The sequence below is a fragment of the Xenopus laevis genome, chromosome 8S (genome assembly GCF_017654675.1).
Source record: "Xenopus laevis strain J_2021 chromosome 8S, Xenopus_laevis_v10.1, whole genome shotgun sequence".
Lineage (NCBI taxonomy): Eukaryota > Metazoa > Chordata > Amphibia > Anura > Pipidae > Xenopus > Xenopus laevis.
Genome location: NC_054386.1, coordinates 27,089,177 through 27,207,561, shown reverse-complemented (window position 1 = coordinate 27,207,561; position 118,385 = coordinate 27,089,177). Strand labels below are relative to the sequence as shown.

General features: G+C 44.8%; 7 protein-coding genes, 1 long non-coding RNA gene, 3 other non-coding genes and 1 pseudogene across 19 annotated transcripts; 4 read left to right on the top strand and 8 right to left on the bottom strand.

Moving 5' to 3' along the window:
- The first annotated feature begins 9,445 nt into the window (after positions 1 to 9,445).
- Positions 9,446 to 21,935, top strand: mamdc4.S (MAM domain containing 4 S homeolog). Of its 2 annotated transcripts, none has more exons than XM_041574821.1 (28): positions 9,446 to 9,527; positions 11,018 to 11,092; positions 11,168 to 11,341; positions 11,454 to 11,579; positions 11,681 to 11,823; positions 11,908 to 11,992; positions 12,135 to 12,254; positions 12,393 to 12,512; positions 12,739 to 12,815; positions 12,900 to 13,049; positions 13,480 to 13,570; positions 13,820 to 13,915; positions 15,496 to 15,597; positions 15,842 to 16,101; positions 16,232 to 16,340; positions 16,665 to 16,772; positions 16,894 to 17,025; positions 17,372 to 17,490; positions 17,688 to 17,916; positions 18,364 to 18,495; positions 18,649 to 18,785; positions 18,957 to 19,047; positions 19,441 to 19,569; positions 19,878 to 20,012; positions 20,117 to 20,244; positions 20,338 to 20,458; positions 20,727 to 20,905; positions 21,095 to 21,935. In XM_041574821.1, exons 1-28 carry the CDS (start codon positions 9,479 to 9,481, stop codon positions 21,110 to 21,112), a joined length of 3,435 nt encoding a protein of 1,144 aa, XP_041430755.1. In that variant the 5' UTR covers positions 9,446 to 9,478; the 3' UTR covers positions 21,113 to 21,935. The 2 variants fall into 2 exon arrangements, with proteins under 2 accessions (XP_041430755.1, XP_018088002.2); XM_018232513.2 differs by having other exon boundaries at positions 13,817 to 13,915.
- A 2,517-nt stretch (positions 21,936 to 24,452) lies between these two features.
- rpl12.S (ribosomal protein L12 S homeolog) lies at positions 24,453 to 29,524 on the bottom strand. Its single transcript, NM_001086653.1, has 7 exons — positions 29,377 to 29,524; positions 25,942 to 26,015; positions 25,633 to 25,731; positions 25,264 to 25,345; positions 24,914 to 25,000; positions 24,596 to 24,708; positions 24,453 to 24,506 (listed from the first exon to the last, which is right to left on the bottom strand). Exons 1-7 carry the CDS (start codon positions 29,411 to 29,413, stop codon positions 24,501 to 24,503), a joined length of 498 nt encoding a protein of 165 aa, NP_001080122.1. The 5' UTR covers positions 29,414 to 29,524; the 3' UTR covers positions 24,453 to 24,500.
- Positions 25,063 to 25,189, bottom strand: LOC121397864. Its single transcript, XR_005963980.1, has one exon. It is a non-coding gene; the product is annotated as a small nucleolar RNA SNORA65 (small nucleolar RNA).
- LOC121397863 lies at positions 25,413 to 25,537 on the bottom strand. The gene has a single exon (XR_005963979.1). It is a non-coding gene; the product is annotated as a small nucleolar RNA SNORA65 (small nucleolar RNA).
- On the bottom strand, positions 26,091 to 26,220 carry LOC121397805. The gene has a single exon (XR_005963931.1). It is a non-coding gene; the product is annotated as a small nucleolar RNA SNORA65 (small nucleolar RNA).
- Positions 29,525 to 29,655: 131 nt separating the features above from the next.
- lrsam1.S (leucine rich repeat and sterile alpha motif containing 1 S homeolog) lies at positions 29,656 to 45,474 on the top strand. 4 transcript variants are annotated; one of them, XM_018232509.2, is made up of 25 exons: positions 29,656 to 29,871; positions 32,162 to 32,275; positions 33,498 to 33,554; positions 33,675 to 33,719; positions 33,903 to 33,980; positions 34,167 to 34,235; positions 34,409 to 34,493; positions 34,886 to 35,007; positions 36,400 to 36,490; positions 36,687 to 36,817; positions 36,907 to 36,936; positions 37,188 to 37,310; positions 37,653 to 37,792; positions 38,015 to 38,059; positions 38,542 to 38,612; positions 38,824 to 38,923; positions 39,228 to 39,315; positions 39,440 to 39,514; positions 41,574 to 41,654; positions 43,129 to 43,224; positions 43,414 to 43,512; positions 43,591 to 43,722; positions 43,841 to 43,913; positions 43,992 to 44,140; positions 44,349 to 45,474. In XM_018232509.2, exons 2-25 carry the CDS (start codon positions 32,201 to 32,203, stop codon positions 44,472 to 44,474), a joined length of 2,181 nt encoding a protein of 726 aa, XP_018087998.1. In that variant the 5' UTR covers positions 29,656 to 29,871; positions 32,162 to 32,200; the 3' UTR covers positions 44,475 to 45,474. The 4 variants fall into 4 exon arrangements, 3 of the variants coding, with proteins under 3 accessions (XP_018087998.1, XP_018087999.1, XP_018088000.1); XM_018232510.2 differs by lacking the exon at positions 38,015 to 38,059; XM_018232511.2 differs by lacking the exon at positions 41,574 to 41,654.
- A 1,899-nt stretch (positions 45,475 to 47,373) lies between these two features.
- slc31a1.S (solute carrier family 31 (copper transporter), member 1 S homeolog) lies at positions 47,374 to 77,300 on the top strand. Of its 3 annotated transcripts, none has more exons than NM_001092902.1 (5): positions 47,374 to 47,440; positions 74,900 to 75,058; positions 75,392 to 75,464; positions 76,052 to 76,220; positions 76,311 to 76,924. In NM_001092902.1, exons 2-5 carry the CDS (start codon positions 74,939 to 74,941, stop codon positions 76,510 to 76,512), a joined length of 564 nt encoding a protein of 187 aa, NP_001086371.1. In that variant the 5' UTR covers positions 47,374 to 47,440; positions 74,900 to 74,938; the 3' UTR covers positions 76,513 to 76,924. The 3 variants fall into 3 exon arrangements, with proteins under 3 accessions (NP_001086371.1, XP_018087498.1, XP_018087497.1); XM_018232009.2 differs by lacking the exon at positions 47,374 to 47,440 and adding an exon at positions 47,788 to 48,037 and having other exon boundaries at positions 76,311 to 77,300; XM_018232008.2 differs by lacking the exon at positions 47,374 to 47,440 and adding an exon at positions 72,277 to 72,420 and having other exon boundaries at positions 76,311 to 77,300.
- A 712-nt stretch (positions 77,301 to 78,012) lies between these two features.
- LOC108700497 (anaphase-promoting complex subunit CDC26-like) lies at positions 78,013 to 78,788 on the bottom strand. Its single transcript, XM_041575226.1, has 2 exons — positions 78,411 to 78,788; positions 78,013 to 78,206 (listed from the first exon to the last, which is right to left on the bottom strand). The coding sequence occupies exons 1-2, from the start codon at positions 78,619 to 78,621 to the stop codon at positions 78,013 to 78,015; spliced, it is 405 nt and encodes a 134-aa protein (XP_041431160.1). The 5' UTR covers positions 78,622 to 78,788.
- Positions 78,789 to 87,641: 8,853 nt separating this feature from the next.
- On the bottom strand, positions 87,642 to 93,959 carry LOC108700638. 2 transcript variants are annotated; one of them, XR_005963832.1, is made up of 3 exons: positions 93,839 to 93,959; positions 87,984 to 88,058; positions 87,642 to 87,877 (listed from the first exon to the last, which is right to left on the bottom strand). It is a non-coding gene; the product is annotated as an uncharacterized LOC108700638 (long non-coding RNA). The 2 variants fall into 2 exon arrangements; XR_001933002.2 differs by lacking the exon at positions 93,839 to 93,959 and adding an exon at positions 88,388 to 88,477.
- bspry.S (B-box and SPRY domain containing S homeolog) lies at positions 93,373 to 98,773 on the top strand. Its single transcript, XM_018232507.2, has 6 exons — positions 93,373 to 94,225; positions 95,255 to 95,353; positions 96,004 to 96,234; positions 96,381 to 96,406; positions 96,488 to 96,612; positions 97,151 to 98,773. The coding sequence occupies exons 1-6, from the start codon at positions 93,890 to 93,892 to the stop codon at positions 97,669 to 97,671; spliced, it is 1,338 nt and encodes a 445-aa protein (XP_018087996.1). The 5' UTR covers positions 93,373 to 93,889; the 3' UTR covers positions 97,672 to 98,773.
- A 513-nt stretch (positions 98,774 to 99,286) lies between these two features.
- LOC108699869 lies at positions 99,287 to 101,135 on the bottom strand (annotated as a pseudogene).
- Positions 101,136 to 111,464: 10,329 nt separating this feature from the next.
- Positions 111,465 to 116,532, bottom strand: alad.S (aminolevulinate dehydratase S homeolog). 2 transcript variants are annotated; one of them, XM_018232006.2, is made up of 12 exons: positions 116,417 to 116,532; positions 115,257 to 115,378; positions 114,712 to 114,762; positions 114,009 to 114,105; positions 113,791 to 113,926; positions 113,564 to 113,647; positions 113,289 to 113,377; positions 113,058 to 113,113; positions 112,700 to 112,787; positions 112,505 to 112,591; positions 112,179 to 112,308; positions 111,465 to 111,890 (listed from the first exon to the last, which is right to left on the bottom strand). In XM_018232006.2, the coding sequence occupies exons 1-12, from the start codon at positions 116,471 to 116,473 to the stop codon at positions 111,829 to 111,831; spliced, it is 1,059 nt and encodes a 352-aa protein (XP_018087495.1). In that variant the 5' UTR covers positions 116,474 to 116,532; the 3' UTR covers positions 111,465 to 111,828.
- Between the last annotated feature and the right edge of the window lie 1,853 nt (positions 116,533 to 118,385).

The following is a 118,385-nucleotide window of genomic DNA, read 5'->3' as shown; positions in this document are numbered from 1 at the left end:
TTACATTAGCCCGTTTGAAATTGTTATGGCCTGTTTAGTGACATACTATTAGTTTGCATGTATCCCAAATATTCTAAAGCTCATGCATTGATTTTCTTTATGTGGGGTATTATTTCAGATAATGGGGAAAGTATCCCATGCAGAGACAGATATTGCAATAAAGTACATAGACAAGAGGTGTGGGGGAAATCTATTCCAAAAATAATAATTAGAGGTGAAGTTTGCTTTTTTATTAACCTTTGCATGATGGGGGCAGTGATAATGCTCATGAAATTTGCTTTAGAATTCATCTTTTCCTTTTTTTTCAAGCAGAGCTCCTGAATTTGCAGCTTGTCTCTTTTTTTTTAATTATTATTATTATTATTATGGTTTTTGAATGATGTATCTTTTAATTGTTGTTGTTTTCGTCTTGTATTTCAAATAATTGATTGCCATGGGTGTAATTTCAGGGACAGAGCAATTATAAAGAAGGAAAGGCCTAAATAGAAAACAGTAATCATAATAATACAGATTCAACCATCGACTGGCATTTTTTAGTTGTTAGCCACATTGACCTTAACAACCAGATATGGATTCAAGAAGGCAGATCATTAAAAGCCCCAAATACAGATCAAATGGTAATTGAGTAGATTGCATCAAAGTCACTGTGGGTCTAGTGACAACTACGTTGGTGCAATGGTGCAAATGTTATGCAGGGGCCCATTTTTATCCATGGAGATCTATTCCAACCACACATTTACAGGTGCTAAACATCTTGAGCTCCGCCGCCCTCTGGAGATAGGACTGAAAACAACCTCAGTGAGAAAATGTATTTTAAAGATAGACAAATAAATATTTTTTCTAAAGCCTACAGTTTATCGTTGCAAATATTTGCTTATTAGTCTATTATGTATGGGGGTCTGTAGCTCTATTTAAGAAATTAAATTAAATGTGGGTGGGGGGGGGGAATGTTTACAGCCTTAAGAGATTCTCCATGTTAATATATTATTGAAGAGACTGCTGAGTGTATGAAATGAGGTGCTAGCTCTGAGGAACCTGAAGCACAGGTCACATAAATGGTCACAAGTGACAGCCAATCCTCTATCAATGAATGCATGATAAACAGCTGCCGGCTTTAAAGGAGCCCTTTAAAGGAACAGTTCAGAGTAAAAATAAAAACTGGACAAACTGTGCAAAATAAAAAATGTTTCTAATATAGTTAGTGTAAAATGTAATGTATAAAGGCTGGAGTGACTGAATGTCTAACATAAATGAACAGAACACTACTTCCTGTTTTTCAGCTCTCTAACTCTGAGTAAGTCAGAGACTTGAAGGAGGGCCACATGGGACATATCTGTTCAGCGAGTTTGCAATTGATCCTCAGCATTGAGCTCTGATTAAAAAGCAACAGTTATGGCCCATGTGCCCCCCCATGTCACCAGGGTAACCAGTCAGTGGAAACCAAGAGAGCTAAAAAGAAGGAAGTAGTGTTCTGTTCTGTTATACATCCAGTCACTACAGCCTTTATAGATTACATTTTTGCCAAACTAACTATATTAGAAACATTTTTTATTTTGCACAGCCTATTCATTTACCCAGTTTTTATTTTTATACTGAACAATTCCTTTAAGGGGTAACATTCACAGATATAAAAGATTTCCCAAATCCTGACAGAAGTGGAGTGGGGGTAACATTGTTAGTCAGCATAAATTCAGTTCCATTTAGTAGGCTGAATCTAGGAAGTGCTGTGTCCATTATACTAATATACTGTACCTTGACCCTGAACCTTAAAGGAACAGTTCAGTGTAAAAATAAAAACTGTGTAAATAGATACGCTGTGCAAAATAACAAATGTTTATAATATAGTTAGTTAGTCAAAAATTGAATGCATAAAGGCTGGAGTGACTGGATGTCTAACATAATAGCCAGAACACTACTTCCTGCTTTTCAGTTTTCTAACTCTGAGTTAGTCAGTGATTTTAAGGGGTGGCACATGGGACATAACTGTTCACTGAGTTTGAATTGATCCTCAGCATTCAGCTCAGATTGAAAAGCAACAGTTATGACCCATTTGGCCCCTTAAAATCACTGACTAACTCGGAGTTAGAGAACTGAAAAGCAGGAAGCAGGGTCGGAACTAGGGGTAGGCAGAGTAGGCACGTGCCTAGGGCGCAAAGATTGGGGGGGCTCCGGGCACATACTTTTAACTGCAGCCTACCCCTGTCCAGTCTGGCATTCTGTTCCATGTGCGCATTCGCCTATCTGACAGCAGGGTGGAGTGTCATGTTCCATGTGCGTATATGCGCATGCGCCTATCTGACGGTAGGGTGGTGTGCGCAGTGAGGCTGTAGCCAGCGCGCATGCACACACTCACGTCTGCGCGCACAGTGAAGGGGGCGACGCAGCTGGCCAGTTGCCTGGGGCGCCCGGACACTCTGGCCTGGCACTGGCAGGAAGTAGTGTTCTGGCTATTATATTAGACATCCAGTCATTCCAGCCTTTATACATTACATTTTTTTTTTACATTACTGAGAGCTGCAAAAGCAGGAAGTAGTATTCTTTATTTTTTTATTTTGCACAGCCTATCTATTTACCTAGTTTTTATACCGAACAATTCTTTTAAAGGGCATGTAAAGGCAAAAAAATAAAATCAAATTTTTACTTTCTTTAATGAAAAAGAAACCTATCTCCAATATACTTTGATTAAAACATGTGTACCGTTTTTATAAGAAACCAGACTGTATGCAGTGAAATTCTCCCTTCATTTACTGCTGTGGATAGGAATTGTCAGATGGTCCCTAACTGCTGAGCAGGGAAACAATCATACTTATGAACAGCAGGGGGAGCCCCCCGCCTTACTTCCCAGCCATGCAGAACTCAAGCAGCTTTGTTTATGACGATCCCTAAGCAGCCCAGACCACACTGAGCATGTGCACAGTCTTAGTCTTGCAAAGATGTTTAACAAAGTTACAAGATGGTGACCCCCTGTAGCCGACTTTGAAAGCATAAATTATTTGTTTGATTAGGCTTGTGGTGCAGTAAGTTCATGTTTATATTTAGTATACAAAATACAGCATTTCTAGCCTTATTCTATTTTAGACTTTACATGCCCTTTAATACCTGTGAATGTTCCTACTGACTATTGCATAGATGTTCCGTTTAGTGTTCCATCGATGACCTGCGTCTAAAGGATGAGCATTAGGCAACAAGGGAAAAATTTTATATTCAAACAGTTCTATTTTAATTTTACGCTGGCTGAAAGGGGGGTGCTTTGGACAATATTTTTATGCTTAGCCTAAAGCACCCAGTGAATTGATCAGCAAAGGGAATCACTATACTATATGCATTTTAACCTCTTCACTGTGAGAGACAAAGCCATGCTCTGTGGCTTCTTCTGACAGTGAAGAGGTATGTTCTGATGATACGAATCCCCTTCTAGATGGAGGTATAAATGTACTGCACTTGTACCTGCATGAGTGTTATCTGTAAAGTATAAAGGACTAGAGATTTCACTTGTTCTACTTACACAGAGTAGAAGCTACTCTCCCTGCCCAGATAGCAGTATAAGGCATGAGAGAAAGTTTTGAATTGTTCTGTTACCTGCAAGCAACTGAAGCACTTCTATTACTCCAGATTTTGTTGTAGAAACCTTATTATTATAATTTATTATGTTTTTGGACAAAAAATAAAATAAAAAAGTTGTCCCGCCCAGGAGTAATAATGATATTGGAGTATAATAAAGTATATACTTGAATGTACAATGCGGTGTCCAGGGACTTATTATTCTTTTTCACTACATGGCAGGGGAAGTGATCACAGGTATGGGACCTGTTATCCAAAAAGTTATGGACCTGGGGTTTTACAGATAAAGGATCTTTCTGTAATTTGGGTCTTCATGCCCTAAGTCTGCTAGAAAATCATGTAATCATTAAATAAACCCAATAGGTTGGTTTTGCTTCCAATAAGGATTACTTATATCTTAGTATGGATCAATTACAAGCTATTGTTTTATTATTACACAGAAAAAGGAAATCACTTTTAATTATTTGGATTATATGGATAAAATTGAGTCTATGGGAGACAACCTTTCTGTAATTTGGAGCTTTTTGGATAATTGGTTTCCAGATAACGAACCCAATACCTGTACAAGAGGCGCACAGAAAATTGTTTGTATTCCTTATACTTTCTACATGGTTGCATGGGTTTTATCAAGACGAGAGATAACGAAAGAAGAAAAATCTATTATCCAGAAACCTGATATCCAGAAAGCTTTGAATTATGGGAATGCTACATCCCATTGACTCTATTTTTTATCAAATCATTCAATTCCTTAAAATCAAGGTCTCTCAGGCACCACTGGCACCAGGCATACTAAGCCTAACATATAAACTGTTAAACAAATTACCTACCGAAGATTTCATAAATTTCATAAATATATGCTGCAATGGGAAAGAGACCTCCAAACTACAATCTCAACAAAGCATTGGTCGCAATGCAGCCTAACAGCAAACTTGGGAATTACATGTGTATCGAATAGGGAGACCTCAATTAAGCTCCTACACAGAACTTACCTTGTACCATCAATACTACATAAGATCTTCCCATCTTGTGATCCATACTGCTTCAGAGGTTACCAAGAAACTGGCTCAATGCTTCATATATGGTGGACTTGCAGAATTGTCTCGAAATTCTGGGATCATGTAAAGCACTTACTATCCAAAATATTGCACACAGATTTCCCTAAGGACCCAGCCACCATGCTCCTGGGAAAGAAGCCTAATAGATTTTCCAATCCGGCTCATAGATTGTCACAGCATATTCCACAGCCGCCAGATTGATCATTGCACGCAACTGGAAAAAGCTACCATCCCTATGTCCATGCTTAAAGCAAAAGTAATTGATATAGCAGCTAATGAATGTCGTATATGTTGCAAAATGATATGGAGGCCTATGATAAGATTTGGTTGCCCTGGCTGGTATATGAAAATGATCCCTTGCTTTTCTTAGCATTGCATGTATAATTAATCAGCTTTGTCAGTGGGTAAACTGAATATTTCTAGTCCTGAAACTAACTATACCTCATGTTTCTACCTGTTCTAGTACTTAGCCCAGCCGCCACTAATTTTTATTTTAATTTATATTATTTTATTTTAATTTAAATCACAATTTGAACTAATTATGATATCCTATGCTTATCTGTTATGAAACTCAAGCAATACTGTGTTGAATTATTCTTTGGAAAATCAATAAAACATTTCAGTTTAAAAAAAAAATCAATGTCTCTGTATTAATAAAACAGTACCTTCTATTTGTATGAAGATGTAATTAATCCTTATTGAAGGCAAAACAATTCTATTGCTTTATTTAATGTTTAAATGATTTTACAGTAGAGACATAAGGTCTGGTAGGGACATAAGGTCTGGTGATCCAAATTACAGAAAGATCCCTTATCCAGAAAAGCCCAGGTCTCAAGCAATCTGGATAAATAGTCTATTGCGAATAAATTTAACAGAAATGTATCTGATGCCAACACTTTAATGGTGTATATAGTAACGTTAGTAACAGTTTTGCTTCAAGCAGCAACTGAAGCGTTAGTGAAACAGTTTATTGACAATCCAATGATTAAGAGAAACAAACAGAGCAAAGAATTCGAAAATGTTATTTATGGCAAGGGGGTGCTTGAAGCTGATGGTTCAGTAACGGGCATCACTACTACTCCTGTATATCATATTTGCACGGTAATTACAAGACATCCGATTATTTCAAAGACATCCAAGTTATGCTGAAGTCTGCATCAATACAGGTGCAGAAATTATCTGATTGCTCAGCACAGGCATTTACTGCTGCTTGTTTTTGCTAAGTCCTGCAAATAGTATTGCAATTATAACTGTTACTCACGTGTTTAAAAAGAATCCAGTTGATGCTGAAATCTTCAATTTAGTTGCTGAATAACATAATAGGGATGATATAAATAATTGCTATTAATAATAATACTAAATCGTCAATGTATGTACCAAATATCAATGGTATGTAGTGATGCAAATAAAGGAGAACTAAAGCCTAACTAAAGAAGTAGGTTGGAAATTGTACATTATGTTTTGTACTTATGTACCAGCCCAAGGCAACCACATCCCTTTAGCAGGGAAGAGCAGAGTCTCCAAGTATGCCCCACTAGCTCCCCATCTTCTATTCTGCTGATTCACTGCACATGCTCTGAGCTGCTGTCACTTACTGAGCTTAGACCCTGTCTTGCTACAAGTTCCCTTGGCAGACTTATCACAAACTAAATGTCTAACTGAGCACTTCCCCCAGCAGACGTATCAAATATAGGGGTGGAAATAAAACACACACACATTGATCATCATTAGAGAAGAATAATATATTGTAAGAAAAGTAATACAATACCGATTGAAGACAACGCAACGTCTAGCCGAGCTTCAGCTGGGGACCCCGGGCCCAAATCAAATACAGCGACTCCCAGAGCACATCAATCGGCCAATGGTCCTTACAAGACCAATTATTCTACACAACACGTCTGCTTGTAGATGAAGTCCCGAAGCCCCCCCAGCTGAGCTCCTTTTTATATTGGTACAATAACAAAGTAATAGATCATTACACATAGACATATAAAATAATAATAATGGCTACATGCCCAGGACATGGCCATGAGAATGACCATGAAAACGGAAATAACCATGTGAATGAAAATAATTGCTGTATATAATTGCTGTGTATTTTGATTATAACTATGTGAATAAGATATGAGCTTCCTCCTTAATAAACATACCTATATGTTTATGAGTCTATTACCTTAACTCCTACTATTCCCTGTTCTCCTGCTAATATCAGTACATCCATTTTACAACTAAGGAGCCATATTGAATGCACTTGATCACACTCACATTCATACATGGCCTGCCATGTCACATTTGTATCACAGACCCCCACTCAAATTAAACAGTACACATAAATTGAAAATGTCACAATATAAAGCTGATTAGTAATTAATACAGATAATTATTACATGGCAGCACAGTAGGGGGTACCTTATCCCTTATAATACATAAGTGATACTCAGAGTTCCCTGTATAACTCAGCCTGCAGCCTTGTGCCTTTATATGGTCACAGAACCCCTCAGTGACTTCTAACATCCTTATAATTTACAGTAGGGGGTATATTATCCCTTATAATACATAAGTGATACTCAGAGTTCCCTGTATAACTCAGCCTGTAGCCTTGTGCCTTTATATGGTCACAGAACCCCTCAGTGATTTCTAATATTCTTATCATTTATAGTATGGGGTATATTATCCCTTATAATACATGAGTTTTGCTCTGTGTAACTCAACTTTAATCTTCTAGGGTTTCGGTCGGGCGAGACACGCGGTGACCATGGAGAAAGTGAAAGCCAAAAATCCTGATTATAAAGTGACAAGGGCAGATGAAGGATACTGAATTTACCTGATTCACAACCGCAAAAACCTAGAGGGAAGTCAAATTGAGTCCCAGGAGAATGTGGCAAAATGTGTTTAACCAGAAACGCATGCAATACGTGTCTCATTTCCTCCGACCCTATACCCCCATGTGCCAAGAAACAGACTTGAAGAAAAAATATATTCAGTACATTACGCAGAATCCTGCCGTAAAGTGAGGTTTCTGCTTTATACGTTGCTGCCTTAAATGTGTTCGTATTACATCCAGTTGGTTGTATCACCAGGTAATAGGGTTGCCACCTTTTCTGGAAAAAAATACCAGCCTTCCTACATATTTATCTTTTTTTCCCTATTAATAACATTGGGATCAACCATCATTTTTACCGGCCAGGCCAGTAAAATACCGGCCAGGTGGCAACCCTACCAGGTAACAGTGTTTTTGAGGGTCACACAATAAAATTCAAATACTGTGTCTGTCTGTACACACTGTCTCAGATTGCTTCTTACTTCCTTCTTGTGGTCTGCTCTCCCCCCACTGCTCATGTAAGGGTGGAGCTTGGATATGACTGCCTGTGTGTGATCATGCTGCACTGATGTCTATGGGAAAAGACACTCTAAATATTCAGCAATGGCTATGCTAGGGAATTGGTGTAAATACTAGTCGGATCCCTTTAGGTAATTATTAACCCTAATCTATTTGGCCCATCTATAAAATGGCATTTGGCAGGGAAACTCCTGTCCCAGCCCAAATCTAGATTTCAGAATTGTTTGTTAGACGTTGTTGTGAGGGATCATAAACTTTCCAGAACACGGGCTAGGCTTTTGCCCATTATGGGGAAGTTGTGGGACAGATCGGCGACACCTCTCAACTTGACCCATTCAGATGTGATATGAATAAAAGATCAGGGCAGTTTCCCTTTAAGACTAGGGGACAGCTCCCCTTAGAGGTAGAAGGTGGAAGTGCAGAGGCAGAGATAATAGACAGTCAATAAATACCAGTGGAGGAGTTTATGGCATAATTAGAGAGAGATAAGGGCAAAGCTCCTGCTGACTGTTCCTAAGGTCATCTTTAATGTGCTGTGTGGACAAAAGGCAACCTGATTACTGGCCATCCAGTGTTATTTAATCATTTGTACCATTCCCAGCCGAGTTTGCCTTCATCTAACATGGCAACTCTTATAATTCAGCAGCTCACTGTTAACTCTGTTTTCACCTCAGTTAAAATAAGAGAGGTAGCAATATGAGGACAACAAATCAGCCAAGATGCTGGGGATATGGGACCAATAAAAAAGCAGCACCATACACACTCCAGCTTTATCGATAACTGCCCACAGCAGTTCTTTGGGCTCACTAGGGCCCCCTGCCATAGCACACACCAAAGCCATCCTCTAGGGGTGCCAAGAGACTGGTGGAAGGATATTGGAAACAGGGGGGATCAGGGGCCAGTCAGCAGGACCAGAGGCTACCAGGATTTTGTGCCAATATCCTGTTGGGCCAGTCCGACCCTGGCTGCCTAACGTCTGTTGTTACCCACTGGGCTGATGTTTGTGTTTCAGACAGAGGGAATTTCCAGCAGTTATACAATTCAGCTGGGATGAATAAAGGCAATTGAGAGAAGCATAGTAGCTCAGCTTGAGAAAAGACTCCAGTTCCCTCCAACCGAACCCTTCACTCAAATAAACCCTGCTTTACTTTCAGCTAATTGAGAACAAGGTGGGAAACACCTTCTGAACTTGTTTTCCAGTTTGTCTCACAAAGGGGGATCATTCCTTCCTGACGACAAAACTCCAATTGGATCAGCAACATTAATTCTGTTAGTCCTATATTCCCTCACTTGCTAAAACTGCATCTGAATGGCTGAATCACCAGCAATAAAGGGAATTAAATGTGAAGAAATTCTGTGCAGAATGGACTTCCCATTATTGAGCATAGAGACATCCCTTTGGCTGGAATGTGCAGCTATCCCAGCATACGGCGCATTATCCCTGTTGGACTGAGGGGTGAAAGTCCACAGTGACATTTCTACTAGGCGCCTCTCTCCCTGCACCTTCCTCTTCTCTCCAGGCATGTACCGGGCTGGTCTCTTCCTCATCCTCTTGTGTCTCTGCTGCTCAGGTAAGTGAAGAACTCGCAACTTTTATTCACCTAAAATACCACGTACTATCCATATACTAAGCTTGAGATGTAAAAAGGATTCTGTAGACTAGAGAATAACATTGTATCCCAGACTCTCTCTCTGGCTATTCTTACTCATATTGAGTGCCAACATGTACCATGGTGCTGTACAACAGATGAGCGCACACAGATTACATTACTATTGTTTAAATTGTCCTTTAAATATCCCATCATTCTATAATAGGGGTGATTAGAGTGGAAACAGTTTAGCACCCAAAGGCCTATTTCACAGGGAAACTGCAATATACCCATCACCAACAGGCAAACTGCAATATGCCCATCATCATCTGCCACAAATCTCTCTGCCCAATGGCAGGGGCACACAGATTTGCGGTAAAAGACCCCTCAAGAGTAGGGCGCCCGCTGAGCATTCCTAAGCTGCACTTGGCAGAACGTATATGTCTATAAAGTGAAATAGTTACTAGTTATACATGTCCCTCTTTACAAATCATTTACCCAAGTCCCTTGCTCTGTAGCTCACTACTTCTTCCCTACACATTTACACACACAGTTGCGCCTGAAAATAAAGGGGAGGGAGTACCCAAGAGCCTTCATGCAATGGGGCACAGCAAGTAGCAGTTGCAAACAGAATGCTAAAGCATATTGAGAGCAGAGCATGATGGGGACAAAAGGTCAGGAGGGTGATATTATGGCATGTTACACACAGTCCCAGACAGAAAGACAGTTAGGGGGACATTTGGTGAAAAGAGAGTCCTAGAAATCTAGTTTAAAGGCTCAATATGGTAACCCATGGTAGAATGACTGATATTTAATGTTTTTTCTAATGTAAGGCATTGTTACAAGCTAAGAGGGACTCTGGATAAATCATGGACCTCAAAGTGGGATTTAGAGCAGATAGAGACAGTAGGACAAGTAGGAGACAGTAGGGCAAGATGAAGACAGTAGGACAAGGTGCGAGACAGTAGGGGGAGATGGAGACAGTAAGCCAAGTTGCCAACAGTAGGCAAGATGGAGACAGTAGGGCATGATGGAGACAATAGCAAGAGATGGAGAGAGTACAGTAGGGCAAGATGGAGACAGTAGGGCAAGATGAAGACAGTACGACAAGATGGAGACAGTAGGGCAAGATGGAGACAACAGAACAGGGTGGAGACAGTAGGGCAAGATGGAGAATCTAGGGCAAGATATTGTCTACATGAAGCGGTCATACTGGCAGATACATTAGTTAGTTTCAAGAAATGATTGGATAAACTTTTTGGCAAAAAAGCCTAAGACGTCTGGTACTGATACATTTTGTATGTAGTTCCAAGCACTGCCCCCTCCAAGGAAAACTGGTTTCAGATCATCGCTAGGGTCAGCCTATAGACTCAGCTAGAAGTTCATGCGTATTTCAGCAAACGGCTTGATGTCATTGAGAAAAAGGTTTGCCATGATTTTATTGGCTGCATTGTTTAACCCTCTCTCTGCAGGCAGCCAGTGTAACCCAGAGAAACTCTGTAACTTTGTCTGTGATCACTGGGATTGCTCAGATGAGAACCATTGTGGTGAGTAGATATTATTTATTGCCCCCCCCCCCTAGCGTCATGTCCCCATACTAATAATCTCAATTTGTCCTCCAGGTTACCACAAGGAATCCTCCCTATTGGGAAGGCCCTTCAGCTGTGACTTTGAGCAGGATGACTGTGGTTGGACAGATGTCAGTACCTCATCCTACCAGTGGGTCAGAGAGCGCAGGACCTTCTCTAGGTGGGGAATCCGACCCCATGGGGACCACACACTAAGGAATAGATGGGGTAAGTCTTTCTACTGCAGATGTATCCCCCCCCCAGTTTTTGGTACATTGCAACACCCATTTAAAGGGAAACGATATGCCATTGTCACACCATATTCTTCGTTCTCACACAGGTTGGTTTATGGCCACTGGTGGTCACACCGGGAAATCCGCAGCCACAGCAAGCCTCCAGTCACCTGTTCTCCGGAATGCAGCCGCTACGTGTGAGATTCACATCCATTACCACATGTGGGCTGAAGGTAGGCATCATGTAGCGGCCAAAGGGCATCAGGCCAGCTCCTTGGAGCCTCCCTTTGTACAATGTTGTTGGCCAATTTCTCTTAGATCCCAACTTTTTCAGATGCGCAAACTATAAATGGGTCCTTGTCTGTGCAACTGACTGATAATAACCAAACGTATAATTTATGGGTCGGCCCAAAGAGCAGCATCAAGGGCTGGAGACAAACCGTTATCTACCCGGGCAGCATCAGAGATGCATTTCAGGTGAGGCTTTATCTTCAATTTACTACAGAGTTGGACTTTGTCATCTCCTCCGAAGGCTCACTTGATTTTCTCTCTCTCCCTCAGATCATTGTGGTCTCCTCCAGAGATCCCTTTAGCCACGGAGACATTGCTATCGATGACTTAGAGTTCCGGCACTGTGGCCTCTCAGGTAATTGGATTGTCTTGCTGAGAATTTGACTTGACCTAGGGCCAGGTTTCCATGGTCTATGGAACAGACTAATATGCCTCTGAGATAGTCATGGTAACCTTATTTCTAACCTTGTTCTTGGTTGTCTATTTTGGATTTCCAGCCCCACTGCTGGAATGCCCCGCTGAGTACCACAAGTGCCCACTTGGACCTTGTGTGATGCCAGAATCAGTCTGTGATGGGACAGACGACTGTGGAGACAATACAGATGAGACCAATTGCAGTAAGTGGTGCAGTTACTCTACTGCTTCTGCTTGGCACAATTAAAGGCCATAGTGTTAAACGTCCTGTTCCAATAATAAACTTGATTCCAAAATGTTTCTCTCTGTCTCTCAATGGACTTGTTTCCTACTAATTGTAGCCATGTACCGCTTCTGCAACTTTGAGGTCAACTCCTGTCAGTGGAATACAGACGGCTGGCAGAGGGTAAATGGCACTGGCTCAAGGCCAAGTAGAGACCATACTTCAGGCAGTAGGAATGGTGAGTACTTGACCAACGCACCCATAACTGCTGGAAAATAAGTTTTAGTTAGTATATATGTCAGGTAAGTGTTGGATCAACATCAGGACTCAGTATGGAGACCCACAGGGACCATATGGAGACCAAGCTGGGGGAACTGATACCATGTACCAAAGGGACAGGTTTCTCAAGCCCAGATCCTTTCCCAGCCCATTTGTTATAATCAGCAGTATTCTATATGTTTCAGGTTACTTTCTGAAGGTGGAGAATGGTTCCTCAGCTAAATTGTCTTTCCGTATTCAGCCAAACAATGGACCTTGCTATGTAAGTAACTCCAGCGCCACTATGAGGCACCACTAGGCTTTACAGTATGCATGTGAATCTGAATTTAAATCTTTACCTGTGCAGATGGTGCTGTACTATGTTATGGATGGATCTGATGACAACCGCTTACTGATCAATTACACTGATGCCAAGAAAACAGTGGCAGAAAAGCAAGGCCAGAGGGGGCAAGTGTGGCTGCGGGAGAGGGTCCAGCTGCCTGATACAGAACACAATGTAAGGGTCACACGTTACCCTGCCTATACCAATCATGGGTGCATATCCTTTACTGGTAGGGTAGTGGGTGTATGGGACTCACTGGAGGAATGTGAGGGGGGGTTATGGCAGGAGGTAATTACTTTAAGGTGTAGGAAAGAATCAGTAGGGAGTGAAGGAAAGGAGAAAGTACTAAGGATAAATGATAGGAGGCACTAGGTTACTGACAAGGCAGTGGAGGTGGGGAAGTTTCCTCCAGCAGAAGCAGTAGAGGCAGAAGGAAGGGAGGTGTTACTTTACTGTATGAGCAGTGGGTGCAGAGAACTCACTCCCAGCAGAAGCAGTAGGGGCAGAAGAAAGATAGAAGGAAGGAGTTGTGGCAGAAAGGCTAGTGGATGCATGGAAGCATTGGCTGTTATCTAATGATCATACCCCATCCTAACCTCTACAGGTTACCATTGAGGGCATTGCTGGAGCAGGGCCCGACTCTGTGGTTGCTTTGGATGATGTGATCCTCTCTCCGGGGTGCAGACTGGTGACGGGTAAGTGTTACCCTAATATTAAATTAATTACTGGCTCTACTTTTTTGGCTCTTCAGTTCCCCCCCATGTATTTTATTGCTGACGCTTGTGCCCCGTAACACCAGCTTGTGCACCCACTGTAATAATTCCAGATGCACTTCTACCCCCAGTCTGTCACTTGCCCTTCCTATCGCCTGCATGCAAAGTACTTCCAACTTACATAAATCTGTATCATGTGTCCCACAATCAATGTTCCATTCCATTAAGAAGGCACCCCAGCCATGACGGAAACAGTTACTCCGAGACACCTGAACGCTCGTGCCGAATCCTTTAAGTGGGAGAAAAAGACATGCCAAAACATTTCTGGTAAGGGGCAATGCTACTGGCTTATGTTTAAAGACAGTTTATGGTAAACTTCCCCTTTATTATAAAAATTAATCCGAAAACAAACTATAAGTCAAACCTATTATATTCCTGTTTATTCAGCCCTCTCACTCTGCAGCCTACAACTGAAACTATTTCTTAGAGACTTCCTACAGATGCTTAAAGGGTTTAATCATAGGGGGAGGGTGATTTTATTGTTTGGGTAGGCTAAAGATGGACATAAGAGTTAGATATTGGGGAGCACCAACCATCAAACACAGGGGATGGTGTGCAGGGTCAAATTTAAACATATGTCAGAAAAAAATGTAACTGCAACCTCCCATCCACGACAAGCTTTTCTCACGGATCGGGAGGGAACTCGCTGTGGGTGAAGGGGTTGGAGGCTCTTTTGGATTACGTGAAGGGGTTTGCACTGTAAGTGGTATCCTCTGGGTGACCTTGTCAGCGACTACACTCTTATCACTGGGGCATATTGAATATGCTAAATGATCATTTTGGCTATCAGTCGATTATTAGTATGTTATATAGGTGCAACAGCATATAACCAATTGAACCCACCTATTTGCCTGGTCGATCAGTCTCCTGCTGCCAACTGATATTTTAAAGTTGCACACTGGACATTAGTTTTAACGTTGTATTAAAAGTTATGTTTTAATTTAACCATTTTGGATGTCGTGGATGGGAGGGTGCAGTTACATGGGTCTGCTCTTTCTCTTTTTTTTCTGATATAAAGATGGACATACACTGGCTTACTTAAAGCTAATATTAGATTTTCTGCTAATGTACAAATGTCCTACCCCAACTACCTCCTCCCACTTATTTAATGGGAACCGTGCAGAAATGAAGTAGGGACTATTTTTCAGGTTGGGAAATGCCAAAATCTACATATTATATGAAAAGAAAGACAGACACATTCTATGACAGACACAATAGGCACATTTTACACATCAGTTACTGGCACCCCAGGCACAATATAGACAGTGTATAGATAGAGTATACAACATATACCATATAAGACAGCGGGTACAGACACAAGCACATTAACTGACACAAGACACATATGACATGAAACACTAGGGTTAGGATGCATCCAGGCTAAATGAATTGTTAATTTCAATTATAATAAATCCTAAATAAACAGACAGGCCCGAATTTGTGGTGAGGCCACAAAGGCCCAGGTCTAGGGCAGGGATATTCTAGGGGCGGCATGCCACATAGGGAACACCGCGTTCCCCCGCGCCCATCGCTACGGTGGGTGTGCGCAACCGGCAGGCACTAGGACCAGGAGGCCTCAGGGCAATCTGCAAGCAGTAAGAGCCAATCAGTGTGCAGCTGCTTACTACAGCGTAGGTCTAGAGGCAGGACTGGAGCTTTCTACTGCTGTTTAAAGTCAGCAACAAAGCAGGTTTTCTTTAGTTTTACATGTCAAATAGGTTTGGGAGGCTTAGCCTTCCCTAGCCTTAATGAAAATCCGCCCATGGGTTTAATTCAAGGGTAACACGAAGCAGATGCTTGATTATACCCCCCACCATTGCTTAATCTGGATCTTCTTACCCTCACAGAATTCCTATTTAATAGCAGCATGGCTGAATGGACAGACCTGAGCATTGGGAGAATAAAGTGGGGAACAGACAATGGGACTTTAACTGGAGGAGACACTAAAAGTAAGGAAACCCTTGGCAAAGACTGGTATTGTATGTAGAGAAATAAATACCTTTAAGTTCCCAAACTGTACCCCAGAAATGCATTGTCTATGTATATGGATGGATCAGGGTCTGGTGGAACAAGCACTCCCTCTAGTGGCCAAGTAAATGGGCATCTAAAATAATATACCTCTTTGCACACTGCACATCCAGAAACAAGATCACTGCTCAGCCTCTGATTAGGGTTTCTCCTCTCTCCTTCCAGAATATCTGGGAGTACAACGGGCACAAGGAAATCTTCTGGCTGGGGCAGAAATTCTCAGTCCTACCTTGTGTGCTGTGGGACCCATCTGTGCTATCAATATGACCTATTACTTTAACAGTGGCCCCTCTGGGGCCCTGTCACTGAGCTTGCTGAATCCGGAATGGGGCACCCAATCCCACGTCTGGGGAAGCCAAGGAGAATCGAGCACAGTATGGAGATCTGTCATGATCCCAGTAGGGGAAAGGAAGCAACCATTCCAGGTACCGACTCTCTAACATGGGTCATTGGCCAGAGTTGCCTACTGCAGGGACAGGTTTCGGACCACAGGAATGAGAACAGCCATGGAGTAGGAAATATAGAGAATCAGAGCTCTTTTTCTTTTGCTTACAGCTAGTTCTGGATAGCTCTGTTGACCCTCAGCTTAGGGCCAACTGGGGAGCAGCTGTGGAGAAGATTCAGTTTATTGACTGTGGAACAGATAAAATCGCTGATGACAAAGGTAGGTCACTCACTCACGCATAGGAACAAGCAGGCAGCGGGAGTAATGCTGGAGTAGTAATCTGTCAGGCATCAGTAACTTTATGTCAGGCTTGCTGTGATTGGTTACTTGTGTGACTAATCACTGCATATGACAATGTCATATATAATGATTCTCTGGGTCTTATTATGCAAATTAGGGGTTCTGCTAGTGGGCCCCAGGGGGAGTCTCATGGCAAGGGTTTGTGGGTCAATGGAACAAGTGAATATGAAAGAGGGTGCATACCGGGGATGGGATGTAGGTGTCCATTGGCTGAGATAATGTAAGGGTGTCCATTATCCTTAGCTACAGTAACGTGTAACTTTGAGACGGGGATGTGTGGCTGGTACCAGGACCTGACGGACGATATTGATTGGACAATGGGAGCACAGGCCGACCACACCACAGGCAAAGGTGGGTTCCCGATTGTCAGATCTGCTCCCCATGGTGGTTACTTGCACTCGGCTTTGTCCCTTTAAAAAGAGGGTGAATGGAATCTATATGCTTCAAATAACGATGAGTATCGCTGTTGCAGGTAACTGCCTCTATGTGGAAGGGGGTTCCCGCATGGACCGGGGTATGGTCGCACGGCTTCTCACATACCGCCAATCCGCTGCTGACTCCCAGTGCCTCACCTTCTATTACCGTGTGTGGGGCCCAGATGCAGGTAGGAGGTAGGACCCGGTCTTGAGGTGACAAACAATAGCATTTCCCAGGCTACAATATATAGAATAGACCTGCACACAAATCCTCCCCTCTCTCTCTCTCTCTCTCTATAGCACCCTACATCTTTCTACTGAAGGATTTTAAGTGTGAACCTAGGGGAAGGCAAAAATCTCCACATGCAGTAGATATCACTGCATTTTCTGGTTTGGGCTGCTCTCTTCCCCATGCTCAGGCAGTGGGGTGAGGCTCTGTTCCAACAGCCAGGCTGCTCTGGAATGGAAATCAATTTCAAGCAGTTTGGTATTGCAGGTAGCATATACCCTTCTCATTGTCCATTTCCCTTTCAGGCACTTTGATCTTGTCCAGTATTACTGAAGGGAAGGAGACTCTGCTCTGGACCAGCACAGGAACCCACGGAAACAGATGGCACCATGAATCTGTAACCCTAACCGCGAAAAGCTACCAGGTATTATGAGAGGCAGGAAAAGACTATAGGTGAAGCCCATTATATACTGTATAGTTGCCTGACAGTCTGTTTAAGCAAATGGGCTGGAAATAGTGGTGGTGCAATGGCACAGAGAGAACTGGGCCTACTGGACACTCGAGAATCATTATCAAATGGTTGTTGCCATTTAGGTTAACTGCCGTTTCTTCCCCTTCCAGTTGGCCTTTGATGCTGTACGCGATGGTTCTGTAGGAAACATGGCAGTGGATGATATCACGCTGAGGCCTGGAGCTTGTGCTGCCCCAACAAGATGCACTTTTGAGGCTGGCACCTGCCGCTTCAAATCTCAGGGACAATATATATGGAAACTGCAACAGAACCAAAATGCCAACCCTTCTTACCCCCAGCCTGGTCCCTTCTTCGATCACACTCTACAGAGTGTTTCAGGTATTGAGCACAAACTTGTGGTACTGGACCTACTGCTTGAATAGGCGGCCACTTAGGTTGGGTACTTCAAAAATTAATCAAAATCTAGAAAAAATTATGGAGATGTTACAATGGAATTCTCAGAGATGGGCCAAATATATTATCTGTGGTACTGGCTGTTATCTAAGAGTATGGATGGAGAGTATCAAGGCCTTCACCATGCACAACCTCCAAGCCTACATAACTCTACAGAATATATGGCCATCTGTCCCAAATGCCTCCATAGTTTTAGAATAGATAAGAAAAGTCTCAGGGTCCTACCCAAAAAAGATCTCTTGGACATTCCAGGTTTCTCAAATACCAGGTTCTACTTAGGATGGAGATCAGGCGAAATGTGCATTGGGAGGAAAAGGTGATGACTTGATGTAGGAATACCATGTCCACTTTTAAATTTTGGCCTCTCCACAGGGCATTACATGCTGGTTGATACTGCCACGTTGCCAAGGAAGGCATCTGCTCTGCTGGAGTCAGACATGTATGATGCACTGCCTGTTCAGGGATGTGTCACCTTCTGGACTCAGTTTGGAGGCAGCCAAGCAGGTGAGGAGGCTCAGCCATCCTAACTATGCTGTTCTTATCTTTGGGGTGCAGCCTGAATGTATAGAAATGGTTCTGGGATTAGATCACAATGCGTACATGTTACTTTTAACAGTGAAGTGATGGTTGCTATTATGGAAAATGTTTATTTTACAGGGACGCTAAATGTTTATATTGTGGAGGATACAGGGAAGAAGAAAGAGGCGCGAAAGGTACTGAGTGCAAGTGGAATGCACCAAGATATCTGGCACTACAGGGGCGTGACCATTCAGGCAGGCACCAGGCCCTGGCAGGTGAGGATTAGGAGATGAAACCCAATTTATCTGTTCTAGCATGCCTGTGGTTCTGCTCTCCCCAAGTGTCTTGTATCTGAACATTTACTTTGGCATTAGGAGTGTGGCTCTCTAATGTTTTCTTCTTGACACATTACTCATTCATTCTATTTTTATGTTCTCCGACTGTAGCTGAGGTTCGAAGCGGTCAGTGCAGGAGGAGATCAGTGTTATATTGCTCTGGATGATATTCACATAAGTCATCACCCTTGTCATGAACCAGGTACCTGCCCCCACCTTGAATGCAGTGGTTTTTAGGTTGAAGTTAAACAGCCTAATGTTAAAGAGAGACCTACAAACGATTTAACCAGTCTAATCTGTCTGTCCCATCTAGTCTGTCCCTTCCCCTATCTACATAAAGACCTCAGGCTTATCCCCCCCCCCCAGTACTGCCTTATGTCTGTCCCATCTAGTCTGTCCCTTCCCATATCTACCTAAAGAGCTCAGGCTTATCACCCCCCGTACTGCCTTATGTCTGTCCCATCTAGTCTGTCCCTTCCCATATCTACCTAAAGAGCTCATGCTTATACCCCCCCCCCCAGTACTGCCTTATTATTTTGATGTTGTTATAGTGTAAGCTGGTTTATATGACTGACAGTTGCTTTACTTTCCAAAGCCACGTGTGACTTTGAATCTGGATACTGCGGTTGGTCCAATGTTAGATTCCCATTAGTGGACACATATGACTGGGACTACACAAGTGGGGGGCCAATGGATAAAGACCACACACTAGGCACCAAGGAAGGTAAGGCATTGTATGTATGTATATTTTTATTTGTATAGCCCTCCTTGAGGGCAAAGCACCGTACAGCAAAACAATAAATTAGTAGTGACAAACAAGGGTCACTGAATTAATAAGTAACAATAAGTGCATTATTAGAAATACAATTCATATAAATATAAAATATAATTACAAAACATATTAAGTGTTCAGTGTCAAGGAGACAAAATGATGGAGGACCCTACGCCGTAGGGCTTACAGTTTAAATCTCCCACACAGATGCACATTACACCATTTAGCAGTGAGTAGGTTCATTGTCATTGTGTTGGCAGGCCATTATGCCTTTGTGGAGACCGGATCTCTACACACAGAGGGAAGTTCTGCCTGGCTACTAAGTGAGCATCTCCCAGCAACCGCCAGCTCGTGCTTCAGCTTCTGGTACGGTACAGACGCCACTGGTCATTACCGTAAGTAAATATGCCATTTCTAAATGAATAATGTTGAGAGCAGAGGCAGCTGAGCTGTAAGTTGTATCTTATACTGGGGATTACACCGTCTCTGTCCATCTCAGATGTGGGGGAGCTGGTTCTGTTTATGAGCAGCACTCAGGGTCTGCTGCCTATCTGGGTTCTCAGTGGTCATCAGAGCAATGGCTGGCAAGAGCAGCGCCTTCAGCTGAACAGCACAGTCGATTTTCAGGTAACCCCCAAGCCTACTTGCGGTCAACTATTAAAGACAACCAACCGCAGACAGGATCCATTTTAATGCTTCTGCTTATTTCCCCTGTGCCAGTTAGTTTTTGAGGCTTCCAAAGGCTCTCGGCCACACTCTGCTACAGTTGCACTGGATGACCTGAAGTACACAAGGGGCAGGTCATGTAACGCCAAACAACAGGAACCAGAAACCAAGAAAGGTAAGTTCTACTAGTATCCGATGTACAAGGACATTTCTCTGCAGGGTTCTGCATCTACCATACCCAAAGGCATTTGCTTCTTTTTAACTGCTTCACCAGTCCACTTATACAAGTCCTTCATAGACTTCACTCACCAGCAGTGCTATAAATGAGCACTCCTCGCTGCTAGTATGAAAGCTTGCCTTTTCTTGTGTTCACTGATGCCAGTAGTATAAGGCGTATCTAAGAACGTGACTTGACAGTGTTTTCCTGTTTTGCTCGAGGTTAGCAGGCAAGAACAACTCAGGAACTATTCTGGCTGTACTCCTTGGGGTGCTCCTCGTATTGCTGTGCGGGGCAGCTGGGTTCCTACTGTATCGGAAGAGGAAAAATAACTTGGCTGGGGCACCCAGTGTTTCCAGTCATGCTGACAGACTGGAAGGATTTGACAATGTGGTGTTTGAGGACGTAAGTAACTGTACAGGTTGAAAAATCCAGGTTTTTTGCTCAGGGGAGCTCTAAATTTGGAACTGGGTCACAAACCACTCACAAACCTAATGCAAAAGATTCTCCCATATTTCCTATTGCAAAAGTAAAAGCTGATATGTAGGCAAGCCAAAAAAATAAGGTCCCCAAACTTCTCTTTTGCCTTTACAGAACGGAGCATCATCCTAGTAGAAAAGTATTGCCTGCACATCAGCCCTAAAAAATTGGACCTTTTCAGACCCGTAAGCTAAGCACAGAATGCAACATAATGGTGCCTTGATTCTTTCTCATGACCTATGTAATCATTCTTGATGACTTCAACCTGTGCAACAGGAGGGCAGTGCTTTCAGCCACCTCCCAACACATGTAATGCACCTGCAAAGCAAGATCACTTCCTGCAGCCCATGGACCAACACAATGAACAACTTGCAGCCAATGAAAAAAAAAAAAAAAGGTGTTCCACTTTAAAACAAAAATGGTGCAGCCAATGAAATAACCAAATTGCTTCTTACTAGCTGAAAGGGACACTTTGATTTGACAGGTCCACAACACTTGTTGCATTACAAAGAACAAAGATGTGCCACTTTGGATCTAAAAGAATGCAGCAGTCACTGGATCCACTAACACTTGTGATCATGAAGTGCCACCACCATAGATCTGAATGGGCTGGTGCAAGTTACGTGTGGGCCATAATGATAATCTGAGTGCCAGACCAAAGAACAGATGCAGAACTGCTGGATGAGGCGAGAACCTTCCAAAAATCAGGCAAATGCCCATGCACAGGCCTGTGTACAAGGGGCACAATGGCATCTTATATTGCTCCATGTAGTGGCTATTTTAGTTCAAATATATAGAACGGCACAAAGATTATTTTTTACCAGAACACGTAATCACTTGCATGATCAGAACATTTCTGCATTGCTAACAATATAAATGCTAATACATTTTTTATTTGTGATCCTTGTACCTGGATTTATTGTCATGTAATTAAAGGTAGCTTGTTTCTATAGGACTGCAATTGTCTGCTTAAAGGAGAACCAAAGCCTAACTAAAGAAGTAGCTAGAAATGTTGTACATTAAGTTTTGTGCTTCTGAACCAGCGCAAGGCAACCACAGCCCTTTAGCAGGGAATATCTGTGTCTCCAAAGATGCCCCAGTAGCTCCCCATCTTTTTTTCTGCTGATTCACTGCACATGCTCTGTGCTGCCGTCACTTACTGATATAAATAAATTATTGGCACAGCACTTTATATTAATTTAATATTATCAACTATGTTAATTCATATTCACATTGGCACTTTATATAAATAACAGTTAATTGATTTTTAGAATGAATTAAAAGGCACTATTTACAAGATTGGCAGATATTGATTCATTGAACGGTTATAATTGCACTAAGCACTTTAATCAGAAACTTTAGGTTAAGTAAAGTTGATCAATTAATTCCTAAAGTGGTTAAATTGGTGTTGATACAGGTATGGTGTTTGAAATCCCGTAGTTGGTTGTATGTGGAATTAGTATTGTAGTAACCTTTGAGACTAGCTATTGTGGTTAAAAAATATTAATGCTCAACCGATTATGGAAAGAGGTATTCAAAACAATAAATGAAACTTGGGCAACGTCATTACCACCTGACCAATGGCTAGCTCTCTTACTGCGTAAACCAGATCAGATTTCGACCAATGAACAGACTTTGTATACAAATATATTTAACCACACGGGGCCTAATAGCTAAAAGGTGGAAAGGTCCACCCCCAACGATGCAGGAAATACGGAACAAAAATGTTGTGGACTATTGAAATGGTGAAACTTACAGCATTAAAGGGGAAGGAAACCTAGTAGGCGCAAACCCCCCCTCCCTCCTGGCCTACCCCTCCCGCTGGGCAAATGCCCCTAACTTTTTACTTACCCTTCTGCGCAGGTGCAGTCCAGGGAGTTCACCGGCGACATCTTCCACGCGATCTTCTTCCTGTTGTGAACCGCGCATGCGTAGTAGGATCATTTCGCCGGTACGATCTAAGTGCATGCGCGTGACTTTTGGTAGATCCGTACCGGCGAAATTATCCTACTGCGCATGCGCTAAAACGTCGTTCACAGCAGGAAGATCGCGTAGAAGAAGATGTCGTTGGTGAACTCCCTGGACTGGACCTGCGCAGAAGGGTAAGTAACAAGTTAGGGGCATTTGCCCAGCAGGACGGGTAGGCCAGTGAGGAGGAGGGCAACAAACGGGGGGGGGGGCTGGCACCGACTAGGTTTCCTTCCCCTTTAATGAAAAAATAGGCTAAACAAATTTGAAGAAGTGTGGAATGTATGGTTATATAGAGATGGTATGTTACATAAATTGTAAAGATGCATATAAATAATGTCTCAACCACCAAAACCTTCCCTCAAACCCTACCCTTACCAGTTTTCCTCCCCCCTTGCATAAGTACAAGTTCATAAAACCAGGCAGCAGCCCACCTTGAATGATTTAACTGGCTTAGGGGGTTATATTATTCCCCTCTTTTCCTGATGTGCTGTTATGGCAGTCTGGGTCAGGTAGCTCTGCATACGCTATAAGCCATTTATTAGGACAGCTCTGTGTGTCACATTGGCTTGTGTTAGAACAACTGTGTTCTTACCAGTCCCTCCATTTTGTCCTATCACTACCCCAGGGACAGCTCTGTGTCCTTGTGCTGTGTATTAATCTCAGTAAAGTTAACATGCATAAATACAAAATAAAAATGCTTGAAGAATACTGAAACTGTCCTTCACCTCCAAGACAGGACAAAAGAACTGAGGAGAGAAGGTGGCACCAGACCACAAGGAGAGGGACCAGGAAACCACAATCTTCTGTCCTGCCTCCAGAGGATGACAAAACCCTCCTTCCAAACCCTCTGCATGGAAGGAGGGCCACTAAAAAAAAAAAAAAAGCTTTGGGCTCCATCTAGGATTTGTAGCAGGGAGTAGCTTCCCAGGCTTTAAGTGAAGGGACCACTGGATAGTGTGTCAGGCTTTAGGTTCTCCTCCCTGCCCACTCCACTGGGTGAGATCCAGACCATGTTTAAGGAATTTCACCTAGAGGAAGTTGTACTGCCTCAACTAAGGCCTCAGGGACTGCACCTGCATCTACCTCTGATATATTGTGCGGCCTGTGTGCCTATATATTCTGTAAATGCCTCTTTACTGATGTTAAGTACCCTGTGAATCATTTGTCTGACAGTTATTTCTGTTTGATTTGCAAGAGCCTCCTGGCACCCAATTCTTTATTAGTTAAAGGACAGTAGTCTGACAGTTTAGTTGCACTACACCACACCTTCATTTCATCCACTTTGAAAAAGGCCCTGCCTTAACATTATCTTTGCTTGAGAAAACTTAAATCAAGTGTCATTTAGAGTTAACAGCTATGGCTATAACCTAGACTTTACTAATCCCAGGGATAAAAGGTCCAAAGAAAAAAAAAAGTCAGTGGTCCACAGACAGACCTTGGCCCAGCCACTTGGCAACCACGAATTTCAAATAAAGCAAATAAGCCAATAAAGAAACACAAGTGAAAGTAATTTTCTTTATTGAGGATTCCCATTCTCTTCATAGCAATTTTAGCTCTGTGGAGAGAAAGATTCATCAATTAAAAGACTGCCTTGCAGCATAAACACTTCAGATCATGAAATTTAAAATGTCTAAAGTTACTTACTGCTGGGCACTCCAATTCTCCACTGTTGATGTCATCAATGATGTCGTGGGGGTGTCTGCCATCTACATTACATCCCACAGACTGTGCTGTACCCAGGATCTCCTTAATGGTTCCTAGGAGAATACAGTTGGGCATCATTTACTGCTTTATCTAGTTTAGTGTGTGTCCCTTTAAATACAATTTGGTCCCCAAGAGCCCAGTGAAAGCATGTAACTGCTCATTCATGTATACAGAGATGAAAGTGTATCATGAACCTGTCCAATGTAAAAGAGGTTAAGGGTATTACTATAGGAACCTCAGGCCAAGCAGAATACTCACCAGAAAGCTCTCTGGCCAGGGATCGGTGCCTCATCTGGCGAGCAATGTTTATCACTTCATCCATGGAGATGTTGCCATTGTGTTTAACTGGTGAATAAAACAGGCAGTGTAAATATCCAGGCACAACCAACTGTATAAGGGAGCAGAACTCTTGTTTACAATCTTTTGGCACAGGTTCACTCACACCCAGAATGTACCTGTTTCCTAAGATGTAGTTTGCTCTTAGCTCACCACTGGACTGTAAGCAGTTAGGCAATAAACTGCTGCAGTGGCGGGTGGCTGCCAATGATACAAAATGCACCATCTGGATTTGGTATTTAGTGACCGACTCCAACACAATCAGGACTTACTGTTCTTCTGCTTCTTCCTGTCACGCGGAGGCTCCTTCAGGGCTTTAATGATCAGCGCAGAGGCAGATGGCACAACCTCAATCTGCAAAATGAAAGGTTTAATCAGACCCGCTGCCATCTTTGCACATTCCCACAGCAGGCTCTAAGCATTGTGTTCCCACTCTTTCGGCACAGAGGCTTTCACAAACTGAAGGACCCTGTTTCCTAAGATGGGGTCACTCTCAGCTCACCACTGGAATACACCAAGCCACAGGCAGGCTGGTATAGTGGCGGGTGGCTTTACCCAACTTGTACATCTAAGTAAACAGCACAGCACCAGCTTCCAGTCACAAAATTAAGGTGTAACCCACAAAGGTCCATCGGCATTACCTGAGCTTGTCTGTTCTGGATGGTCAGTTTGACTGTGATCCTCAGTCCCTTCCAGTCACCGGTAGCCTTGGCTATGTCATCACCAACTTTTTTGGGAGACTAATGAGAAAAACAATTTATACACATCTGTGCAAGAAATGTTCTGGGCACACAAGCTATATCCTCATACTGTACAGTCTAAGGGAATAAATATGGCACCTACCCCCTCACACAGGTATAAACAAACAGCATTAGGAATACTCTGGACACTTAAGCTATACCCTCATACTATGGCATCCCCATAAATTTAATTACAGAGAAGGAACTTACCAAGCCTAAAGGTCCAATTTTCGGGGCCAGAGCAGAAGTGGCACCCACCTCCCCACCAGTGCATCTCAGGCACACTAGAAGAGAAAATAAATGGGGGACATTTATTCCAGTGGCCAAATAAGACAAGAGCCCTGGCTGCTACAAGGAGAGATTGTCTGCCATCTTTCGGCACAGGGATGATCACATACAGAACAGCCCTGTTTCCTAAGAGGAGATGTTGTTCTCAGCTCACCACTGGAATACACCGAGCCACGGCAGGCAGACTGGTATAGTGGCGGGTGGCTACAGGGACCCACAACAGCAGAAGTTGCTTAAACAATACTTGTGTGCCTTAAAGTGATACGGACATTGTTAATCTACATCAAAAGTTACCTATAGGTTATGCTGATCATTTTCCTCGATAGTACTGCTTTTGTAAGAGTCACTTAAAACCCCTAAACCAGACTGCTTTGCCAACCTGACTGTCCCTCAGCGACACGGACAACAAAAATGAAACCTTTTACATCTCATATGACATTACCATTGCATCATTTATAATTTTGCCATAAAAATATTTTCCCAATGCCTTTATATGACCTATCTGATCCCCCATGTTCCTCTGTGAGGGGGCTGCCATATTTGTGCAGCAGTAGCACCGTTGTGATAGAAACTCTTTAACAGGACAGGCTGGAAAGTGACAGTCCGGTTGGCAACAGAGTCAGGTTTAGGAACACATCAAGTAACATTACTTACAAAAGCAGATCAATGAAAAATGACCAACATGACCTATAGGTAACTTTTTATATATATTTTGAGAAATTCTTAGGGAAGGGGCACATGAAGCTACTGGGTGAGATAAGTTGACCAGTGAGATAGGTTGCCCAGCGTCAACTCGCTTCTTCAGGCGACTAATCTCCCCAAACTGCCTTACCGCCGGCTAGAAAGCAAATTGCCGGCGGGATGGCAGTCAGGTGACTTCTGCAAGGCCGAATCGATCGAAGTTTCCTCGTGAAGCAACTTCGGAAAACTAAGCACTCAGAGCCATCCCACCGCCAATTTAGATTCTAGCCAGCGGGAAGGCTTTTCAGGGAGATTAGCTGTCAAAAAAGTCCAAATTAGTCTCTGGGCGACTAAATCTCCCCAAATCTTGGCGTGTGCCCTTACCCTTCGGGTCAGTATCCCTTTAGAGGGGTCTTTCGCCTTTAAGCACTTTTTTCCAGTTCACTTGGCTTCAATTACTTAAGCAGAATAAAAACTTTCCAAAGCATTTCCATTTTCTATTTGTGACCGTTTCTCAATTATTAAGTGTAAAGTTAAAATGTTCGCCTTCCGAAGCAGCACTGGGAGTCGCAATACTTTTAGTTGATACATTAGTTATTTTTAGCCCTGCTGAGCAGAATTCCTGATATTCATTAAAGGCAGCTGTTCGTATTAATACAATAGTTGCCAATACTCCACATATATGGCTGAGAAATGTATCAAATATTTTTATCAATTAAATGTAGCAAATTGTTAACAGTTCAGGATGCTTCTGGATCACTGAGCTGCCAGATGGAGACATTAGAGACAGGAACATTCAACTTTAAAACTTCAATTAATGGGGAAAATGGTAAAAAAAGATGGAAAGCAATCGAGAACGGTTTATGGTGAACAATCCCTTTAAGGTTGCTATGGTTGCTGACCTTAGCAACAGACATTTAAAGCTTTGCTCTGCAAATAAGCAAAAAGTTGGGAGCAGGGCGGTTGGCACCTTAATCAAAGCTCCACTCAGAGGCATTTTCTGCTGCCCATTATCTGGGGTCTCAAGGCATCTATAGGGGGGGACAGAGTTTCACCAATATTAGTTGAATAGGCTTCTCAGCAATAACACCTCCCCCTTCCGAGCTCAATGAGCATGTGCAGAGCCACAGACTCAAAGACATGTCCTGGCTCCTGCTAGCGTAAGAAAGCTGTATACAATTAACAGTATTCTCATTTTTAGATTTCAGTTCCTCTTTAAGGTAACTTAGTATGTTATAAAATGGCCAATTCTAAACAACCTTTCAATTTGTAATTTTTTGTTTTTGACTTTTGCTTCAGACTCTTTCCAGCTTTCAAATGGGGATCACTGACCCCATCCAAAAACGAAATGCCCTGTAAGGCTACAAATTTATTATTGCTATAGACTGGCAGATTAAAGCTGCGGATATCTGCCTTCCCGATCGTCAAAATCGGGCAAGTTTGATTTTTTTCCTGCAATCCAGGACCGCATCTGCTATTCGCAGCATTGTAATCCCCCGGGCCGAACATTTAGATTCACCCAATGTCGCCCAGCCGTTAGCAGGCACATCAAGTTAAGATCCTCTTGTTTGGCGACCTTGCTAAACAAGCAGATCTTAGTGTATGGCCACCTTTAGTCATATCAATGCATGGTTGCTAGGGTAATTTGGACCCTGGCAACCAGAAAGATGAAACTACAAACTGGAGAGCTGCTGAATAAAACTCAAACGACAAAAAAATGAAGACCAATTGCAAATTGTCACAAATCACTCGACATAAATGTTCATTTAAAGGTGAACCTCGCCTTTAAAGGGTGGTTTACATTTACATTAGTGGTTCACATTTAAGTTAACTTTGTATGTTATAAATAAAAATGCCAATTCTAAGCCACTTCAGTATTTTTTTCTCTTAAAGTTTTTAAGTTTCTTGCCCTTATGACAATTTCCAGCTTTCAAAGAAGAGTCACAAGTGTTCTCTGTAAGGCTACATATGTATTATTCCTGCTTCTTTTTATTCTTTAGATTTCTATTCAGGCCTCTCATATTCAAGTCTTTTATTTAAATCAATGCATGGTTGCTAGGGCAATTTGGACCCTAGCAACCAGATGGCCAAAACAGCATAACTGGAGAGCTGCGGAATAAAACGCTAAAAAAAAAAAAGTAAGACCAATTGCATTGATTTGATGGAGGATATGGATTATTAATAGTGGAGGGTCAGAACAGAAATGAGAAATATAAAGTAGCAACAACAATAAAGGTGTAGCTTTAGAGAGGATTCATTTTTAAAGGGCCCTTTTGAAATCTAGAAAGTCATAGAAGGCATATAATTCATAAACTATAGAAAAAAAAAATGAAGACCACAGAACACAAACACCACAGAAGGAGATAGATATATATTTCCCCTAATATAGGCGCAATGCATACATATTTCCCCTAATAAAGGCGCCATACATACATATTTCCTCTAATATAGGCTCCAGGCATACATATTATCCCTAATATAGGTGTAGCCCCCCCCCCACAGAGAAAGAAAAGATATTTACACAGACAGCGCGCATTAGCCCCGGGTTCATTGAGAAGCGTTACCGCGTGGGAAGACAGGCGGCAGATCACAAGTACCGTGGCTGAGGCCTGCTGGGGCGGCCAGACTCAGGCGTGCGGGCTCGGCTCTGGGATAGCCCCACAAATACACACGTACCGACTTTAATTTCGTTGGGGTCGAGTTTAGGAGGCATGGCTGCAGTAAACTAGAGGAAAATCCGCTTCACTCGGGCCGGTTTCGGTGTCGGATGAACCCGGATTCGGGACGACCGATAAAGAAGTTGCACCTCTACCAGCAGCAAAGCAGGATGAGAAAGAGGGCGTAACAGCCCGAAATCACGCCTTAAAAAGAGGCCAAACACCGCGAGAAGATACGATGGGATGGGGGCGTGCCGAAATGACAGTGTCTGTATTAGGGAAGGCGACGGGATGAATTGGCAAACACAAGCCACAATAACAAACTTCCCAGGCAGGCTGTGCTGTGGGCAAGTGATGTGAAGCATGTGACCAGGAAGAAGGAAGTGCGAGTGATGCAGCAGCTGCTGCTGGCAATGGCTGCAATGATGGTGCAGGATCCCTGCCAGTAAGGGACAGAGGGAGGCTCCTTGTCTGGCTTCTGAGCCAAAAGCTTCTGCCCACTGACAGACTGCGGGTGAGTAGCGCTCGGCTTGTCGTGCCCCGCAATAAGAAATAGCTGCATGTTCCCTTACCTGTTATTGTGGTGTAGAGAGGGAGATTCTGAGACAAATTGCAATTGGTCTTCATGTTTTATTAATTGTGAGTCATTTCGCTTCTTATTCAGCAGTTCTCCAGTTTGCCGTTTTAGCCGTCTGGTATAACATCTAGAATGTTATAGATTGCCTAATTCTAAGCAACTTTCCAATTGGTGCAAATGCTCTGTGAGGCTTCACATGTGTTGCTTTTTATTCCTCGTCTTTCAATTCGGACCTCTCCTATTCATATCCAGGTCTCTTATTCGTATCAATGCATGGTTGCTACGGAATTAGGACCCTAGCTACTGGAGAGCCGCTGAATAAAAAGCAAAATAACACAAAAACCACAAATAAATGAAGACCAATTGCAAATTGTCTCAGAATATCTCTCACTAGGTCATACTAAAAAATAACTCAAAGGTGAACAAGCCCTTTATTGTTAGTGGTGATATTCCATGTATCCTGATACCCCGAGGCTGGGCTCATACATTGTTATTGTTCTGCCCAAGAAATCATTTTTGCCCGCATTTTATTAGGAAAGAACAGATAAGCTGCGAAGAACTAGTACTAAACCAGTAACACGTCATTGATCATGTCATTGATGGCTCCCTATAGAACTATAGAATAGAACCCTTTTCAATTATAATAATCATACATTTTTGCCAAGATGTAGTTTATTTGAAGGTGCCACTTTTGACAGATACAAACTCAGTTCTCAGTGTTTATTTGCTTGCACGCCTAACTGTACTAAGTATTTGCACAGTTCACCTTATCAGTAAACATACAAGGCAAGAGACGAGTTCCAGCACATTTTGCCCATATTTCATTTATTAGGAGACACTTGAGGCTGTGCAGCCCCAACACCACTGGTAGTGAATCTACAGTTGGGCATAGATGTTAAGATTTTTAAAAGATCTTTTCATTGTCATTTTTCCCAGGGGGCTATATATTGGAAACTTAAAGGGATACTGTCATTTCAAAATGAATCAGTTAATAGTGCTGCTCCAGCAGAATTCTGCACTGAAATCCATTTCTCAAAAGAGCAAACAGATTTTGTTATATTCAATTTTGAAATCTGACATGTGACTTGTGCTCTGATAAACTTCAATCACTCTTTACTGCTGTACTGCAAGTTCATCACCCCGTCCCTTTTTCCCCCCAGCAGCCAAACAAAAGAACAATGGGAAGGTAACCAGATAACAGCTCCCTAACACAAGATAACAGCTGCCTCGTAGATCTAAGAACAACACTCAATAGTAAAAACCCATGTCCCACTGAGACACATTCAGTTACATTGAGAAGGAAAAACAGCAGCCTGCCAGAAAGCATTTCTCTCCTAAAGTGCAGGCACAAGTCACATGACTGGGGGCAGCTGGGAAATTGACAAAATGTCTAGCCCCATGTCAGATTTCAAAATTGAATATAAAAAAATCTGTTTGCTCTTTTGAGATATGGATTTCAGTGCAGAATTCTGCTGGAGTAGCACTATTAACTGATGCGTTTTGAAAAAAACATGTTTTCCGATGACGGGATCCCTTTAAACTGAAACTTAAACAATCATTGCAAATAGGGAGGAATACTCTCAATTAGGCCCTTTTCTTTCTGTTCCTGCTATTATTAATAGAGCTACTTACCTACTGACTATGGCAGAGGAGCTGCAAAATAAGGCAGGTGCATAAATTTGGGCACCCCAACAGAGATATTGCATCAATATTTAGTTGAGCCTCCTTTTGCAAATGTAACAGCCTCTAGATGCCTCCTATAGCCTTTGATGAGTGTCTGGATTCTGGATGCTGGTATTTTTGACCATTCGTCCATACGAAATCTCTCCATTTCAGTTAAATTTGATGGCTGCTGAGCGTGGACAGCCTGTTTAAAATCATCCCATAAATTTTCGATGATTTTCAAGTCGGGTTAAATTAAATCGGGATTAAAAAATACACATTGGTGTTCAGTAGGATTGAATTTGTGGCTTTAGGACTTTGCTTCCTATCGTGACTTTGGGTCTTTTCGCCGCTTCAGGACTTTTTTTGGCTGTTTTAAGTAACTTCTGGTTAGGGATAGAAAGATGGTGAAGGCGTTTTAAAAGTACTCACCCCAATCCATCTATCATTTCAGTGAATATTTAAATACAGTACAACTGGCATTTTATTAATGTTGCTAATGGCTGTGTTTCTCCCCCATGCTGATGCTATAATGTGATCATGTCTCCCTTACGTTTCTGTTCAGCCACACTGCTGCTGGGAGAGGGAGCCGAGCTGGGGGGCCATGATGCCTTTTTTCTGCCGGAAGCAGAAGCAGAGCGAGGAAGCGAGAAAACGCCTTGAATATCAGATGTGCCTGGTAAGTGACCCTCCTCCAATGGTTTCTCTCATTTTTCTTTATAAATATATATATATATTAATTAAAAAAAACACTGAAATGCCGCTCATCCCTTTTTATTGGGTGCACATGGGATAGGCTTGATATACATACTTTAAAATTTAACCCCAGCAGTCCAATATATAGCCCCCTGGGAAAAATTGTTTTTGCACAATTTACAGTAACATCTAGTAAAAAGAGACACATTTAGTTACAAAGTTTGTACAAAGTATGCATAAGCTGACATGCCCCATTGAGGCAGTGTCCATGCATCAGTCCTAACTAAGTAAAAAAAGAGAGAGAGTTATCTATGGGGGGAGAAAGACCATACCTGCTTTTCTTTTTGTTTTGCATGATCTCTTCCAAAGACACCATTAGGCGGGGGTTGGGAGAACAGGCATTGAGGAGCGAGCCACCTCCCCATAATATAAAATTAAGAAACACTGAAATGCGCTCATCCCTTTTTATTGGTTGCACATGGGTGAGGCTTGATGTCTATGTAAGTGTATTCTATATGGCAAGGTGCATTACACTCAGATAGGAAATATATATAGTATATATGATTGGTGGGAAACTGGATTCATTTAACCATGGAAACTATCCTAGAGTTTACAATTGCACTAGATCCACTAAAGTAGTTTTCTTGGGTGAATCCAATCTGACCCCCATTATATACTCAGGTACAGAGCCCTCATTCTCTGTAGTTCCTGCTCGTGAGCTGCTCTTTCCCATGGTCAGGCAGGAACTTCCCCCTAGGTAAGTTAATACAGTCTACCCCTAGACAGGACCCAGGTACACAGCTCTGATTCCTCCTTCTCTTTCCCACGGTCAGACAAGAAACCTCCCTCTGGGTATGTGAATCCAACCCCCCCCCCCAGTACTTCACCAGGTATAGAGCTCTGATTCTCTGTACTTCCTGCTCTTGGGCTGCTCTCTTTCCCATGGTCACAAAGAAACCCCTCGCCCACCCCAGGTTACTAAATATTATCCAATCCAGAGCTCTGTATTTCCCACTCCTGGGGAAAGTGAATCCACACTCCACCCCCCATTATCCCAGTAGCAAAGCTCTTATTCTGGATATGCTTACTAGGTACCTAATGGGCTAATACCTCTCATGGTGATACTCTATGTTCATTTCATCATCTGCTCAGCCTTATAATGGGAGGTTCCATCTCATAGTTAACACGTCCCTTTGTTATCTTAGGCCAAAGACGCCGGTGCTGATGACATTCTTGACCTCTCAAACTGTGAATTATCAGAGGTAAGTTACATGTACAACCTGACGATTCATATAATTCAAAAGCTAAAGATAACCCGCCTTTTTGTGGGTTTATTGCATAGCGCTGCCATGCTGAATAACCACCTGCCTGTCTCCTCCTAGATTCCCGATGGCGCCTTCTCTACATGCCGTGTTTTGCAGAAAAAGGTAACGGTCACTTCTGAGATTATCTTTCAATCCTACTGCTACACCTCGTGTACAGAGACAAGAATTGTAAAAAGTAATTGTCTCATGAACACTAGTCTCTAGAAGTTAGAAAAAGGCAGAAAGTTGCCAGGAGGGAAGCAAATGATTCTGGGAGGGAAACATCACTTTCCTTTCTATTGGCAGGTTCTGATTTTTCACAGCAATTTTTTAACCCAACTGGTCCCCAAGTCTTGCCAGATTTCTGATCTATCAGCCTTGAAGGTAAGTACCACTGAGTTTATGATTCCAGAAACTGCTAGGAGTCCAGAGAGACCAAGGCCAAGCCTCTCCTTTAACAGTACCCTTTAAAGGACAACTAAAGTTTAACTAAGGATTAGGCTGGAAAAGCTACACCCATTTCTAGGCTTATGTGTTAAGGATTAAATTTAACAACTGTGTCCCATTTAGGTTCTAGATCTCCATGAGAACCAGATTGCAGCACTTCCTGGGAATATCAGCCATCTGACATCCTTACAGGTAAGTGGACATCGGAGCACTTGGGAAGATAATTTCAATCAGACCCAAGGATGTGGATACTCTTTTAGGAGATGTCAGAGGAATGTTCTACATTTAAATAGGGTAGGGCCTATATGGAATTGGTACAGTCACCCCCTTATTGCCATTTACAACATCTGTCTCCTGTTTCCCAGGTGCTAAACCTTGAACAAAATCTCTTACGAGCTCTTCCTGATTCCATCGGAGACTTGTCTCAACTGCAGATCCTAAATGTGAAAGGTTTGTATTTTGGTCCCCCATCTTTGTGTTTTTTTGGGGGGGTTCCAGCCCTGGAGGATAACTTCCATCACTAATCTATTCTCCCCTGTGCAGACCCAAGGTTGCAGGCAACTAAAGCAAGCGCTAACCTGATTTGTTAGCGTTTTATTGTTATCAGAAATATTTTATAATTTATTTTTCTCTACATACCCTCCCATATTCATCTGCCACTCAAACATCTGCCTGGTTGCTAGGATAATTGGGATCGTAGCAACTGGTTTTCTGTTTTTCGTAGCAGAAAACAGTAAAAACAATGCATATTATGAAACTTTTGGAACCGACATATCTGTGCCCCATGTATGGAGTCTTCCTTGTAGTATCACTCTGCGATTCTTCTCTCTGTATCTATACAGGGAACAAACTCAAATTACTGCCTCCCACCATTGGGGGGCTGCACTGCCTAAGGACTTTGAACATCAGTGAGAATAGACTACAGGAGCTCCCGCGGTCCCTGGCCAATGTCCGCACGTTGGAGGTGAGCTTCTATTTCATCCTGCAATGCCGCCACTTCTCTTGTGCCAGTGAGTTATAGGGTTCAGATAATATTAAACATTGTTCTAGGAAACTCTCAAGAGAAGAACCCAGATTCCCAGTTTTATTATCTTTACTTTCTACTTCCTGGGCTGCTCTCTTTCCCATGGGCAGACAGGAACCCACCACCCTCTGAGTAAGTGAAAAACATTCTTCCTTAAGGGATACTGTCATGGCAAAAAAAATTTTTTTCAAAATGAATCAGTTAATAGTGCTGCTCCAGCAGAATTCTGCACTGAAATCCATTTCTCAAAAGAGCAAACAGATTTTTTTATATTCAATTTTGAAATCTGACATGGGGCTAGACATTTTGTCAATTTCCCAGCTGCCCCTGGTCATGTGACTTGTGCTTGCACTTTAGGAGAGAAATGCTTTTTGGCATGCTGCTGTTTTTCCTTCTCAATGTAACTGAATGTGTCTCAGTGGGACATGGGTTTTTACTATTGAGTGCTGTTCTTAGATCTACCAGGCAGCTGTTATCTTGTGTTAGGGAGCTGCTATCTGGTTACCTTCCCATTGTTCTTTTGTTTGGCTGCTGGGGGGGAAAAGGGAGGGGGTGATATCACTCCAACTTGTAGTAAAGAGTGATTGAAGTTTATCAGAGCACAAGTCACATGACTTGGGGCAGCTGGGAAATTGACAATATGTCTAGCCCCATGTCAGATTTCAAAATTAAATATAAATATAAATCTGTTTGCTCTTTTGAGAAATGGATTTCAGTGCAGAATTCTGCTGGAGCAGCACTATTAACTGATTCATTTTGAAAACTTTTTTTTTTCTCATGACAGTATCCCTTTAGTACAGAGTTTGGATTCTCTGTACTTCCTGCTTCTGTGCTTTTTTTTTTTTGTAATTTTTTATGGTTTGAGAGGAACCTTCTCCTTGGAATCCAGTCTCCCCCCAGTACTTTCCTAGGTACAGCGCTCAGATTCCAAATCTCCTTTCCTGGGCTACTCTCTTTCCTTGGGTCAGGCAGGGGGAGAAGTTTGAACCCAAATAAGTACTGACTGGGATTTTGCAATTCTTTCATTATTGTAGACCAAGGCAACCAGAATAAAGCCGTTTCTGGAGCAGGGTTAAAACATGGTAAAATAACAAGATTGTTTAGATTTATCTGTTTGAAAAACTGGGCGATTGACAGGCTTTTCACTTAGACAAAGCCCTACCCTTTCTGACAATGGGAAATATAGCAGCCCAGGAGTATGAAGTACCGAGACTCAGAGCTGCATACCTGGTTAATGCTGGGCAATGGGTTGTTGCATTTAGTTAAGTGGGGGGCAATTGCTAAAAAACTTAATTCTGTATAAACCTAAGGTTCTGTGGTCCAATCCAACAGACCCTATCCCTGGATGCTACAGGGATGATCTTCCCCCCTCCGGCCTTGTGCAGCGAAGGAACAGAAGCCATCCAGCGGTTCCTGTGCAAAGGTAATTTGGATATACAGAATCGAAACATAAGTCTATTTCTGTGTGTTAAGATGCAAAGTGCAAATACAAACGTTCTATTTCACCCCGCTAAAAGCCCCCTGTCTGCCTTATACCAGGGCCCAGACACAGATATCTGTATGAGTAGCCGTGATATCCAATACATTGTCTGCAGTTTTAAACTCTGTTTTCCATTTAGAGCTCGGTATGGAGTATTGTCCCCCTTCCCAGTACTTCATGTCTGTGCTGGAAAACAATTCGTGCAACACAGAAGTTGATGCTGTGGATGGGGCCCTTCTCCAGTCCCTACAGGAGCAGACAGACTGGGAGGTGTGTGCCCCATTCCTTCTCTGTATATTTGCCTGTATATAATATGGGAACATATAGCTGACTGCCTCGTGCCTCTCTGTTGATTGCAGAACAAGTTCTCGGAGTATGAGAAGAGAAAGGTGAGTCCTGTAGGAACATGGGATGTACATAGAGGTGTCTCTTCCTAATGAGCCCACAGCCCTGCCCAATATGGAGTAGAGCAGCTGCTTCCCTTGTCATTGTGCATATGCCAGCTTTACTGTCTGCAACTCAGCCATTAATATGGCAGGTTCTTTTCCCAGTGAGACATAAAATGAATATGCCACTATACTGTACATGCTTTGAATGTTTTTCTGGTCCTGATCTGAAGTTGCTCCATGTCCTTATTCAGGAACAGAAAATGCTGGAAAAACTGGAGTTTGAGAGACAGTTGGATCTGGAGCAGAGGGAACAAGCACAGCTTCTCCTTCAGAGCAACACACAGAAGGATGAGATCCTGCAGACCATGAGAGAGGTGAGGCATGTGTGTCTGGGAGTGTCTGTTGGGTAAAATGCATCCTAATTGGCAGATCTCTTAGCAACAAGCTGTTCCTGCTGAATTGTGCTTAGTACAGGGGAATACCTATACTGCCTTAGTTTTATCGTATCTCTCTGTACAGGCTATGAGCATACTTAGGGGTTTTTCCTGCTGAATTGTGCTTAGTTCAGGGGAATACCTATGTTGCCATAGTTTTATGGGATCTCTCTGAACAGGCTATGAGCAAACTTAGGAGGCTGTGCCTGCTGAATTGTGTTGAGGGGAATACCTATGCCGTCATAGTTGTGGGGCAGGAATGACTGATGCTGTTTGGTGCAGGAGCAATCAAGGCTGGAGAAAGGACTGAACCAACATCACCAGCAGATTCAAAGTGAGAGGCAACGGCTCCAAGAGCAGCTCAAGCAGATGGAGAAGGGCATTTCGTACCGTATCAAAAATCTGCTGGAGCAGAACCGCAGGTCAGGGGCCCACAGGTGCTAGCATGCTGATATCAGTCCTGCAGGCTATTCAGAACAATTTGTGTTCCATATTGCTTTTGTTTCATCCAATTACTGAAAGGCATGCATTTTTCCTTATTCCATCCCAGAACAACTGCTTTTGGCTCTAAACCCTTTACTCTTGCATCCCCTTTATGTGAGATGTGATATTTAAATACAGAGATGACCTTGCTTTATTTGCAGACAAAAGCAAAATTCGGCAGTTCTGAAATCACTAGAAGATGAACGGTAAGAGACCTGTTCTGTAACCATTGGGCAATACCTTGCTCTGTGCCGTGCACTGGGGTTCAGTAGCTTGTGGGCACGGTGGTATAAGGCTTTACCAATTTGTTAGGCAACCAGTAAATCTAATTGCTAACCTGCTACCCCAAACTGATGCTCCTCTCCTTCAAAAAGGCACCCCCAGGGCAGAATAGAATTTTGGTTGGGTCCCTCAATTGATTTAACTTGTACTTGTCCTTTAAATCTCTGCACTGCATTCACTGCAACAACCAGCAAGGGGTACTGCAATTGGGGGCCCTGAGATATTAAGGCACAATTTATGGGTGGCAAAAGGAGTGGGTCTTAGTGGGGGGGGTGGAGTTTGGGTATAATTGATTCATGGCCCAGTGGATTAGGGGCATGACTATGGGTGTGAGGGGCATTATTGTATTTTTTGGATCCTCTCAGGGGGCCCAAATGACCGGCTAACTTTATACTGTACCTTTCAGAATTAAAATGGAGCACCTCATGGAAATCACACAGGAGGAAACTGACAACTTGCGTCGGAAGGAAGTGGCCTGTAAGTAGAACATTAAGAACTTTCCATTTACTTAAAATATTATACTGAAGGTCCAAGGACTGGAATGGGCTGAATGTGGGCTTTTCTCAGGGCATTGTGGCTGACAAAGATCCTGGCAAAATCCTGGGATGAGATTGTGCCAATTAATTAAGCTTTCACATGTAGTACACATGACCAGAACACTAACCCCTGTCCCTTACTCTCCAATCAGCTGCCATGCAGCAGATGTTGGCAGAGACCTACAAAAGCAAATTGCTTCAGATGGCCTACGAGTCCCGGCGCCAGGAGATGGTGTATCAGACCTGTTCCAGGTGAGAGGTCTAGTAATGTGCAGGTTATGGCCTGGGGCTGGTACACAGTTACATAGTTAAATCAGGTTGAAAAAAGACAGTCCATCAAAATGAAAACATTCCTTCTCTGTATGTTTGTATTTATACATATGGGAGAAAGGAGGTGCCATATTGATTCCCTTAGACAGTACAGTATGAGGGTATAGCTTATTGTGTGCCCAGAACTTTCCTTCTCTGTATATTTGAATTTATACATATGGGAGGAGGGAGGTGACCTATTGTTTCCCTCTGAGGAAGTAACTGATGATTTCTTGATAACTGACAGTCTGGCAGAGATGGATCTAAAGTTGCAGCAGATACAGCACTGGCAGCAGATGGATCAAAGCAAAGCCATTTGTCAGATCTTGCAGGAGGTGAGTGACGTTCCCTGGACAAAATGTACAGTATAACAATGGCCCCTAGGGGTGCAGTAGCCACACACAGAGTATACAGAATGTATCCAATGCCTTATACTGACCTGGCTGCTGTGTGTTACAGGAGGAGATACAAAAAGCTGCGTTTGAGGCTCTGCAGCTGAAGAAGGATCTCATGCACAGACAGATAAGGGAGCAGGTGAGTGTGGGATGTGCAGGTTGTGGGCACTGGGGTTGGAATCAGGCACTGGGGAGTAGCAGGTTAGTTATAGGGTCAACAGAGAGCATGAGCTTTCACTAGAATGAGCCATTGTAATCTATAGTGGTATTGTGCACCTAACATGCTGTCTCTCAGGCCCATTGTCTCTTTGTTATGAAGCCCCTCCTTCGCTGGGAGAAGCAGTGCTTTTCCCTTCATTGTCTGGCCAAGGATGATGGGAGTTGTAGCTGACTAATATCTGGGCTGCAGGGCACACAGTCATAATCTCTAGGCTGAACACAAACTGAATGTGATTCCTGCAGTTTAACCCTTGCAAGGTTACAGGGAATCCCCCCACCTAGCATCACAGAAAGGAGTATCTGATGTTCTATGTGCCATTCCATCTCATTTCACACACACACGTCGGCTTTGCCATTTACCTCTTTATTTTCTCTGTTGCTGCTCATTGTTACTGCTAGAGGCTCAAGTTCTTCCTGTGTGAGATAAGGTATTGACCCCAGGACTAGGACCCTCTGTGTTACAACATGACCGGGGTCTTCTCTGAATTACTTTGTCATTTTCTGTCTGACCAACATTTATTTTCCCCTGGCAGCCAGACTGACTAGGGGGGCAAGATTATGGTATTACCAACGATTGCCTTTTTTCTGTATGTAATGTAGAAAATCAGATGGCACACCTGCTAAATGTTTGCAATTAACTGAGATCTCCACACAACATTTCGGAGGTACAACCTCCTTCTCAAGTGCTCTCATCAGTATAAGGGTGTATATATAGTATATAATGGTGCAGAGGAGGAATACTCCTCCCCTCCAATTAAGTGACATCACAATGTGCATATACAAACATAACAACAAAAGACTGTGATCAATTGTGTATTGATATACTACTATAATACCCATATATATATATATATATAGTGTCGTGAAGTGCTTGTTACTTTTGTCTAAAAAGTAATAATAAAGTTGAATTGTCCTTAAGCATTAGAAAGATTTTTCTTCTAACTGAAATAAAAATAAAATAAAAACAAAATATGTTTACTGAACTTTCACCACTAGGGGTCAATGCAAGTCACAATATATCAAAATTACATAAAGAAAAAGACATCACTATCTCCGAAAAAGAATGAATTTTTTTTTTTTGGCCCTTTTTCAACTGTCAAATAAACGGTGAGGCTACAATTTTATTTTTATTACTACTTTTTCAACTTAGGCCTCTTCTATTCATCATACAGTCTTCCATTTAAACCACTGCCTGGTTGCTAGGGTAAATTGCACCCTAGCAGCCAGGTAGCTGCTGGAATTCCTATTATTTTCTGGTTTGCAGATGCCCAATTTAGTTTGATCTCAGGCCTTCATGTGTAATTTTCAAGTTCACTGCCTCAGTCTATTTTGGTTTGCCAGATCAATCCATGTTTAGAAGTGCAAGCTCTTCGGCAAATGGCAATTATGTGGTTGTAAAGCTGTGGGTTTTTGAGCATATGCAATATGATATTGCTACACAGATCAGGGCCGTCGCTCCCACGCGAAGCAGGGCCGTCGCTCCCACGGGAAGCAGGGCCGTCGCTCCCACGGGAAGCAGGGCCGTCGCTCCCACGGGAAGCAGGGCCGTCGCTCCCACGGGAAGCAGGGCCGTCGCTCCCACGGGAAGCAGGGCCGTCGCTCCCACGGGAAGCAGGGCCGTCGCTCCCACGGGAAGCAGGGCCGTCGCTCCCACGGGAAGCAGGGCCGTCGCTCCCACGGGAAGCAGGGCCGTCGCTCCCACGGGAAGCAGGGCCGTCGCTCCCACGGGAAGCAGGGCCGTCGCTCCCACGGGAAGCAGGGCCGTCGCTCCCACGGGAAGCAGGGCCGTCGCTCCCACGGGAAGCAGGGCCGTCGCTCCCACGGGAAGCAGGGCCGTCGCTCCCTGCTTGTTCCAATGCGGAGGAGTACAGACAGGTTGTTTGCGCATATTTTTATTACTGCTAGCACCATGTCACCAGGCTTTCAGCGTCTGCACAGATGCCTATTCACCCTCAACCCTCCTGTCTCATCTTCTCTAGATATTATTAATAGAGGCTGAGTTAATGCAACTGACTCAGCTTGAGGTAAAGAGGCAAGAATTCTGCAACGAGACGCTGCAGGTATGTGTGTATGTCTGGGGGAGGGCTGATACAGGGGTTGTTTTGTCTCTTCCATTACTTTTCTCAGCAATGTCATCCTCTGCGGTAAAGGGCAGGTGGGTTATAGTGGCTTTGACCAATTCAAAAACGCATTCAAATATGGCGCCAAGAGTTCCACAGCAGAAGTGACGTCTCTTATACAAGGCATGCCAAGTAATTGCAGCAGTAAGCACCTCCTTGGCACCGTTCTGCTTGACTGGCTCTAGGGTTCCAGATCCTAAAGACAGAACAACGCTTGGGCTTCCCCCACTCTGCAGGGAACACATTTGGCTATCTTAGCTCCAGATTTCTCCTCCAGTTTTTCTACCTCTCACCTTCTACAGTTTTTTTCTTTATTTTAGTTTAATTTCATTGCATTGAGTGAGCTACAGCTATTGGGTGGTAGAGACTGATAGTTCTACACTGATCTTCTTTTGGCTCTTTTTCTCTATAAATATCTCGAGTTTGTTTGTCTGTTTTTTTTTTTTTGTTCTGTGTGTCTTGCTCATTCAGGAGTCTGGAAGGCTAAATGAGCCGGATAGTAGCCCCTGGGCTTTGACTATGTCGGATATATATTATTATTACATTATTGGGCCTATTGATTCTGCTGCCTCCACTTACTGATTCTGCTGCCTCTGTTCACTTAAAAATATTTGCATTGAGTTGGAGTAAAAACTAGCTATGCCCTTGTTAGGTCACCTGATGTTATATCCAACCAATAGTGATCTGTTGTCGCCCAGATGCTGAAATACTCCCCTAGTCTGCAGTGTCCATGGACCGATCACAAAATTGGCAGGAACTTTCAAGAACCCCAGGCAGTCAGCTGATCTCTCAGACAGACTTAGCTCTACTGAGGGGCTGTGGGATTTGCCTGTCACTTACACTGCCATGTCTTTAATGTATGTCTTGTTATTTATCAATTTATTTTTGAGGGGAAAAGAATTCTGGAAAACTGTGAAAACAGAAAGTTGTGTTGTTCATTCTCTCACCATTCTGTGTGTCCTTTCTGACACAATTGCATTGTCTCCCCTTTCTTTGTGTTTTTTTCTGAAACATTTGTCTTCTCTCCTTTCTGTGAGTCTCAAGTCGCTTTAGTAGCCCAGACTAAACCCAAACATGGCCCATACCCCTGTCTGTAGGCGCTGACTAAAGAACAACCAACCCACAGTTGTACTTTAATGATATCCAACGGCAGGGGCTGTCATGCCGCTATTTTATGATTCGCTTTTCCATATTATTTTTCATTGCTGGTTGAGTTGCCCGTAGGAAATGCACCTGGCGTTTGTGTTGATATTCCTACTCATTCATCTCCATGCATTTCAATCACAAACCAATTTGAGAATCACTGTTGTTGACTTAGAACTCCCAGTCCCATGAATCACGGGGGGGACCCGGCCCCAGACCTGGATCCTCATGACGTTCTGTAGAATCTGACTGTGTTTCTGTTCTGACTTAGGAGGTGATAGCTGAGCAAAGATGCATCCTCACTGATATGCTCCAGCAACTTCTTAAAGACAAGAAGCAGCGAGAGGAGGAACTGCTAGCAGTGTTGGTAAGTTGACAGCCTTTAAAGCGTAACTAACCCCCCCCTCCACTGCACATTGCCACACCAGGACAAGTGTCCCCTCTAACAACACCGACCCACACATGGGTCTTCTCTCACTGTTACAGCTAAGTAAGTTGTCCATATTTCCCAGTTTCCAGCTGTCTCATATCAACAGGAGAATGTGTTCTTCTTTAGCTGGAGATGGATGCCAAGAGTGAAGCCAGGCAGGAGAACTATTGGCTCATACAGTACCAGCGCCTGCTCAACCAGAAACCTCTGTCGCTCAGGCTGCAGGTGGGTGCTGGGAAACTATGTATTTATAGATAGTATGGCAACATATGAACAAATGACATGTGTTTGTTGTTCCTGTAGGAGGAAGGTTTAGAACAGGAGCTGGTGGATCTCCTTAAAGACCTTTCTGCTGAGAAGTATCTTCCCATATTCGCGCATCATCGGTTCTGCTTAGAGATGCTGGAGAAAATGACCCCCAGTGATCTTAAAAAGGTAAGAGATGTGAGGGAAGGGGAAACGTCCTCTGGACTGTTGGTGACTTGCAAACTAGTTTGGCCTCCTGCCTGGGTCCAAAGCCAACTGTGCTTATTGTTATTCGGCTGTTCCGCAGATCGGAGTAGAAGAAATGGGCTTACAGCACGCCATCATCGATCTAGCAAGAGACGTTGTGCGCATGAGAAGAGGTAACATTATAGATCATCATTGTGGACACCTACACTCTCCGCACTCTCACTAACCACATCATTAACCCTTTCTTTCAGATCAACCCAAAGCCTTAGAGAAAACTGTGCCTGAAGAGGAGCCATGTGCTCCACCATCATCCATTCCACCGTGCCCAGTTGAGCCTTCAGCCCCTGATACCGAAGTGGCCAACATAAACTCAGAGTGTGTTGTGTGCATGGAGCAGGAGGTAACGGGTTTTATTTCTTTCATTAAAAGCAAGCCTGGTTGCTACAGTCCCGATTTCTAGCAACCTGGCAGAAATCGTAAAAAGAAGAAAATGCAGAAACAAGTTATAAAAATGTGGAAGGCAAATAAGAAAACAAAGATCAATGTTATATTGATTTTCATGTGAGCCACCCTTCCCCTTTAATATAGCTCCCTTTGGTTTTTGACAGGCCCACATCATCTTCCTACCCTGCGGCCATGTGTGTTGCTGTGTCACCTGTGGGGATGCCCTCCATACTTGTCCTTTGTGCCGCAGAGACATCACCCAGCGCATACGGATCTACCAGAGCTCCTAAAGGATCACTGTGGAAGCTTCAGATTTACTGAGGGGGCTGTCTGTGCTTTGTCACCTGGTCCTCCACCCTATCCTTTGCTGCTGCTTGAAGCATGTTTGTGCTACCTGGCAATTTGAATATGCTGCACTATATATTCCTTGTGAATATCACCATCCTTTCAGTGATTACCTTCAGTGTAACTGGCACTTCCCAAGTACCAGCTGCATTGTATATCTGTAGCAAGTATCACTCAAGATTTCCTTTGCCATTTTCTCTGCAGTGTCAGTGAGGACAGATATCACTTTATTTATTACGGCTCTGACACAAGGACATTTATAGAGATCTTATTGATCTGCTCGCTGTTTATTTTTGTACATTATTTCCCTGTGCTTTGTACAAACCTCATTCTTCCCTTGTTGATTACTTTTTTCCCTTTTTTTTTATACCTAAGATGGATGGAAATCCGTGACCCTTGTGCTGCCCGGGCCCCTGTGCACGTACTGTTAGGCCCATAAATCTTTGGACAGAGACTTTTTTTCTAATTTTGGTTCTGTACATTACCACAATTAATTTTAAATGAAACAACTCAGATGTAGTTGTCTCTGTCCAAAGATTTATGGGCCTAACTGTATATGGCATTTATCTAGATACAGTGGTCAGTGATGCAGCAATGGAACACTCACACCCTAACTGGGTCTGGTTGGGGGGCTCTCTGCATGAAACACAGCAGATGAGCACACACCAACTAGGCTTTTGCACAACATCTTGGTAGAACTGTGCAATAACCCATATATATATATATATACACGTGTTGTGTAAATATTATTGTATTCTGACAATAACCCTCCAAAAACATGTGTATCCCTAGAAACTTGCACTTGTTACCGTAAGGCGAAGGCCTTTGCAATACTGTTCCGCCACCTTCCCAGGCTTGTCATCTCATTCATGGAAGCACTTGTCTGTGTGGCTACAGGAAAGGCATAACAAGCTAATTAAAATTATTCATGTTTAAAAAAATAAATGTTTGCCCAGCTTTTATTTTTCTATTTCACATCAAGGGCAACGTGGTTCTTTGGGTTCCATAGTGTCCCTGAAATCAGCTGTCAGGGGTGGAGCGTGGATACATTTCAGGGATAACTAATCACTCATTTCACCGGCACCAAGGCTTGACAGGGTTAACAGGTTATTTAAACAAAGGGTGGGGGAACAGCCTCCTCTCAAACTCCCACAGCAAATCAAAAATTAACTAGGGGTAATGGTCACAAAGTTAATGAATCCCCTGTCCCGGTGATGTTCATTGGATGACTAATTCGATATGCCTGCCCAATTCAATGGGACAGAGTCCAGGCCTCTCCACCCTAAAATCCCCTGCCAGTTCATCTCTAAAGTTCATCTGTATGCAAGAGTAAGCACTCTACATTCACGAACACTGTCCCATGGCACGGCGCCCCCTACTGTTTATAAACGGTGCTGGATGTTACCATAGATACCCCTTCAGACAAGCGGTTGTGGGCTCCTAGATACCCCATTTCCTAAAGAGCCTATACAAACAACTTGTGAATCGGCCATCCCAGCAGAATGGATGAGATGTGGTGCCATTTGTGTGCCCCCACACATTGAGTTAAATCACCTGAATCTCCAGTTGGCTTGTGGCTAAAGTTCAGTACCTTGTAATGGCCCCTACCCAGCTTGAATAGCTTCTCCCAATATCGTCACTTCTAAGCACTTAATATTAATTAGTGATAAATTATTGAAACGACTGCCCCCTGCTTTCCTATTCTAGAATCCATGCTACAAACTTGTGCAGCAGCTGACATTATTAAGCACACGGGAGCGCCACAATCCTCAGGGAATTTGTTGTGGTGACAACAAGAGACTATTTCTAAAAAGAAACAAGGTTGTCTCTTCAAAAAATATGATTTTGTTATTTTTCTGTGGAGGTGGGTCTGCAACATTTAACGCTTTTCCCAAAAACAAGGTATGCCAAGAACTCCAGGTGTGGTGGGGAAACGATTCCTGCTCAAATCCGACATTGTTTCCAGAATAAGAAGTTTCCATCCCTTGGAAAGATTGGTATTTTACAATAGTACAAGGAGACTACTGACTCCTAAGCAGCAGCTTCTGCATTTCCCCTGCACTGTGGCTTCCTCCTAACTGCAGCCAGTAGCGCACCTTACCTGACCAACAATGACATTTATATTAAATTGCTATTGAAACACTGTAGCCAGAATCACAGACAATTTAATCAGCTGGCAACTGTTACATTGTTACAGGATTCAGAACCTGCAGTGCAGCAACAACTACATACAAACAAACAAACAAGTGTGCATTTCATGTGTGTGCCACCCCCTCACTTCCAACTGCATTAAACTACAACTCCCATAATCCTTTGCCGGCCACTGTTTTACTCCAGTGCCAAAGTAAGACAAAGGCAGAACTCGCTACTCCACCGGGGTCACTCACCCTCCTGTGGGGGACAGAAAGTCCGTGTCATCCTCATCTGTCCCGAACATCCTCCCGGTCTTCCCCCGGTCACACCGAACTCAGAAGCCCATTCCCTTTACTTTCGGGGACTGGGGGAATCACGGGGCTGTCAGCTGATCCCACAAACCCCGCCCCACCTTTCAGCTGATCCCATAAACCCCGCCCCCCTGCAGCTTTCCGTCTGTCGTAATAATGTCACAAGCCGCGTGGAGTTGCCACAACAGCTAAACATGGCGTCCGGAATTTATCATGCGTGTCACGCCTCTCAGCGGCAGACAACGCTGCCCAATCACAATGCGACAGGAGGATAAAACTGCGTGCTGATAGGTTCGCGAGTTCAGAAGACGGAAAGAGAAGTTTCATTCAGTAGATGTGGAGTTGCCGGCCGTGGGTGGAGCTTAGTGGGAGGTGGGACTAATTTGGTCACTCAGTTGTAAGGAGCTCGGAGGTGACAGTGAGCGGAGTGACCTCTGTTACCGGGACTGACAGCGCCACTACTAGGGGTGAGTACCCAGCTGTAGTTCCACGGGGTCACTGGCACCTCATGTCTTCTTTCCCTCTGGTACTGGCTCCCCATGTCCCCTGACAGCCACCCACTTCTCACCTCAGTGTCTTCATAATAATAATAATAGTTTCCTGTACTTCACATGGCAGTGGGCACTAATGGATTAATCCCTCTCGACACCTAAAGGACAGGAAATGAGATAATAAATTTTATGCCTCCCCCCCTCACCTCCATTCTTTTTCCTGTCCTCGACCAAGGAAGTTTGTCTCACAAATTGATACTGGCACCAGAGGAGTTTTGCCTCTAAGTCTCCGGAGCTTGTCTCCAGGAGAAATCTTCATTAGGAGATATTGGCCTTTCGTTGCCCATAGCCGCAGCAAGACGCTAAGCTGTTAGGCGCATGTGCAGTAAGGCAGTTGCAGAACTCTATCCGGGATGCGTTGCTTGGATACGCACCAGTGATGTCATTACGCTTTGTTTTGGCGCCAGCGTTTTTTAAACCAGTGTCTTAGTTCCCCATCTTGCTGCCTGTTCTACCAGACGCTGTTTGGCTGTATATGCCCTGAGCCTGCTGCTATTTACATCCACAACTGCAGTAAGTTATCTCCCTGCTGGGGATGTTTGGTATGTATTACCTTTACTGATGGGTTTATTCTGCTAATGTTTTAGCTGACCCATGAGTTCTACACGGTCTAGATCCGCTGCCAGTGGTTGAGTTGGTACCATCTGAGTGCTGTTGCACTTCTGTGTTTTGTGACAAAAAATAACGTGGTTTCCCTCCCGCGCCTAATTTGCATATGCAAATTAGGATTTTGATTCGGTTTAGCCGGGCAGAAGGATTCGGCCGAATCCGAATCCTGCTGAAAAAGGCCGAATCCCGAACCGAATCCTGGATTCGGTGCATGCCTATTTATTATCCTTTTTTCTTTAAGGAGCACACATCATAGGCATTCTGATAGAAGAAGAGGATTATGGGAGGGAGAAATCTTCCAGAAAGGAATGTATTTTCTGCACTTTGCCTGCATTTCAAGATAAGAAAGTTTGTCAGAACTGTTTTGATCAAAGTAATACCTCCCAGTCTTCTGAGCAATTCAATAATTTAATGTCATGGATGAAGGAATCCTTTAAACAAGCAGTGTCAGACTGGGATGCCAGGGGCCCACCAGAAAACCTTAGACCATGGGCCCACTTTTCAAACTATTATTCCTCCTTTTTTCACTCAACCTCTTTATTCTCCTAGTTTTTTATATTTAATAACTATATTCTTCCATTATGATGTATTTTTTCCCCATAACGAAATAGGGAATGAACATGAAATAGGCCAAATGTTTAGAAGCAAGGGACCCACTGACAACTGGGCCCACTGGGAGTTTTCCTGGTATCCCTGTGGGCCAGTGCGACACTGTTAACAAGTCTATGTCTGATATGGTTGAGAAAATTACAGATAATGTACTTTCTAAGGGTAAGGCCACACTAAGCGATAGCGCGGCGATTTGACTCGCGGCGACTTTTCGCCGCGACTTTTAATCCGCAATCGCTGGCGAAACTTTGGTGCTGGCGTCTATGGGGAATCGCGCAAAATCGCCAGCGTAAAAACACACGCGGCGATCTTTTTTCTATTGTCGCTTGAAATCGCCTAGCGAGGCGATTTCGAGCGACAATAGAAAAAAGATCGCCGCGTGTGTTTTTACGCAGCGATTCCCCATAGACGCCAGCGCCAAAGTTTCGCCAGCGATTGCCGTTTAAAAGTCGCGGCGAAAAGTCGCCGCGAGTCAAATCGCCGCGCTATCGCTTAGTGTGGCCTTACCCTAAGGTCTCTGCTAGTCAACCATCCACTTCATATGCTACAGCAGATCAAGCTGTTCACATTTCTGACGAGTGTCTCCTCTGATACACAAGAGGAAGGGGAAGTGGATTCTGATGATGAGTTGTTTCATACATCTTTCATAGAGCCTTTGATTCTGGCCATGAGGAAAACCCTTAAAGGGGTTGTTCACCTTCAATGTACAAATCTTATGAAACCACTAACAATGCTCTCAATGTGTTACAAAAACCATTTTCCATAACAAAAAGTAAAAATGCCATTGTAAAAGCTAATTAACTCAGTCCTTCTCCTGTCTCTCTGAACAGTTTTCTGAAGTGATGGGAGTGGCCTATTTTGAACCTGACACACCAAGAACTTCCTATATGATGACATCGTCATGCCCAGGCTTTGCCCTTACTTGTTTCCTATTGGATGTTGATACTGCCCTCCTCCTAGTAATTTATTGGGTGCTTGTGAACTGTAACCAGTCACATAATTTGAATGGTCATTGGTTGATTACTCAATTGTAATGGCAGAGGTTAACAGACGCAGCATATACAGCAACAAACAATCACACAGCCATGCAGACAAATACTGCAGAAAAGGAAGGAGCAACATTGTTTGGCAACCTTTGGCATTAAGCATAATGTCAGTTATTTACAAAATTGCAACAAAACCAGCACTGACTTGCTTAGAAACATATGTAACTTACACATCTAGCAGGGACAGTAGGGTTGCCACCTCACCCTTTTAAAACCAAACACATATGAAATCCACAGGCTGCATGGCTAATTATCAACTCATTTAGATGCTGCAGACTGAACTGATTTCTGTGCAGCCATGTATCATGCATCTAAATGAATTGCTAATTAGCCATGCAGGCTGTGGATTTCATATGTGTTTGGTTTTAAAAGGGTGAGGTGGCAGCCCTAAGTGACAGGCAGAGCAGTGATGAGGGCAGGTATGTTTTTTGAACATTTTGTGCGCTCAATAATCCTTATTGGAAGCAAAACCAGCCTATTGGCTTTATTTAGTGTTTACACCATTTTCTAGTACTAAGATCCAAATTACAGAAAGATCTGCTATACGGAAGACCCCAGGTCGCAAGCATTCTGTATAACAGGTCCCATACCTGTACCTTGTACTTGATCCCAACTAAGATATAATTAATCCTTATTGGAAGCAAAACCAGCCTATTGGGTTTATTTAATGTTTACATGATTTTCTAGTAGACTTAAGGTATGAAGATCCAAATTATGGAAAGATCCATTATCCAGAAAACTCCTGGTCCCAAGCACCTTGATCCCCCCATCTGCACAGTTGAAGTCTCTGCAGCACACAGCCCACACTCCCCCTCCCTCTCACAAACTTGTAACAGTTTCTCTTCAGTACCTGAATGCTGCTCAAATTCCCCAGCACAGCCAGCACAGGAAGCAGTGGCAGATTGACAGCAGACATAGCCAATAGGAGTTAAGTTAGCTGCCAGTACAATGTGTGATGTCGTATAAGGAAGAGGAAGTGAACACTAGTGTTTTTGGGGGTCAGTTACCCCCTCCCAGCACAGGGTCTGTGTGGAACTGAAGGATTAGTACAGGGACACTTCTGAGGTGAATATCTCTTGAACTGTACTTTTTCTGTAAACTATTTCTATGGAAAAGTTTGTTCTATTCATGTGAACTGTTAGATTTGTCAATTTGTTACAAAGGTGAACAACCCCTTTAATTTGGATGTTCCTTGTGAACCTTCATCCCAACCAGACCTGATGTTTAAATCTTCTAAAAAGAAAAACAGTGTTTTTCATATTCATGATGTTGTCAAGGGATGTCCCTGATAAAGATTTTTTCTGTCTAAAGGATGGAAAAAATGTATCCTTTTCCTGAGGATCAAGTTAAACAATGGGAGTCACCCCCTAAGCATAACCTTTGCTCCCTTCCCTTTGAAGGGGATCTTCTTTTTGGTCCAAAATTGGAGAATATTATCTCTAAGGCTTTGGCTGGCAAATCAGCCGTCGTACCTCAGGATAAGAAAGATAGAAGAACAACTTTCAGGGGTAACAGACCTTCATTTAAAGATGTTAAAGCTTACCGCCCAGGCTGAAATTTTCAGAAGCAATCCTGGAAAACTAAGCTTCAGTCCTTTCAGGCTAAAAAAGATACCAAGCCTGATAGAAATAAATCCTTCTGAAGGTTTGCGAGCCCTTCAGTTTCCTGTGGGGGCCAGGCTTTCACAGTTCAAAACTGTTTGGGTATCAAGAGTTTACCAAATTTCAAGAGTTTACCAAATAGAATTCACAAAAATTCCTCCTTTTTCTCGCTTTCAAAAGTCAGCAGTTCCAAAGACAAAGGAAGCTCTGCTTGCCCTCAAGTGTATAACTTCTGACTGAAATAACTTCTGGTAAAGAAAGTTATTATCTGAGTTCCTTCCATCCAAAGAAGGAAAGGAATTTTTTCTACTCTGTTTCTTGTAAGAAAAAAGTCGGGAGAATTCAGAGCTATTTTAAATCTGAAGTTCCTAAATCAATTCATAAAAACAAAGACCTCTCGTATGGACTCAATAAAATCCATTGCACAAGTTTTAAGGCCCGGCGATTGGATGTTCAAGATCGACTTGCAAGATGCCTATTTGCATATACCCATCGCAGCAAGTCACCAGAAATCTCTTCGGTTTTATTCCATGGAAGTTCAATACCAGTCCGGAGCCCTGCCATTCGGTCTCGCATCTGCTCCAAGAGCTTTTACAAAGGTTCTAGCTCCCCTTATTGCTTTTCTAAGATTGCAGGAAGTGGAAATCTTTTCATATCTGGACGATATTCTAGTGAAGGTGAATTCCTTGGAAAAGATTCAACACAACGTCAAGTTGGTATTGTGGACCCTGCAGGATCACGGTTGGCTCATAAACACCTCAAAATCCTGCCTTTCACCAACTCAAGTAATCAACTTTTTAGGAGTCACCTTCGATTCAACCCGTTTTCAAATATTTCTCCCTCCAGAGAGAATCCTGGATGTTCAACATCATGTACAGAAGCTTCACAAGTTTCCAATAACAACAGCTCTATTCTGTCAAATAGTCCTGGGCAAACTGACGGTCACGTTAGACGCTGTTCCATGGGCCATGGCTCACATCAGGCCTCTCCAGTTGTCATTTCTGACCCAATGGCGCAGGGAACATTCACCCAATCAGTGCATTCTCATGAGTCCTCTTGTTCTCGAGAAGTTGAGATGGTGGCTTCAGACACAGAATCTTCAGAAAGGGATTTCTCTTTACACCCCCCAGTGGGTCAGCTTGACCACCGATGCAAGTGGTTCTGGATGGGGAGCCCATATATTTCATCTCTCTGTATGGGGCAAATGGAATGTTTGGGAGACAAGTTAGTCCTCCAACTGGAAAGAAGTTGGCAAGATTCTTTCTGGCATTGAAGAAGTTGAAACCTAGGATCAAATCAAAAGCCCCTCCATGGGATCTTAATTTGGTATTGCTTGCCCTTACCAAGCCTCCCTTTGAGCCTCTGGAATTGATTTCTTTTAAATTCCTTTCTTGGAAATTGCCTTTTTGTTAGCTATCACATCAGACCGCAGAGTAGGAGAGATCCAAGCTCTGAAGATTAATCAAAGCTGTATGTTTTTTTGTCAAGATAAGTTGATATTTAATTTACCTCAAGATTTTCTCCTGAAAGTGGTATCTGAATTTCAAATCAATCACGAGATAGCTTTACCTGCTTTTTACCCGAATCCTAATTCAGAGGAAGAAAGAACATGGCATACTCTAGATGTAGTTCGCTGTGTGAAAATGTGGCTAAATCTACAGTTTCATCCTGGATCAAATCATATATTTCAGAGGCCTACAGGGTCAGTGCAGTTCCTTGTCATCAATCAATTAAGGCTCACTCTACCAGGGCTATTGGTGCGTCTTGGGCATGCCGGGCCCAGACATCAACCAAGGAGGTTTGCAGAGTGGCTGTTTGGTCCTCTGCCAATACTTTTGTTAAAAATGATCAGCTTGATTTTCATGCTGCTGATCGAGATTCCTTCGGTCCTTCGGGCTGCTTTGCTAATTAAATAAACTTTTCTATTACCCTCCCTTTTTTGTCATTGATTGGGTATTTCCCATTAGTGCCCACTGCCATGTGAAGTACAGGAAAAAGGAAAATCAATTCATACTCACGAGATTTTCTGGACTGAAGCATGGCAGTGGGCACGTTTCATCTCTTACAGTATATAGAATAGAGGTGAGGGGGGGAGGCATAAAATTTATTAGCGCATTTCCTGTCCTTCAGGTGTCGAGAGGGGTTAACCCATTAGTGCCCACTGCCATGCTTCAGTCCAAGAAAAGAAAATCTCGGTGAGTATGAAATGATTTTCCTTTATGTGTGTAGAAACTGGCATGTTGCTTACCCCAGGATCTGTTTCCCACTGAGCTGCTCTTAAATACAGACTCTTGGCCTCTTTGCTGTAAGGACCCTTTAATATTGACTTGGTTATTGATTTTGTCCATTTATTTTACCTTAAAATCTCTTAAAGAAATACCTTATACTTTACACTGAGGCCTTTGCCTCCACCCCCGAGACCCTTCTGTGCCAGGGCCCTCCTTTCCACTCACTGTTTCTCCATTGCAGCACATTGTGCCAGCGTTACCCACAGCCATACAGCCCTTTGCTCCTAACTCTGGGCTGCTATAGTTCCAGGGGTACCCAGGGCTCAAATAAGCACTCACAAATCTCCCCCCCTAACTGGCCTTCAGAATGGGCCCCCTTAGCTCATAAGATTACAGATATATAGAAACATTGGGGTAACAGTCACCCTGCTATAGTTCCAGGGGTACCTAGGGTACAAATAAGCACTCACACCAAATCTCACCCTAACTGGCCTTAAGACTGGGCTCATAAGATTACAGATATCTAGAAACATTGGGGTAACAGTCACCCTGCTATAGTTCCAGGGGTACCCAGGGCACAAATAAGCACTCACCCCAAATCTCCCCCTAACTGGCCTTCTGACTGGGCCCCCTTAGCCCAGGGGGATTACAGATGTATAGAAACATTGGGGTAACAGTCACCTTGCTGTAGTTCCAGGGGAGATATTGGACCTCCTTCTGATACAGCAACAACTCCCAGCACCCACCGGCAGTATTTTCCTTTCAGTCCTCTTCTGAGAGTTGCACTTTAGTTGGTTATTGGTTGGTACCAGGGGCAGGGGTGCTTTGCCAATGAGGCGAGTTGAGGCAGTCGCCTCAGACGACAGCACCCCACTGGGTACAAGGGGCGGCAAAAATGCCACTCCTGGTACTTTAAGAGCCGAATTTCCGATCTTCTAGCGCAGAGAGTGCAGTTAGGCTCTCTGTGCTAGCATACTGGCCCTCTCTGCCGCCCTTGTGGACCCCCTCAGGCGCAAAATGGTAAGCGCATGGGGGAGGGGGCGGCAGCAACTGCTACTGCCGCAGGCGGCGGAGGGGCCAGGATCGCCCCTAACCAGGGGGAGTGCCATCGCTGAGGCGTGACAGAACGCCACTTGAATGATGGCTATTTGAGTTCACTTGGATACTAGAAAGCTATGCTGGGAAACACAGTGATTGTGCAACTCCCAGGCGTCTCTCTCCGGGAAGCATTGGCTAGAATATTTCTCAATTATCAATTAGAGAGCAGGAGGGCAATTAAATGCTGTTATGACAGTTTATTGGCAAGACTGATTGTTGGCAGTGAAGGAATCTTTGAGGGCTGTTTAACCAATTCATAGCCCAGCAGAGAATAAACTAGCCAATCAAGCAGCCTCTTCTGTACAGAACTAGCTTTGAACCTTTTCATTTATCAGTTGTCAGTTCACTGGTTTGTCGGTAAGCCTGCTCGCTGTGTACGGCAGCTGCATCTCCTGCACACAGGGAATCCGCATGGGCAGCATTTTAGTGATGAGCAGTCTGTTCTGGAATCAGGCCCTGTTAGTGTGTGATCTAATAAGGCAGCTGCATGGGGCACTGATCAGTCTCACACTTGCTGGTTTTCAGGGCAATGTTACTAAACTTGAGGAAATTCCCACTTGAAAGTTCAAACACCTTTCATAGAAATGTAAGATTTTATAAAAGCCACTTATCTATTTAAACACCCTACATTTTCCCCCACCCCCAAGCTAGCTTCCAGGGCCCTTCCTTACTCTGCCCACTAGAGGGTGCAACACCATATAGATTTCTGGGTAAATGAATTGTAGAGCTTTGATTCTTCGTAGTTCCTACTCTCCTTACCATGGTCACACAGGAACATTATTCTGGGTAAGTGAATCCAATCTCCCCCAGTACTTACCCAGGTACAGAGCTCTGATTTGCTGTACTCCCTGCTCCTGTGCTGCTCTCTTTCCATTGTTAAGGCAGGGGGACAAGGCTAAAATAATGAAATACACTTTTCTGGTTATTATGACAGTGTGATCCCAAAGCTCTGTTATTTGGGAAGGAAGTCATGTGCTTATTGTTTATGTATTTGGTACCCAGCAGTGTGCCCACCTCCTGCGACAGGGGTCTCTTCTACCACCCATATTCTTTCTTTATTATTAATATAATGACATATAGACAGATTCAGTTGGTCATGCTTCAGCCGAAACCTGTGAGATATCAGGGCATTGGGTAATTGGGCTGTGATACTAATGACCTGTTTGTGCAGTGATAGCCCAGTGTGGGTGCTAGGGCAGAGTTTCTTGTCAAACAGCCCAGGATTGGCATGGCACTTGGCACTTAGTGTTTATGTGCTGAAAACCTGGCACATGAGGCAAATAAGAGCCTTCTTGCAACATAGGGGATTAAGGTGAAAACAAGGGGATTGCTTTAGTTGATCATATCTTTGCTTGTGAGCTGAGCCCTACCCTCTTATTACCAAATGCCAGAATTGACAGGATCTGTTATCATTCGAAACTGGATACAGTGTAGGGGGATGTTCCTGCTGAATTGTGCTTAGTACAGGGGGATACAGATGCTGCCATAGTTTAATAGGATCTCTGTACATTCTATGAGTAAATTTAGGGGACTGTTCCTGCTGAATTGTGCTTAGTGCAGGGGAATACCTTTGCTACCATAGTTTTATTTTTTACAGTACAGGCAAGTAAATAATGTAGGGCAGTGCTGTCCAACTTCTGTGGTACCAAGGGCCGGAATTTGTCTGGCCTCCATGGTGGAGGGCCAATAATGGAAGCCAGTCTTGACCACTCCCTGATTTTAAACCACACCCACTTTAAACCACACCCATGTTACCACAAGACCATGTCCTCATTAATGGTGGTAACACACCAAAAAACCAAATGGTTGCTGTTCACTGCAGGGATATCACTAGGGTTACCACCCGGCCGGTATTTTACCGGCCTAGCCGGTAAAACACCTGGCAAGACCGGGGCCGGTATTACAAATTTACCGGCAATGTAGCTGCCGGTAAATTTGTAATACCCTTAAAAAGGCCCCCTCGGCCCGCCCCCAATCCCCTGTAAAATTTAGCTTCTGTCCTCTGTCTTCACAGCTCTGCGCCGCGGCCCACCCGATTTTACGTCATAGCCCTGCCCCTTTTTGACGTCACATAGCTCCGCACCACGGCCTCGCCTCTTTTTACGTCATAGCCCCACCCCCTTTTGACATCACACCCGCCCCTTTTTGTTCCCGCACCCCACCAGCCGGTAACAAAATTAGGAAAAGGTGGCAACCCTAATCAGGAGAATGATGAACAATTTACACTATGCTACATACAGTGACACAATGATTGTTCCCCTTCAGCAGTTTGTATCAGTTTGTCAATCGGTGAACAATGTGGGCAGTTTCAGTATGGGTCTCAGTTGGACAGTTGACGTAGGGTATTAACTGCCATGGTGAGTTCCATTGCGAGTCCTGTTGGCTGGCGGCTACTCAGATTCTGTGACACTAAACACCAGATAGAGAGTAGCCTATTAGGATTCTAGTAGAAGATAAAACACAATGGGAGGGCTATGGAAGGAAGAAAAAAGTTTGGGTTCATTGTGAAAGGCAGCTGTGGGCGAGTATCTTAGTATCTCTATAATAACCCAATGACAAGGCAGATTCCAAGCTGGATACATAAAGAACTAAAAATAAATAAATGCAATTTTCTTGGAATATCAATATATATAGATTACTACACTTACCATTTAAATGCCTCTCTGGCAGCCTGGCGTTGACTTATCTTAGCCACGTATTTGCAGACTGATAGGAAGGGCACTCTTTTTTTAGTTTGTCTCTCATAGTGTTGTTTTCTGCCTGGTGTTCAGCTTTCTGTCTGACAATGGGAAAGAGAACAGCCTATGAGCAGGAAGTACAGAGAATCAGAGCTCTGTACTTGGGTAAATACTGGGGTAAATACTGGGGAGATTGGATTCACTTACCCAGGGGGAGGTTCCTGTGTGACCATGGGAAAGAGAGCAGCCCAAGTGCAGGAAGTACAGAGAACCAGAGCTCTGTAGCAAGGCAATCTAATTGGGGGGTGGGCATTTCAATTTATGTTATATGTTTATATCTGTTTAACACCACGTGCCAAAGGTCGCTTATGTTGTTGTACAACGACAAGATTTTATTATCAATATGTTTTTGTGCAGCGGCAGAGCAGGTGACAGGGCAGAGTCCAGTGACATGGCTGCCAGATTTGATAAAGGCTATAGCGCCAAATACCTGGGCACTACTCACTGAAATGTGTTGGCTTGGCACTTGAATGAAGAGCGAGTTGCAAATAGTGACTGGCTTGAAGTTTCTTGCACAAATAACACTGGCTTAATTCAAATCCATGAAATCTGGTTGCTAGAGTTCAAAGTGCCCTAGCAACCAAGTAGTGGTGTGAACAAGAGACTGGAAGTGGAATAGGAGAGGCCTGGCTAGAAAGATATGAGATAAAATGTAACAATAGCAATGAATCTCTTAACCTCTCAGAGCAATAATTTTTTTGGCTGCCGGGGCCAGTGACCCCCATTTAAAAGCTGTAAGAAGGCAAAAAATTAAAAAAAAAAAAACCCCATAAAACCAGGAACTCTCAGAAACTGCAGTGTTGTACCTGCCTAATCCTCTGCCCTTCCTTCATGCCTTGCCACCTGCCATTATGTTCAGTAAATGTGAGTGGCACTCACTCTTGCCACATCGCTCTCACAATATTGATGCAAGGTTGGCACTGTACATTTTATAGGTCCTAAAGTGATGAGGGAAGGGTTGGCATGAGGTTGCAGGGAGTTGTTTTGTTTGTGGTGTAAGTTACAGTTTTAATGTCAAAATTCCCCTCATTTCCTTATGTAAAGTATCACCTGAATGGGTATAGCTGAACTTCAACTCCCAGAACACCTTTAGCTACACAGTGGAAACCTGGGCATACCGTTCCCTGCCATCTTTTGCCATAAATTCAGTCTCTCCTATAACCCCTAGTTTGGTCACCAGATAGTCTTTGTCCCCATATAGTGTTTTACTTCACGTCATTCTAAGCAACTTTCCAATATCCATTGATTCTTCATTCACTTCTCTGCACTGCTGCCTCTGACTCCTGAAACAACTTCCCAACATCCATTCATTCCTCTTTCTCACTGGGTTTATAGTTCTGTGTAAATGTCATTGTGTCTGTCCCTTTCTCTGCACTGCTGCCTCTGACTCCTGATACAACTCCCCGATATCCATTCATTCCTCATTCTTGCTATTGTCTGTCACTGTCTGTCTTCTGGCTCTGAGTTTGTAAACCATGCAGTAGAAGTGTAATAGAAAATGCCAATAGACACAATGACATGTCCTAGTTACATGACTACTGTAACCAAGTGTTCCTGTCCTTATAGCCAGGGATTAGGGCTCTAGAGAACAGAAGATGGGACACACTTGTGGCAGGAATACATGGAGTATTTGTGCTGCCATATTGCTGTGGGTGCTGTGTCAGCTCTTGGGTTAATGAGTATCAGACATGGGAGCTGTAGGGGTTATTAGCTCAGTCGATCTCACCACTCCAGACTTTGAACATCCATAAATGACTGAGAAAGAACTTTGCGTCAGCAGGTGCAGCAGTGTCAGTCTGTCCTGTGTCATTCCCTTCTCAATTTTCCTCTAATCCCACATAGCCAGTACTCCACTTCCCACAATGCCGTGCTCACATCTGTTATTCTCCTGCTTCACATAAGAACATGCAAGGCATTGTGGGAAATGGAGTCTCAGCTGGGGGAGAGCGGACTGCTGATACAGTGTAGCAGAGGAACAACTTTGCCCCAGACAGGAGAAGGAAGGACAGGCAGACAGATAAATGGAGACAAAATAAAAGGTGGTCGGGCTGGGTGCAGCACATGCAATATTAATTTGCCCCTTGTCTTATCTGTAAACTCCTCTGAATCAGTCTCTGTGTTAACTCTTTCTGTGCCTGTGTCCTGCTGGCAAAGGTGCTGTGTCCGAGAAACTCTACTCCGCTGCAGCACAAGCAATAAGCAGCCTGGGCTGGGAGTAGTTGCCACGTGCCAAAGTGACATAACTAGTTGGCACGCTTACTCCATACTGGTGCAACCCTTGCTTGACGTCTGCTCAGAGACAGGTGAACAGTTGGGAAGTACAGCTGGTTATACAGCCCTGCTCAGTACATTTCCCATAAGTCCCTATAGAAAGGGGAATGTTGGGGGATACACCTCGGGGCACATTTACTAAGGGTCGAATATCGAGGGTTAATAAACCCTCAAATTTGACCCTCGAAGTAAAACCCTTCGAATTCGAATATCAAATTCGAAGGATTTTGTGCAAATCCTACGATCGATCGATGTAAAATTCGTTCGATGAAATCCTTCGAATCCTCGAAGAGACAGTACTTCGACTATCGAACGGTCGAATAGTCGAACGATTTTTACTTTGAATCGTTCGAATCGAAGTTGAAGGTCGTAGTACCCTATTCGATGGTCGAAGTACCCAAAAAAATACTTCGAAATTCGAAGTTTTTTTACTTTGAATCCTTCACTTGAGCTTAGTAAATGTGCCCCCGAATGTAGGGGGCAGAGATTCAGCACAGCCCTGCACAGTGCATCTCACATAAGCCCAAGGGGAATGTTGGGGTGGGGGATACAACTAATGTTGGGGGCACAGATTCCAGCACAGCCCTGCGCAATGCATTTGCGCAAGTATGGGAATGTTGTAGTTCTTGTTACACGAGAGTGTATGTATGTATGTATGTATGTATGTATGTATGTGTATATATATATATATATATATATATATATATATATATATATATATATATATATATATATATATATATATATATATATATATATATATAGAGCGAGATACGGAACGCACACCCCCAGCAGTAATTACAGATAGGGTGCCAGTCAAAAAAAAGCTTCAATAAGTAATGTGGGGTGACGGCACACCAAACAAAAACAGCAACAAGTTTCTAGAAGAAAAATAGGAGGTTTATTGGACTGAACCAACGTTTCAGTTCCTCACAGGAACTTTCATAAGGGAGTGAAAAGCTTAGTGCACAGTGAGACGCTTAAATTGTGAATAAGGCGCCAAAATTGGTTGCTAAGCAACCCTAGTAGCAGTGTAAACAAACAGTGATCGTGGCACCTAGACGTGAAGCACAATAAAAACAAAGCCGTATGTCCCATAGTCAGAAGTTCTTACCTCCTCAGCCATGGCTTTGTGCCCCTTATTTTACATGGATCGTGTGTCGATGGCCCAATACAGTCCCCGTCCAGGGTCCTGTGCGCTGTGTATGTCTCTCGCCAATTGCAGGCGCGGAGGGGGCGGAGCTTGCTGCGTGGTGCGTCAACTTGCGCATACTTGCGATTGGAGGCCATACCGCTCGGATTGACAGCTAGGAGCCGTAACCAACGTCACTAATGTATAGCAACGGTGGCGCTCCCCTGCTGTTGCTATCACAGCCCAGGCCCTGCAGCAATAAGGGTGTAAGGTCTGCGAGCTAACGCTGACCCATGCACCTTGCTGCACTTAGCCCTGCTGGAACCTCTTTGGCCAATGCTTGCTCCCCAAATGCGCCTCTCACATATGGTATAATGAGACAGTGACAGCCATAAGTAGATCAACGAGGAACACACTATGTCGGGGGTACTGCCCGTGGGGTCCTGATGCCAGGCTGAGTCATGGGTAGGGTGACAGGGGACAGTGGATATAACGGCAAAGACTGTGAACAATAAAAACATATTTTGACATAAAAGGAAAATTAGCACAATAGCGAGAGACCCAGGACATCAAATGGCAACCCAGAGTAATGTATCTCAGAACATATTATGACAGTACAAGTACTGGGCAAACTGTCCATAAGTAAGTAAGTTCATATGAAGCACCCCAGTGGGAGTGTTTCGTTCAGACCACGGGGGGATACTGTATCCAATGTGTATATCCACCTGGACTCTCTTCTTAACAGGGCTTGTTCTCGATCGCCACCTCTTTCCAACGGAGGTTGATAGTCTATAGCCATGCATCTGAACGTTGGGAGAGTGTGTCCTTCCACTAGAAAGTGTTTTGCCACAGGTTGCATGGCTCTACCTTCTTTCCATGCTTTGCTGATGGCGGAACGATGATTGCTGATTCTCTCACGGAGAGTGGTACATGTTTTTCCGACATAATATTTGCCACATGGACAGCAAATGATATAGACAATATATGTGGAGGTACAACTTAATCTCTCACGTATCTTAATTCTCTTGCCAGTATGTGGATGAGGAAAGTCAGGGCCTGTCAATAAGCTTCTGCATGTTACGCAATTAGGACATTTGTAGCACCCCAGTTTCTTTTTCTGTGCCAACCAGGTAGTGTCAGTAGTAATGGGGCCTTTAAAGTCAGTGCGTACTAGCATATCTTTGAGGGATTTACCTCTTCGAAATCCCATCATGGGTTTCTTAGTTGCGTGCAGTGAGAGCGATTCATCCATGTTCAGCATGGGCCAGTGTTTGTTAATACTGGCGGTGAGATGTTTTGATGCAGTTGAAAAGGTAGTAGTGAAGATCATTGGAGAGTTTGTTTCTGTCTTCTGTTGCGGTCTAGACAGTAGATCACTTTGCGTATGTTGTAGAGCCTTGTCTAGCTGTGTGCACAGTAGCTCCTCGAGCGGTATGGCCTCCAATCGCAAGTATGCGCAAGTTGACGCACCACGCAGCAAGCTCCGCCCCCTCCGCGCCTGCAATTGGCGAGAGACATACACAGCGCACAGGACCCTGGACGGGGACTGTATTGGGCCATCGACACACGATCCATGTAAAATAAGGGGCACAAAGCCATGGCTGAGGAGGTAAGAACTTCTGACTATGGGACATACGGCTTTGTTTTTATTGTGCTTCACGTCTAGGTGCCACGATCACTGTTTGTTTACACTGCTACTAGGGTTGCTTAGCAACCAATTTTGGCGCCTTATTCACAATTTAAGCGTCTCACTGTGCACTAAGCTTTTCACTCCCTGATGAAAGTTCCTGTGAGGAACTGAAACGTTGGTTCAGTCCAATAAACCTCCTATTTTTCTTCTAGAAACTTGTTGCTGTTTTTGTTTGGTGTGCCGTCACCCCACATTACTTATATATATATATATATATATATATATATATATATATATAGAAGAAACGATATTGGAACGCACTCCATGAGCGGGTCGAAGCCTGGGTGCCAGTTGGGTATAGATAATACGTATTTCGCCAAGTAACAGCACTCCAAGGAAGGAAGTAAATAACGCCAAGAAAGATTAATAATATGCCAGGTTTATTAGTTCCAACGTTTCGGCTCCATGTTGGAGCCTTCGTCAGGGAAAAGAAAATAACAGTGAATGGTCAGGACATTTAAAATGGCAGCAGTTGGCGCCAAAATCACGTTGCTAGGAGCCCCTAGCAACCTCATTATAAATTATCATAAACGTCCCGTGTAGCAAAGAGCAAACATTTAAATCATATAGTGGTGCCGTTATTAAGGTGGGGGACAATATGCCATGCGAGTGATAGAGGGCTCATACCTACATTGGGAGTTTCCCAGCGCATCGTGGTAACCAGGCAAGGATCGCGACCTGCGCTTACAACAGCAGAGGTGAACCGGAACTCATAGCGGAACCCGACAAGACAGAGCACGAACCCAGCGGCTGTTGCCTAGCAACCCGTAAACCATTGCGGTGCAGCTGCTCAGTGTAGCAGAACAAAATCACTCAAAACTTTGCCCCATAAGGGGTATAGTAGGGGATATAACTGGCATTTATGGGGAGTGCTCTTTGCTAGTAAAAGCTAAGAGTAAGCCCGCATTGGCACAGTATTTTCCCTGGCTTTCGGGTAAACGGGTGCTCTGGACAGGCATAGGAAAGTGGGTTGCTCTGAGTCGTCCCAAACACGAGAAAAATTTTTTTCTTTCAAGGGGTCCACATGCTGAAGGCAGGTACTCACGGGAAGTTAGAAACGCAGAGGGTGCCTTTGTCCAGGGGTAGCCAACATATTGGGAACACATAGGTAAAGCCCGGGGACCTTGTCCGCAACCATATCTACTCCAGGATACACCTGCTATCCAGAATGACGGCATATTGAAAAAAAGGAAAATACACAGTGTAAACGGTGACCACACACAAAAACTGTTAAAAAGCTAAATGGAAGTGGGACATCATGGCAAAATATCGCTTAGGGAAAATTGCAACATAGTATCAGCAGTATAGTAACGACATAGTGGCAGAGATTGTAGGAGAGAGAGAAACAAGTATAAAGTCAAGAGATAACCATAATCATAGTTACATGAAACACCCCAATGGAAGTGATTCATTAAGGCCCCTAGGGGCAACAGTATCCAATCTGTGGATCCATCTTGATTCCCTTCTAAGTAAGGCTTGATCACGGTTGCCACCTCTCTCCAGAGGGGGCTGGTGGTCGATCGCCATGCATCGAAAGGTGGGTAATGTATGTCCCATCTGTAAGAAATGTCTAGCCACAGGTTGAAGGGCCTTTCCTTCACGTAAGGCTTTACTTATTGTAGATCTATGATTGCTGATTCTTTCCTTAAGCATGGTAGAAGTTTTGCCCACATAATATAACCCACAAGGACAGGTGATGATATATACTACAAACGCTGATGTACAGCCAAGTTTGTGCAAAATCTTAAATCGTTTTCCTGTGTGGGGATGTGGGAAGTCTGGACCCGTGAGAAGGCATCTGCATGTGACACAGTCGGGACATTTGTAGCAGCCAAGTTTTTTCTTTGCTGTCAGCCAATTACTCTCTGTTTGTTCCATCCTCAGAAAGTCTGTACGCATCAGGAGATCCCTCAGACTGCGCCCTTTCTTGTAGCCCATCATTGGTTTCGGGACCTGATGTAGAGATAGGGATTCGTCCATGTTCAGCATTGGCCAGTGCTCTCTGATGCTAGATGACAATCTGGGGGAAGCGGATGAGTACGTAGTAGTGAAGATCAAGGGAATGTCAGCTTTGTTGGTAGCCTGCTTATTCTCGAGAAGTGATGATTGTGTATGGCATAGTGCTCGTTCCACTTGTGCATTCAATTGTTCCTCTGAGTATCCACGTTCAAGGAACCGTGTGTACATTTCCCTTATCTGTATCAAAGCAGTATCACTAGAGCTATTGTTTCGTATCACCCGGAGGAATTGAGAGTATGGAATCCCCCTGATAGTGGCAGGAGGATGGTTGCTCCTGGCATGCAGGACAGAGTTCCTGTCCGTGGGTTTCCTAAACAGTCTCGTGCCGATGGTTGAGTCAGACAAAAAAATGTTAAGATCCAAAAATCGATATTATTGGGGTCGTATTTCAAAGTTAGTTTAATAGGAGTATCGAGGTCATTGAGCTGTTGTTGAAATAGTAGCAAAGCATTCTCGGATGATGTCCATATAAGAAAGAGGTCATCTATATAGCGAAAGTAAGTGAGAATATCAGTCCCCAGTCTTGGCAGGATGTAGGCAGTCTCAAATTCACACATGAAGAGATTAGCATAGGACGGCGCGAGTGCACTTCCCATTGCTGTCCCAGATACTTGGAGATAATATGATTTTTCAAATCTAAAAAAATTTTTGGTTAATGTTAGTTCCAATAGGTGCAAAAGAAATTCAGTAGGTACGGGTCCAGTGTGTGAGGTCAATAGTGCTTTCCTACATGCAGCAATTCCCTGTTGGTGTGGAATGACAGTGTATAAACTGGTTACATCCATCGTGACCAGTAGGGATTGTGGAGGGATATTCGGTAGTAATTGTAGTCTTTTGATCACATGACTAGAGTCTTGTGTGAATGATGGCATAAGTTGTACAAGTGGTTGAAGGAAATGGTCAATGAAAGTGGAAACCGCTTGGTATAGAGACCCCACTGCAGAGATGATGGGTCTGCCCGGTGGGGAAGATAAGGATTTATGGACCTTGGGTAAAGTATATATGATAGGGGTCCTGGGGTATTCTGTCACTAAGTAGCTATAGCTATTTTGGTCAATCCAACCCGCATTCTTTGCTAATAGTAGTTCCTCATCTAGTTCACGTTTGAATCTGGATGTGGGGTCTCCCGGAAGTAGTCTATATGTTCCTGTATCGGCTAATTGATTCAGTATCTCATTTCTATAGTATATAAAGTCAAGTAAGACAATAGCCCCTCCTTTGTCCGCTGGTCTGATAACTAGATCGTTGTCAGCTTTTAATGTTTTTATAGCTTGTCTCTCCAAAGGGGATAGGTTATTATAGGTTTTTGGATCGTTAGGCTTGTAGTTCATATCCCTACTGACTATTTTGCCAAAGGTGCTGATAGGGGCCGGAGTATTCGGTGGCTCAAACGTGCTCTTATTCTTGAAGAGGGGACGGGTCTGCCCAGGGGATTCTTTGAAGTGCTCTTTTAGCTTAAGTTTACGCTGAAATCTATGGATATCGATCAGTATGTCCAAGTTGTTAGGGGTGTTGCTGGGTACAAAGGACAAACCCTTGGAGAGTAAAGACATTTCGCCCGGAGTCAAGATATGCTTGCTAAGGTTAAATATTATGTTCTCCTGTTCCTGGGGGGTTTTCCTCCATGCTTAAGGAAAGAATCAGCAATCATAGATCTACAATAAGTAAAGCCTTACGTGAAGGAAAGGCCCTTCAACCTGTGGCTAGACATTTCTTACAGATGGGACATACATTACCCACCTTTCGATGCATGGCGATCGACCACCAGCCCCCTCTGGAGAGAGGTGGCAACCGTGATCAAGCCTTACTTAGAAGGGAATCAAGATGGATCCACAGATTGGATACTGTTGCCCCTAGGGGCCTTAATGAATCACTTCCATTGGGGTGTTTCATGTAACTATGATTATGGTTATCTCTTGACTTTATACTTGTTTCTCTCTCTCCTACAATCTCTGCCACTATGTCGTTACTATACTGCTGATACTATGTTGCAATTTTCCCTAAGCGATATTTTGCCATGATGTCCCACTTCCATTTAGCTTTTTAACAGTTTTTGTGTGTGGTCACCGTTTACACTGTGTATTTTCCTTTTTTTCAATATGCCGTCATTCTGGATAGCAGGTGTATCCTGGAGTAGATATGGTTGCGGACAAGGTCCCCGGGCTTTACCTATGTGTTCCCAATATGTTGGCTACCCCTGGACAAAGGCACCCTCTGCGTTTCTAACTTCCCGTGAGTACCTGCCTTCAGCATGTGGACCCCTTGAAAGAAAAAAATTTTTCTCGTGTTTGGGACGACTCAGAGCAACCCACTTTCCTATGCCTGTCCAGAGCACCCGTTTACCCGAAAGCCAGGGAAAATACTGTGCCAATGCGGGCTTACTCTTAGCTTTTACTAGCAAAGAGCACTCCCCATAAATGCCAGTTATATCCCCTACTATACCCCTTATGGGGCAAAGTTTTGAGTGATTTTGTTCTGCTACACTGAGCAGCTGCACCGCAATGGTTTACGGGTTGCTAGGCAACAGCCGCTGGGTTCGTGCTCTGTCTTGTCGGGTTCCGCTATGAGTTCCGGTTCACCTCTGCTGTTGTAAGCGCAGGTCGCGATCCTTGCCTGGTTACCACGATGCGCTGGGAAACTCCCAATGTAGGTATGAGCCCTCTATCACTCGCATGGCATATTGTCCCCCACCTTAATAACGGCACCACTATATGATTTAAATGTTTGCTCTTTGCTACACGGGACGTTTATGATAATTTATAATGAGGTTGCTAGGGGCTCCTAGCAACGTGATTTTGGCGCCAACTGCTGCCATTTTAAATGTCCTGACCATTCACTGTTATTTTCTTTTCCCTGACGAAGGCTCCAACATGGAGCCGAAACGTTGGAACTAATAAACCTGGCATATTATTAATCTTTCTTGGCGTTATTTACTTCCTTCCTTGGAGTGCTGTTACTTGGCGAAATACGTATTATATATATATATATATATATATATATATATATATATATATATATATATATATATATATATATATATATATATATATATATATATATATATATATATATATATATATATATATATATATATATATATATAATACACAAAAGCCATGAATATCTTGTAAAATATATGCTTATAAATGGTGAGTAGTGATGTCATCAGTTATAAACGGTGAATAGTGATGTAATTTCTGTCACATGACTCACTAAAATTTGTGTATTATAATTAATAAAGTACCCCCAGTTGTAAAATATGAGGATATTATAAGTTACCTCGGAGTTCCATGACCTGTATAAAAACACTCGGCCTTCGGCCTCGTGTTTTTATATGGTCATGAAACTCCTCGGTAACTTATAATATCCTTATATTTTACAAGAGGGGGTACTTTATTCACTATATATATATATATATATATATATATATATATATCTATATCTATATCTATATCTATATCTATATCTATATCTATATCTATATCTATATCTATATCTATATCTATATCTATATCTATATCTATATCTATATCTATATCTATATCTATATCTATATCTATATCTATATCTATATCTATATCTATATATATCTATATCTATATCACTCTCTGATAGATGGATGAATAGACTGTACAGAAGCTTTGTGCTGAGTTACTGATAATAGTGAAATGGTTACATTGTGTCCCAGGCTTACAGATGAGGGGAGAGTAATACATGAAGCTGTGAGTGCAAAGTAGTAAAACAGTGTTGCAATAGCCAGCAGTGTCACTGTTTCACACAATGTATTGTTGGCCTTGAATTTGCACTTTGGGATAAGGTATAAGAACATATACTTAGCTGTTTATGTTGTTTAAAGGGGTGACAAAGGTGGCCATACTCGGGCCAATAAAAGCTGCAGACTGACCGAGTTGGCAGCTTTTTGGTTCTTGTGTGGGGCCCTCAGATGGGCTTCTCCAATAGATATCTGGCCGAGAGTTGGCCAGATGTCAATTGGGCAGGGGTAACTACTGGGGTCTACTTGGGTTGAGCACCCCAAGAGAGGGATGTATACAGAATCAGAACTGGGACACTGGATTCACTTACTCAGGGGGAGGTTCCTGTCTTACCATGGGAAAGAGAGCAGCCCTGGAGCAGGAAGTACAGAAAATTTGAGTTCTGCACCTGGGTAAGTTCTGGGGGGAAGGCATTCACATACCTGGGGGGAGGTTCATGACTGACCATGGGTAAGAAAGCAACCCGGGAGCAGGACATACAGAGTGTCAGAGTAAGTCCATGGAGGATGGATTTGCAGACACAATAGACTGACATTAGAGGCTGCCGCAGAGTCTGGCAGAGCTGGGCTGGCACAAAGGAGAAAGAAGCCACAGACCATACCCGGTCATTATGTTGTCATGCTGTCACTCTACACACTCCACTCATGTTAAGCCAGACTGGGGCAGATAGAAATTCCAAAGCCTATGCCCAGAACCTTCGCTCTTCTGGCTGAATTCATATAAAGCAGCCTTAAAACAGGGTGGCCAATTGCTGCTCTTCCTGCCTCAGTTACTGTATACAGTCACTTACTGTTACAGTTGTACTATATACAGTCACTTATTGTTAGTTTTACTATGTACAGTCACTTACTGTTACAGTTGTACTATATACAGTCACTTATTAGTTTTACTATGTACAGTCACTTACTGTTACAGTTGTATTATATACAGTCACTTATTGTTAGTTTTACTATGTACAGTCACTTACTGTTACAGTTGTACTATATACAGTCACTTACTGTTACAGTTGTACTATATACAGTCACTTACTGTTACAGTTGTACTATATACAGTCACTTACTGTTACAGTTGTACTATATACAGTCACTTACTGTTACAGTTGTACTACATACAGTCACTTACCGTTACAGCTGTACTATATACAGTCACTGTTACAATTGTACTATATACAGTCACTTATTAGTTTTACTATGTACAGTCACTTACTGTTACAGTTGTAATATATACAGTCACTTATGTTAGTTTTACTATGTACAGTCACTTACTGTTACAGTTGTATTATATACAGTCACTTACTGTTACAGTTGTACTATCTACAGTCACTTACTGTTACAGTTGTACTATCTACAGTCACTTACTGTTACAGTTGTACTATATACAGGCACTTACTGTTACAGCTGTAGTATGTACAGGCACTTACTGTTTCAGTTGTACTATCTACAGTCACTTACTGTTACAGTTGTACTATATACAGTCACTTACTGTTACAGTTGTACTATATACAGTCACTTACTGTTACAGTTGTACTATATACAGGCACTTACTGTTACAGCTGTAGTATGTACAGGCACTTACTGTTACAGTTGTACTATCTACAGTCACTTACTGTTACAGTTGTACTATGTACAGTCACTTACTGTTACAGTTGTACTATATACAGGCACTTACTGTTACATCTGTAGTATGTACAGGCACTTACTGTTACAGTTGTACTATCTACAGTCACTTACTGTTACAGTTGTACTATCTACAGTCACTTACTGTTACAGTTGTACTATGTACAGTCACTTACTGTTACAGTTGTACTATATACAGGCACTGTTACAGCTGTACTATATACAGGCACTTACTGTTACAGCTGTACTATATACAGGCACTTACTGTTACAGTTGTACTATCTACAGTCACTTACTGTTACAGTTGTACTATATACAGTCACTTACTGTTACAGTTGTACTATATACAGGCACTTACTGTTACAGCTGTAGTATGTACAGGCACTTACTGTTTCAGTTGTACTATCTACAGTCACTTACTGTTACAGTTGTACTATATACAGTCACTTACTGTTACAGTTGTACTATATACAGGCACTTACTGTTACAGCTGTAGTATGTACAGGCACTTACTGTTACAGTTGTACTATCTACAGTCACTTACTGTTACAGTTGTACTATGTACAGTCACTTACTGTTACAGTTGTACTATATACAGGCACTTACTGTTACAGCTGTAGTATGTACAGGCACTTACTGTTACAGTTGTACTATCTACAGTCACTTACTGTTACAGTTGTACTATCTACAGTCACTTACTGTTACAGTTGTACTATGTACAGTCACTTACTGTTACAGTTGTACTATATACAGGCACTGTTACAGCTGTACTATATACAGGCACTTACTGTTACAGCTGTACTATATACAGGCACTTACTGTTACAGTTGTACTATCTACAGTCACTTACTGTTACAGTTGTACTATATACAGTCACTTACTGTTACAGCTGTACTATATACAGGCACTTACTGTTACAGCTGTACTATATACAGTCACTTACTGTTACAGCTGTACTATATACAGTCACTGTTACAGCTGTACTATATACAGTCACTTACTGTTACAGCTGTATTATATACAGTCACTTACTGTTACAGTTGTACTATATACAGTCACTTACTGTTACAGTTGTACTATATACAGTCACTGTTACAGTTCTACTATATACAGTCACTGTTACAGTTCTACTATATACAGTCACTTATTGTTAGTTTTACTATGTACAGTCACTTACTGTTACAGTTGTACTATATACAGTCACTTATTGTTAGTTTTACTATGTACAGTCACTTACTGTTACAGTTGTATTATATACAGTCACTTACTGTTACAGCTGTACTATATACAGTCACTTACTGTTACAGTTGTACTATATACAGTCACTGTTACAGTTGTACTACATACAGTCACTTACCATTACAGCTGTACTATATACAGTCACTGTTACAGTTGTACTACATACAGTCACTTACCATTACAGCTGTACTATATACAGTCACTGTTACAGTTGTACTATGTACAGTCACTTACTGTTACAGTTGTACTATGTACAGTCACTTACTGTTACAGTTGTACTATATACAGTCACTGTTACAGTTGTACTATCTACAGTCACTGTTACAGCTGTACAATATACAGGCACTTACTGTTACAGCTGTACTATATACAGGCACTTACTGTTACAGTTGTACTATATACAGGCACTTACTGTTACAACTGTACTATATACAGGCACTAACTGTTACAGCTGTACTATATACAGTCACTTACTGTTACAGCTGTACTATATATACAGGCACTTACTGTTACAGTTGTACTATATACAGTCACTTACTGTTACAGTTGTACTATATACAGGCACTTACTGTTACAGCTGTACTATATACAGTCTCTTGTAGGGAATTTCTCCTTGAACAAATTCCTTTCCCCATTTCTTATCAGATGACAGCATCTGCAGGGAGCACCTTACTCCAGCTACACTTTCTCCTGCTGTCCGCTTACCCTCTCTTTGAGGGTGTTGGGGCAGTCCCCCAACTTGCCCTTTCATGTGGGTGCAGCTCCCATTTAAAGTAAAGCAGGCTGGCAGCTCCCAGCCTCTCCTGGACTCCTACAGTATTGTAAGGCTATTATAAACACATCAGGTCATTCTAGAATTACAGGGGATAAGGAACACAAAGCAACACAAAATCGTATCTTTCATGTAAAGTTTAGCAAAGCCAAGGAAACTGTAGGAATGTATTCAGCCTGTACTTTCCATTTAATTAACCCTGGCTGATGCAGGGGCAGTTTCTGCAGTGGCTGTTCTTTCTGTGGGGGTTGGGGGTGGGAAGGGGTTAAAGGGGGGGGTAATGAGGAAGTTGATGGGATTAAAGGCAGCACTGGGATCACATGATAATTTTATCATATGCTTAAGCAAGTGGGTGGCTCCCTCACTCTTGTACTATAGACTCCAGCGCTTAAATAACCTCTGTGATTCCGTGTGCTGGGAACTAGGGGCACCTGGTTCTGTTCTGCTTCTATCAGGTAAGCTGCCCATGGTATTCTCATTAACCCTTCCTCTGCCAGTACTGCTCAGTGCATGGGGTGTTTCACCCTGAAACACAGCTGCCCCTGCACTGTTGCACATATAATTGTCTCACTTTCCCTTTATTTCTGACTGTCGGCATCACAGAGTGCTGTGTGCATGTAAGTGTCACACTCCTTGCCTAAGCAGGGTCTGTCTGTTTCATTGCTTTTCACTGCACTGCTGCTCCTAAACCTTTGCACCAGTATTCAGCTCCCTTCCAGCTGAATGCATTTCTCCCTGTCTGCACTACATGTTCTGACTCCTGAAAGGGTGTCTCAGAACTCTGCTGATAAACAGAGGAGTAGGGGAAGTACCACACTGTTGCAATGAATGAAATTTCCATCGTTATTGGGGTGCATATTTATATTTGAGCAAAATTGGCACACGTAATGTGGGGAAAATTGTCGCTTTCAGCTGCCCAGAGTTTTCTAGTCACAAGGCCATCGGCTGAGTTATTCCAGACTCTGTGCATCTTTATCTGTGAGATCAGTTTTCATTGCCTCTGGCAAGTGAGCTTGCCCTCTCTTCATGAACCTTAAGGGAGTGTTCACCATAGATCAACTTTAGTATGCAGTATAGTATACAGGGGAACTTGCAGTTACTCTTTTTTATTCATTATTTAATTATTTAACACTTAGTTCTTAAAGTCCTCCTCTGTTTGTGGTGTAAATGTGGTTGCTAGGTTGCCACTTTTCCTAGCAACCAGCCAGCCATGATCGGAAGTGCTTTTTAGTTGTAAACTGGTCTCATATCATTTGCCTCATTTGAGACCTGTTCACTGCTGGGCTGCTCTCTTTCCCATGGTCAGACAGCCCCCCAGGTAAGTGAATCTCATCTCCCCTAGGGTACAGAGCTCTGATTCTTTGCATTCCCTGCTACTGGGCTGCTCTCCTTCCCATGGTCAGTCACAAATCTTCCCCTGTGTAAGAGAATCCAATTTCCATCAGTTCTTACCCAGGTACAGAGTTCTGACTTGCTGTACACTCTGATCCTGGGCTGCTCTCTTTCCCATGGTCAGACAGGAACCTCCCCCTGGGTAAGTGAATGCAACCCCACAGGGTACAGAGCTCGGATTCTCTGTATTCTCTGTATTCCCTGCTACTGGGATGCTCTTCTTGCCATGGTCAGACAGGAACCTCCCCCTGGGAAAGTAAATCCCACCTCCCTAGGATACAGAGCTCTGATTCTCTATACTTGGGTAGTGGTATGGCTGGTTGTGACTCCATACAAGCTGCTCCTTCCCTGCAGGCACTTTACCTATAAAATAATGAATATAAATTAATGGGAACAGAGCGGCTGCTGACAGATGCTAGTAATGGCAGCACAGTGCCAGTAGTAATTAATGGGACAATATCCGGGAACATTAGTGGCAGGAATTTGGTGCCAGCAGGAACAAGGTGTGTTATTTTATTTGGTTATTTAATTTAAATCCTTCCTTGCGTGTGTGGCCATGTGGCTTTGTACAAGGAAGGGTGTCATTTTCTTTCTTCCCTGCTGCACCCAGTCCCTTCCCGGCTCACTTACACAGAAGAGGAAGGGATTTTTGGTTTCAAAATAACACTGGCACCATCAATAGGCAGTGCCAGCTCTGGAATGTGATACAGAATTACTCATGATTAAGTCCAAATGTCCTGCCGTTTCACAGACCTCAGTAACCAACCGCTATAGAGTACCTGGGAGATGTAGAATCTCAGCCATAAAGCAGGGCAGGACTGCTGCTTCCAATGGGCATCAGATAGGATCTGTGCAGCCACTGGGACAGAATGCTCTGTTATACAGATAGCTAGAATCTCAGCTGCCATAAAGCAGGACAGGACTGCTGCTTCCAATTGGGATCAGATAGGATCTGTGCAGCCAGTGAAGGTGTTGGGCAGTAATTTGTGCATAATAAACATGTATGAGGGTTTTTATCTTTGGCTTTATTGCTGGAGGGTGAAATGAAACACATAGTTGACCTTAGCCAGTTTACAATTATGGGGCAAGGTACAGTGCACCCTTGCCCCTTGCCCTGTATGTAGCACCTCACTTTGCAGCTGCCAGTTAGTACAGTACAAATATTGGCTTTGGTACCAGGTTTGAACCTTATTTTAGTAACTGTGTTGTATGGAGGGAGGGCACAGTACATTATTTAGGGGTGTTGTGGGAGGCCCCATATTTTTGTTCCGTCCATAGGTTAAGGATCCCTAATTGAGACACATGTAGGGGGGCAGCAGGGGAGGGGGTCTGTGCTGTATTCTGTGACAAAGGTGCCCACAGCAGCCCTAGGCCAGGGGAAATGAATAGCTGGGCCCGGCTAGCATGTTATTGTCACAGCCGTCATTGTCGGCAGCAAAATGACGGCTGTGACACGGGGCAAGGAGGGAAGGAACTGGAATATTCTACTAGTGCCAGCGTTGCCAGTGTGCTCATATACCCGTGTGCTCATGTCCCTTTCAGGTGATCGCTGGACAGACTGTCTCTCTCGCAGGCTTTGACATGGATCACTCTCACCATATGGAAACCACCAGTGACCCGCGCGCCGGCCACCAGCACCCAACCACATCAGGAGGACACGGTGGTGGTGATCATGGAGGAGGGTGTGGGATGCACATGATGGTGAGTGCTGGGTATTATTGGGGCACAAGCACTAGTCCTATCCCAGACACTTTCATTTTAAAGGGTAAATAAAAATGTGCCTATTGAAAATAAATCTGCTGCTAAACAACTTCTCTGTCCATTCAATCACTTCTCTGCACTGCTGCCTCTGACTCCTGATACAACTTCCCAATATCCATTCATTCCTTATTCTCATTGGATTTATAGTTCTGTGTAACTGTCATTGTGTCTGTCCCTTTCTCTTCTCTGGGTCTGACTCTTGATACAGTGTAGCAGAAGCTGATTAATAGACCTGTGAAGGCTGGTCTCATATAATGATTTTGCTCTTTCCAGCCCATGACCTTTTACTTTGGATATGAGAATGTGGAGGTGCTATTCACCGGGCTGGTCATTAACTCTGCGGGAGGTGAGTCTCTTCTCTGATCTGCCACCTCTTCTCCATGTGAAATAATATTGGTAACCCCATAAAGAGAAATTGCAGCCTAGTGCTTTCAGATGTAGCTTACACTGCACCCAGAACATTCCTTCTCTATTTGTATTTATACATATGGGAGGAGGGAGGTGACATTTTGATTCCATTAAACAGTGCAGGATTTGGGTATAGCTTATTGTCTGCCCAGTACATTCCTTCTCTGTATATTTGTATTTATACATATAGGAGGAAGGAGGTGCCATATTGATTCCCTACTCTAAGGCTTAGACAGTACAGAATGAGGGTATAGCTTATTGTGTGCCCAGAGCATTCCTTCTCTGTATATTTGTATTTATACTAATCGGAGGAGCGAGGTGCCATGTTAATTCTTTTAGACAGTACAGTATGAGGGTATAGCTTATTGTGTGCCCAGAACATTCCTTCTCTGTATATTTGTATTTATACATATGGGAGGAGGGAGGTGCCCTTATTGATTCAGTACAGTATGAGGGTATAGCACATTCCCACGTGTTACAGTAACCATGTTCCCTTTCCTTGGCGGGCATGGTGCCTATTAACAGAAATGGCTGGCGCCTTTGTGGCTGTATTCCTTTTGGCTTTGCTGTACGAGGGGCTGAAGATTTCGCGGGAAGCTCTACTGAGGAGGTCTCACGTTAGCATCCGATATAACTCCATGCCGGTGCCGGGACCAAATGGGACCATATTGATGGAGACTCACAAAACTGTGGGGTAAGTGCACAGCAGTGCTTGCCCTGTTTGCCCCATGACACTACTGCGAGAATGTGTTTGTATTTATCCTCATTCTCTCCCCCTGTGCAGGCAGCGGATGCTCAGTTTACCCCACTTGATGCAGACCCTTCTGCACATAATCCAGGTTGTGGTCAGTTACTTCCTCATGTTGATCTTCATGTCGTACAACGCTTACCTGTGCATAGCCGTGGCTGCCGGAGCCGGGACCGGATACTTCTTGTTCAGCTGGAAAAAGGCGGTGGTGGTGGACATTACGGAACATTGTCATTAACGAGCAGTCGTTAGGGAACCGAGACCTCTCTGCCGCATCCATCAGTGACCTTCATTCCTAGACATTGCTAGATCTGGTACTACAAGAGTGAATAGGGTAACCATTCGTATATAGTGCCTTTTATATGGTGGCAGACCCATGCCTCTTGGCTGTGTAAATCTTTCTCTTCGGATGAACCATATGACCACGTAACCTCGCCCTTTCTGCCTCTCTCTCCCCGCCCATTATACGTGGCTCCTGGGAGATACAACCTACACTGCACTGCAACTTACACTGCAGCCAATCAAGTCTCTGTCTCACGTCAAGTGCATTTCCCTGGATTTGTGTTTCCATATCATTAATATTCAGTGGGCGGTATAATAAATCTGTGTGCAGTAAAGCCATGTACAACTGCAACACCACGTCTGTTTCATACACTCTGGAATGATCTTCCGCTTTATAAACACACACATGCCCCCCCCCTGTACACTGAATGGTCTCAAGGCAGATGTTTTAATCCCCCTCCGAGTGCTTTGTGGTCCCCCCCGAGTCCTTAGTGACCTAATTTGTACGATTACGAGTGAATGTGATGCATATAGGCGGAGCCACAATGATCACATCGATCAGTCGCATAATTATATTCCCAGTGGCTCGATTTTTTTTTTGATTTTTTTTGATTTTTTTTCATTTAAGATCTTGCTTTGATGGATTTTAGCTGAATAATGTGACATTTTTATACAGTAAATCATCAATTTTCTGATAGTGAATAATGATAATGACCTTTTAATAAAATCAGTCTGCAGTCAGAACCAGCGGCGTCTCCACTGTGGCTCAGGAGTTGGTGTGTCAAGTTCTTAGGGTGCATTGTTTTCTCAGAGGTAATGGGGGTGGAGTCACTCAAAGATTCCCTGGGGCAGATTCCGGGAGATTTATTTGCCTGGCAACTAATCGCCTTTTCTGCGGGGCGACAATCTCTCCGAACTGCCTTCCGCCTGCTTGAATGAAGAATCGCCTGCGCTAATGCACTCGCGGCGCTTCGATTTCCGAAGTTGCCTCACGAGGAAACAGTGCTCCATCACATATCCCTCAGAATGGAGTAGTATGTTTAAATAAAGTGTAATCCTCATTCTGTTTCCTGAACTGTGCCCCCTGCAGGAACAGATATTAGGATTTGATCTGTCCTACTCCTTGCCTTTCTACTGGTTTTCTTCTCCCAGATTTAGTGAGAGGGGTAGGGCTTGGTCCAAACAGGTACTTGGGAGGTTAATTGCATAACTCTCTCTGCCAATCAAAGGGAATAATACTGGTGGACAATGGCACCATCTAGTGACCATCAAACAACTTTACACGCTTTGCCCAGATCTGCAGTGATCGATGCAATGGGAAAAGCTTTCTGAGTAGAGCAAAACTAAACCCTCCCCTGGGGTAGGAGAGACAGAGGGTGGTACCTGGGTAAGTACTACAAGCTCCTCTCCCTTTCTGACCAGTCAGTTTGGCACAACACGACCTGGGATCCCCACCTCAGAACTCAAAGTTACCAAACTGAGTGGTGTGACTGTTTGGTTTGGGCTGCGGCCTGTAGCTGATCCTGTTGTGAATGTTTTGCTCTCTGCTCTTGGGGTCGCTGTTGATCACAACAGCCGTGTCTGTTTCTGTGACTGATAAATCCACCTCTTCCCGCTGCTTTTTGTGACCCTGCAGGGAGGAGGGTGACACTGAGCAGCAGTTCCAGGCATTTAAAGGCACAGTAAAACCCATTTACACTGATGAACATTAATAAGAAAGGGTGAGAGTGCTGCTTCTATACAGAGGATATTGGTTTCTGAAGCATCAATCTGCCCCAATGAGCAGAGACAGGGAATGTACAGTGCTGGGCACTTGCCCCACAGCCTGCACATCAACAAACTCACTTCAATCTTTTTTGATGCTCTCAAACTCCTCAATGTCATCCAGTTTCAGCTCCAGGCAGTTGGGCTTCCTGCGCAGCATTGTAACCTGCCCCCACCCCAAGGCAAAGAGGAAGATCAGCTCTCCGGCATTATAAATGGTGCACCCAGAAAATGTATCCCAGGCTGGAGTTGGGCAGCCCTGCTCTATAAGCTTATTGCCTAAAAATAACCCTGAGAGCATGTACCATTTTCATAATGTATAACCCCCCCCCCAGGAGCAATGAAATGACACCACCTAGCATACCTACATGCAATCTAACTGCCAGATTAACTGTCAGGATTAGTCCTATACCCCAGATTACACAGAACTATAAACCCAATGAGAATGAGGAGTGAATGGATATTGGGAAGTTGTATCAGGAGTCAGAACCAGCAATGCAGATTAAGGGATATTAGGAAGTTGCTCAGGGTACCATTCTTTTTCATTTGGCACCACTTAAGTGCGTGGATGCCTGGGGGAATAGTTGCCCCTCCCCCCAGTACCCATCTAAAGCTCCTGTTATGCCCCGTAGCTGCACTGAACTAACCTACTCACAGCTCAGCCGCCAGCAGAGACTTCCTGCTTCCCGCAAGGCACCCTCCTAACTTCCACCATGCACCGCCTCTTCGATGGCTGGCCACTAACTCAGAAGTGGTAGTTCTTATTCCTGGAAAGGACAGTCCCTCTCAGAAACGGAACTAGAGGGGGGTGGGCCCTGGCGCAGGACGTGCAGCTGGGCCCCCCGCCCCCCTCCGTACACCCGGAACTGGCCGGGAATATGCGCCACAAAGTGGCGTGTGGACTGCTGGGGGGCCCTGAGGGGGTGCGGGCCCTGGCCCGCTCGCACCCCCTGCTCCCCGGTAGTTCCGCCCCTGGCCCCTCTAGTGGATAGGTAATAGACGATTCACATGGCAGTGATCTAGTTTCTATCCCTAGAAAGGAGCTAATGCAGGGGTGTCCAAACTTTTGGCTCACAGGGCCACATTGGAAAAATAAAAATTTGTCTGGGGCAACACAACAAACACATTTGATTTGTAAAAGTAAAGGAAATACACAGAAAAGAACTACAATGCCAGTTGGGTAACCAGATGGAGCTATACACTGGAATATGGGACACCTGGATATTAAATAAGACTTATTATATTATTATTACTAACTGGGCAATGGGCAGAGTCCCCCCATCTCCTAAATCCTTTGCAACATGACGTTTCCTCGGGAACCAAGCTGGGCCGCATTCATATGCATCCTGGGCCGCTTGTGGCCCTCGGGCCGCAGTTTGGACACCCCTGAGCTAATGCCTCTAGTGGTGAGGTACCAGGAAAGTATAGGAATTAGTCACAGTAAGGTCTCAAATAAGGATATAATACACAAAAGCTATGAATATCCTGTAAATTATATCCTTATAAACGGTGAGTTCTGATGTCATTTCTGTCACATGACTCATTGAAATTTGTGTATTATAATAAATAAAGTACCCCAGTTGTAAAATATGAGGATAATAGAAGTTACCTCGGAGTTCCATGACCTGTATAAAAACACTCGGCCTTTGGCCTCGTGTTTTTATATGGTCATGAAACTCCTCGGTAACCTATAATATCCTTATATTTTACAACTGGGTGTACTTTATTCACTATATAATCTAGTCTTTTTTTAACAGAGCTGGCTATTTACAAATCTTATAAAGGCCCTAACAATGTATTAACCTTTTGGTATGTTAGATAGAAATGAATTTGCAACTCATTAAAGGAAATATTTCTGCCATTTTTAATGATAGTACTTATTTATTAATATATAAGATGTGTGAAATCCATCATCCTGTGTTCAGCTGTTTTACTGCTACTTCATATGAGGTCCAGTAAAGGGATAGAAACTAGTCAGTTCATATAAGAACAAGCTAATTTCTATCCTGTCTAAGGACCTTCTCTAACAGTACATGAACCATCTATATTAGGCAAATACCTGACAGGTCCAATAAAGGGATAGAAACTAATCAGTTCATATAAGAACAAGGTAATTCCTATCCTGTCTAAGGACCTTCTCTAACAGTACAGGAACTACATTGCCTCCAGTTCCAGCCAAGCAATTGTTTTCTGATCTCCTGCAACATTTGTTTGTGCAAGAGGGCAAACCAGGACCAGATTGTCCAGTTCATGCAACTCCGAACTGCTTGTCTGGATGCCTTGCAACAAGTACATTGCTTGACAAAGGGGTACAACCCCGAAACGAAGAGAGATCAACTGGTTAGTGCGCATGTGCGCACCTCCTATGTGTGCGGTCAGTGCGCATGCGTGCGCAATTCCTATGTGTGCGGCGGAAGGGGCGTCACGGCTGGCTGGGTTGTCTGGGCCGTCCGGCCAGCATGGCCCGGCTCTGAGGGTACATCCCTGATTGAACCTGCCGTGAGTGCCAGTGGCGCCAACACCGTGCACCAGGCGCTGAAATTCCAAAGGCGGGCGAGTGCGAGCGGGCCATACTACTCAGCATTGCAACAAGTACATGCCATTCAAGAGCCAGAACCCAAGGTTCCCTTTACCAGTTATTTGCATTCCAAGAAATCTGTACGTTTTATTTTAGTTTGTTGCCACACTCTTTTCCTTTGGAGGAATACCCAAATTTGGGCTTTAAATTTACCTCCAACTGACTCTGCAAGAGTTTCTTTAGAAGCATATTTTAAAGCCATGGCCTTACTCTATGATGACCCTGATCTCTGTGCTTCAGCAGATTCTGCTATCCGCAACTTGCGTCAGGGAAAGAAATGTGCAGAGGAATACTATACTCAGGTCAGGAGCTGGGCTGTGGATACCCAGTGGAACGGCACAGTTTTGTGCAGTCAGTTCCAAGTGAGGCTCTCTGATGCTATTAGAGATACTTCAGATGGTCACTTACTGCTCTGCAGGGAAACAATCATACTTTCAAATGGCAGGCCCCCCACCTTACTTACTGGAACTCGAGCAGCTTTTTTTGTTTCCCTGTAAAGCAGCCAGCAACCGTGTAGAGATTTCGTATCCACAGACCAACTAGTTATCAAAACCAACTGTTTTGATAATTTATGACGATCCCTAAGCTAAACCTCCCAACTGAAGCCCAGACCACACTGAGCATGTGCACAGTCTTGGTCTTGCAAAGATGTTGCAAGATGGTGACCTCCTGTGGCCAACTTTGAAAACATAAATCATTTGTTTAATTAGGCTTCTGATGTAGTAAGTTCGTGTTTATGTTTAGTATACAATATACAGCATTTCTAGCATTATTTTTAGTTTCCCTTTAATGAACCTAGCTATACAGGTGGATCTCAGATTAATGGAAAGGCATTAAGAGAAGGTTTCATAGCCTGGTTATGTTCCTACCAGCAAGGTCTTTATTCCCTGTGAATCTTTTACTCTTGCTGAATCCCCTGAGATCATTAAATTATTTTCGGTTGGAGAAGCGATTTTATTTGCAGAAGACTGGGACCGCGATGGGGGCATCGATGGCCCCCGCGCATGCCAACTTGTATATGCATCACTATGAAAGTTTGAACATAATGAAAAGATTTGGCCAACAGTTAATTTGCTATAAAAGATTCATTGATGATGTCTTTATAGCGTGGGATGGTGACAGGTCATCCTTTGATGCAAAGATCAACTATTTTAACAGCTTACAGACTCCGATTAGGTTCACAGCCTTATGTGACGAACGGAAAGTTACATTTTTGGATTTAGAGGTTTGGCGTGAACACAATAGGTTACACTATGCCTTGTATCGGAAAGCTACAGAGCAATTTTGTCGTGTTCTGTGTAATAATTCAGACATAGAGAGATGTGAATTACAGATTAAGGACACGTGGGACAAGTTTAAAGCTCGTGGTTATGAGGCTAGAGTTTTACAAAGAGCACTGGACCGGGCTTGGGACAGGGCACAAACCCACAGAATAAGGTACGGGGTGCTAGAATGACGTTTGTCACTAGGTTTAATACTCCTTCGTGCAGGTCCGGACTGAGAATTAAAATAGGCCTTGGCATTTCAGGTACACAGAGGCCCATCAGACCACACAAAAGCCCAAACAGTCCCACCAGCCCACTGGATACTGACTTTCTATGGGACGCTATAAGGTCCCATAGAAAGTCACTATTTAGTGGGCTGGTGGTTGGGTTGCCACCTTTTCCGGAAAAAAATACCGGCCTTCCTATATGTTTATTTTTTTCCCCTATTAATAACACTGGGCTCAACCATCATTTTTACAGGCCAGTCCGGTAAAATACCGGCTACGTGGCAATCCTACTTATAGCAGCCCCTCTGGCATTTGCCAGAACCCACAGATTGCCAAGGGACAGCATAACATTTTTAGACACTTAAGGGAAGGACGTGCTGGTTGCACTCCTACTTTCTGGTGTCATGAGCAGATGGGGTGGTTTGGTGTGGCTTTCTCTAACTGTACCAATAAGGCCGTGGGGTGCCTCATTCTGATCTCCAGTTCCCAGAGATCCCAGCAGAGAATGTCAATTGCCAAACTAGAAAACAGCATTTAGTAAGTGAAACCATGTCACAAAGAGCTTACAATCTAATAAGGCTGAACCAAGCCAAAAGCACTAACAGCAAAGAGTTTCTGAGTAAGATCCTGCACCAAGAAAATTACACCCGATTGCAAGCTCTATGGGTCACTGTTCTACTGTCTTGTCCAACCTCTGGTATTGTTCCTTTCATTGCTCCACTGGATTGTAAGATCCTGAGACCAGCTTCCTTTCCAGATTTTTAGAATATAATAATCAGTTGGTTCTTTCACTGGGTTGTTTGGACCAAGGGGCAGCCAGTTGCCCACAGTGCAGCATCACATCCCTCACACACACACACACAGTTTGTGTATTGTTGCCGTACCCCTTTGTGTTAGTGTTGCTAAGTGATGGGGAAGGAGCGGAACAGGTCGGTCCATACACAAATCTCGCCCTGAGCCAGAGATGAAGCTCGGATCTCATTGTTGGTCACTAAGGGAGAGAGTAACACAAAGTAACGTGGAGCAGATTTGCACACATATGGTGTAAGGAATTAGAAATGGCTTCAAGGACCAAGTCATGGTGACCAGCAAGTTTATCAGAGAAGTCTACCTACTGACCAACAAGTCCATCAGAGAACTGCCTTGGTGACCAACAAGTGTATCAGATAATGCTACCTTGTAACCAACAAATCCATTATAGAACTGTACTTGATGAGCAACTAGTTCATCAGAGACGTCTACCTTGTGACCAACATGCAGATACCAGCAGGAGAGCCAAAGAATGAGGTGACAATGAAGCCCCCTACCAACCTATGAGTGGTTCAACACTGGACCTGCTGGATATGATATGGCCACAGAGATTGCAGACCCAGATCCCGAGGGCCAGCTCAGGAGTGCCACAGAGTGCCCTATTTGCTACTCCTCCTATGACAACATCTTTAAGACCCCATTGAAGCTTCCTTGTGCCCATACCTTCTGCATGGAGTGCCTCTGTCGGCTGAGCCTCTTTATTAAGCATTTGCAGCAATTTCCGTGCCCTCTCTGCAGGACTGTAGCAGTGATCCCCACTGGGGGAGTCCCCAAATTGCCTCCGAACTTTGATATTGTGGCTCAGCTCCCACCAGACATGCAGAACTTGCAGGAGGTCTGGATGGAAGGGCACAAGCTCTGCTGGATGAGAAATAAGGACTCCAACGTGCACAGAAGCTCCTTGGTGACTGTCCAGCTGTTGTCCAATCCCACGGACAACAATGCCATCCAAGAAGGTCTGGTCGCTGTACGGCAAAGCTTGTGTAGCACCCTCTGCAGGAACTTGTGGGGTTTCGGTCTAACTATATTTGCATCTGGACTTTTTCTATTTACTGTTATATTTCTACCTGTTTATTTGAACTTTAAGTGACTCAAGGAGAGCTCCTCAGATTGCCCCTCCGGTCATATTGTCCTCTCTGGCTATGTCACCTGCAAGCATAGCAAGCACTCTCCTCTGTCTTGCCCTCTCTTGCTGCAAACCTGCAAGCTTGATCTATGCATCATCTCATCCTCTTTGGATACATAAGCTGAAAGCTTGGAGAGCACCCTCCAGTATCTGGCTATATAATCTGTAAGCATGAGTAGCACCCTCTGGTGCCATCTCATCCTCTTTGGATAGATAACCTGCAAACTTGAGGAGCACCTTTCAATATCTGTTCCTCTCTGGCTACAACCTGCAACCTGCAAGCTTGAGGGGCACCCTTCAATATCTGGTCCTCTTTGGCTACAAAACCTGCAAGCTTGAGCCTCACCTTCCACCATCACATCCTCTTTGGTTATAGAACCTGCAAGCTTGAGGAGCACCCTCCATTATCTGGTATTCTCCTCTCCATATATGTTATTTGCAAGCTTGAGAAGCACCCTGGCCATCTCATAATATTTGATACATAAGCTGGAATCTTGAGTAGCACCATCCACCTAGCAACCACCAAGAACTGAATTTGTAGTCAATAATGACGACCTCCCTCTACAGAAATAAGAGTTCAAATGAAGAGAAGATGCAAGAACCCCCATTGCCATGTCCAATAAAGGTCAACTAATTACATACATAAAAGGCTTCAGGCACTTGAGGAACTGTACTGGATAATTCCCAATAACAATCAAAAAGAACTTGAAGAAGTAAGGGGTTTGGGAGGTCATTATTTATATGTAGGCCCCTTACATGCCCCGTAGTCTCAGTGGCTCCACCCATTGCCCCCTCCTGTTATTTCCATTCTATATTTGCAGCCTTGTTCTTAAAGACACATGTGTGTATGTTCCGTGTGCATTAATATCAGTTCATGGGGGGAGAAACAATAGGCTTTATATGTTACACAGTTTAATAGGAGAAATAGCATGGCAGCACCTGGGTGGCAAATGTTTAAATCACAATAGAACAGACAATGTGACATGCTGATCATGGCAACGTATGTTTTTTCGCCTCCTTATGAAATAAAATTCTGACTTTTGAAATAATGTAGCAGAATGTGCTTTTCTGTATGCGTACGGGTAGCAGATGCTATATTGTTTCCCACAGTAACGTATGAGAGTTTAGTTCATTTGCACTGCTGGGTTAGTGAACACATAATGATTTAGTAACTGTTTCCTTCCTGCTGACAAGTGTGCAACCTTTATCCATTCCCTTGTGTTTGGTACAACATTGTTACTAAGTGGGAATAAAAGCAAATACACACGTGTCTCAATGGCCCATTGAATTCTGCACAATGAGGGCAAGATACAGCTTGTACAAAAATAGAAATGTACACAGAAGGAATGTTCTGGGCTATACCCTCATACTGTACTGTCTAAGGGAATCAATATGGCACCTCCTCCTTATGTATGAATACAAATATACAGAGAAGGAGTGTTCTGGGCACACAATAAGCTATACCCTCACACTGCTCTGGGCACACAATATGCTTAGAGACTGGAGGAGTTCTAACAACATGGGAGGATATTGGTGGCTGGTTCAGACTTCAGAGTACAGTAACCAATCACATGCTTAGAGTGTCCCCTAGTGTCCATTTCACAAACTGGGGGATTGAGCATAAAGTACAGGCCGATGGTGCCTATGGGAGCCTGCATGGTACAAGTTGGTTATGGCATCAGTTTCAGACAAAGCGCTCACAAGGGGCAAATACTACTTTAGTTATGAAATCAGTCAAGACATAAAGTTACAACATTCCCTACAGTAAAAACCTAGATAAATAAATCTATAAATAGTGAATTGACATCACCCTGATGCGCCAAGTCCCCCCGATCCAGTGGTAGTGCAATTCGAACCCCCCAAAATCGCCCTCAGCAGTCACAGGGTCTACTTCCTCTATATTTACCCCCTGGCAAGGGCATTGGTGCATTATGTGATTCCAGACTTTAATTCCCTTGTCAGTCCCTTATCTTCGGTGCATCAGGTAGAGATGCAGCTACTTGGTTCTGTGGGGCTTTGGCCACTTGAAGGAGCACTGGGGAAAGGACTAAATGCCCCATACTGAAGGTAGGTACATGTAGGTACATTAGAGTACATTACAGGCCAGGCAAAATTTTCAGTGCTAGGAGTCCAGCAGGAACAGGCAGATGGACACAGTATGGCAGTTCCTACTGGAATGGATCACAGCGCTGGGAGAGAAGCAACTGCACTGAGCAGGCCTGGACTGGCAATCTGTGGGTTCTGGCAAATGCCAGAGGGGCTGCTGTATAGAAAGTTACCATATAGATGGCTGGGAGGTGGCTGTTTGGGCCTCTGTGTACTTGGAATGGCAGGGCCTATTTTGACTCCCAGTCCAGACCTGCCACTGAGTGACTATAGAGTGACCCATGTAGCTATCTACTCTATTTAGGATATGGGGGTATTGGCTCACTCCTCCCACTTGCACCAGATGCTACACATAAGGATTAATCACATGACTCAGTGGCTGAGTTGCACATGGATTCTCAGTGGCTACAGGTTAAAAGTTCAGCACCTGCATCACCGCTGCCTCCTTTGCACCGTCCATCTGCAGCGAGTAGATATCCGTTGCACACCGCTAAGGATGACAAAGGCCCCGCTGCCCATCCAGGAAGAGATTGCTGAGGCATGCTGGGATGGGAGAGAGGGAAATGAGAGTTTGTGGGCCCTCTAGTGACAGCATTCTCTAAGATATTCCAAACACTGCCAAACTACAACTCCCACACAGGTTAATGGTATGATTGGGGGCATTACCTCCAGAGCTCTGATCCCAGATGTTCACTGTGCATTCATGGTACGACAAGGCTACTGCTGGGGTGTCACACATGCCCGCGGGTAAGAAGATACAGGACGCTGTGCTAAGCAGATGCCCCCGGTATTCACACATCTTGTCCTTCGTCTGTCACAGATCCCACAGCTTGAAACATAAACAACACAATTCCAACACTGCCTGACATATCCCTTTAATAAAGGCACGGTATGTAACTCGCTCCTGCAGTGCTGCCATTGCTATACAGCAGTGATCCGCAACCAGTAGCTCGTGAGCAACAAGTTGCTCTCCAACCCCAAGAATGTTGCTCCCAGTTGCCTCAAACCAGTTGTTTATTTTTGAATTCCAGGCTTGGAGGCAAGTTTTGGTTGTATTAAAAACCAGGTGTACTGCCAAACAGAGACTCAACGTAGGTTGACAATTCACATAAGGGCTACCAAATGGCCAATTTCAACACTTATTTGGTACCCCAAGAACATTTTTTATGCTAGTGTTGCTTCCTAACTCATTTTACTTCTGAATGTTGCTCATAGGTTCAAAAGGTTGGGGTTCCCTGCTATACAGGGTACTGACTGGGAGCTGCCATATTGATTAGTCAGTATAAGGGCCCATTGCTGAAATGGACTCACAGCTACACCTGTGACAACTTAATGGTGTCCCATAAATCTTTGGGCCAGCAGAGCTTCCTGTGCAGGTCCCACACCAGCACCGTCTTGTCTCTGGAGGAGCTGAAGAGCCTGTTTGACCCAAACACACAGTAGACCTGAAAAGAGAACACAGGATCAGTGAGAAGACTGAGGTGCAACAACTAATTACAGCCTGGATCCATGTCAGAGGGGATAGTCCAGTCCAACTCCAGCCTCCAGTACCTTAGTCACCTCTCGCTCGTGCCCCACAAACCGCTTCAGGACACTTCCTGTCCTCCAATTGGACACGACCACAGCCTATGGGAGAGAAATAAAGGGGTTACAGAAGGTCCCATGGGGTCCATATGACATGTGAGGGCTTGGACTGGCACAGCTGCTGCCTGGTTGTTAGGGTGAGTTAGCCATAGCAACGACATTGGAGGGAAAGGATAAATAAATGGCAACTTCCATGTTATATAAATAGTGTTATTTCCCCTTTAACCCTACAGTGTCAAGTCTGTCACTGTGTGACCCATACACTGACTGGCACATATGATTCCCACAGAACAGAACTCACATTCTGGCACCTTGGTGTTCCCCTAATCCAAGTGACCCCAAAGCTCCCCAGCGTCACACCCAGCACCTACCTTGTCCTCCCCCCCTGGAGACGCACAAGTCCGATTTGAGAGCTGTGATGTAGGTAACTGCTTCCTTGTGCACCCAGCTGTGTGCGGGGGATGGCTGAACTAGAGCGCTCTCCTCCCTGCAGCTCTTGGCCCTGGCATGGAAAACGACCAAATGCTGTGACACTTTCATACATTCCTGTCTATTAACAGTTGTGTTTCTTCTGCCCAAGCTGTACTTCCTTTTCCCCTCCCACTAAAGGGTAACTGCATCTGCCCTGGGCCTTGTGAGACTATACAGTAACGCTAATCCTAAATTCCAGTCCAAACTTCCTGCCATAAAGCAACTTGCTACTGCTGTATTGCTGCAAGAAAGGAAGTAGAGACAGTCACGTGCAAGCAGAGCATTTCTCCCCAATGTGTGTACCCCGAACCCCTGCCACTGTACCTGTTTTTAAAACTGTTCCTTTTAACCTTGCTCTGCAATTTCCCATCACCGGCGGCAGACTACACAGGGGGAGCTGTTGCACTGAGACCTTGGGGGGCAGACATCAGGGGTCCTGTAAACTTAAAGTGACCTGGTGGGAGATAAATATCTGCTCATTGGTTAGGAGGGGCTCAAATAAACTCCATATGCCAGTAACATTGCCAGCATTAACTAGTGACTTAACTTCCCTTTTAAATCCGCAGCTGCACAATCCACATAGTCCCATATATATAATTATATAAATATAAATACAAATAGAGAGGGACGGATGAGGGGGGGGTAAAACAGAAGGGGGGAGGGGACACAGACATGTCAAAGTCATCTGGGCCAGCGCTCTGCATTATGTTACTGGTGGAAATTTGCCCAAATTTCATGAGGATAATGAGCCCGAGAGCCACTGACATGACTGACAGGAGGCTCATTAGCTCACAGAGGGGCGGGATTAGTGAGGGCAGGACCGCCATCAGAAATCACAGGGCCCCATACAACAAAATTTCCTGGGCCCCCTGGGCTGAGTCCACTGCAAGCCCCACCTACAGGTCCGCCCTCCCCACCCCACAGGTCCGCCCCCCACCACACAGTAAAAAAACTGGTGGCTAGGGTTCCCACATGTTAATAAAAAATAAAAAGATATTGGTGGTCAGGGCCCCCCATAAAAAAACATTTGTGGCCAATTAAAAAATATTGGTGGCTAGGACCCCGCATGAGAAAAAAAAATTGGTGGCCAAAATTGGTGGCCAGGCCCCACATTATACGAAAATTGGTGGCCAGGGCCCCTTAAACGTCCCTGCCTTCCCGAAGTCAGCAGCTCTCAGAAAGATGGGGGGCCCAGCTAATCAAGTAAGTGTGGCGTGACTGGGCCCCCCCTTCCCCTCGGGCCCCCTACAACTCTCCCCCCTGTCCCCCCCTGATGGCTGCCCTGAGTGAGGGCATGGGAGTTGTTACCTGGGGCATTTGTGAGACTCTGGCCACAGACTGAGATGCCATTATCCCCACAGGGCTCCAATACCCCTGCCATAAAGCAAATCAGAACTGCTGTGCGTTCACAGGAAGCAGGGACAGAGCCACAGTGTGTTACTCACACGCGCAGACCTGCCCCTCTCACACTTGCCCCTGCCTTGTAGCCTGAGATTGGTCCTTGATTGTTCCAGTACGTAACTCCCCCTAAACTCCCAGCAACCCCCTGAAAACCGCACAGCAAGCCACATGCCCCACCCCAGCTCAGGGATGTGTATATGTGCCCTGCACTCCTAGCAGCCCCCGAGAGCACTCCCTGTACAGTAACACTATCTCATAACACTGACTCACTCCCACTCGTGCTGCCAGGAATGGTAGTACAGCCAGAGCGCATTCACACTTTAACATGCTCTAAAGCCTGGCTTGTCTGCAGCAAGAGGAACGCCGTGTGGGACTGGGAGGTGAGGGGTCCTGGCCTCTCCAAACTATTATTTCTTTTATATCTACTTACTATAGTCATTATTAAAGTGGAGATTGAAAGGAAAGCGATCCAGGAATGGAGACGTGAGCGCACACCGGCAAACTGCCTGGCAGGTGTAGCTGATAGATCCGCTCTGGCCGCGGCGAACAACAATCCAAGGAAATAAGGGTTGCGGGCACCTCCAAATTATATCAAGACGTGCGAACCGAAATAGTATAAAACAAGTCCATCTTTATTAAATCAGGTTAAAAATAGCGGGCAGGGGAAAAAACAGGCTTGACGCGTTTCGTGACGACAAGGTCACTTCATCAGAAGCATGAATGCCCCCTGCTGGAACCTCACTGAAATAACATTCACAATTAAGAACATTGAGAACATGTGTTAAAAGTCACGTAACGGGTATACTCTGTGTGTGAATAATATTAAACCTATATAAATATAACACAAATCTGAAAAAATCTCTATAGTATGATACAAATATTAATATAAATATTAATATTAAGTGAGGGAATACTAGCAGCACCCATCATATAAAGTTGAAAGATCAAAAAATCAAAAAAATCAAAAAATCATCAAAAATTAATAAATTATTTTTGAACATAAGATAATTGATAAGATAGTTGGAAGAATGATAATAATAATAATTTAGGAAACACAACGGGCAAACAAACAGCTGAGAAGTAATATACGCTAGGAAAAAGTTATTATTATACAAAAATGAAATGAAAAATAAATAAATAAACTAAATTAAATTTAAGTTTAAATTTAACAATCAATAAAACATGTCAATTCCCATTCTCTATTCAACCCATATGGGGTCACGTCACCGTATTTAGCTTATGAATCCAGTAGGCTTCTTTCCTTAGGAGGGAATTATCGATGTCACCCTTGCGTATATCCGCTACAACTCTGTCCATTACCTGGCTTTACAGGCTTTACTGTCATGTTTTTCGATCAAATGTTTGGAGACCGCAGAACTACAATCACCACGTGGGACACTGCCCAGATGTTCAGATACACGCTTCCTAAGTGGACGAGTGGTCTTACCTACGTACTGTAGACCACAATAACAAGTAATGAGGTATACAATATTGCAAGTGCCACAATTTGCGTAAAAGTTGATATTATAGATTCTCCGATCCAATCTACCACTGAAGGTTTTCGAAGGTTTCATATAACGTATAACATGTGCCGCAGCCACTGACACCACACCTGTAGCACCCTTTAACTTTTAACCAATGTGTGGGTCCAGATGGATCGAGCTCAGAGAAAAGGCTAGGTGAAAGGATCGACCCCAGACAGGGGCCCCTTTTAAAGGCAAAATTAGGTTGTGATGGCAAAAAATCTCTTAATCTGGGATCCTGGCCCAAAACATTCCAATATTTTTGTGGATATTAAAGTGGACCTGTCACCCAGACATAAAAAGTTGTATGATAAAAGTCCTTTTCAAATTAAACATGAAATCCAATTTTTTTTTTAAATCCAATTTTTTTTTTCATTAAAGCATTCATAGCTGTTGTAAACTCATTTAAAAATCGCAGCTGTCAATCAAATATTGTCTGCCTTAGGCATAGAGGCGGAACAAGCAACTACTTTCACTTTCCATTCAGCACTTCCTAGATGCCACTGCTCTCCCCACATTCCCCCCTCTCTCTTTACCATTTAATTGTGTAGCCAGGACATGGGGATGGTCATCAGGTCCCCCATTCTGGTGCACAAACAAGATTCTGAGATGATGCAAGGCTTGCCTTAATAACGCTGTCCACAAATTGGCTCCTGCCTGCTTGCTATAATCATGAGTTCCCAGACCCAAGGAAACAAGATTCATATAATTTATACATAAAATAGAATTTGGAATAATTTTTTAGGGTGACAAGTCCCCTTTAAGCCCATAAAGAAATAGGGAATGATCTTGAAATTGACCAAATGACCACTGACACCTGGACCCATTGAAGCTTTATACACCTATGGGCCAGTCCCACACTGGCAGCGCCTCTCTGGGCAGCAGGAAGGGAAGAGATGATGAAAACAAGGACAGACATTTGCCAGTACTGCCCAGTAACCCATAGCAACCAATCAAATCTTTCTTCTTATTCCTTCTCCCTGCACCCAGCTCCAACAAACTGATCAATGATTGGCTGCTCTGGGTTACTGCCCACATTTTGCCTAGTGCTGTTCAGTCTGTCCTTTACGCTACTGCCCCCCCCCAACATTCCACCTGCACAGCCTCCTTATCCACAGGGAACTCCCCTCACTGACTCCTTCCTGCAGCAAATCAACTTGCCCTGCTGCAACAATCCACATTCCCCCCCCCCCCCCCAATTATCTCTCCCAGACCAGCTCTGCCTGTATATTAGACCCTGACATTATGGAATGGGGGGGTTGGATCTGACTGGGAGTCTAAAGAGACAGTAACTCTTCCCAGCAGCAGTCTCCATGGGGAGGAGGAATGTGGCTTGAGCAATATAGAAGAGTGGAACCCGCACCTGCCTGTGATGTTGGCCCAGATTTGTGCCACTGATTTAATAAGATTGGGGGGGGTAGAGATCTGACCTGAGCTCTCATTCCTCAAGTGCAGACAGATGAAAAATTAAAGGGGAAATGCAAAGAGACATAACTAGAGGGGGGCAGGCCATGGCGCAGGACATGCAGCCGGGCCCCGCCCCCCTCCTTACGGCCGGAAACAGCGGCATTTCCCTAAGGAGAGAGTGGCATGTGAGCTGCCGGGGGGCCCTGAGGGGGTGCGGGCACCTCTTGCTCCCCCGGTAGTTATGCCACTGGAAATGCACCTTTGCAATTGGTCATTAATTGGGTGATTGGAAGCCAAGGGCCACAAAAGCAGAGCTCCATGGTGTTGCCAGCTGAGCAGATGTAGTTGAATAGGTAACCATAGCAACCAACAGGTAGGCAGCAGGTCCGGACTGAGAATTAATAGGCCCTGGCATTTCAGGTACACAGAGGCCCAAACAGCCCCCACCAGCCCACTAAATAGTAACATTCTATGGCACCTTATAGCAGCCCCTCTGGCATTTGCCAGAACCCACAGATTGCCAGTCCGGGTCTGGTAGGCAGGATGGGCACTCTCATTAGATATCATCTGATCACGTCATTATCATTGCTACCCGAATCTGGGGGGAAAGAAGTGTAAGCTCAGAGGGATACTGGACCATTGGAATATTTGCCTTTAGGGCAAGATGCTGAGGCAGTTTATGTGCATTCTTTGCCCAGGCACAAAAAAAATGTATCATGGACAGAATTTTGTGTGGAGGAGGCTGGGTGCTGGGTGCCCACTCAGATGGTGACAGGGGCCTGCTTGGATTCCCAGCAACAGTGGATTGTAGGTGGCTTGGTGCCTCTATGAGAGTTCCAACAAGACAGTGGGTGAGCTGAATGCAGAGGGCAGGGTGCAGGGAGTGTGGGGCTGATGCAGAGGGGATGGTGCAGGGAGTGGGGCTGATGCAGGAGGGCAGGGTGGCTGCAGGAGGTTGGCAGTGGGTGCGGATTGCTGGGGGGGTGAAAGTAGCGACTCGTGGCCCCGCCCATTCCCTACCTGTCGAACAGGTGCAGCGCACAGTGGAGAATCGCACGGAGTTGCAGCGACATGTCAGGGGAGCAGGGGCCACTGTGGGCGATCTCGGGGCCCCAGATGTGGGCAGGAATCGGGCAGGAGGGACACGGGGAGCCCTGGGTAGGAGAGTGGATCCCGGGCGAGCAGGAGATCAGCCTGGGGGGCCCAGAAGAGGAGCCCGGTGACCTTGGAATAATCCCCGCACAGCCTGGCACAGCGGAGCAGCAATCAGCAGACACCTGCCGGGAACACGGGGAGCAACTCCTCTGGTTCTGTTACCCCGAGTCCAGGCTCATCTGCCCCCAGTGCCGGACCCACTGCCACAACCACCGGACTGTCCCCTTGGAGGAGAGAGCCGCCCACATCCGGGTGAGTCCCGACTGCTTAATGCTCACCCGACATCACCCTGGCCACTGGCACCCACAGGGTTATCCTCTCCCCCCCTATACAGTTAAACAGTGCCAGCTGCTGGGCTCTGGAACTCACAGGGTTACCCATTTCTAAAAGAGGGGTAGATTTCCAGGGTGAACTGGGGGGCACACACTATACCAGCCATGCAGGATGCCAGCGCACCCATTCAGTCCAGTGATATTGGGCATAGGACTGGCAGGGCAGTAATGTACATAAGGACAGGTGGCAGGAGAAGGTGGCACTTAACCATCTGTGATGTAAAGGTGTTGCCTACCCACCCCACTAGTTAGCCATTAACCTGGCCACTGACTAGCAGCCACAACTTGCAGTTGGTCCTTTCTGGTTTGTGAATGAAATCCCTTTCTGTGTTGCAGATCCCCTCTTTGTTGCTATGGTCTGACCATTCCTAGCAACCAGGGGGCTGCTGATATATAAGAACCTAAGCAGAAGTGGGAACAGTTTAGGTCAGCCTGAAACCTGCTGCAATTTCAATGAGGAACTTGCCCTTTTAACCAATGCCGCGTTGCTTGGATATGTGTGTGACCGTAGCACAATGGGCCCTTTATAGTGACGGGAGAAGGTATGGAGCTGGGTTACTGGACCCCAGGCTGGATTCCAGGGTAGAGTGTCATTAGGTGCTGCTGGAGGTAAAATCCAACCCCTCTGCCAATGCCACATTCCTGCAAGGCCACAGGTTTAATTTTCCCATTCACAATGGATTATACGCTCAGCTGAATCTGCACACTCAGCCTGTGACACCAGTTATACAAGTACCCCCCCACTATTATCTGTCCCATGTGTAGTTGCAAATGGTTCAACACATTCATCCACTCCAGTGAAACAGCACCCTCTTGTGGCACCTGAACCCCTAAACAGAGACAGGGGCTTCTTTTACTCATAAAGGAACGGTCCCGTCCTTTAATAAGCCAGTTTACTGTCCCTTTAAGCAAAATGACTAATTAAAGCTTTTTTCTTCTCTGCCCCCAGAACAAGATTGTGGACCGGTGTGAGAAACTGCAACTGCAGACAGCAGGGATAGAAAAGTACTTGGGGGATACCCTGCCCACAAAGACCACACATGTGGCGGTAATGCCAGTGCTCTGTCAACTTGCTTGCACATTAGCATAGGGTACTTTGGCACCGCTTGGTTACCCCAGGGATTCCCATTGGGTTACACTAGGAATGGGGCAGTGCACAGTCACTTGTTTGCTTCAGGGATTCCCATTGGGTTACATTAGGAATGGGGCAATGCACAGTCATTGGTTGCCTCAGGGATTCCCATTGGGTTACACTAGGGATAGGGAAGTGCACAGTCACTTGGTTGCACTAGGGATTCCCATTGGGTTGCACCAGAGATTCCCATTGGGTTACACAAAGAATGGGGCAGTGCACAGTCACTTGGTTGCACTAGGGATTCTCATTGGGTTACACTAGGGATAAGGCAGTGCACAGCACTTGGTTGCACAGGAGATTCCCATTGGGTTACACTAGGAATGGGGCAGTGCACAATCACTTGGTTGCCCCAGAGATTCCCATTGGGTTACACTAGGGATAGGACAGTGCACTAGGAATGGGGCAGTGCACAGCCACTTGGTTGCACCAGAGATTGATGGAACATTAATTATAACTTGATGGTGGCCAATCATTCCATGCCCTGTCCTGTATTCTGCGCTTAGGCTCCACCCCTCGGATCAGGTTGCCATCTAATGCCAGTCCTTGTTGCTCCTTATGTACAGGCCACAGCCAGAGCGGCCAGGGAGCTGGTGATCCAGAGGCTGAACCTGATCAGGTCTGTGTGTGACAACGAGGAGCAGCGGCTGCTGGAAGAGGTCCATGCTGAGGAAGAGAGGGCCCAGCAGGGAATCCTCACCCATAGTGCCCACTGGAACGAATCTGCCCAGAAACTCTCCGATATTAGGACCTCCCTGGTGGACACACTGACCAAGCTCGATGACCTCAGCCTCATTGTGAGTGGAGAGGGATCTTACCTAGTTTGAAATATACAGCTGTGTTTGCTAGGGTCACTTTCTGTAGTAACCAGATACTAGCAGAGCCAGGATGAATAGGTTTACAATACCACCACTTATGTGAATATTTCCCCTTTTTTGTATAGAATTCAGAGGAAGCCATAGAACACAGGTGAGTCCATGTCCGGGGGGGTTTATTGTACAAATATGGCGGTCATTTGCCCTAACGCTCCGCTCTTGTCTCCCTTTTCAGGACAGAGGAAGCAGAAGGGATCCTAGAGCCGCAGGACTCGGACAAGTTAAACTTTAACCCAAACTGCGTCCAGAGTCCAATATTGAACAGGCTGTGGGCTTCCTCCATCTTCTGCTGCCCCGCAGGTCAGTTTCTAGCACAGCTGCCCACCAACCGACCTGTCACCTGCCCAATAATTGCATTTTAACCCCTAAACACCAAGTGGTGCAAATAAAATGTAGAAAACAAACACAATCTGGGAAGTTAAACAGTCGCAGATGAAACCTGGAATTTCCTGATGACATCACAAAATGTTTCTAGGAGTACAGTAACCCTTCACCCACCTCGCCCCAACTGCCACTAGCACAGGGTGCTATAAAGTCATGCTGGGAAATTCCTAAGGGCCTATAATAAAGCCCTATTAGGATTATGTTTCATTTCATTGGTTTGTAGGTGCTGTTAGTTATACAATTTAAGGACTGCACCCCCCAACCTCTCATTCCCAAAACCAAGGGGGTTACTATGCACCTCCCTTTGCTGCTATAACTACCCCAGTGCTTCTGGGAAGGTTCCCATTAGATGTTGGAACATGGTTGCTGGGAGTTGCATCAGTGAGGTTGGCGTGGATGTTGGGCACCAGGCCTGGCACTGGCAGATTAAGGCTCATTATTTTCTTTTTGGCAGTGTGTGAGGACCTGGCGTTTGACATGAAGACCGCTGGGCCCCTGTTGGTGCTGACAGAGGACCAGGCTCTGCGGTTTCTCCAGAAAAAGCCCAAGAACTATTCTGACGAGCCGGAACGCTTTAACCACTGGCCCAACTGCTTGGCCACCAGGTCATTCCAAGGCGGCACCCATACTTGGAAGGTGAATGTGGAGAAAAGTGGTGCTTACAAACTGGGTGTGGCCTACGGGTCCATGGCGCGCAAGGGCTCGGGAAACGACTCACGGCTTGGGTACAACCTGGATTCTTGGGTCTTTTCCCGATACGACAAGGACTTCCGCTTCTCCCACAATTCCGAGCATCAGGCGGTGGAGCTACTCCGAAACCCCAAACATATCGGGGTTGTACTGGATTTTGACAGAGGGGAACTCATCTTTTATGACCCTGGTGCTTGCATTATCCTCCACACCCACCGGACCAAGTTCCGACACCCGGTTTTTCCCGTCTTCGCTGTGGCAGACGAGACCATTGCCCTTATATAATGAGTCTAAAGGGCAACTTGTACTATTTATATTCAAAGGAATCATTTCCCAAACTGCCCAAATACTTTATAGTGTAACACAGCAACATCTCTGCACCTGGACTCCATATTCAGCAGACTGCCAGCCCCCACCTGTGATCCCCCTAGCCATCAGCACCCTCAGGCACCCATTGCCCCAAACTGTCAGTGGGGCCCTCGATGTGCTCTAAACTATTGATTGTATTAGAAGGACTGTGCCTGTCTTGCCATGGACTTGTAATAGAACTGCAATCATGAATTTCACCCCAGGAGTCTGTCTGTCCTGCTGAGACAGTTCCTTTCTGTTTATTCTCGTTTACCCACTGTATGTAACTATAAATTATAGGCACTTCCCTCCTCCCATATGTATAAATACAAATATACAGAGAAGGAATATTCTGTGATGTATTTGGGAAACCAGGGGGGCAGGAGATGTAAGGTATTTGGGTAACTGCAGTGTTTCACATGAAGAACTGAATCGCTGAAGGCAAAACCCACCTAGATATGAGAATCCCCCCATTTACACTGCTTCTTCCAGGGGTGGTTGACCTTTAGGTTCACATTTAGAAGGTTAAAGAATTGCCACTACTAAGGAACTTTTCAATCTTTATTATTTACTAGACATTAAGCCTGTTAAATTAACGGGCGCTAGAACATATGTAACGACGGTCTGTGGGGCACATGTGCAGTAGCGCAATCCCACGGACACAGGGACTGGACGCAGAGACACTTCAACTTTATTATATAGGATAGTTGGGTTACCAGATCTCTTGAAATTTAGGGACATTTATCAGACATGTCCCTGAAGTTTCAAGTGATCTGGTTGATCCTGTTATGTTTTCTGTAAAATCACAACTCTGATCCTAGATGTTTAATGTGAATCTCTGTCATAATGTAAAACAGGATTCCTGGAAGAAATGGCGGGTATAGGATCTCTAATTACGGGAAGGCCATCTCCCATAGACTCCATTTTAATCAAATAACTTAAAATGTTAAAACATATTTTCTTTTTGAATAAGATAATTAACATTTTTAAACTTGCTTTCCTTTTTCTCTGTACTCATAAAACAGTGTGTTGTACCTGATTCCGACTAAGATATAATTAATCCTTTTTGGTGGGAAACGGTGTGGAGATCCAAATTATGGAAACATCCCCTTATCTAGAAAACCATAACATTCTGAGCAGTCTGGTTCACTGATCTTATACATGTACATAGTAACATTCAGTACCAGGAAATACACCGCTAAACCAAAGCAAGAAAATAGGTCATTTTACCCAGAACAACACGTTTTGGTCAAGCAGCAAAATCGAGACTTTTAGCATTTTTTATTTGTTTTAATATCAGAACATAAACACTGTGCCTCATTATTTCGTAGCCAGACCAGTGCTTTATATAGACAATATAAAGAAAGTCTGACAACTTTTGTCTAAATGGCTGATGCTACAAATTACGTTTTATAAATGTTATTGAAATGAATGGCCTATGGGTGGTGGTTCCAGTTCCCAGAAGGAACCTGGGGAACCCGACAGGTGATATTTCACTGAAATTGCATCAGCACGTAACCACTTTAGAAAATTGCCAAGTAATCGTGGGCTTGCAGTTTGCGTTCCAGAGAACTGTTCCGCATCACGTGATTGAACTTGACTCAGAAGGCGATGAGATGTGCGAGAGTGAGGCGTGGTGCGCATTTCCGGAATTGCATTGGACAGAGTTAGTGTCCAGCGGTTTAGTCGTGGTTTAGACTGTGATCTAGAAGTGGGGGCCGGGCTATACACCTTTAAACAATAATCTACATCGCTAGGAGACGGTCCATGGGGCACATGTGCAGTAGCGCAATCTCACGGACACAGGGACTGGACGCAGAGACACTTGAACTTTATTATATAGGATTTGTTATAGTTTTTTTCTAATCAATTGCCTTTTCCTTCTGACACCTTTAAAATGAGGGCAGCGAAAACAACAATTCCTCTATGAGGTTACAGTTGTATTGTTTCCATTGATAATCAGGTTTCCATTCAGGTCCTCTTATATTCATTCAAACCACTCCCTGGTTATAGGTCACGTGACCCCTAGCAACGCTAGACAAATTATGAAATGCCAAACTGGAGAGTTGCTGAACAAAAAGTCAAATAATAAAAAAATGTGAAAATGTTTTCAGACTGTCTTAGACAGTCACTCTCTGCATCAGACTAAAAGTTAACTCAAAGGTGCACAACCCCTTTAAAAGCCCCGCCCATCTACCCATAATTCTATTTGTACAAGTCACATGGTAGAATTAGGTCACTGAGTTTTTTTATAACCCCTACCAGTTTGAGAATGATTTGCTCAGGGGACTGGATTACATGCTTCTCTGGAATGTTCCACTGCAGTTTGGAGGGTGGCTGCGCATTCCCACCATCCTTTCTGCACAATAGTCTTTCACATAATCGTCCCCCACAGGCGGCACTTTAGCCAAGCTAAGCGCCTTATGAAATATTAAAAGTAATGGATAGTACACCCAATTTAGAAAAAATAATAAATTTATTACAAAAAAAGAAAAAGAAAAAAATTACAAAAATTATACAAAAAAATAAATAATATATTGGTGAGCCCAACGCGTTTTCGACCTTAAGGGTCTTCCTCAGGGGCACAAATAAACAAAAAAATCAAAAAGGCAGGAGTGAGTATCAATTCAAAGTATCCCTCCAGGTGGCACTGCCTCAGCTCCTCCTCCAGCCTCCTGTGAAAATAGAGATAACAGCCATCCTGAGCCCCATGCAGGAATCTAGTGCCTCCCTGGCTCCTGGTACCAAGGCCCATTGTGGGCAGTGGAGAAGACTTGGTACAGCTGTTTGGCCAGGGACTGGACAGTCTCAGCATTTCCCAGAAAGTTGGAAGGTCTGGAACACCACATCCAGCCATCACTGCCGGGAGTTCAGGCCCTGCGCCAACCCATAGTTTGGGAAGAGAAGGCTGTGAGTTTGGTAGGCATTCCGGAAAGATGTCTCCAAGGTGCTGGGGTCCACGCAGAGACCTCGCTTCTTGGCTTCAGCATAAAACTGCTGTCCCACCGACACACGGACCAGCAACAGGGTGTCTTTTACATCCCACGTTATCAGCCGCAAACCCATCCTTCATTGGCTGTTGTGGAACCAGAGAGAGGTTAGTGGAGGGGCCAGGGGTATTTGGTGTAAGCAGTTTGATTTCAGAGAAGGTTCTACACAAATATACAGAGAAGGAATGTTCTGAGCACCCAATAAGCTATACCCTCATACTGTACTGTCTAAAGGAATCAATATGGCACATCCTCCCATATGTATAAATACAAATATACAGAGAAGGAATTTTCTGGGTACACAATACGGTATACCCTAATACTGTACTGTCTAAGGCAGGGGTGCCCAAAAGTTAGATCGGGATCTACCAGTAGACCTTTAGTTGGTGATCATTAGATCTCAAGACGCAGTCAACAAACAGCTTGACTAATTTACCCATCTGCTTTATTCTTTTCATTCAGATATTTATTCTGTAAAGGTTACCTAAGAAATAGTTGTTTTTTAAACATAGTAATATAAATTCTCTTATAAATCAATATAATATTTAAGTAATATTTTCCATGGAACAGAATGCTAACAGTGATATTATGGATCATAATGGGACAACATCATTACAAGTATACCCTGCATTAGTAAAGTATGGGCACTCCTGGTCTATAATATGGCACCTTCTCCCATATGTATAAATACAAATATACAGAGAAGGAATGTTCAGGGCACACAATAAGTTATACCTTCAGACTGTACCGTCTAAGGGAATCAATATGGCACCTCCTTCCATATGTTCTGGGCACACAATAAGCTATAGCCTCATACTGTACTGTCTAAGGGAATCAATATGGCACCTCCCACCTCCCATATGTATAAATACAAATATACAGAGACAGTTCTGTAGCAATAAGAAGACATATAATAATACTGATCATTGCAGGAAACTGTGAAAGTTGAATAGAAGTCGAATGACTTGCATCCCCCTGTGATTTGTACAATAGACCCCCCCCTCCAGTGCTGGTATTTATGTGCATAACAGACATCTGTAAGGGCAATAAGGAGATTTTCTTACCTGGTAAACCTCTTTTGCGTAGGCCCATACTGTCAGTGCAGGAGGTATGGGGTTAAGTTCTCCTCTCTGGAGGTAGGACAAACTTTAAGTGCTTTCTTAGGCTTCCACACCTAAGGGCGGGATGCTGCACTGACAGTATGGACTTACGCAAAAGAGGACTTCCAAAACAAAGCATTTGATCTGCAGGGAGTGTGAAACTCCTTTACCGGATAATTACCCTAGAGGCAGATGTGAAACCTGTTTAGCCAAGAGGAATTCAACTACTTAAAATCTGTAAGGATCAGCCCGGGACTCGAACCTTTATTTCCCAGATTCTGGACATTGTGTGTTCTTTTGAGCCACTGGGGGCTCTTTGAGGCTGATCCTTACCCTTGTGTGTCTTGTGTTTCATGTACCTGTCAGTTTCTAGTGTGTTCCTCCCCATTCTCCACCCACCTCGTTTACCCTCATGTGTTTCCCATTCCCAATTACCGTCCCTTTATTAACCCCGCCCTGAGCCTTGCTCAGGGCTGAGTCATTAATTGTAATCGTATCCTGTATCTGGTCATTGTATCTTGTTCTTGTGATTCCTTACCTGTATCCCAAGCTCCTGGATTCCAAGCTCCTGTGTTGCCTTGTTCCAGCATTGTTTCCTTATCCTCACCTTCCTGGTAATTACCTTATTTTGAACTGTTCCTGTGTTATTTGCAAGCTCCAAGTAAACCTGCTTTATTTTCACCATGTCTGCCTCCTCTATCATCTATGGGTACACCCCTGGGCTTCCGCCATATCCTCTCCCAATGGAATGGCTATCCACTATCACAGCGGTTCCACGCTGTAACCCTTACAGAATGACTCAGCCAAACAAGAAGCCCTTGGGAAAGCCCTCCATGCTTTCTTGTCCCGATGTGGAACTACAACTCCCTTGGGGTGGGGAGAATGAGGCAAAAGTCAGCTCCCATTTCTGTGATGATGTCTATCAGGATTTCTCTCTGACGATGACTGGGAGGCATTCAGTCTTCGATGTGGGCTGGGAAGATTCAGATTCGAGCGAAGATGAGCTACAAACTGCTATCTGGCCTGTGTCTGGTCGTCCACCTCCAGTTTCTTGGCCTTTGAAATCCTCACCGCTGTCTGCTCCTGTTCCAGGGCCAGCTATGCCTCTGCAGTCTGCTCCTGTTCCAGGGCCAGCTATGCCTCTGCAGTCTGCTCCTGTTCCAGGGCCAGCTATGCCTCTGCAGTCTGCTCCTGTTCCAGGGCCAGCTATGCCTCTGCAGTCTGCTCCTGTTCCAGGGCCAGCTATGCCTCTGCAGTCTGCTCCTGTTCCAGGGCCAGCTATGCCTCTGCAGTCTGCTCCTGTTCCAGGGCCAGCTATGCCTCTGCAGTCTGCTCCTGTTCCAGGGCCAGCTATGCCTCTGCAGTCTGCCTCCTGTTCCAGGGCCAGCTATGCCTCTGCAGTCTGCTCCTGTTCCAGGGCCAGCTATGCCTCTGCAGTCTGCTCCTGTTCCAGGGCCAGCTATGCCTCTGCAGTCTGCTCCTGTTCCAGGGCCAGCTATGCCTGTGCAGTCTGCTCCTGTTCCAGCACCAGCCATCCCTCCGCAGTCTATTCCTGGGCCCTCTACCCCACAGCGGTCTGCTTCAGTTCCCGGTCCTGCTACCCCTCTGCAACAGCTACCTCCAGTCCTGGCCCAGCTTCTGCCTTGTCCTGCGCCCCCAGAAGAGGGGCTTCTGCCTTGTCCTGTGCCCCCAGAAGAGGGGCTTCTGCCTTGTCCTGTGCCCCCAGAAGTGGGGCTTCTGCCTGATCCTGTGCCCCCAGAAGTGGGGCTTCTGCCTTGTCCTGTGCCCCCAGAAGAGGGGCTTCTGCCTTGTCCTGTGCCCCCAGAAGAGGGGCTTCTGTCATGTTCTGTGCCTCCCAAAATGGGGCTTCTGCCGTGCCTAGTACCCCCAAGAGAGGAGGCTTCGCAGCAGCATTGGCTACCCAAGTGTCCAGCTGGACCTTCCCGACGACTGGCTCCCAACTGGCTGTCTGCTGTGCCGGCTTCCCAGCCTGTCCTGTCTGCTGTGCCGGCTTCCCAGCCTGTCCTGTCTGCTGTGCCGGCTTCCCAGCCTGTCCTGTCTGCTGTGCCGACTTCTCAGCAGCTGCCTCCAGTGCCGGTCCCCCAGCAGCTGCCTCTTGTTCCAGTGCTGGCTCCCCGAAAGCTGCCTCCTGTTCCAGTGTTGGTCCTCCAGCAGCTGCCTCCTGCTCCAGTGCCGGCTCCCCGAAAGCAGTCTCTTGTTCCAGTGCCGGTCCTCCAGCAGCTGCCTCCTGTTCCAGTGTTGGTCCTCCAGCAGCTGCCTCCTGCTCCAGTGCCGGCTCCCCGAAAGCAGCCTCCTGCTCCAGTGCCGGCTCCCCGAAAGCAGTCTCTTGCTCCAGTGCCGGTCCCCCAGCAGCTGCCTCTTGTTCCAATGCCAGACCCCCAGCAGCTGCCTCCTGTGCCGGCTCTCCGAAAGCTGCCTGCTCCTGTGCCGGCTCCCCGAAAGCTGCCTCCTGTTCCAGTGCCGGTCCTCCAGCAGCTGCCTCCTGTTCCAGTGTTGGTCCTCCAGCAGCTGCCTCCTGCTCCAGTGCCGGCTCCCCGAAAGCAGCCTCCTGCTCCAGTGCCGGCTCCCCGAAAGCAGTCTCTTGCTCCAGTGCCGGTCCCCCAGCAGCTGCCTCTTGTTCCAATGCCAGACCCCCAGCAGCTGCCTCCTATGCCGGCTCTCCGAAAGCTGCCTGCTCCTGTGCCGGCTCCCCGAAAGCTGCCTCTTGTTCCAGTACCGGTCCTCCAGCAGCTGCCTCCTGCTCCAGTGCCGGCTCCCCGAAAGCAGTCTCTTGCTCCAGTGCCGGTCCCCCAGCAGCTGCCTCTTGTTCCAATGCCAGGCCCCCAGCAGCTGCCTCCTGTGCCGGCTCTCCGAAAGCTGCCTGTTCCTGTGCCGGCTCCCCGAAAGCTGTCTCTGTCAATTTCCATGTCTCCCATTACGTTTTCAGCTCCTGTGCCAGTGGTCCCGCCTGCAGCTCCTGTGCCAGTGGTCCCGCCTGCAGCTCCTGTGCCAGTGGTCCCGCCTGCAGCTCCTGTGCCAGTGGTCCCGCCTGCAGCTCCTGTGCCAGTGGTCCCGCCTGCAGCTCCTGTGCCAGTGGTCCCGCCTGCAGCTCCTGTGCCAGCAGCCTTGCCGCTTCCAGCCTCTGTGCCAACAGCCTTGCTGGGTTCAGCCTGTGAGGACCTGTGTACCATGGCCTCTGGGCCCACGGACAAATCTACTTCTAGACCTGCCATTCCTGCTGCAGGATCTGATAGTTCTGGTGCTCCAGAGTCTACCAGTCTTGTTGCTATTCGTGGTGGTCTTCCTGTTGTCCTGGGCAATCCGCCACCTGTAATGGGTGCCTCTGCTGGTCCGCCACCTGTAATGGGTGCCTCTGCTGGTCCGCCACCTGTAATGGGTGCCTCTGCTGGTCCGCCACCTGTAATGGGTGCCTCTGCTGGTCCGCCACCTGTAATGGGTGCCTCTGCTGGTCCGCCGCCTGTAATGGGTGCCTTGGCTGGTTCTTCTGCTATGCAGGCTGACTCTGGCCATCCATCTGATCTGGCTCCTGACTCTGGCGACTTCTCTGATCTGGCTCCTGACTCTGGCCATCCATCTGATCTGGCTCCTGACCCTGGCGACTTCTCTGATCTGGCTCCTGACTCTGGCGACTTCTCTGATCTGGCTTCCGATCCTGGCGGCTCTCCAGCCTTTGACCCTGGCGGCTCTCCAGCCTTTGACCCTGGCGGCTCTCCAGCCTTTGACCCTGGCAAACTTTTGTCCCCATCTCCAGTCATTGGACTAAAAAGGATGGGGGTCTTTCGTTGGGTCGCCCGGAGGTCGACCCTTAAGCAGGGGGTACTGTAAGGATCAGCCCGGGACTCGAACCTTTATTTCCCAGATTCTGGACATTGTGTGTTCTTTTGAGCCACTGGGGGCTCTTTGAGGCTGATCCTTACCCTTGTGTGTCTTGTGTTTCATGTACCTGTCAGTTTCTAGTGTGTTCCTCCCCATTCTCCACCCACCTCGTTTACCCTCATGTGTTTCCCATTCCCAATTACCGTCCCTTTATTAACCCCGCCCTGAGCCTTGCTCAGGGCTGAGTCATTAATTGTAATCGTATCCTGTATCTGGTCATTGTATCTTGTTCCTGTATCCCAAGCTCCTGGATTCCAAGCTCCTGTGTTGCCTTGTTCCAGCATTGTTTCCTTATCCTCACCTTCCTGGTAATTACCTTATTTTGAACTGTTCCTGTGTTATTTGCAAGCTCCAAGTAAACCTGCTTTATTTTCACCATGTCTGCCTCCCCTATCATCTATGGGTACACCCCTGGGCTTCCGCCATATCCTCTCCCAATGGAATGGCTATCCACTATCACAGCGGTTCCACGCTGTAACCCTTACAAAATCCTTTGGAATCATCAGTACAGATCCAGGTAACATCCCTTCTTCTATTGAGGGAGAATATTTAATCCTGGATGAAGTATCTTCCTCTTCAGAGGAACAAGTTTTCAGAAACTTTTCCTAAGCTTGTTAGAGCTGTTAGAGGAGAAATTGAGGCACATGAAGGGAAAGATGATTCAAAAAAAGGGGAGAGACAGAAGAGTTGTAAATCTTTTCCACTACATCCGGTTATAAAGCATCTGATACAGTTTGAGTGGAAAATCCAAATAGAGCTCCGATAATTAAGAAAAGGTTTAAAGGACCAGTAACATCAAAAATTCGTTAGTTTAGAACGAACAAAAAAAAAAAACACCAAGACAAATTATACTTTAAAATCACAAAATCTTTATTAAGAAATAAATTACCAAAATTCCGCTTCCGCTCCTCTTCAGAAAAGGCGACAGGGGGACCATCCATCCTGCGGCGATCGATTGTTTCTCCCTGGCTATTCTACTGGCAGCATGTGGCTGGGAGAGTCTGTGCGTTCCCTTGTCAAGCAGCGGGCTTCTTGCGGCTCTGCAGGATGGACATGGTGATCAGGATGTGCCGACCCTGCCCGACCCCGCCGTCTTGCACAGGTCTTTGGTGGAGGAGCAGCGCCTGTTCGCCTCTGCACCTCCAGGTGCATCTGAACTGCCCCAACCTGTAACCTTAGGAGAACCTCAACAGCAGGGCTTCACTTCACACACCAACCCCAGATCCCGGCTGGCAGGGGGGCACCTCTGTCTATATGAAAAGAGTAAGAACCTGCCTCAAGTGGAGAGGCTCTTTTTTTGCAAAAAAAATCACCAGCTAGAACTCCACAAACCAGATTTGGTGAGAGGAACAAAGAGAATGAGATAAATCAGCCCGTTAGGGCCCAGGGCAGATTCCAGAGATCCACAAGAGGAAGATTTAGGGGCTCCACTTCTGCCCGGAAATGGGATTTCTGATGCCAGAAGTCTGCCAGTGTGAGGAAGACTTCCTTTTTTTTAATATCAGACAGGTGGGTCCTACAACTGATACAGGAGGGATATCAGGTAGAGTTTCAAAGCTTTCCTACTCCAAGATTTCTTTTTTCGCCAGTAAATTCCTCTCACAGGAAAACAACTGGCTCTGAGAGAATCAATAAGAAACAAGGAAAGTGCTAGAAAAGGTCCCAGAATCAGAAGAAGGAAAAGGTACCTACTCCATCGTTTTTCTGGTACCCAAGCCAGATGGTACTTTCCGTACTATAATAGACCTAAGATTTGTGAACCAGTAGATCAAGAAAAAACGTTTTTGTATGGAAACAATCAATTCAGTAATTCATTTTCTAGAAGCGGGAGATTATCTAACGACTATCGATCTCATAGATGCGTACCTACACGTACCAATGTTCGGAGCACACAGGAAATACTTAAGAATTGCAGTCTTTATTCAGGGGCAGCTAACTCATATTCAGTTCCGGTTATTGACATTTGGGATAACCTCTGCTCCCAGGGTATTTACAAAAATAGTAGCATCAGTAATGGCTATCCTGAGACGAGAAGGAATTCATGTCATCCTGTACTTGGACGACTGGTTACTGAGAGCTGTATCAGCCTCTCTTCTCCAGAAAGATCTTCTGAGGACCTTGGAAATACTTCCAATCCAACCACTTGAGCAGGTCCAGCATAAGTCCCAAATAATGGTCTCTGAAAGCATCTATATTCCAGGAACTGGTTTAAAAATGGGGAAGACCGGAAATAGATTCAATGGCAACGAGGAGCAATGCCAAGCTTCAGAGATTTTGTTCCCTTTACAAGAACAATAATCCATGGGCACTAGATGCAATGTCGATCTTATGGGACTTCAATCTAGTGTATATATTCTCACCAATTCCAATGATCTGCAAAGTGGTCAAAAAGATTCGACAAGACCAGACATCAGCCATAGTAATTTTTCCTTTTTGGCCAAAGAGAATATGGTTCTCACAGATAATGCAAATGAGCCAGGGAAATTATTGGATTCTTCCGAATATCAGAGACCTAATTTCTCAGAAGCAGAATCATTGCTTAGATTTGGAATGCTTGAACCTCACTGCTTGGAAGTTGACAAGCCCTTATTAGCCAATTCCGGGCTTTCGGACACTACTACATTCCAGGAAACCTTCATATTCCAAGGCATACTGTAGAGATTTGAGAGTATTCAAGCTTTGGTGTACACAACAAACGGTGGAGCCCAACTCTCCATCCATTAATAACATACTGGAATTTTTACAAGGTCTAGAGAAGAAATTAAGACCTAGTACTATTAAGGTTCAGATTTCGACTATTTCTGCTTTCCTAGGAATTCATTTATTCTCGGTCCCAGTTATTCAGAGGTTTGTAAAGGCTGCGCAGAACTTAACCTTCCTGTGGTGAACCCGGTACCTCAATGGGATCTTAATTTAGTGTTGGAAGGCTTATGTGATCCTCCTTTTGAACCGCTAGAAAATGTGAATATTAAACATCTATCCTTCAAAGCAGTTTTTCTTGTTGCCATTACCTCTGCAAAGATGGTTAGCGAGATTCAAGCTTTGGCATGCCGGGAACCTTATCTCTGTTTTTTTCCGAATCAGGCTATCTTAAGAACCCTGACAGATTTTAGACCTAACGTAGCATCTAAAGTTAATATTTATCAGAAGATTATTCTACCTACATTCTGTCTAGATCTACAGTCCAAAGAGGAGAAGAGATACCATTTCCTGGATTTGTACTGTGTTCTAAAAGCATATCTATCAAGAACTGAAAGATTAGAAGATCTGAAAATCTTTTTTTTTACTTTTTCTGGAAAAGATAAAGGGAAAGCAGCAGTGAGACTAGCTAGATGGATAAGACACAATTCAGACATGATATATTCGTCAACCTGATACCTTCATCTCTTATAAAAGCATATTCAACCCGTGCAATATCAACATAAAGTGAGCAAACTGCTGATTAGTGGGGGGCCGAGTCAGTAGAGGCAGCAGCCTCTGGTGGTTTAGATTGTGTAGAGTTATGAGCTGGACTAGCTAGTCCAGGTGAAAATTTAGGTGCTGTGTCAGGTTCCTGTACAGCATGTACAATGGCTGCGGTAAAAGAAAAATTAGGTTGGCCCAGTTCAGCATCTGATTCAGAGAAGTATACAGAGCTAATCTCTACGGAGAAAGGGTGGAGAGGGAGATCTCCTTCCTTTTAATTCTCTTTTTACTGGCTTTTTTGTGTTAACAGATTGTGCAGATAAATCCACCAGGATATTGGCAGAGATAATCGCCGTTCTTCCTGAAGCCATCTAGGCTGAGGTAAAATCGATGGCCATTCTGAATGGAGCATGCTCACGGTGGGTGCTCATAACCAGGGTAAAAGTAATTATGCAAGGATAAGTAGCCAATCCCTTAGGGAGGGTCTCACATATATCCAACTATACCCAGCCAACGGAGCAATGCTAGTAAGCACTCACTATTATAAAAATCCAAAGATGAAGTGGAATGATGAATGTGTCCACCTCCGAGTGGGACAAACAAAAAACTGAAGGTAGAAGGAGACACAGGAAGAGGAGGAGCCGAAGAAAGCACTTCAAGTTTGTCCTGCCTCCAGAGAGGAATGTAACCACATACATCCTGCACTGACAGGTAGGGCCTTATGCATAAAAGGTTTTCCCTTTAAAATTACTGGGAAACCCACAAATTTACAGCACAAGGATTGGAAACCCCCTCTGGGCAACAGACAGTAATCACTTTATACAAGAATAGAGAAATAATTGCCAATTGCTGCAGCCCCAAGCTGTCAGTTCCTTAATAAACTATCTGCATTTCATGTCTGCTTCCTGTGGTTCTGCCAGTCTAGAGGGTGCCAGTCAGTCCTTTGGAAGCACAGGATGGCAGCAGATGCCAAGGCTGTGATTAAATGCCAAGCACATGTCAAATGTCAAACAAATGTCAGGCCGGTAAAAATGATGGCTGATCCCAATGTTATTAATAGGGAAACAAGATAAATATATAGGAAGGCTGGTGTTTTTTTCCCAGAAAAGGTGGCAACCCTAGCTCCCATAGAAATGGCTGCTTCCTCTCAGCTAATGAGTTCCATGTGTCAATTATACAGCAAGGTTAATTCCCTCCCTGCCTCCGCTCCCCAGAGCCAGGCTCCCCCCAGGAAGAGGAATGTTGTGAGCTATACCTTTCTAAGGGGAACAATATGGAAGCTCAGCAGCAAACTGAGAGAGAAGTAGGACCCAAGAGCTTACAGTTAGGTGCCGGGCCAGGTATTGGCTGGAATAATCTCACGGGGTCTTGGGGGTGGGGGATTGTTCCAATATGGGGAGACAGGGGTACAAAAAAGAAAGGTGCCCCTTTACTGATGTTACCCTTATACAGGGAATAAACTTTCAACCTGCTCCTAGTGCCACATTGGCGGGGGGCAAATAATACAAGTGCAGTGCTCTCAGCCCACTCAACGGAAGGGTAACACAAGCACAGAGCCACGTCCGTTCCTTCCTCCCATCCCCCAACAGGGAACCACGCACTGAGCACAAAAGTTCCACCTCCAGAGCGGCGCATGTGGGGAATTCTCTACTGGTGGCCCTGCCCCTCAAACTACAGCCTAATAATAATAACAACCATTTGGGGATAATGGCTGCTGCTCCTATGGCCTATTGAGTAGTTTACTATTGGGGGGGGGAAGGCAGCACATGGATTGTGGGTTCCATCTGAAAGCAGCAGGCAAGATGTGGATTTAAATGTGTGAAAGGGAAACCTTATCACCCCCCCCAGCAAGTTATTGCAGTTGAAAAGAGAACCCCATATCACTAGGGCCTGGGACCCTAGTTACTCTCTATATAGCCAGTAACACTGCAATCGGTGCTCTGAGTGCAGTCTCTGTGCTGGATCATCCCCAGGGCCAGGCCAAGCCAACCTGGTGCCCCAGGCAACCCAACTGGCCAACATGCTACCACTCACCCCAACCCGCCCCCGCTGTAACAAAGAGGAGGGAGGTAGGTGCGAGTGACAGAGGGGAGGGAGGCAAGAGCGGCAGAGGGAGAACAACAACCAGGACTTAACAGGTTTACACTTTACCAGGTACCTACCCAGCATCCCCCAACCCCCATCATTGCACCTTAGGCAAGTGCCTCTTCTGCCCACCCCTAGTTCCAACCTTATCAACCTGTCGGCCACCTGGTGCCAACATACAGACCAGCAGCACTGCTGCACACAACTCCAGAGATGCTGGAGAGACAATGAAACAGGCACAAGGGCAGAGACATAAAGACAACTTGGTTTATTGGCATTTGGGAACCTGTCATGTGACTTAAAGGCAAGTGCTACCAACACGGATTCTCCTGAGTTCATGGGGCTGCTGTACAGCGGCTGTATAAAAGGTCCAGAGACTTTATGCAATAGTGTGACATATACACACAATAAACCCATTCATTGGCACCACTTCTACCAACTCCTGGTGGGAGTTGGAACCAGGGGCAGCAATGGGACAGGGCAGGTGGAAAAGCACATGAATAATGATAATAAAGGGACAGTCACTACACATTATTCCCCCTTCCCCTCAGTTCAATGTCCCACCGGGGGTGCCAAAATATGGGTATTTACTGAATGGGGTCAATAGGGAAGCAGATTTATCTTTCCTTTATCCAGTTGAGGAGCTGGGGGGTGTAGTAGGTAATGATGATATCCGCTCCTGCAAGGAAAAGGCACAGACTTAAAGAAATAACCAATGGGAAGGAAGAGAGACACGCACAACAGGATTATTAACCAATGGGAAGGAAGAGAGAGACGCACAACAGAATTATTAACCAATGGGGAGGCAGAGAGCCACCCACAATAAGATTATTAACTGATAGGGAGGCAGAGAGACACACACAATAGGATTATTAACCAATGGGGAGGCAGAGAGACAGGGGATCTCAAGACAGAAGGTTGTAGGCAGAAATAATGAGGGAAGTAACCCTATAAAACAGCTACTCACCTGCTCTCCGGAATCCGGTCATTGCTTCCAGTACAGCCACCTTGAGGTCAAAAGCATTAGCCTGTGCTCCATGCCACAGCATGGCATATTCCCCAGACACGTGGTACACAGCCAGTGGGAGAGCAGGGTGCTGGGAAACAAGAGGAGCCACAAGAAGTGACATTCAGATCAGAGCTCCTGGTACACAGGTCATTTCTGTGTTTCCAACCAAGCAGCTTTGCACCAGGAAGCCAGGAGCAGCTTCCCAGTTCATTTTTAATTGCAAGACAAAAGCTGCAGTACCCCCTACGGAGCATCCCGTGTATAACAGGGTGGGCATTTCTCACCTTATTCTTGACGTCTCTGACCAGATCCAGATATGGCATTCCCGGCTTTACCATTAGCATGTCTGCCCCTTCACGCACATCCCGGTCCTGCACAGATGAGAGAGGGGTTGAGAGGGCCCGGACCCTATAGAATGAACCCCACCATCACTAGGCACTTCCCCACACACACTAATACATCAACCCATGAATACTCACCACTGCCCGAATGGCCAGGCCCCTGGCACCAGGTGGAAGCTGGTAGCATTTCCGATCGCCAAAGGCAGGTTTGGACTGTGCGGCATCCCTTTAACAGAACGAACATGAGCATCACAACGACCCACACCCTGACAATTCTGTATTCCTACTACATCTAGGGAAGCATCTACTTAACAGCGCTACATCCCATAGTTATGGTATCACACACAGCCTCTTGGGGGCAGTATTAGGATCTGGCGTTCTCCCACAGCATACGGGTCTATGGACTAGTGGCCAAAGCTACATCAAACACCTTAATCCTGCTGCTCAGAGTGAATCAGGACAGCACATGGGAAACTAAAGGGTAAACAAGACTTACCTAAATGGCCCATAGAAACAGGAGGCAAACTTGGCACTGTAACTCATGACGGACACCTGAGGGAAGAGCCACAGATTCAGTGCATTGGCAGCAGCACAGATATATGGGGGAAGGCATAGCCTGCTGCACCTACTTCCTCTTTCGTTTCTGCATTCCAAGCAGGTACAAAAAGGGGCATCAGGAAATTGCTTCCCCTTGCACGATATAGAATGCCCCATAAAGCATACACACCTTGTTCCCCAGGTTGTTGGAGATCAGCGCCTGCTTTATCGCTCCAATTCGTCCATCCATCATGTCTGAAGGTGCCACGATGTGACAGCCTGGTATACAGAATAAAGTCGTATAGCTCAATGCATTCTGCTGTATTCAATTGGCCATACAGAACATTGTAGTTACTTATGGAATTACCCCCAATTACTTTGTCCTTAACATCCATAAAAATCCCACAGGAGACTGTTTGGAGAACATATGTCACCCAATCACAGATAGAGGCCCCATACAATTACCTGCCCGGGCATAAGCAAGGGCCACTTCTGCTAATCTCTGGCAACTGCTCTCATTCTGTATGCTGCCATCTTCCCGTAGAATCCCTGGAGATGGGGAGACATAAAGAGGCAACGGAGAAAAACACCATTAAATAAAGGAGACTGAGGCGACGGCTGACTGAGGATTCTGGGAGCTGTAGTTGCAGGAAGTCTGCAGGTGTATATAAGGAAGGAAGCAGAGCTCTCACCACAGTGCCCATGGGATGTATAGGGACAAAGACAAACGTCACAGGCAACGAGCAGCTGGGGGAACTTTTCCCAAATCCTCCGTATGGCCAATATGGCCGGTGTGTCGTCTGCATCTGCTGCGGAGCCACGGTCGTCCTGGGGAGAAAAGACACCCGATGTGATCTAAAAGGTATAGCAGCAGCCATAATGTAACATAGGAGTCCCCTGTGGTCCTGACCTTAGTGACTCTGCTTGGGACCCCAAAGATCAGCACACACTTTAGGCCATTGTCCACCAGAGGGCGCAGCAGGCCTTCCAATTGGTTGACCCCATACCTGCAGGAAGAACAGACTATTTCAAAACCTTCAGCTGATTGGCACTGTGGCTGCCCCCCTACATCTACCCTGGCATGGATCCCTTAGAGGTGCAGATCTCATGCACAAGAGATTACGATCAGCAAAGCATCACCCACAGGGAGAACAGGGAACGTGCTCATCAGAACCAGTTCTACAGGATAAGTGAGGCCGGGTGGCACCTTCCTTGCGCGGCAGTCCTGGCACCAAAGCTGGGCGTGTCCTAGAACTCTTGCCTGTTATCTTCTGCCCACAAAGAGGGGGAGAGGTGTGAGAAGGGAAGGACAAGAAAATACCCAGCTACAGGATTCAGATGAACCCAAGAGCTTGCAATCTAATATGAACAGGAAGGCCCACACTCACCTAATAACTAGTGGGGGAACCTGCTGCACTAAAACTAAAACAATGAGTAATAAGTTGTACTCTCTAGTAGGGCCACTTTATAGTCATCCAAAGATGCAACTAGAGCAGCCAATCAGCATTTAGATTTCACGGATATAGAGTTCTAATGACTAAACTGTGTGAGGGTAAAGAGAATGCAAGGGCTCCCCAGTATACATAGTGACAATATTTCCCCCAATAACTTACCTGGCTTGGCCCGGCAGGCTGGGAATGTCCTCAATGGCATCTGGGTTGTCCCTGAAACCACAAAAACAGAAAGAAATTAATAAATATCACCCGTGCTTTAATATGACCACAGGAAAGAGAGCAGTCCAAAAGCAGGAAGGACAGAGGATCAAAGCTCCTGAGTTTACCTGGGTAAGTACCAGGGCGACATTTGATTCAATTACCATGCGGGAGGTTTCTGTCTGACCATGGGAGAGAGAGCATCCCAGGAGCAGGAAGTACAGAGAATCAGAACTCTGTACCTGGGTAAGTAATGGGAGAGATTAGATTCACTTACCCAGGGGGAGGTTTCTGTCTGACCATGGGAAAGAGAGCAGCCCAGGAGCATGAAGTACAGAGAATCAAGGCTCTGCACCTGGTTATGCACTGGGGGTGACATTGGATTTACATACCCAGGTGGGGGTTCGTGAAATATCTCTCCAATCATTTATGTTATTGGTATTTGTGGGGACATCAGTGACATAACACAAGCGAAAGGTACTGCATCTGGACACAGTTGTGCTTACGTGATAAAGATGGGGTACATGAGGTTGTTGGCATCAAGGCTGGTAGCCGTGCTCTGCCAGGCCCGGAGCACAGGGTGGAAATACCCACTGTGTAGGATGGAGTCCACCTGCATGTTTTCAAACTGCTGAGAACAGATGAGATTTAATGGCATCATTTGTTGCCCTTTATCACATTAACTGTGCTGTTTAGTTACTGTAGTTACTTGTCCTTTAAATATTCATTCCTGGGGTTAATTACACCAGACTTGAGCCACAGACCTCCCACCAGTGCCCAACACAGAGAATAAACATTGGCAGTGGCCTTGGCAGAGTGGGGCGGGGGTAACGTCTAAATCAGGCAAGTTGTGCCATGGCGCTGAGCAGGGACATCCTTGCAACCAAATGGAAGTTTAAATGCCAGGCTTCAAGAGATCCACATTAAGAAATCCAAACAAGTTATTGGACACAAGAGCTTACAGTCAGTAGATAGAGGTATATAACAGAGGAACTGTAGCAAGACTGCAACACCCCCAACCTTCAATAAGTTGTCTGGAACATACCACTTGCAGGGGATAGGAGGGGTGTGTGGGACCTGGCTTCGCTATCTTGTTCTCCCAGGAAAGGGTCCTGCCCAGTGTTCAGATAACAGCAATGCTGAGTCCCACCCAAATGGCCTCCTCCCATTATATATATATATATATATATATATATATATATATATATATATATATATATATATATATATATATATATATATTATAATACAAGTGCCCACGTTGGTCTAGTTTTGCAGCCATCAATACACATTCACTACTGTGCCAGTGCCAATGCCACTGTCTCCCCAGCTCTGCACTGCTGGCTCTCGCTCTTGAAATAATGTAGCAGAAGTCAGCTGAGTGATAGACCTGGAGGAGAACTGACATCTGCTACATTGTCAAGAGTCAGACATAGACCCTTTTATCTGTTTGGGGGAGATGGGACCCCAGCAATCAGAGAGCTGAGCTACTTTATTATAGACTGATAAAGGGATTCTGCCATTCATCTTGCAATCAACAATGGGGAAAATGCTATTTTAAACTACAGCTCCCACAATCCCCTGTGGCTCAAAGTACAGATACAGTCCTGTGATCTCCCTTCAGCCCCCATACACATCTCAGCCTGGCCCCCAGACCCACACTCACCCCTCCAAGTGCCCAGCGACTTATGATCTTTCTGCACTGCTGCCCTCTGTCCCACATGCACAGCGTTCCACCACGTGACCCGGAAGCGGCGCCCAAACCACGCCCCCATATTGCACTAGTTTTCACTAAACAGAGCGTCCTCAGTGTAGGTGTGTGTGCGCCACCTTGTGACGGAATAAGTATGACAGCGCCAGTAAACGCTAGGGGAGGATGGCTCAGACCATACCAGGCCAGGTGACCCCATCCAATATTGCTCTGTTGTTAACCAAACTGAGTTATGTAACCCCATGGCTGTTCAGGCACATTAGAGGAAATCTGTGGCACCAGGATTGTGTCCCTTACTTCTGATCTGGGCTGTTAATAAATAGAGACTGTGTAGTTTACTTGGCACCAGGGCAGGACCCATGGGAGAATTAAATCCCACAAGCACAGAGAGGTCAGGAAGAAGAATTAAACCCCACAAACACAGAGAAATCAGGAGTAACAGTTGCAGGTTGGGGAGACTGAAAAAGAAAACTGCACTCCTGTTTCCTTCTGTTATTGAATACAATGAAATAGGAGGATCCATGCTCCCCCATAGCAACAGTATCAAAATGAGAAAGGGATAGTTAGAAAATCTTGTAGAATGCTCTTTTTTGCTGACCCCAGCCCCCCAAGAATTTAGGAGTGCTCCTTAAGGCTCCAAGGTCATACAGTTACTTTCCAGTCTCTCATTCACACAACTGCCTGGTTACTATGGTAAATTGGACCCTAACAACAGCACAAGCCAGGCATAGAAGCATAAAATATTCTTAAAGGCCTGTAACACACTGCGACTCCTTTCCCATCCTACTGGGTTAGGTCTGGCCGTACTGGAACTGGAGCAATTTATGGACGTGGGGCCCAGGAGCAGTCCCGTGTGCCAGTCTCCTACGATTGGCTGTCACTGCACATTAGCCTGGAGCGACACGCAGATTCACAACAACACGGCCATCTGGGCAATTAAACCGCCTGCAAGGGGGGCACATCAGCGGGTTCTACCCTTTACCATGGGATAAGTTCCATAAGAAACACACAGGAAATGCCACACAGACAGAAACAATCAGCATGTATAATGAAACATTTAATATCACAATCGCTTATATACAAAGGCTGGCATCACACCGGGTATATCACAGGAGGGCTGCCATCTAAGACACAGGGCAGGCCCAGGAGAGAATACGCACCCACAGCCCTTGGGTTGGAGGGTATGGGTGGTAGTGATGCAGTAAATACATCCAGCCTTAAGCCTCACTGTACAGTCCCCCAGAGGGGGGCCACACAGTCCTGTCATGCTCTCCTGTGGTCAGTTCTCCACTCCTCTTTTTCTGCTTCTTCATCTTCCTCCATCTTCCTCCATCTTCATCCTCATTCTTCTCCTCACGGCTCTTGTCCTGATCCTCAGAGTCAACCTTCTTTTCCTTGTCTTTCTTCTTCTGCCCTTTGGCCTCTTTCTTGCCTTTCTGCTCTTGCCTGTAAACTGGTGGGGATGTGACAATTAGATGCACTTGCCTGTAAATTGGGGGGGATGTGATAATTAGATGCACTCACCTGTAAACTGGGGGGATGGGACAAATAGATGCACTCGTCTGTAAACTGGGGGGACAGGACAAATAGATGCACTCGCCTGTAAACTGGGGGGGGGATGGGACAATAAGATGCTCTTTCCTGTAAACTGGTGGGGATGTGACAATTAGATGCACTCGCCTGTAAATTGGGGGGGATGTGACAATTAGATGCACTTGCCTGTAAATTGGGGGGGATGTGATAATTAGATGCACTCACCTGTAAACTGGGGGGACGGGACAAATAGATGCACTCATCTGTAAACTGGGGGGACGGGACAAATAGATGCACTCGCCTGTAAACTGGGGGGGATGGGACAATAAGATGCTCTTTCCTGAAAACTGGTGGGGATGTGACAACTAGATGCACTCGCCTGTAAATTGGG

Coding starts and splice junctions, on each gene's coding strand:
- mamdc4.S (XM_018232513.2), top strand. CDS start 9,479: ATGTACCGGGCTGGTCTCTTCCTCATCCTCTTGTGTCTCTGCTGCTCA. Junction 11,580..11,680: donor TTACCACATGTGGGCTGAAG/GTAGGCATCATG, acceptor CAACTTTTTCAG/ATGCGCAAACTATAAATGGG. Junction 18,496..18,648: donor GTTTGGAGGCAGCCAAGCAG/GTGAGGAGGCTC, acceptor TTTATTTTACAG/GGACGCTAAATGTTTATATT.
- bspry.S (XM_018232507.2), top strand. CDS start 93,890: ATGTCAGGGGAGCAGGGGCCACTGTGGGCGATCTCGGGGCCCCAGATG. Junction 94,226..95,254: donor AGAGAGCCGCCCACATCCGG/GTGAGTCCCGAC, acceptor CTCTGCCCCCAG/AACAAGATTGTGGACCGGTG. Junction 96,407..96,487: donor GAGGAAGCCATAGAACACAG/GTGAGTCCATGT, acceptor CTCCCTTTTCAG/GACAGAGGAAGCAGAAGGGA.
- lrsam1.S (XM_018232509.2), top strand. CDS start 32,201: ATGATGCCTTTTTTCTGCCGGAAGCAGAAGCAGAGCGAGGAAGCGAGA. Junction 34,236..34,408: donor GCCATCTGACATCCTTACAG/GTAAGTGGACAT, acceptor CCTGTTTCCCAG/GTGCTAAACCTTGAACAAAA. Junction 43,723..43,840: donor CCCCCAGTGATCTTAAAAAG/GTAAGAGATGTG, acceptor GCTGTTCCGCAG/ATCGGAGTAGAAGAAATGGG.
- slc31a1.S (XM_018232009.2), top strand. CDS start 74,939: ATGGATCACTCTCACCATATGGAAACCACCAGTGACCCGCGCGCCGGC. Junction 75,059..75,391: donor GGTGTGGGATGCACATGATG/GTGAGTGCTGGG, acceptor TGCTCTTTCCAG/CCCATGACCTTTTACTTTGG. Junction 76,221..76,310: donor GAGACTCACAAAACTGTGGG/GTAAGTGCACAG, acceptor CCCCCTGTGCAG/GCAGCGGATGCTCAGTTTAC.
- alad.S (XM_018232006.2), bottom strand. CDS start 116,473: ATGTGGGACAGAGGGCAGCAGTGCAGAAAGATCATAAGTCGCTGGGCA. Junction 113,378..113,563: donor CCTTGCTTATGCCCGGGCAG/GTAATTGTATGG, acceptor TCTGTATACCAG/GCTGTCACATCGTGGCACCT. Junction 113,114..113,288: donor CCAACAACCTGGGGAACAAG/GTGTGTATGCTT, acceptor CTCTTCCCTCAG/GTGTCCGTCATGAGTTACAG.
- LOC108700497 (XM_041575226.1), bottom strand. CDS start 78,621: ATGCTCTCAGGGTTATTTTTAGGCAATAAGCTTATAGAGCAGGGCTGC. Junction 78,207..78,410: donor GGAGTTTGAGAGCATCAAAA/AAGATTGAAGTG, acceptor ACTGCTGCTCAG/TGTCACCCTCCTCCCTGCAG.
- rpl12.S (NM_001086653.1), bottom strand. CDS start 29,413: ATGCCTCCTAAACTCGACCCCAACGAAATTAAAGTCG. Junction 26,016..29,376: donor CCCCAACGAAATTAAAGTCG/GTACGTGTGTAT, acceptor TTTCTCTTCTAG/TGTGCCTGAGATGCACTGGT. Junction 25,732..25,941: donor AAATTGGACCTTTAGGCTTG/GTAAGTTCCTTC, acceptor TTTTCTCATTAG/TCTCCCAAAAAAGTTGGTGA.